The sequence below is a fragment of the Odontesthes bonariensis genome, chromosome 15 (genome assembly GCF_027942865.1).
Source record: "Odontesthes bonariensis isolate fOdoBon6 chromosome 15, fOdoBon6.hap1, whole genome shotgun sequence".
Lineage (NCBI taxonomy): Eukaryota > Metazoa > Chordata > Actinopteri > Atheriniformes > Atherinopsidae > Odontesthes > Odontesthes bonariensis.
The window spans coordinates 13,234,115-13,376,135 of record NC_134520.1 but is presented as its reverse complement, the minus strand read 5'-3'; the positions used below and the strand labels follow the sequence as shown (position 1 = coordinate 13,376,135).

Genomic DNA, 142,021 nt, shown 5'->3' with positions numbered 1-142,021 from the left:
GAACATTTTTAAAGAGCACAATAACAGGGGTTGTTAGAAGGGTACGTGTTTGACAGCAAAAGACCTTCAGGAAGCTTTACCAGACTCCAGAGCGGTGGTGTTGTTTCACAGTGCAGTGATGCTAGCAGAAGTAAGCTCTTTATGGATGAATCATCAAGAAAATCTTTCCTGCATTCTCACAGCAAACTTCATTGTCAGAGGTTTAATACTGAATATCTACACATGGAAACTTGAAAACACGTCCTGTGTATTGATAAAGTTTCAGGCTTCAATTGAAAGTATGTTTGGAGAGAAAAAAGTGCAGATTTGAGTGAAATTAGAGCTTAATGCTTAGATCAATTGTTTTTTTGGCAAGGGGAAACATTTTACACGTACAGTTAAATATTACCAAATTCTGCAAGCAAATATCAAAGTTTTTGCAAAAAAAACCAAAGAAATAGAGGTATTTTAAAACTTTAAAAGAGAGCAATAGCAGTATTCTTGCTTAGAACAAAAGTAGAGAAAAGAATATTTTATGATTAACACTATGCCATTTGGGAATCAAGCCATATTTTACTTGGCGAGCCTTTCACAGCACCAGAAATTTAGACCATGGGTGCCCATATTTATTACTGTCAAAGCATCAGTGTTAATGCAGAGCATGAAAAAGAGGAAGGGCGGAGAGCAGAGAGGCTTGCTCTGTATGCATCCAACAAAGTGATCGGAAAGAAGAACTGAGCAGAAAACAACAAACGCCCTTTTCAATCAGTTCATCTGACTTCACCAGTGCGACTAATTCCCATGCTCCTCCCTGCATGCTTAATTGTCTTTGCATTCTCCAGAATGGGCTTTTCCCCCCTCCTTCAAGCTGAGAACAATGAGAGAGATGATAGAAAGACAAACCGAGATGGCACTTTTAAAAAAGTAGGGTCCAGAGAGAGCAGGGAGAAGGATAATGGCGGAAAACACAGCCAAGCGGAGAAAAAGGCAAGCTAATGCACAGAAGGAGGGAGCAATCTTAAATTATATGGCCATATATTTGAAATTGAAAGCACCAGATAAAGTGAATCTGAACTCTCATGATGACCAAGGTGTCTGGCTGCGGTCTTCTCCTCTGATGGATTACCAATCGTGCTATTAACAATGTGAATTAAATTGCAGTCATCTACCAATATAAAGCCAAAGGTCTGAACAAGGAAATTAATGCAGGATGTCGAGAGCGGCTGCTTATGATCTATACTTCTCAGAATACTTGCAAGGGCTTAGCAGCAGTCGCACAAAGAGATCTGCTGGGAAAAGATTGGTTTATGCACATAAATAAACCTAAATCCTTGCCCTGTGTGTCTTTCTCTGCTCATACCAGATTTAAACCCTTAAATAACCCCAAGAGTGATTAGTCTGGTGATTAGATGAGTCAATTTGGATGTATGCAAGGTTTAAATATAACAATTCAGCTAACTTGATGGTCTGATGAAGTATTTCTAAGCCTGCTGAGGAGAATTTCCACATCACATCTGCAGTGCTTTGATAAGGTTTTTGATCAATACAGATGCAACAACCACAACACCAGCGGGCTTTGTATCAGTATTAGAGGGGGAAAGTTGTGTCAATAAAGTTGTGTCATGTCTGCTAGTCTTTTTGCAGCAGCAGATTAAGACGTGTTTGGGATTCTTTGACAAATCTCCTCACCCAGGCATAAATAGCAAGGAAGTCCAGAGGGCATTAAGTTACTGAGACAGCATTTAACTTAACTAATTAGGCATCTGCTAAGATTACTGTAAGGTTGTTCTGTAGCAATGGTTCAACCGAGGATAAACTGGGAGATACACAGAAGCCTTTGTAACACACTGAGCTGGCACGATGTCTCGTGTCCCGAAGACGAACCTGCAAACGGAGATTTCGATCGACGGCCTCTTCTTGACTCAGCTTTTGTCCCCTGTCTGTCTTTCGCCACACTTCTTTAGATTTAAACTAAATATTACACTGCCTGAGTTTGTACCTTGCCCCTGCCCCTGTCCTCAAAATGGGACTTGATTAAAGTACGATTGTGACTGTTGTAAAAATTTAATAAGCTTCGGGTTCGACTTTGAGGGAAGCAGTTATCAAAAACTATTTGAGAGTGTTACAGAAAGAGACATGTCTCTCTTCCCACTATCTGACATGGGACTTGCAGTCTTTGTTTTCACTTCAGGCAGTGAGATAACACTGACACTGACTTTGCTGCAGGGCTGAGATTAATCATAAAAGCAGGTTATTGTAATTTATTTTTTGCTGTAATGTATAGAAGAAAACTAAACATTTTATTGTGAGAATGTGCTGTCCCACATTTGTTATATTTCCTATCTCAAATCTAGTTGAGAGGCTGTCGGACATTTAAAACAGGGCCATGTTCACCACTGTTTAGCATCCCCGCTACTTTTGACACCAGTCTATAAACATCTGAGGAACTGAGGAGACCATTTGCTGGACTTTGAGGGAGGAATGCTGTCCCATTCTTGTCTTATAAAGGATTCTAGATGCTCAACAGTCCCGGGTCTTCTTTGTCATAGTTAAGAACTTCATGACGCACCAAATGTTTTAGTAATAGGTCTGTACTTCAGACAGGCCGATCCAGAACAAAGGCTCTTCTACTATGAAGCCATGCTGTTGTAATAGATGCAGTGTGTGGTTTAGCATTGTCTTGCTGAAATACATGCAAGGCCATCTGTAAAGGATGTCATCTGGATGGGAGCTAATGCCTGTTTATACCTTTCAGTCTGGTAGATGTGCAAGTTGCCAGTTCCATAGGCACTAATTTCCCCCCCATACCATTAGAGATGCTGGCTTTTGAACTGAGCACTGATAACAAACTGGGTGGTCTCCCCTCTTTAGTCTGGAGGGCACTACGTCAATGATTTCCAAAAGAAATTTCAAAATTCGATTAATCTGACCGGAGCACAGTTTTCACTTTGGCTCACTCTCTTTTGAATGAGCGGTGGACCGGAGAGGAAGGCAGTGTTTCTGGATCGTAGAGAGTTAACCTGCATTTGTGGATGGCACGGTGAACCGTGTTCACAGACAATGATTTCAGAAGTGTTCGTAAGCCCATGCAGTCATTTCCATGACAGTCTCATGTCTGTTCTTAATGCAAAGCTGCCCGAGAGCCTGAAGATCCCAAACATCCAATACTTGATTTTCAGCCATGTCCCTTGTGCACAGAGATGTCTCCAGATGCTCAGAAGACTTTGCAATTTGACTTTTGCAATTAGACTTTGCAATGCTCCACTTTTCTTTTTTATTTCTTGCAGATTAATTAACCTCTGCCCATCTCTACTTTTTGAGAGACTCTGCCTCTCTAAAGTGCTCTTTTTGTATACACAATCACATTACTGACCTGTTGCCAATAATCTAATTAACTGCAACACGTTTAGCCAGTTGTTGCATTCTTTTCTCGCCTCTGCTGCCCAACTTTTTTGCCCGCTTGCAATCAAAATCAAGATTAGCTATTCTCGTTATCAAATAGTAAAGTGTGTAATATGTTTTCTTTGTCTGTTGTGAATAAAATGTTGATTTATGAGATTTCCAAATCATTGCGTCATTGTTCTTTATCGCAAAGCATTGTTTGGAAACCAAATGCATTTCAAATTTAGATTTGAAATATTTGAAACACCCTTCAATGATCTATTACATTAGGCTATATCATGTCATTTTATGCTGGAAAACCAACAAAAAAAAACCCAGCTTTCTCACGGGTCAATGTGAATTCACCCAACTGACAAAGTTCATGAGATGGAATTGCTTGAAAAAATGTTTAAAAATACTGAGCTGGCCTCAGATTTGCACTAAACATCAGTGAAACCTTAAGGAAATGCCTTAACCTTAACCTTAAAGATGACTTTGCAATGAAAACCTTAACCTTAACCTTAAAGATGACTTTGCAATGAAAACCTTAACCTTAACCTTAAAGATGACTTTGCAATGAAAAAGTTGCTTCTGAATGCTTTCGTGTTCAAATTCATAAAAACCTTTGTTCCCCAATAAAAGATGTTCAATTTCGAAAAGTTATCACTTCCACAATTTTTTTTACTTTATTCTAATCAAACGTTGATTCTGCAGGATAGAAATAGGCATCCTATTTTACACTGTATCTAAAGCATATATTGTTTGTTTTTTTTCCAAATAATCAATCTCATACTCTTTACATTCCATGCCCTTTTTTTCATGCCACAGGTAGGTATTTCTAGACGTTAACTTCAAAACTTTCTATCTTTGTGAAATACCAACACTGATTAGTATCTTTACCAGGTGCACCTGTGAAATCTGATGCAATCTATTACTCAACCGCATTTTGACCTCGTCAAATTAATGAGAGATTTTAAGAGGACTTTCACAAGACAATTATTGACATGAGCTGGCATCTGATGATCTTTATCTTGTTATTTCTCATCTTTTCTCAGTCGCAGTGTCGCTCTTCCTAATCCTCGGTGGTGTCTGAGTTGATCGGCTGATTTGCTCAGTCTCATTACGCTGCCAAGCTTGCCTCCAGTCAGGTTTGAAGATTTTTTTGCCCGCAGTTAGGTTGCTGTGTGTCATCTATTACAATGTAACATTTTGAAACAGACACTGGAGGAGTGAGGCTCTATCAGTGCATACATGCAGACAATAGCAGACAGGTCCCTCAGGGTATTTGGGTCTCATTTGTCCTCCCTTCTCGGTCATTCTTTCACACATCTTGCAACAGTTCCGTCTCTGTTCACTTTTCTCAGCTGCATAACCCTAACACCTGGTCTCTTTTCAGAGAAAATAGTGCTAAAAGCTAAGACATAGCTCTAAAACCCTGCTACAGGATTCACAAGTTTAGATGGAGTCACAAGTCTGTTCGTCTCAACCCACAGGTTGTTTTTTAACAAGTCTTCAGTCGCAGCTTGATTTGTCCACAACTGATGCTGTGGATTAGTATGCAGGCTGGTTATTAGGGGTGGGCGAAAAAATCGATTCATGTACATATCGTGATTTTTTTATGGGATGATTTTAAAAATCGATTTTTCTCCCCTGAATCGATTTTATATATATATGCTCTAAAAAAACATATATATATATATATATATATATATATATATATATTTTTATTTATTTTTTTTTTTTTTATTTTTTTTTTTTTTTACCCTTGTCCTGTCCAGCATTATGGCAGCAGAATTGTAATCTGAATACCGTTTATGCTAAACACATTTGCTATGCCAAGGGAAGCTTTATCGATTATATAACATCATATCCGTGTCCAGATAAACTTCATCAATTCATCACATTAAGTTATGTTAAAACTAGCCCACATTTGTGCTGTGTGGACATTTCAATTCATTTTGTAACTGTAAACTTTAAAAAATGCCTCTTTTTGTCTCGGTTGAAATAAATGTCAGCTGCTGGACTGACTGACACAGACTGATGTGCATTGTTTATGGGAACGACATTCATTCTAGAAGTGTATGTAGAACAAGTGTACTTGTTTGTTTTTTTAAGGAGGAAGAAAATTGCAATCGCAATTATCAAGAATCGTGATACAAATCGAATCGGCACCTTAAAATCGTGATACAATCGAATCGTGACCAAAGCATATCGTCCCACCCCTACTGGTTATTAGTTGGAATAAGTGCGCCCCTTTTGTTCATCGGAATGTTGAGCTGTCAGCTGCCTCTTTCTCCGTGATGTGCCATATGAATAAAGTGCTGCTGTTAGTTTAAAACTACTCGGAGAAACAAAGAAAAATGTATAGAATTCAAGTGTAACTTGAGGAAGCCTGAGGCGTATCTGAGATTGTAGGCTGGATATCCTCAAGTTTAGACTACTTTTCTTATCAGCAGCCACTGCAGCTTCAGCTTGCAATGATGTAAGAATGATGAGAGGAGCACATCAAAGCTAGTGGAAAGTCGTCAGTCAGTAGAATGACTCAGAAATGTGCAATATGCTATAAAATATACTGATAAAGAGGGCTGGCTCTGTGGGGACTACTCTAGAGGGCTTGGAGGTGATTGTGTAAAGAAGGCTGTTGCTCAAGCTGCTCAGAGTAATGGACAACACTGCATACCCTCTACGGAACATACTGTCTCTAAGGTCTTGTCTAAATGAATCTGAGTGAGTGGCCATGACTTGTGGAGTCCCCCAGGGGTCAATTCTTGGACCTCTTCTGTTTAACTTGTATATGCTCCCTTTGGGTCAGATATTGCAGAATTTTAACATCAATTACCACAGTTATGCAGACGATACACAACTTTATGTGTCTCTGTCACCGGACGACTGCAGCCCAGCAGACGTACTGTGTCAGTGTCTGGAGGAAGTAAACACCTGGATGAGAGAATTTTCTACAATTAAATGAAGACAAAACTGAGATCATTCTGTTTGGTAGCAAAGAGAAGAGGGTCAGCGTTGATAAATATCTTGAGACTCGGGACCTTACAATCACTGACCAAGTTTGTAACCTCGGAGTGTTGATAGACTCAGATCTGACTTTCAGCAGCCACATCAAAGCTGTCACCAAGGCAGCTTTTTACCACCTCAGAAACATCAACAGAATTAAAGGTTTCCTCTCCCAAAAAGACCAGGAGAAACTCATCCATGCATTCATCTCCAGTAGACTGCATTACTGTAATGCTCTTTTAACTGGACTTCCCAAAAAGAGCATTAAACATCTGCAGCTCATCCAGAACGCTGCTGCTAGAGTTTTAACCCGGACTAAGAGATCTGAACACATCACACCAGTTTTAAAATCTTTACACTGGCTTCCAGTCAGTCACAGAATAGATTTTAAAAGCCTGCTGATGGTTTACAAATCCCAGAACGGTTTAGGCCCAAAATACATCTGTGATCTGTTCAGAGAATATAAACCCAGCAGAGCTCTTAGATCCAAGGACTCAGGTCAGCTGGTCCAGTCCAGAGTCCAGACTAAACATGGAGAAGCAGCATTTAGCTGTTATGCTGCAAACAAGTGGAACAAACTGCCAGTGGAGATTAAACTTTCACCAAATGTAGACATTTTTAAATCCAGGTTAAAGACATTTCTGTTCTCATGTGTCTATGCATGAAATATCTTTTAACTTATCTAGACTGTTGCCTGTTTTTTAAATTCATTTAAATGATTTTATTTGTTTCTCTTTATATTATTTTATGTATTTTTAATGCTTCTTGCACTCCCTGATGCAATGCTTTTTTTTATGTAAAGCACTTTGAACTGTTTGTACATGAAATGTGCTATATAAATAAATTTGATTTGATTTGATTTTGATTTAAATATACAAACTTCAGCTGTCGAACAGAACCTACAGTATCAGGGTTTACTATGAAGCTGTATTAGTTGGAATTTCTGCCTGCTCACGTTCTGCGTTTCCCCTTAACATTCATGGTTACATTTTAGAGAAAATTCATGACTGATTGCTATAATCAGAGATAAGAGAACATAATGTGAGTATTACTGGAGAACACAGGAAAAGGTGGCAGCAAGGATGATTCACTCTGCGCTCAGGCACTCTTCACCGTCTGTTTCTTTGTCACTCAGTGTTTTCTCACTCATCCCATCACTCAGCCTGGGAAACCACTCAGATATCATTCTGGCAGAATGCCCTTGACATTTTCAGTTTGTCGCTGCTTTTCATGGTCCCTATTTCTTCCACCAGGCCTTATCTTTGATAATATATGCCCGCCGTTATTTTTATTGAATGCTGTTAAAATCACAACACACTTTTTTTTTTCAATTCTTCTTTTTTTTTTTCAACAGCTGAGTTTTGGGAATTCACCTTTTTCTGCATATACATTTATAACCTTGTCCAGATTACTGATGCTGCTCTTTTAGGTCCGGGTTCACATTTATTACTACGTGGTTCAGTTTACAAGACCGTAAAACCATCTTCTGTTATTTACGGATGCGGTTTGATTTAAAGGCAAAGCCCTCTGGAAGTTGCTGGAAGAGCCAAAACATTAAAACCACCTGCCAAATATTGTGTAGGCTCTCCTCATGTTACCAATGGGACCCGTAGAGGTGCCCTGAGGTGTCTGACACCAGGATGTTGTCAGCTGATCCGCTGGAGGTGGGCGTGCTGTTGCCATGGAGGGAAGTCTACGTGGTCGTAAACAAATGTTTTGGAGGGTGGTATTTTTAACATCTACGTGTTTGCAGGGGCTCTTTGTATTGTAATTAAAGTGTTTCACTTCTAATGGGAAGTAGTTTTAATGTTATGGCTGATGAAGAGGTCAGATTTTGGAAGGTCTGTGCCAGTGCCTGCCACCTTCAGTAAAATATACATCCTTCTTTTCACTTGCCACTGCACTTAGCTTGCTTCTAAACCCTCATTAAAACCCATAAACTGTCTTTAACAATGTTTATGTGCAGCACTTGCAATGCTGTGTAATAAAAAAGATTACATCCAGAAAGTAACTACAGTATATTTTCAGTTTTTCAGTATGAAATGGAGAAATCAGGCAGAGATAGTGAGACATATGTGTGTCCTCTTTACTCCTGCAGAGTAGCTTGATTGTGCAGTCTAATTCCAGCACTCTCAGGACAGTTGCTGCAGCCTCACAGAATTCACAGTTTCTGCATGCTTACTGCACTGCAGTTTCCACATTTCTCCACCTCCAACAAGCACTCGCCGGAAAACCCTGCAGCGTAAGATGGGAGAACCAGGACAGAAAGCATTACGACAGAAAGCATTACGCCATCGTGCGGTGAGATAGTCTGGAATGATAGATAATCTTCAAACTGTGTGATACTTAGTTATAGTTGTCAGAAAAGTAAGGCAAGATGTCCCAAGACAGGAAGCCGAATAGTTGTGTCTGTACTCTTTGTGCAAAGACCAGTGTTGTTTTTGTGGCGCTCGTATGACCTGATGTCACCATGCTATCTTAATATATCACGAGGGTTGCAACCAGTGGCACGATGTGGAGAAGTTTTTCCACTGAATGCAAAGGAAGCCCTGCAGCTCAGTGACACACTCCAAGTCAGGGGCTATGGGGATAAAAATAGCACAAAAGGAGTTAAACAGCAGCAATAACACACTAAAATCGTCTTGCTTACTTACAAAAACGGGCAGCTACCGACAACAAAAGCAAACACTCCTCTGAGCTCTCAGATTATGCCGAGCTTCTCGGGAACTGTAAAGGGTGACCATAGTGTGTTTTCTGCGTCATTTCAAAGATAACGCACAATTAAGAAAATCCAGTTTGCATTCAATGCAACGTGTGAGCAGACATCTGTAATCGTAAGTGTGCATGTGTGAGCAGTTGTCGCTGCGACGGGGTGATACAGTCGGCGTGTCATTGGCTGGATGGTTTCCAAGCTCCGTGCTGACACACTGACAGAGAAGAGGGCTCATTGCCATCCTGCAGGAGGGGAGATGATGCTACTGAAAAACACTGCTGACTTTTTTAAGAACTTCACTCTGTTATCCTCCGGCTCATTTCCTCGTTGATGCCGCTCATAAAAACAGCAAAGGGCAGTGGAGTAACTGTAATAGTTTCTTAAGCTTTTTTGGATGACCCAGTGATTGTAAACCATGAGACAAACCATTTAAAAAAAAATCTCTGCACCTGAGCATTTATATTTACAGTATGTGTGCATCATGGTCAGAGCTGTGGGCTGCAGGGCCTTTCCTGTGAACTGGGTGCAGAGCTATTTTTAAGCAGATTAATTATGCCGATGCATATGGTAATCAGTATGGTGGTGGTCTCATATAGAGGGGAAGGCTGGAAGCGGCGGCCAAAAGCATCTTCTAACACCCTAAGTTGTTTAAAGTTAACCAATGAAAAATGTTTTTAATTATTCTTTTTTGGGGGCTTTTATGCCTTTAATGGACAGGACAGTTTAAGAGAGACAGGAAGAAGGGGGGAGAGAGAGGGGGAAAGACATGCAGCAAGTCCCGATGCGGGAGTCAAACCGGGGCCATCTGCAGTGAGGACTGTAGCCTCTGTACGCCACCGACCACCCCACCAATGAAAAATGTTAACCATGTGTTCATCAACAGGTGGATACAGATCACTGAAAATATGAAGCTCTGAGGTATTATCTTTAACTACTTATTTAGCACATGTTTATGACCGCGCTGCATGACTTCTTTCAACAACCCTCAGTAAACATTGAGGAGCATCCATAATTTCCAAAAAAAGAAAAAAAGTATCAATTTGTCAGGTCGCTGGACATTTTCTTTTTTACTTCTACAACTTAGGCCATATTAAGTTTGCTTATGCCTAAAAATAGGAGGTTTGACTTCAGGAGGCAGAGTTTTACCGTATAACGTGTATTATTTCCCTCCTATTTAAGATCAAGTCATTCATTTATTTACATGTTGCTTTTTTCCCCTGCCAACCTGGTGACAATGAGAGGGAAAATAACTTTTCCATCGGCTCTGTTGCCTGTTGGCAACTACAGGCGCCTTTCATTTGAAATGAGAACTTGTTCTGACACCGTTTCGTGTAACTTTTGGATATAATAGTGACACCGTCTAAAAAAATCCACAATGACATTTTGTGAAGCCACAGCAACATTTTGGAGGTTTGATTTGCTTTGAGTGACAAAAAAATTGCTCTTCTGTGGCCCTGCTCTAATGAGCTGTTAGCTGAGCTCCCTGTTAGAATTCCTCCCTAATTCTCCAAACAGACTGCAGTTAGCTGCAGGTAAGACAATGACTATTCATAAGTACCTGCAACACCCCCACCTCAAAGAACCGTGGCTAATATTCTTTTAAGGCTTGCTTTCTAACAGTAGCAGCATACCTTCTTCCGAACAGAACTAGCAAACACCACCTGCTGAAAAATGTCTGTATCAATTTCTTAATTTGCAATCATTTACTCAGTGACACATAGCGGAATGTTTGCATCTGATCCCTGTCTTGTTTTCTCAATTTAGGCAGCACTGCAGCACCTTGACTGATTGGACAGATGCTGGAGCACCTGCACATGACTGATATCGGGGCACCAAAATAAGAGATTTGTTGATTTCTTTGGAATGATGTATTCAGTTAGGAGGGGGTCTCTGGACATGTTCCAAATGGATTGGCTTTATGTCAACCAGTATATTTTATCTGAAGAAAAACGGGATTGTAGCATATGCATACAGATCATGTCCCAATCAGTGCTGAGCAGATGCTTACGCCGAAACATAATGGGGCCTTTCCTTTCCCAACAAAGCTAGAATACTGTTACTGTCACTTTTTTACCAACTAAATGTTTCATACTGGGGTCAGCGAGTGCTAAGAATAGCTGACCTTTTTCTTCATCTTACATGGGCTGAAAATCCCACACCTTCACACTCCTCTCCTCTCAAATATGGAATTAGTCAGATTACCGCCATCCTCCTTTCCACCTTTTCTTCATATGATCCCTTCTTTTTTAGGCAGAGACCAGGTGGAGAGGGAGACCAGTGAAGGTCAGATAGCAAAGAAGTGCGCTCTCTTGTTCCCTCAATCAATCCTTCTTATCAGTTTTCTTCTCTTTATCACCTCCCACTTTTCATTACCCGGTATTTTCATCGACAATCACCCCATTCCCCTCTTCCTTCCCTATGTGCTTCTTTTTCTCTGAGTTTTGCAATCTTCACATTCTCCACTCTGTTTCCTAAATTCATTCACATTGGTCACACACAAGTACAAGTAAACATACATGCAAACAGTCCTGTCGTGCATGCAAACTCACACTCCTGAGCTAACTCCCCTCTGTGCCTCAGGTGATCACATCACAAACACACCCACACAAGAATCACATCGGTCTCGGTCTCAAGTTCACACTGTGAAATGCACAGGGACATAAAAATATATACAAGCCACACAACATAAGTTGAATTGGATATGCTTCTCTGTACCAGATGGGTCTGAGGAATGGTTCCAGTTGATAAATAATGCATCATCTACCTGTGTTAAAGTGAATCGATGCCTGCTTGTCATAATAAATGTTTTAATGGATTTGAGTGACAGATCTAGGGCACAGATGGCGGTAACTTCTTGATAGCCTGCCTGTTTTTCTTCTCCTTGGCTGTATTCAAAATCCACTTGAATCTGTTTGCCCATCCTTTCTGTCTCATCTCATCATTTTTGTTTTCCTCTCTTTTGCTACGCTAATCTAGTCGGAATCTCATCTCTCAAGCTTTACTCTATTCATTAATTTTGCCTTCCTTTCAATTCGTTGACCTCTGTTCATCTTTCTCTTTTATGAATATTTAACTCTTGCCCCATGAGTGCCCCCCTTGCTTTGGCTCTTTGCCGCTCGCCTATGAGCTGTTCAGGACACAGAGGGGCAGCCAGAAATACTTTCCCCAACACTGGAGCCACAACACCAGAAACTCTGCCAGCCCAGAGCCAGACAAGCTACTGACATGCTGTGTGTTTCAGGGAGGGAACTGTCAATATAACCCCTCGGTGGGCTATTATGACAAGATAAGGTACACTGCATCAATGCCAGGAACTGATAATGGAGAGTAAGCTGGGAATGAGCACTACAGGAGTACAGATATTTGTTATACACTAAAAGATAGTAAGCATTTTATATGCTTTGATATAAGGTCATTGCTTTTACAAACCTATTTCCCAAAAAGTCGGACAATTTTCTGAAATGCTACAAAAAATAGAATCTGTAAATTGTAAATCCACTTGTTTGTTTATTTCACAGACACAAAACCAAAGGAAATGATTTCCAATGTCCTCATGGACCAACATATAACAGATCTAGAATGCGATGCGTAATACACACTCAGGAAAAATTGGTTCAGAATTATTTTTTCTGCTGTGTTTCACCACCCTTCCGTTTAATTACACTTTTTAATAGTTTGTAACCAATCATACCGATTTCTGTTGTTTTGCAAGAGGAATCTGCATCGATTCTTGCTGAACACAAGACTTTAAGTTGCTCAGCGGTCTGATTCTCTTCGATATGTGACAGATCTGGACTGCAGGAAAGCACACTCTGCTTCGATGAAGTCCCACTATTGTAAGCCACGCAGAGCGAAGTCTTACCTTTTCCTGCTGAGACAACTGTTGACCTCCGGGAAAAAGGCTTTGTATTTGTCTCTCCAAAATTCCAATGGTACATCAATTATACTTCAGTCCCCCTTACTACAGGCACTGATGCACACCATACTAACAGCATGGATGGTTTTTCTCATCTTTGGCTTGGACCTGATGCCTGGTTTTCCCAAAAGCAGCCGAAACACGGACTCATCTGTCCATTGTCTTTTGGTCCCTCTGAGATGAGCTTGTGCCCAGAGAGCTCAGCTGTGTTTCCGGTTGATGTACGGCTTCCTCCTTGCATAATACAGTTTAATCTTACGTTTCTGGATGCAGCAGCAGACAGTGCTGGGTTTTCCAAAGTACTGCTAAACCCATGTAGCTATACCGATCATAGTGAGATGACAGTTTCGTGCGGCGCTGCCTGAGGGTTCCAAGGTCACCCGCAACAAATGGTGGTTTCCTTTTACTGTCTTAGATTTCCCTGAATCTTTTCACAATGTCATGCCCAGTAGATGTTCAGTGCACACGGTTCATTGCAGTTTTGCATTGAAAAACCTTTTCTTTTCTGATTGACGATTCCGTAACTGAGTTTTGTTAAACCAGTTGAGCCATGAGCAATTCTTTGCTTAGAAAGATGAAACCCTGGGTGGATGTTTCTATTATACCCAATCCTGACACCTTCCCATGTCACCAAATAATATGCTGACTGTAAAATTGTCCAGGACGCTGCAACTAGTACAACTAGTACAACTAGTACAAAACTTTTCCATCTTTCTTTGCTTCTTTCCCAACTCTCTTTGAGCGTGTTGCTGGCATCAAATTCTAGATTTGTGTACAATTTTCTAATTAGATTAATAAAATCAAGTCAATGAAGACACTGAAAATAGATTTGTTTGTACCTGTGCTTGCTGAGTCAAATGCGAACAGCTTTCCAAATTACAGCCTTGAGTGATTGCTGCGTTTCTTATTGACTTTACAGCTTTGCTGGAAGTGAGTTTTATACAAATAAGTTAAGGTCACACTTTCACACTTCATCCAGGTAAAGCGCAAAATGCAAAGTGTTTAACATAAAACAATTCAAATGAATGTTAAATGTTTGTTTGCAGTGTGACGTACAGAGTTTTGCTCATAATAACAGTGCTGCTTCTATGCAAATGGACACTTAGCATGTACTTATTAGCACAAACTACGCTGCCTTTGTTAACGCTAGTTGTTTTAACCCTCTTAAACAACTGACCTCTTTCTTCACTTTGTTGGTGAGTATGCACTCACCGGACCCCCGGAACAAGGTCTGTTATCATTTGTTTAACAAATGAACTCATTAAACACTGACTCCGTGAGATTGATAAGGGGAGAGGAGGTTGAAGGTGGGCTACAATTCACTGCTAATTAAAAGTAAGGTAGTCATAACTTAATCAGTCTCTCACTTTTTAACCCAGAAGAGAGCATGTCTCTTTTCCCTTAGACACACTTCTGTTAGTCAGTGCCTCCTGTACGCTCTACTGCAGCACCACCTTTACCTCCAGTCGTGAGAAGGTGCCGTGAGGGCAACTACAGACAATTTTCAAACAGGATTTTCAGAGCAAAGTCAGAAGTTCATACAGAGAAACAGTTTATGAATCAGTTTAGTTTTAGTGTAGTCTTCCACAATGTAAATTCAAATTTAGCCAACATTTTTCCTCCTTTGTTTCTATTAACTTCCCTCTCTCTCTATTCTTTTGAGGATTTAACAGCTGCCACACAGTGACATTTGAGCTTTTGAACTTTCCTCTGTTGAAAGTTCAAAGAAGCTGCCAACCACAGAGCTTTCCTTGAGTCAGGCTTTAACTTCGGTGGCCGCCAGAGTCAAGACACGTCTGAGTGGCACACCCGCCGAAAACAAAAAGAAAGACAAAAACCTGGAACAGAAACATAAAATGAGTTCTGAATTTCTTTTTTGTGAGGAGAGTAAACACGCATAAACATGCACACTTGCATGCACCTGATTCTCATTCTCACTAAGAGGTAGCGACAGCTGGAATCTGTGTTAGACTCACAGCCCTGCAGTTAGATTGGAAGGCATTCATGACCACAGAAACACTGCATTATCTAACACACACACACACACACACACACACACACACGCACGCACGCACGCACACACACACACACGCACGCACACACATGCTCGCTTGACCCCATTCATTTTGTTACACTGGCAGTTGTTCACGACTGCTATGTCCAATATTGTTGTTTTTTTTTGTATGAAATACAGAAGATGTGTTTCGCTGACTTTGTACAGACAAAACTCTGTTATATTTTTATCATTTAGAGAGCAGGTTGAAGACCGATTTCTTGGTCATTTAAAGAGAATAAACCAGCACCAGCGTGAGCCTTTTTTATTGCACATCGATTCGACTGCGGGTGTCAGATTGCGTTGTTTACAATTAAATCCGGACAGAATATAAACTCTGATTTTGTTGCAATATTGTGTTAAGGTGCTTGGTGAGATAAATAACAGCGCAGAATATGGGAAATAAGTGTGTGTATTTGTGTGTATGTGCTGTGTTTATTTGTAATAATTTCTGAGGCTACCTTAGTGTGATATGGGAGTTGAAGGTGGATAACAACGTTGGGGACTCACTGTCTTGCAGAGGCTTTCCGCTAAAGATCCTCGTCTCCCCCAAGCTTCCCACAGAGCACAGACTGATTCACACTTTAGTGGAATCTCTCTCTCTCTCCCTCTCTTTGCACACACACACACACACACACACACACACACAGAGACACTGTCCTTAATGAGAGAATTGACTTCCAGCTTTTTTGAGCACCATCATTAACCATCTGGACCGAAGGGCCAAAGCATACGGTAATGGGAGTGCCAGCACACCCAGGTGCATGCTGTGTGTGTTCATCAAAGAGATAGTGTGTGTGCAGGCAGGTGGGGCTGTACTCGAGAAAAAAAAGTAACAAAAGGACACAATCATTCCTTCACCATTATCTCTGCCTTCAGGCTTCTGACGGAAAATGCATTAACACCGATGGGATGAAGACTCGACGTAAGGCAGCCATTATGAGCGACACCCACTTTGTTACAACACCTGACCCTAGTTTAGCTGCTTAGAGCTAAGCTCAATTAACAGGCAAAGTCATGGCGATTTCTTGGGTTGGTGTGACGCAATCCCTATGTTTGTTTAATGGACGGCTGAGGTGGCTCCGGGTCTGCTGATTTATTTGGCGGAAACCTGTGATATTAAAGGATTGAAGGGCAGTTTGAGGGGACTGTGTCGCAAAGAGGAGCAGGGCAACAAAATCTTCAGATTGCTCTGACTCTGAGGTCAAGCCATTAGCATCAGAGTGTGTGTGCGTGTGTGAGCGCTTGCAAGGGAGCCAGCACCTGACTCTGCATATATGCACACATGGGAGGGCGCGTGCGGACGTGTGTGTGTGTACATACACGTGTGTGTGTGTACATACACGTGTGTGTGTGAGCAAACATTCAAAGTATCTAAATGAGCTGAAGTTACAGAAACAAATGACAAAACCTTAGGGGGGGGGGTTTGCCAGCACAGTCAGTGAAGCTCTGAGTCCAGAGCCAAACATACAAGACACCACAATAACATGCCCAGCATGGACTTCTATGGGCCAAACTATCCAAATAATTCGCAAATGGGAAAGTGTTTTCTGTATTATTATGGGCTCCAGAAGTCATCAGAAAAGTCAACTCTTCTTATTTGACTGCTATAAAATAACATAACCCTGTTTGTTCATATGGAGACTGGAAACTGTGCTGAGCGTGTGTCAGGCCGCCAACCCTCCTCACCTTGGAACTTGAATCCCTCTATCTGCACCCAAAGGCAGAGGTCCTCAGTGTCACAGTCACATCTCCAGGGGTTGCCGCTGAGGCCCAGAGAGCGCAGAGCAGGCAGGGCGATCAGGCTGCTGATGTTGAGGGCCGTCAGGTTGTTCCGGCTCACGTCCAACACCTGCAGAGCCATGTTCTCAGCGAAGGCGTCCGGGTGGATCTCAACCAAACTCGGGTTATCAGTCAGCCGGAGCATTACCAGAGACGCCAGAGGCCCGAAAGTCCGGTCCTCGATCTGGAGCAAGTTGTTAAAAGACAAGTCCAGATAGGCGAGTTTCCGCAAGTTCCCGAAAGTGGACTCAGAGATTTCTGCCAGAGAGTTGTTGCTACAATCCAGATAGACCAGATCGGACAGGTAGTTGAGCTGCAGCGCCGGCAGGTCCCCGATGCGGTTGTTCGAGATGATAAGCTGCCGGGTCGCCAGGGGCAGGTCACTGGGGAACAGGGTGAGATCCTGCCCGGCGCACTGGACCACCAGCTGGTCGTCGCACACGCATCTGTCGGGGCAGCCGGCAGTGAGTGCCGGAGATGGGGCCACCCCCATCACGAAGATGAAGAGAAAGAGGAGCCGGAGGGACTGAGCACTGGGCTCGAGCAAGAAACGCATGACGAAGCCGCCCAGAGCGTCATGAACTCGGGCTGAGCTGGACCAGCACTCCCCGGCGCTCCCCGGGCATCCTGCATGGATCTGAGGAGCAAGGAGAGAGTGAAGATGCCTGCGCTGGGTGCCTGGCTGCCGCTGCCTAAAACCCTGGCTTCTGTTTATATCCAGTCTCTCTTTTTCCGTCGGGCAGTCACTCACACGCACGCTGGCGCGCCGCGCACGTCCCCAAAAGACATTATTTCAGAAGGTGACCGAGAGACACGTATCGCCCTGTGGGTGAGACTGCTGCAGCTTACCGGACTTTGTCCCACCTGAAGACCACAAAAGAACTGAACGTTGTCGAACAACCCCTCGGTGTCTCATCTTTGTGAATTAGTCTCTATCCAACAGAGTGCCTTGCTTGTTTAGTTTCCAAACAAATGCCACGACTTGTGCAAATTCCCTGAATCCTACATGAAGTAGCGCCCCGAAATCTTCCCAAGGGAATCGCACTTCGCTCACTTGTCCTTGACTGTGTTTGTGCGAGCGTCCGTGGGTGCGACGCGTGCCAGTGTTCAGGAGACGAGTGGATTTGTCCCTCACAGGAGCGCAGTGGGGAGTGCGTCCTCTTTGCGGGCTCAGACAGCTCTGTGTGACCGCGGTGCTCCGCCGCGCAGCACTGATGCTCTCTCCCTCTGCGCGCCCTCCCTCCCCTGTACGCGCGCTCTCACCGCAGCTCGGCACACACGAGCGCTTGTCATGTTATGTGCAAGTTGGCCATAGGTCATTTGCGCTGGTGACGTCACCAGGTGGTGTCCTCTTGAGGGAAAACAGACGTCCAGAGAGCAAGCCGTCAGTGAAACTCGAACAAATGAGGGGAGTGTGTGAGCATGAAAAAAACTCTCAGTCATAAGCTGAAAGCAGCAGCCTCTTAGCGGTGCACAGATTTAACAGGCCTTATCTCATGTGGTCCAATGGGTAATTTCTCCACTCTTTCCGTTCCCCAGCGGCTTCATTACAACATCATGCAGTCAGATTGGATTGTGTGCGCACCGTTATTAATTGTTTGGCATTGTCCAAGTCTAATTGAGGGAGGCGGGGAAATCCCAGACTCAGCTATCCAAATGGATCTTCAGATATTGTTTTTTGTTTTGTTTTTATTCCATTTTTTGTTGTTTTTTTTAGATTTTGAGAGCGGCTGACACTCTCGTTTGTTGCCTCGTGCTTCTTTCCCGGCAGGGTCTCGTGACAGTCATTCATAACGGAAGTGGTGGAGTTTTGAGAAGGCGGGGTATAGAAAGGGTAAAAGTTGCAATGTAATGCCAGTGTGTGGCACGGGCCAGCAAGTGTCAGAAATGTGAATACATTTGTTGAAAAGAAAGGATGACTAAGTGGTCCTAATTAACGTCATTAAGCCAATGAAGAGGTTGAACAATTATTGTGACATTTATACAGAGGTTATTACCAGCCATAATTTCTGAGCTAAAGATGCATCTCAAGCCTTTTTCCTTTAGGGGCCACACAGAAGACATTAGCCTTTGAGAAGCACTTTAATTGCAACCAGTGAACCACCATGATCTTCTTTTCCTCAAGGCATCATTAAATATATGGGGAAATCATGTGTTTCTTGGCTTTCTTGTTGAGTATTAGATAAAAAGATCAATCCCCCGGTGCATTCCACTAGCCAGCAACAACCGTACAACCATATGGAGACTCTGCAGACACCTGATGGCTTGTGGTTGGATATTGGTTGGATACTTAAGCCAGAGGTTTCGGTTTCCAGCTGAAATTGCATCAATCCACCTTAGACCAGAACTTGTGTTACCTCGTGCCTCACTCCATCTCATTTACATCTTTGAGCTTGCAGTGGCTTTGGGGGATGAGGTAGAGGAGGCCCATGAGTGCAAAAAGTAGAGGGAGCGCAGGTAGCTTGCAGCCAATGTAACGGGAGAAGGTTTTGGAGTTGAGAAGGCCTACCGACAAGGATTCAAAAACCTAAAGAAAAGGAGAGTCAGGGGCTCTGCTTCCAGAGAAAGAACTCTGTTAGAGTCCTATGGGAGTAAATTACATTAAGAAGTCGAGCCAGGGATGACACAATTCACAACAAAACCCTCTAGAGGTTATGTGGGCCTATTAGCGAAACATGAAGACCAACAGCTCTGGAGCTGTATATACAAATATATATATATATATATATATATATATATATATATATATATAAAAATGCAGCTTGTGCTATATATGTCTAACTATTCCATCTTTATGCCATGAGTTTTACGAAAACAAGATGAAGCAGGTTCATGAACTCTAACAAAAGTTCTACAAAGACAGAAATGGGTGTAATGATCACCCATCTGAAGGAGATATCTCCAAACACTGTGTATTTAACGTATCTCTTTAAAATGTTCACTCTGGGGTCAGAAACTGCTTCAAGTAGTTAAGGATGAATAAATGATCAAAGAGTTGTTAGATGATCAAATAGACAGGAAATCTAAAAGATTAGCTTAAAAAAAATTGACTTCATCTGTTGGGCTTTTATCTGTTCCTTCCGTTTTGCTCTGAAATTTTGTGCAGTTCTGCCTCTTCCATAAACTGTACGCATGAAGCAGCCTCAAAGTTCTCACATGCAATCTGTGGCCAGAGAACTCAAAGCAGACACAAGGGTTCAGATGGACAACAGTGCTACACTTCTGACACGGACGCCCTTTCATTTCAGCGCTGCTGTGGTCAAGCGCGGTTATCTATCTTTTGTCTTTTGTTATTGAAGCGCAGCTCCAGTGAGTGCAGAGCTGCCTGGAGAAAAACGAGCCCATTTGATCAGTGTCGGTTTCTTTCGGCCTGTCTGCTCCCTCAGTCATGAGTTTTGCTGCCTAAATGACTTTGCTGGATCGTGTTTGCAGATAACAGCCTTGGTAAAGCCTGGCCATCAGAGTCATGAATGTAACTTTCCTCCCTGACAGCTCCGAATGGTGTCAGCTTCCAGAGGGGCTTGTGTGCATGTCTGTGTGCAGGAATGCGTGTGTGTAAGCTGGCAGAATGTCACGTGTCGGGGGTACACAGTTCTTGAGGTTTTGTCTTGTATGATCCTGTGAGCTGTGCTTTGATTGTCTTCATGGATGTTACCTGCCTTTGTGTACGTGCGTGAGTGTTTGTGGAGCGAGTGGGCCAGGCTGAGCAGTGAAACGCCATTATTTTTTAATAAGGGTGTGTTCAGTGTCATCTGTCAACTTGTGTCTGATCCCCAACTTAGGGGGAGGCCCACCTCTGCCGCTGAAGGTGTCACCTTTGCTTCACATCTATTACCTCACATGTTTAGTTTTTCTTTGGTGGGGCGTCTGGACTAAATAATGGCAAGTGAAACTCTCTCCTATTATACAGATTATACTCAGCATCGACTGAGCTCTGTCTCAATACTTCTCTTCAGTGTAAAGACATAACTCTTCCCTCCCTTTTTCTTCTTGTGGCTCAGTATGGTCGTAACTCTTCTTCCATCGTGCCCCATCTTTCAGGCTGCAAGCTTGATGTTCTTTTTTCAGCACATAACCAGCTCCATCATTCTAATGTAATTGAACGCAGAGCACAGTCATCTATCAGTCAGTCTTGACTGCCTCAGTGCCGGGTGCTGGATTTGTGGATGTGTGATCTGGGTAGAGTGATGATTAAACATGAAGAGACAGAACATGTGGATATTATGTTCTATTTACGGCCCGTGATGGATCAGATTGTGGCTCTGAAGAGGACACATTAGAAACTGGTCCAATACCTAGTTTCTTTTTTTGTAGTGTTGTGCATGGACCATTTACTTTTGACAAATATCTTGCTACGCAAACAGGATAAAGCTGGTCATATTCTGTGCCTTCTCCTCGCCATCAATGCTCAAAGTCTCAACTTTTCTATTTAATGTGGTGCTCCACCTTATAGATCAAAAGTTTCCTGCAAGAGATGTTAATCTTTGAAAATGTATCACCAGATTTTTAACAATAAAAAAAGGACAGTGTGCATTTAAAGGTAGTATTGTCTGGTGTGGAATAATGCAAATTTTTGCACTTGAGGTATTGCTGAGGTAATTGTGTAAGACATCAAATAATATAAGTGGGGTTGGGTAAAATAGACGTGTCAGTTGTTATGAAAATACAGGTTATCCGGGGCAATGGTGGTCCAGAGGGAAAATCTTAGCAGCTCTTGGATGGATTTCCTCCATAATATTTTGTTCACACAGGTATGGTTCGACAGAGAGGGGACATTCTGCTGGGACGTTTCCGGCTCTTTGCACTATCAAGAGAGCACACTAATCCACTCCACCCTGCTTTTATACACTTTAAAGGCTTTAACAGACTCAAATAACAGACCCCCCCTCCCCCGCCTTTTTTACACACACATGCACACAAATCAGCATCACCTCAAACGACAACGTCCCTGATTTTCTTCATTTACGTCACTGCTTTTCCTTCTGCGCACTGCAAACACAAACGTGTGACAATGAATGTGGCAACATCAAAAGCACAAAAAGAGCCTGACGTCAGGTTTTTTTTTTTTTTAAATAAGTGTCCATTGTGCAAAAGCACATGCATGCAGTTCTCGCCTACCAACGAGAATAATGTGTTAGTATCAGACACAAAGGTCAAACACATTGCACTTGCCCTGAGCAGATCCCTGTGCCAACTTGCTCTTGACAGACATCTCAAAAGATGAGCATCACTCACTTCCTTTGACTCACGCACGACCTCGTACCTCATCACCAGGCCTCCCTGCTCAAACTGGGCCCTAATCTACGCACTCCTGATTCTGACAGAACGGAGGACAGGAAGGAGAAAGAGAGGAGATAACCTTTTTTTTTTTGGACAAGGGTGGTTTTTGGGGCTCGTGTGTTCTGGACAGCAGTCTGTCGTTGACGCAGGCAGGTGAGGAAGGTGAGACCAGGCAAAGGTCCATGGTGAAATGATATTAAGGAAGAAGAAGAGCAACAGGACAGAGTTTGCGAGCCTACATTCAACCATCTGATACAAGGCTGACCCCTGCAGGACTGGAGGGGAAAGCTGTGTGGCTGTCATCAGATGAGGAGTGAGGAGTAGAGGATGCATGGCAACAGAAAAGACTGCAAATCTGTCCAGTTGAGGCCTCAAAATGTTAACACATGCAGGTCCAGGTCTCGGCCAAAAGTGGGGTGGCGTGAGAGTGTACCTCCATTCTACTCACTTAAGTACAAAACTACTTCTCACTTCTGATTTTGTCGTTATCGAGGCCAATAATTGGCAACCTCGGCCAGTGTTTGTCTCCGAGTCTGATCATGGGGTGATGCGTGTAAAGGCATCTTGTTCAGGATTAAACTGTCTGCGTCAGTCAGAGTCCGTCAGGTTCCGTTTCTGTCACTCAGACACCTCACACTCAAGCTGCCGGCGTCATCTTCCATCCCCTGCCCGTCTCAGGGCTCACACAGGAGGAGGAATGAAAACCTGCCAGACATCAAATCTGGGCGACCTGTTCTGCTCTAGATCCCTCAGGTAACGTTTCACCCGGCTGCAACAGAACCTACAGGCTAACGCCAGTCTCTCTCTAGCTTTACTTCTCAAATGATACCTCGTCAGAGATAACATTTATATTTGAATATTTCTTTTTGCCGCTATTGCAGCCTTTCTAGCTTTATTTTTTCAATCTAACCTATCCGTCTCTTCTCAGTGGTCAAATGTATGTGAGTAAAAATGTGTTTGGTATGCATCTGTTCAGTAATGATGATAGTTTCAATTTCATTTCACCCACTTCATCCTGATCCGTCACAATTATGCACGCACGCACCCACCTACACTCTGCAGGCTCTGCATCTATCATTAATTTACATCTCAATTACAAATTAATATGACTCATTACCCAGAGCCAGCATCAGGGTTATAATTACAAAGCGTAAACAAAGTCAGACGGCAATAAAACTAATGCTGAAAGTTTGCTGTGACAGATCAAAATAAATCCCACTGATAAATAGTTGATTTTATGTTATAGTATGTGGGTCACATGCACACGGATCAACGCACAGTCTTGGCTCTCTCATATGTAACTGTTGTGCCATGAGAGCCACTGTCTAAATGCGTGATTGCATAACTTGTAAAGACCTGCTCAATAATGGATGGGCAGACTAGACACAAACAGCCTGACGGAAAAACCTTACTTCAACGAGCTGCTCTGTCTAGACTGGACACATCAGAGGCATGGGAGCAGGCTGGAGGACAGTGTGTGTGTACTTATTCATACTAAGGGGACCAAAATATGTTCACACAAACACAATGTGGGAATCCAGCTCCCTCTTCGAGGATCACGAACTGGTCTGCATCACATTAAACATTCAAATGGTTTCAGGTTAAGGTAAGGTTTCAGTTTAAGGTGAAGTTGCGAGTGTCTGTGTGAGTATGAGAGTAAAGGGGTAAAACTCAGGAAGTAAAAATACTTTCACCATCACAAAATTTTCAATTGGAGTCTTGGGAGAAGTGGTGACTGTGTCTCCTGGAACCACTGTTAAACTTCATCAAAAATACCAAGAACCAAACCAACCAAACTTCCATGTTTTTGGCCTAAATAATAATAATAATACAATAAAAAAAAATATATATATATATATATACCATTATCACTTATTAACCCAGGTGAGTTCTAACCTGTTTGAGGGACTTTCCCACTTTGTTAGTCACTGTTTGACAGACAGGTCCAGGAGATGCCAAGTCCCTCCTCTTACAGGAAGAAACCTGTACCAAACTTCCTGCTGTCGTACTTAGACTTTTTTTTTTGGCCATCGTCCTGCCTCCGGAGTCCAAACACGAAAGTAAAGGCAAGGATGACAACTCTTCTTTGCAGACTGGTAGTGCCGAGGTGCTCGTGGTGGCGGTGTCAAGCTGTGAGTGTGCGCGCAACACACCGAGCCGCCCACTCTGTCAACGGGTCCGGAGTTCCAGTGCTGGCCCGGGGCCACCACCCTCTGACGGGGTACAGCCGCGCTGACGGCCGCAGGCAGCACACACAGGCGGCCGGTCCCGCAGAGGTGCACTTTAAGCGGTTACAGGGGGAGGACGAGGGTAGGGACAAATTAATTGTAACTCATCCTTGTTGTTCTAACTATACTATTAAAGCCTGCCTATAAAACTTTGTATTTTCCTACTTGCTCATGGAGAACAGGCTGTATTCCCACCGGCGATGGCAGACCTATTTCGGGATAATTATTAGAAAAGGCTGCCGTGTTTAATTCTTTGGGGAAAGCATACAGCATTAGAATGTACAAATTGGCCTCTTTTTTGGGGGGGATCCGTACCTGGATCAAAGTGAGAGTGAATTCAAAGTTGTTGTTCTTTTTATTACTACCAACACAATGAGTCACAACAACTCAAATATACACTTTCCCCGGGGCTTTTTTTCTACACAGAAACTGTGTTTTGAAAGTTGTGTTGTCCCATTAAGTTAAAAGATCTAATCTTCCATGAGGCCGACCACATAATACCACAGTTTTATCAGTAAAAAAAAATGTATAGAAGCCATACCAACCAAATCCAACACACGAGTTTCATTTTCAGTGCTGCCAGTTGAAAAGCCGGGGATTTTCAAAGTTTTTTAAAAATGATACGAATATATTTAAATCTGTCTTAACTGTTTCATCATGTCATGAGAAAATAATAGCGGATGATGGAAAAAAACAAAACATTTCTTCTTGCTTCCTCTGTATCAGGGATAGTGGAAGTGTTAATGTGCCGACATAGAGCAAGAAACGCTCTGGGCCACGCGTTTGTCTCACAGGTGAGCAGAACTCTACAGCTTTCACGCACTTACACACAGCATGCGCACACTGACTGAGACCTCGAGTCCCCCTGTATGCGTGTGTGTGTGTGTGTGTGTGAGCAGATGAGGGAGGTGGTGTCCACTCTGTCCTGTGACTCAGCAGTGAGGGCGGTCATCTTCAGGAGTTTAGTACCAGGGGTCTTCTGTGCTGGTGAGTGGTCTCCCACATGCCATAAACACATCGGGGAACCTGTAACCAACCTGCACGTGGTAATAGTGTGTGTGTGTGTGTGTGTGTGTGTTCGTTCTGATGCCTGCATAGGTGCTGACCTGAAAGAGAGAGCGCTGATGAACAACACCGAGTCTGATCTGTTTGTTCACAGCCTGCGCTCCCTCATGACCCAAATAGGTAGACATATTTACAGATGCTGAAATGTGCACATGCAGCTGTGAACTTTCCTCACTTTGTATTTACGCTTTGCCAGCGTCCTTGCCCACGCCGACCATAGCAGCGATGGACGGTGTTGCCCTGGGAGGCGGACTGGAGCTGGCCTTGGCCTGTGACCTCCGCACTGCCGGTGAGTGACATCACCCGTCAATAGCCTCGCCCATCTTCCCTCAGGTGAAATTCATTCAGTTGGAAAGGCCATGTCACGCTCTCTTTGCAGCTGTCACCGATCCAGTCATATCAGATCAGTGGCCGAGTCTATATAGGACGGTGGTGAAAGCAGCGCTTAGGGTCCACTTAGGGTCATTTATCTGGGCAGACAACTCTCAACTCACTGATAATTAGAGCTGGGGTCCTCTTCCTGGGTGTTAGGGAACTTCAAGGAGTCACAAGAAATATTCAAAGGGATCATTAATAAGTCAGAAAGAAGAAGAAGAAAATCTGTCTGTCGTACATAAATTCTGTTTATTTTTTCTACTTTTGCAATGTGAAATTTGGAGGACCTTTAAAACTTTTCAGATGAAAGAATCTGAGAGGCCTGATTGGCCTTCGCTGACATGTGATCAGTGATGTTGGGTCAGTGTGAGTCGGCTTAAATACCTTAGAGGCACCTTAACCAATTTCAAATGCTATTGAGGCATTCATTCATTTTTTTTATTTGTGTAAAAGTTTGGGCAACATACTTTGACTATAAGTCAAACTGACCTCCGAATGGCGCAAAAAGCTAAAGATGAAAAAAAAATTTGGTGCAACATTACTGCCTTCATTTAAATTTTTGTTTAGAGTGGAAAAAAAAACAAAAAATGAAAGTACCTCGTCAAAGTTTGTGCAGGGTTAGGGTTAGGGTTAGGGTATGTTAGAATCTGTGAAGCATGCACAGCGGATAGTCTGTGTGGAATGAGATAACTGAAAACAATCTTAAAAGTTATGCTGTGTTCACGTAACTTTAGAAGTTGGAATTCAGAGCTCTGAGTGACACTTTGTTTGACCAGTTGACAACAACACACAATGCTGTATTTTTGCTCCAATTAATAATGTACCAATATGTTCACAGAGGTCGGACATCACTGTGTGTGACCGTTTTAATGCGTCCCAGAGTTCTAATGTAGAGCTTTGTCCTGTGGCTCGATGCACTTTTTATACACAGCGCTTCCATTTTTGGTTTTGAGGACGACGTTGTTGAGGTTCCTTCTCCGACGTTCCATTTGAACTCTCCCACTTGGAGCTATGAAATTGTGTCCTCTGGGTTCAACGAGAGCAAACCATTGCCGTAGGAAAATTGAACATTGCCTGTTCATGTTTTTCATTACACGCACACACAAAAATAAGTAAATCCTCTGAAGAGTTGCACAATGTAAACCAGTCTTTTCCTCCTTCTGACATGCTATTACTTTCACCACGTCTATTATGCATCTGTGGCATTAATGATCTGTTAAAAGGGGCTGGGGGCTAATGAAAGCCATCTACCCAGCTGTTCATTTCGATTTTTCAACATGGGATTGGTTATATTAGGTGTGGCAGCTTGGTGATTGGTCGAGCATGGATGAGCTAGGCGAGCAGGTGTTTGTGTCTGTTGCCGTGACAGAGGCATCAGTCAGACTTTGGACCTTCCCCAGCTTAATGGCACTCAGCAGCACAGACCTTCAACTGTCCTCCGTGTGTTTGTGTTTCAGCATACTCCGCACAGATGGGTCTGATTGAGACGACGCGAGGGCTGCTCCCAGGGGCGGGTAAGACAAAACAGAGGGCACAAATATGACCCCACCATCGCACCGATTCTCTTAGTGTAAAGACCAAGCAGCTGTGAAGGTTCACCTTGAAGTGGTTCGTCCTGCAGGGGGCAGTCAGCGGCTGCCGCGGATGGTTGGCATCACCGTGGCCAAGGAGCTCATATTTACAGGTGGTGATACAGACACACCGACATGCGGCAACAGGCACAGAATACAAGCCGGCTCAGTGTCTCACTCAGTCTCTCTGTCTTTCATCAGGCAGGCGGGTGGGAGGGCAGACGGCTCTGGAGATGGGCCTCGTAAACAGAGCTGTAGAAGAGAACCAGGCAGGAGACGCTGCCTACAGAGAAGCGCTTAACCTGGCCAGAGAGATACTGCCCCAGGTCAGCATGCAAACACTCAGTTTCCTCATTCTGCCACAGCTCAGATACAGGTGTGTTCTGGCTCGTCCTTCAGGCAGGCAGGTGGCCTCCTCCCTGTCCTCTGAACAGCTCATCTCTTCTGCTTCTTGTCTTCCTCGTTGCATCTTGCCTTCCTCCCATCCTGGTGTTTTCTGCCCACCTTCCCTGGCTTTGCCCTCCCCTCTCTCCAGGCCTCTGTCATCCCAGATATCTTTCACTCCAGTTCAGACGCTTGCAGTCAGCGGGGCCAGAGTGGCAGTCACATGGACCACAAATAGCACTACATACACACACACAATCACAAAAAAAAACATGCTTGAACTGGTGTGGATTGAGTGCCTGATGGCCACTCGTAATGAATGAAAGTGGGATAGAATAGAGGAAACGATAGCTGCCCTGAGCTTGTTGACCTTGATGCTGTGCCATTTTCTTGCACTTATCCAGTGATGGTTTGTGCTGGCAGCAGGCTTATCGGGATCTTTCAGACATCCCACTCTTCAACTGCATATTACGGTTCTTCTTAGGTTTCTCCGGAAAGTTCTCAAACTACCTCAGGGCATTTATCTTATTGAACAACTCCCATATCACTCATCAACAAGATCAACCCCCTAACTTGGGGTCAGGGTCCCGAGGCACCAAAACATAGACCCTCCCAAAGATCCTGTCCTCGACTATGAAAAGCAGGAGCTTCATGGTGATGGATGTAAAAGCCGGTGTATAATCAACGTCTAACACTCCTTTCACTTCTGTTGCTCAGGCTCCTATTGCTGTGCGGATGGCAAAAGAGGCAATGAATAGAGGCATTGAGGTATGCAGTGAATCGCGTATCTTCAATGATTTTGTTTTTTTCTTTTTTTGACACAATCTCTTCGCAGCGATAAAAGGAGTGACTGAAATGTTTCTCTTCCAGGTTGACATTAGTTCAGCAATGGCCATAGAGAGGATGTGCTATGCTCGGGTAAGTCTCTCAGAGCTGTGATGTTTCCAAAACACTCTTTTGTCACTTTCTGGGTCAGGAATTTTCCTTTAGCCCAAATTCAAAGACAACCCGGTGTGTTATCAGTAGGCTGTTCACTTCAGTCGGGCACAGATCTGATGCTCACAGCGGCTGTAGTTAGATCATCACCTGCCCACCGCTTGCCCTCCGTTCTTTTTTCAGGTCATCCCCACGCGGGACCGACAGGAAGGTATGGCAGCCTTCATCGAGAAGAGACCTCCGCAATACACGGGAGAATAAAGACGTGTCACTCCGGCGTGTGCTCATGCATGCACTCTGCTCTCAACAAGCCCGTGCCAGATCAACAGTTCCCAGCTATTGATGTTCTCTGTGCTCCCCGGTGTCAGTACATTAGTTAGGGTGAGGTTGAGTGCACGGTGGTGGCTGTTTGCTTTTGTGACAATCAATCAGGATGAGGCTGACTGAGCTGATTTTCATTAGATACAAGGTGGCAATGTGTTAGGACAGCAAAGGTGTTGATATTTTTTCACAGTCTTGACTTTGCAGGCGATGATCTTTGGAAACGATTGAATAAAAAAAGAAAGAAAAGGCAACAGTCCCGGTTGTTATCCCCAGTTTATGGCAATGTACATTCTTTATTTCCAAACTTGAAAACACGACTGAGCAGCAACATGGCACAGTCTCAGCAGACATACAGTATATCTTGGCTTTTTGTGCCTTTTCTGTTTGAATTAAATTTTTAAAAAAAATAAAACTGGCCTCTATTCGGGGTGACGTTCAGTCGCCCAAATAACAATCCAATTAATCAGGAGCAACGTCGTGCGCGCCTATTCGCTCCCCTGCTTGCACATGCATAAACGGCAACGGATTTAAGAAAATAATAAGGCCATGAGTCACTGAGCAGATGAGGTGATGCAGGTACGTTTTGCGGTCAGCAGTTTCGAGTACCATTTTGTAGCCCAATATATTTATTTCCATTCACATACATCTAGCCATTATTACAAGCCCTGTCACCCTGATCTAAGTTGCCTCCGTTATCACAGTCCCATCAGGGGTTAGACAATATTTTGTACAAAAAAAGAAAAGAAGTTGGTATTGCTGGCATAGAAAATGGTGACAGGGGCGTTAATAAAGAGCTGAACGAGGAAAATGTGGGTGTCGGGGTGGTGGCTTCTCTGGACAGCAGAGGTACATGTAAACATGCCAATATCACGCGACCAGTAATTTTCTCTTAAACATATCTCTCTAAACAAAAAGAAATAAGACGTACTATAGTATATTTTCCATGCAACCAATTCAACAGTTTCTTAATAACTATTTCTTCCCCACCGCCTATTATGTACAAATTACATACACTCTTGGAAATGCAGATACTTGTACTGACGTACATACACACATGCTCACACCGAAGGGCTGTCTCGGTCTTTAAGACTGACACACAGAGGGCCAGCGCAAACATAATATATACACAAACTTCTCAAAAGAGAAAACCGATGCGCCTCTATACATTACATCCATCATGAGTCTGCTGCTCACATGATTATCACTGTTGGCGTCCGGAGGAGTTCATTTGCACTAACCCAGACACAGTGGGCCGTGGTACTCAGCCTGTCCTGTAAACTCTGCTTTCGAAGCTGCTGGTTTCAGCAACCGATACGACTAGTTCAGAGCTGCAAATGTTCAGAAGACAGCAGAACACTGGAGACTCTCAAACTTCCCTCTAATCTGAGTTTTCACCTGGAATATTTGGAACATTTAAACTTACTGAATACACACCCCTGGCAGGTCCTCCGTCAGTTCATTTCGGAGGCATTGGCTGATAGACTAAATGAAGAGGGGAGCGACTGTAGTATTGCAGACCCAGAGGTGAGGATTTCAGTGAATGGAGCGCTGCTATAAACAAACACGCAGCCATTTGTAATATGAACAGAACAAGCACTCAGGCCAGCATGCTTGAGCTCACAGCAGGGTCATGCATACATTTAAAGATTAAATCAACCAATTCAGACAACCAGAGCACTACGCAGCGTTCTAAGGACTGCAGGGAAGTGACCCTCAGCTCAGGTGTTGGGAGTTAAGTCCCAAACTGAGATTCACAATTATGCGCTGCCGTGTTTTTGGTACAAAAAAAAAAAAAAAAAGTCTTGATGCCTAAGTTTGTCTAACAAGCGCAAGCACAAACACGATCTCCAAATTCAGCTGAACTGACTGACAGCTTATCATAATTTTTTAATCGTAGAATTTGCACACAAAGAAATATTTTGTTTGGAAACAAACACCAAGGAAATAAATAAGTTTAGTGTGTGCAAAGAATTGCAACGTCTCTGTCCTTTACTCTCGTCTGCTTTTTAGGGATCTGTCAGCATTCGTGTGCAAGATATGCACACGCACACGCACACACACACACACACACACACACACACACACACACCATCACTGTTGTAAGACCCGGATCTTGTCCTCTTCTTGATCAGGAAGCACCATTCTGAAAAAAAAAAAAAAGATCATGTTAAAGGATGAAAACTCTTCAACTATTGTAGCACGAGTCAAACGTTGATGGCTCGGTGTGCGCCTTTACCTCTGCTGGGTTACTGTGGCGGCGGGCGGCGGCCTGTGAGCGCGGGCTGGCCCGTGCGAGCTCTGTGGCGCTGCAGGCTCTCCAGGATGCTTTCAGCCAGCAGTTTGACGTCTCCGTGGGTCTGCGGGTGTGTATGAACGTGCTCCAGCTGCTGCAGGCCGCCCTCCTCCAACAACATGCTGCAGTAGCGAGAGGCTGCAGACACGTGAAGAGCAGTGTGGGCCGGTGAGCAAGGCGCTGGTCAAACTGATCAACTGTTTTCAACTTCTTTTGAGTGTCCTTTGGTAATCCAACACCTTTTGTATGAGCACCCATGAAAATATTTCTCTGGCAGTGAATCAGCCTAAAAGGTGAGCGAGCTCATCATCAGAGCAGAGATATTCCTTGACACTGATATGCGGAGAAATGTTCGCGCAAACTGGTGCTGAAATATACGCATACGACGGTGTCGGACATTTTGATGTGCAGTGGAGATTATTTCCTGCAATTCTATCAGACACACAAGCACCTGTTCACGTGGCAACTAACATACTGTGTTAAAGCAGAGTTTGATACACTTTGTCTCACCATTCTTGCTGCACACATGTTGCATGGCCCAGGCAGCCCACAGCTGGACGCCGGGCGTGTGAAAACACTCCAGTAGAGGGAAGAAGGGGTTAAAAGACCTGAAGAGGGAGACAAAGACAGTATTTATTCAAATTCTGAATATTTACATCTGTGTACAATATCTTTGAAGCTGAGTAACGGTCATGTTTCATTTTGGCACTTTTGACACAAATGCAAGGTTAAGGCTACGCATGTCCTCTGAAAACTATAGAAAACAAAGTTTGGACACTCTTCAATGTCAAACTACTACTAACTACTCCCACCCAATTCTGACTGATCTTTTAGGCCCTGAATAAACAGACGGTTCATATAAACAATTAGTCTTTCCTTCATTCTTGCCACAGGTTGTGAGTGATGGAATTCTTTTAACCCATTCAAACCTGTGTACCAATTCCCATGTTGCGAGGGCATCTCAGGTCTAAGTGGACTCAAACTCAATTCTGCTGCCTCTCAGATGGGAAAATATACATATTACTTCACTGCTTCAGACATTGTTTCTTTCAGAAATGGGGTCATTGCACAGACTAAAAACGAAGAGCTAATAAATACACAGTTCTGTGACTGATTAAGCTACCCCAAGTTTTAATACATAGATTAGCTTGAAAGAAAACTAACCGGAAGCTATTTTGTCTCTTTGTAATGATGTAAAAACAGCCAATGTTTCCATCATCATATCACGATCGAGCGCGTCTCATTGTTTTATAGTTTAAAAAAAAGAAATAAGCAATCAAATAATGCAAAAACAATCAGCAAAATAATCCTTCATGAAGTAGCAAAACGAATATGTTCAAAAAGCAGCTCCGCTTCAGCTGCTTTTTTAAGCCTTGGCAATAAAAACTCTATAAAAATGATAGATTGCGATGTTGCTCGACAAGTCACGTGAGACATTTTTCTGCACAAAGTAGATTTCCTTTTAAAAAGGGCATCTCACCTGTAGGCCACCATTTCACACTCTGGTGGAGGCCACTTCATAATGACAGCATGCTAGAGAGACACACAAAGGAATTACACTCAAAACAACTTTTCACATAACTGACTCTTAAGCAGTTCTACTCAGTCCTACCAGCTGCTCGAGCAGTGAGGACCGAAGGCTGGGGCTGAGAGTCCAGGCCTCCTCTCCACGTGATGTTAGATGGGCGAGGATGCCTGCAGCAAAGTAGCTGACCTCCACCTCCAGGCTGTGCAGCAGAGTGCTGATGTGGTCCAGAAAGCCCTGAACCATCAGCTCGCCATGCAGCTCTCCAACCTCTGCTATGTTGTTCTACATGGCAAAAAGGAAGAGAGGCCACCGTGATGCCTTAAATGTATCAATCCAGTCAACTTTAAGGCTGAGAAAAGAGCAGTAAACTCACCAGAAGGCCGAGAACCTTCTGCTGAATAGAAGATTCATTGGGGAAGCACTGCAGAGAGGGGGCGGAACGAATATAAAACGACAGTGAGTCACCAAGACCTACAGGAATATGCATATGTGCGAATGGTGAAAAACACATGATTAACTGCGATGATTAACAGAAATCTGCTGCAGACACTGGATGTGGCCCTGAATGTTCATTTTAAGCTCATGTGGATATTTCTGCGTACCTCCAGAACTTTGATGAACAGATCCAGCCCCTGGTTCTCGATGAAATGGCGGCAGGTGGTAGGCGATTCATCAGTGAGGTTCCAGAGTGCGCTCAGTGTAAATTTGAGGGTTGCGTCCACCGAGCCCTGAGTTGCCTTCTGGCGCACGATGTGCAGCAGTTGCTGCGGGCAACAGAGAGTGTGTTTGTGATGAAAATTTGGCCGTTTTGGTAAATTAGTAAGGAAACAGAGAAATCAGTGACTTAAGCAACGATGAGAAACATACCTTCACTATGAACAGCTCTGCTCCTAGCTGGGCGGTCTGCTCTGTGGACAACTGCAAAGAGCAAACGTCGGCGCTTAGGAATTATCCAGAAGATACATTTAGAAAACTGGAAAACTGAAAATCCGACATTAACAAAACACTAAATATACCTTAGCAGCCAGTATGGAAATAATAGCGACAGCCATTCTCTGCATGTTTTGGTCTTCGTGGTTGCAGAGCCACTGCATCACCAGTTTAGCAGCTTCAAACCTTGCCAACAAGAAAACAAGGCAAACCATTTTGCTTTTCAGATTTCCCCTTTGACCGAAGATGTTAGATTTATAGCATGGGACTTATTTAACGTCGTGCTGAAGCAAGTTTTCAGACATAATGAGAACAGAATGCATAGCAGTCGGGCTGGAGTGTTCACATGACAAAATCCGTGTTGCTCACCTGTTGAAAGGAACCTCTTGCAAAATGCGATCGCTGCACAGAGACAGCAGGCAGTTCTTCTGCAGCTGTGGAAGGAGAAAGCTTAATCAGCCAGTGTTGCAGAGCATGAAAAACACAAGTCAGAAGGTCCTCACATGACAGTCTGCCAATGCAGCTTTACTGTCAGCTCTGTTAGCAACAGAGGCCCAGTGAACAGCGCGCACACAATGGGTTTTGCAACTGGCTACATGTATAATGAAAATAAATCCTAAGGTAACATTTTGAAAAACAGGAAGAAGAACAGGTTTAACTTCATCATCACTACCTTTTCATGCATTTTTGTGTGGTTTAGCCTACTTTTCCTTTGGTGCATTTTGAACCTCACTGCAGTATTCTATTTTGTACTTAACATTAACATTCATTAACATAACATTCATAATAAATCTTTACTGAATTATTCATCTACAATAAATTCATGCACTTTTAATTAAGAGATATTTTCACTGGAAAAGCAAAAACGGAGTCACTTTGTCTGTACCCCAAAGGAAAAAAAATAAAGAAAAGTCACTGTTGATGGGAGCAACTGTGTGTGCATCTGTGTGTTAGTCAACTCTTTTATTATGACAAGAAAGATAAAAATAAAATGGGCAGGTACCTGCTGGTGATTGGGGAAAGTCCTCATGGCCTCCAGCAGAAGCTGAGTGACGGTGCTCAACAGTCGGACTGGCATTCCTGCTGCCAGGTCCTGTTTCGTCAGGTTGAAGACGCAGGCACTCGCTGCCAGCTGGACATTTAGAGTGGCCGGGTGGTTCTTCATACCCAAAACTACCAGCTAGAAACGATGTAATTTAGACACGATGGAAAACTTGTAAGAGATCAGAGTGGAGGTATAGCCGATCAACACAGTGCCAAGTGAAAAAAAACAAACTATTGTTTTCTTAAATATTATGAAAAGAAATACACATAAAAAAAAAAAAAAAGTGCCCTTATGGAAGGAGGAAAAGCAGGTTTACCTTTAGGATATCAGGCCTTGGCTTCTCCATGACATGGGTGAGGCTGAACAGATGAAACAGAGCTTCTCTCACAAAACCCTCCCTCTCACTGTACCGCCGCAATGCCTCGCAGACCTGAGTCTCGTTAGCTTCGCCTGTCACCTGCCCACACACAAAGGACAGTTTAGAAGACTTGATTTTCTGAGCATTTTTGGATCCGAGTGTGTCAATTCCTACCTTCAGATTTCCTTCTCCTGAGAGGAAGTCAGAGAAACCAGCATCGGTGGCCAGAAGCCCCATAAAGGTCATCCCCGGTCTCCTCGCAACAAACGCCCTCACAGCTGCATCCGTCACCTGCAGACCAGTAACTTGATGCTAGAACCTGTGCTTCACATTTTAGCTGCAATGCAACTGAGAAACTGGGACAGTCTCTGAGACACACCTGCTTCCTCCCCGAGACGTCAAGGGAAACAAGGTTGAGCAGGATGGCTGGCTGTCGGAGCACTTGACGAGCAATGTCAGAGGTAAACTGCTTATCGTCACTAATGTCCAGGTGCTGCGTTGACGGGGTTTCAAGGACAAATAAGCGTGGGTTGTCAGACAATATGCTTTCAGAGGCAATAAATAAACAAAAGCATGTTCATCAGCAGACAATATTAAACTAAACTGAACCTTTCCACTGACCTGCAATACATCCAACTGACCAAAGACTCCCAGCAGCTGAACAGTGCTCATCTCCAGCCTCTTCAGCTGGTGGAGTGTCAGCGAACGCAGCCGCTCACTCAGGCCCAGCAGCGGGCTCAGGTTGGTAACTGAGGTGTTGGAGAGATCGAGACTCTCCAGCCGAGGCAGGGAGCACACGTCAACAAGCCCAGAATCATAAAAGTCCACGTTGGCTAAAGAAAGGGAGCGCAGGCCCTGGAGTGAGCTGAACTGATACCGGATTGGTTCCTCCAGAGAGGACATGGTGAGACCGGTCAAGACGAGCCGCTGGAGGGATTCCTGCAGGATGTTTGAGGAAAAACAAAACAAAACAAAAAAAAGGATTTGATTATATTAACACGGCAGGGGAAGATTGGTGGTTCAGTCACACAACCTGAGAAGCTCTTACTATACCTGACAGTATTTATTGGTTGCCAGACCCTGCAGAATGTCAGGAATGGTTAGGTCTGCGTTGACCCTGGCAGCATCCAGCTCCAGCAGTCTGTGAGGGCACAAGGCTCTCTGAAAGGCCTCCGCAGAGATCCGTGCTGTCCGGATGCAGGCTCGTCTCAGCCGCAAGTATTCACAGTTCCTAAACACACCCGCTGTGCTGTCGTTCAACAGACCTGCGGTGGAATAAACTTGTGTCAAGGTTCATCTTTGGGACCGACAGAGCACTGAAGAGGATTGAGCATTTCATAAGGATGTTTCTGTTAGGCTGGGGCAGAGCTTTGGTTTGTCTGACAACATACTATAAAATTACAGTGACTCCAGGATGCAAACATTTCCTTATTTTAGTTATGGAACTACAAGGAGGCATAGACAAGACATACGCTCTGAAGAGAAGCACAGCATGCTTCGCTTTTCCTCAGTATTTAACCCGTGCTTGTTACTCCTGATTTAGTTTCATACTTTGAATACTCAGATGTTGGGACCCTGAGATTTTAAATTAAGAACGGAAGGATGAAAGTTGCAATATGCAAACTGGAGGATGTAACTCTCTCTAAACAAGACACACAAATAACAGCTGATGAGTGTCTCAACACAGCAAAGCAAGAAAAAAATCATATGTAGGAGGAAAATTATTTGAAAGCATCACAGGAAGCCCACGAGCTTCTCATAAGTGCATAGATTCACACGAATGCATCAGAGTTGAGATTCGGGTTCATTTGAATGCATTACGAGAGTTTAGACAAACTAGACCCATAGGTAACCTAATGCATACTAATTTTTGGCTTTGTTTTTCGCCAGCACGGAGATGATCTGTGAGCTCTTTACTCTTCTGTTTACAAGTCACCAAATCTTGACTGACGAGATTTACCCTCAGTGGCCATCTTGGCCAGCAGCTGGTCTGCTAGCTCCTGTGGGAAAGGTACAGCCTCCCTGAAGCACAAAGAGCCATCGGGGCGCTTCACGCAGAAACACTCCAGATTTTGGCTGACATAGGTGAGACACAGGTCTGTCAGAGCCGCAGGAGAGGCATCGTCCTGAAAACGAAAAGAGGATGTTGGCTCAGGTAGGTGGACTCCGTGCAATCAGTCAGGGTGTTATTTTGAAGTGTGAACATAATGAGTTCGTGACGTGTGTTCACTTGAGGCCAAAACCGAAACTTACCGTGTTTAGGAAACTACAGGCCATGGTTTAAAAAATTTATATAGTCGTTTTAGCTTATGCGACCGAGACCGGTGTCTGTATGAGGGCGAATGGCTGAGGTTTTGCTTGCTTGTTGTCGGAGGCTCTTTCCCCAAAACGTTTAAATGTGCAGTGTTTACCTGCCTGGACTGAGCTTGGGCTAACCAGTGTGACAGTAGCCAGGAGCAAAAGACGAAGCGCGCTAAGCACTAACTAATGACAGCGACGGCTCGACCATCCAGCTAGCTCACTTGTTGTCGCCTCTGTGCTGGAAAATCGCTCCCGGTGCAAAAATGTAGAAAACAGTCGGCTGTGGCGGAATTCATGTCGACCAATTTCTGTCGCGATTGAAACTGTGAACGGAGGAAGCACTTGCGGGCGTAGTATTCACGGCGAGCAGTAAGGGCTATTTCTGACTGGACCGAAAAGACAGACAGTAAACAAAGGTCACAGCACAGGAAGTACATTACGAGGGGGGGCTGGACTACGGAAGCCTGCACAGGAGGGTTATGAAATCAGAAGGAAGTCACCGGCGGGCAAGTGTGCTCGTGCTCCTCTGTTATACAAGGGGAAACAGGCGTTTGAGTGACTATAGAACTATTTCATAACGCATCTACGTCCAACGGCAACCAAATTGAGTTTTTGATCAAGAAACAGCTTTTGTAACTTTCAAATAATTCCTCGTTTACCAAGGTCAAGCAGCAGCGGATGTAAGGAGCTGAGCATTCAACACATGCAATCCTTGTGCGGACGAACAAAAGTTGCAATATGGCTGGACTTATAAACTTTGAGGATGAGAATGAAGTCAAGCAGTTTTTGGACAACTTGGGGGTGGAGTACAGCTTCCAGTGCTACAAGGAGAAGGATCCCGAAGGTAAAACCCCTGCGCTGTTCACAGATCTGTGGTGCTGAAACACAGACCCCTGTTATTTATGTAGTTATGCCAAGCTTTCTGATGTGTTTAGTTTGTTTTTGTTTTTTCCTTAGGGTGTCAGAGGCTCGCAGACTACTTGGAAGGGTTAAAGAAAAACTATGATTCTGCAGCACAAGTGCTCAAACACAACTGTGAGACGAATGGTCACGGAGAGAGCTGCTATAAACTGGGAGCTTACCATGTCACAGGGAAAGGTAGAGAAACTGACACTCTGCTGACACTCATCTATTCTGGTTTCGGCTTTCTCCCATATCCACTATATTTCAGAGGAAACTACTGTACTTTCCACTGTTCAACCTTTCAATTATACATTAAAGGGATAGTTCACCTCTTTTGACATTGTGGTGGAAATTTTAGTAAGGCACAGAGTCAGTTATTTTCTGAGGAGATAAGATGCTTTTAATAATATCTTGCAAGAGAGAACAACACAGTACAGAGTTGCTCTGACCACTTGGGCAAAAACAATTCAGTTATAATACAGATTATTACGTAATCGCTCCTTTGATATGTTCAAGCGTTTTTATCTATTTTCCCTCCCTTCCTGCAGCAAAGGCTACCTTGATACCGTACCATCTTTCCCACCATCCTCCTTAAAGTTGTTTAATCATATAGCGAGCACACAATGCCCTCATTGAAAGGAAGAGAGAAAAACAGGTTGGTGTCTTGCAGGAGGTTATTACAGGTTATACACAGTAACACTCAATTCAATGCATTTAGGAATTAATTTTCCTTTACAACATGAAGCTGTATGACATCCCATACTAGCAATATCGTTTATTAACATTGACTTACCGCCCACTGCGTCCTGTGAGCCGAGTTCCAGCCTCGTTTTGGCGTTGACGAAAGTAGTCTGGCTAGTTGTCTGGGGTTTAAAAAATAAAGCGTTTTGCTTCTCAAAACAATATGCGTTCAAAATACTAATACATTTGCATCACAAAATCGTTCCCCAGGAAAAAGTCAGACCTCACAATCGCTTGGCACTATTTTCTCTCCCTTTGTATCACTGCGTGCTGCTGACAGCCGCGCCCGTTACGGTGTTTACTGCTCGGAAGCAGGGGACTGCTCGGTCTACACAGCACGCAGTGATATGAAGGGAGAGAAAATAGTGCCAAGGGAATGTATGTAAATGTATTAGTCTTTTGAACGCATATTGTTTTGAGAAGCAAAGCGCTTCATTTTTTAAACCCCAGCCAACTGGCCGGACTACTTTCGTCAACGCCAAAACGAGGACGGAACTCGGCTCACAGGACGCAGCGGGGGGTAAGTCAATGTTCATAAACGATATTGCTAGTATGTGATGTCATACAGCTTCATGTCAAAAGAGGCGAACTATCCCTTTAAGAAACATGAACCGTCTGTCCTTGCCTTAGGTATTTAGTGGTGTCCTTACATTTTGTGTCATACAAAGTGGGAAATAGCATCAGACATTCAAACGTTTAAAGGTTACATTTAAGAAGTGGTTAGAAATTAAAACAATATGATGCATGTATAGATTCAACGTGACACAATTTCATATTTTCAACTACTCAACAATGTATTATGTAGTAACTGCCTTCCACGTCATAGAATGCGTGTATATGTTTATATGTGTACGTTTTTAGTCAGTCTCTCGAATCTTTCCGCCAGGTGGAGTCAAGGAGTGTCTGAAAACAGCCTACTCCTGCTTTCTGCGGTCCTGCAACGCTGGTGGAAAGAAATCTGTTGACGCCTGCCATAACGTTGGTCTGTTGGTCCACGATGGGCGAGCTATTGAAGGGGGACCCAACCCCGTGGCAGCTCGGCAGTACTATGATAAGGCCTGCGACGCCGGCTTCGCTCCATCCTGCTTTAACCTGAGTGCCATGTTCATTGAGGGTAATTCTAAAGGGCTGGCACCAGATATGAGTCTAGCTCTGAAGTATTCCAACAAAGCTTGTGAGCTGGGACACGTGTGGGGCTGCGCTAATGCGAGTCGGATGTACAGACTCGGGGACGGTACAGAGAAGGATGAGAAGAAAGCAGAGGAGCTGAAGAATCGAGCAAGGCAGCTGCACGGTCAAGAAAAGGAGCGGCAGCTTAAATTTGGGGAGTGATGTTGACTCACTTGATGAAATAACCCTGGTTTTGATTCACCTACACGTGTCATGTTCAGTCATATTGTTTGCTTGAGCAAACGACCTTGTCACGAGTTCGGAGGCTGGTGATCATGTGTTGATTTTGAAGTGAAATGGGGCTTGTAGGTGGTAAGACTGTGATAGCATTGTCCATTTATATTGTATCCAAATAATGTAAATGTCAGCACAATAAATACATCTCAAATGATGTACTGTTATTACTTTTTCATTATGCTCCTGTGATTCCTGGCTTGTAAAGAATAGATTGAACACGAGCACATGAGGTTTAAGTGAGGTGGTGCTGAGCACGAAAACGCAAGAACAAAACTAGAAACAACATTTTACAAAGCACACCAACCAAACAGAATACACAGCAACATAAAAGATGGCTAGATTTTGCAAAACGGTAAGACATTTAAGACATCACTGAATTCTCACAAGAAAAACAAAAAAATCTAGATTAAGAAGGCACACCGACGAAGCACAATGGAGAAAACATTTTAAAAGAATGTCTTTTTACATGTTGAGTTTTGTGAAATACGGGTTTCGATTTGTTGAAACGAAAACATTTTCCATTTGAAAATGGCATTGCCTGCGTTTCTGAAATGTAGGTTTTCTGTGTTATTTGAAGATTTGTGAAAGCTTTGTTTCTTTGGTTGTGCTGGTTGCACATCAGGGCCACTGTGTTATAGGGTCATTTTCAACCCAGTCATCCTTTTTATACCAGCCTTCAAAACTATCATGAATGAATATCCACTGTGAATGCAATCAGGGCCGTTTCTAGTTTTGTGGGGGCCCTAAGCAAGATGCTGTTTGGGGGCCCCTAGTTTGTCAAATTACAATGAAGAGATTCCTAACCCTTTAGATGGAACACTAAGATCTATTACAATTTATGAGCAAAACAGGCTACAGTTCAAATTAAACATCTTAAGTTGAACCACTCAGGCAAGTTAAACTAATAAGAATATATAATACAAAGAAAACAACAATTAATAAATTAAACAGATTTGGAATGTGTTTTAAAAATATTAAACACAGTAATGTACAACGTCCCTTTAAATTACAAAGTTGTCACTTTTAAGAAGTTTCTGCATTTATTTACACATTGTACTAGTAATAAAACTAAGAAAAAATATCCACAATATTCTAAAATAATCAACATGATGCCTGATATTTGCATATCACTTAAAAAACAAACAGTAGAACACTTCTAAGTAGAGGCCTATAAATAACACACCAAACTTAGTAAATTAATCCTAAGTCATGCTAAAACCGTGTCAAATACCTGAGAGACAACTTCCACCTGCTAGAATCTGAATAAACGGGTCTGCAGTCAGTCATTCCCGTGGCAGGACAGATTGTTCATTCACGTGTGACATACTCATATAAGCAAACTTTCATGAGGCAAACACTGAACGATGAGTTTATAACGAACAAATCCCAGCCAGCTACATAACATTTATCCGAGGCTAGCTAGCAGGACAAATAAACACAAAAAACGTCCCACCTCCAGCTATCCAGCCCACATCACCCAACACATGCCTTACCTTTATCCTCGGGCCGTTTTTCTTCCTCCGTTTTTCCGCGCCACTAATATAACTTCTTTATGATGCCATTACGGCGTTTGTCTTGTTAACTTTTCTGGCTTTTTAGGGGAATGATGGGTAGATGTCAATCATTCCCGTCACACCTGTTGGCGGCCTGCTACGCCACTCAACGTGTGACAGTGCTGTCCAACAAATGTGACTTAATAATGCCACAAAAACACCAGCCACCGTTCATCTTTGCAGTTTATTTATTTATTTATATCCTACGTTTATCTTTTTTTTTTTTTAAGAATATAAGAGATGTAATAAATACACGAGATAGCGACAGATGAATACAGGATATTTGAATTCTCCTCAGATGAGGCTGAACATGCAGCTTTGGGGCCCCCTGGTGGCTAGAGGGCCCTAAGCATCCGCCCAGTTCTCCTATAGCAAGAAACGGCCCTGAATATACAATAGTATGTGTAAAAGAAAATCCTACTTATTGCTATCACAAAATAGGATGTACATGGACTTCTTCAACAAAATATGTTAAAACATTACACATTAAAAGTGATAAAATTTGTGAAGATTCCCGAGTACCCCATCAGTAAGGAGATCTGAAGCTAGAATTTGGATTTAATGGCAGTGGTCCTTTTTTGGGGGGAAAAAAACTGTAGGAGCCAATGCGGACATGACACAAATTAGACCACAAGAGGGAGTCAGAATCAAACACATGAACTGTGAGCCCTTTTCAAATCCAATCAGCCAATCAAATAGGGCACTTTATCCTTTACGATAGACCATAAAGGGGGATTCGAATCCCCGGCTGACACCACACTGCCAGCATGTTTATAATGCAGACAGTGAAAAAAGATTTCCGCGCATAAGGAACCTAAGCTGGTGTGTTGCGGATAATGTGCAGACTGGCCCCGTTTGCACCTTGGAAGCTCCGCCCGTTAGCCGTGCGCCTCCGCAGCCCTCATTCAAAACACAACACAGCTGTTGCGAGACACACCGTGGTGCCCGGATCGTTATAGCTTAAGACGGTTAGCTCTCTGCTGTCCTCTGATGTACCCGCTGGAATACCTGGAGCGCAAAGAGGAAAACGGCACATCTCGGTGAGTTAAGGAACATTTTGAGGTCAACGTTGTTGCAGTGTGACAAATAATTAAGTAATACCCGGCCCCCAGCCGTCGAGTTAGCTAGCTAACGCATCGTTTAAGCCCCATGGACGGTATGGGTGTGTTTGTTTTTATATACAGGATGCTCCCTTATCAAAGTGAGCCAGCCTGCATCAAAAGGAGGGGACACAGAGGTCTGATAGAGACGACAGGCTCTAATGCAGAGACTGATCCTTTTTTTTTTTTTTTTTTTTATGCAATGCAGACTTTCTGTATGTGGGCGCAGTGATGCATTTGAGCCAATATTTTTTATTTTCTCCTCAACCCACGTGAAGATACGGTTGCCTTACCACACACTGAGAGGGAGCAGCGACGAGTTTGATGTCATGCCAGTCGTAAATCATGCGCTCCCTCTCCGAGCTAGTGAGTCGAGCTAGTTAGCGAGGTGCGTAACATGCTAAGATGGAAACCTTTAGAGATGAGCGGGGGACATCAGTGAGTTAGCAATTTCTCTATTTCACTTTGTTGGTAGGTGACGGAACACATTTAGGCGTCTGTCACGGAGGACAAAGAGTTTTTTTTGTAGACCCGTTTGTGCTGTTAGCCCAGCCCAGCTCCCTTAGCAGCAGCACCCACTGCAGACTCCCTAATTCGGATAGCTCATTGGCGGTGAACCCCCTGCACAGTTGCCCTCCGGGGAGTGCTTTGGGTGTGGCGTGGGTTACCCACGAACAATACCGTGTGGAGCTTTGGGTTGTCGTAGCGTGTCTTCTTCAGGCATCTGAGGCGAAGAGGGTTGGTGTTTTCAGACTGGTGAAGGGATGAAAAAGCGGGTTCTCGACCTTGCAGCCTAAAATCCTCGAGAGGAGGGAAAGTTTCACGGTTGAGCTCAGGAGAGTCCTCCCCAGTGCAGCTGGAAGGTGATTTTCAATCAAGGTAAATCGCATCACCTCAGCAACGCAACGTTTCTCTGTGTACTGTCATTAATGTGATGCGACAGCTGAGAAGAAATTCATGCCATTGATAGTATTCAGAAAATCTCTCTGTTCTCTCCGTATTTTTCTGATCTTAAACAAAGGAAACAAAAAACATCAAACAGGAACACCCATCGACTTTTTTTTTTTTTACATTGTAATTTTAGTTGTGGCAGGAGGTGTGTTAACCTCTCTGTTGTGTCAAACAGATGTTGGACGACATTGGTATAATAGGAGTCATGGGACATTTTCAGAGTTTGCTCTCCTGGAAACTTCCTACCAAACCTGCCAGCCTCTCACCTAAAGTTGATTTTCTCAGTCACTCAGAGAGTGAAGTGGCCCATTGCCGATATCTAATGGTGATATAATGTTATGAATGCAAACTGATGGATACAATGTCATAACATTACAACAGTGTGAAGATAACAAATGAGCCGGGGAAATTGTTGAGCTTAAAACTTTTGTATTGGCACAATTATTCCAGTATCATCTCCATTTGTCTTAGTCATCCATCACTCGTTTGTACGGCCAGGGGTAAGTGCAAATATAAATATTTATGGGAACTACGCTTACTTGGGTGGGCTGAAGGCAGATTCCTCTGGCTTTTCACTATTAAATTGCCTGCACACAACTCCCATTCAACACACTCTTTGTCAGCGTCTGGTGTGACGTTGCCCGCTCCTCTCGTCCCGTTTTACGAAGGACTCCAAGGAATGTTCCATATTGATATTTTGTAGGGCTGTGTTGAGCCGCTGTTCTCAACACTTAACATATGACCCCTGATGTCACTGGTTCAGACTCATGACTAGCATGCCCTTACGGTTCTGTGACATGGTGTTAGTCAGGAGAGGCTGAAACACTGTTCAAATTCAACAGCTAAATGTCTGAATGTAGCCATGTGGAGCGTCGTTCGGTTGGGTGAGCATACGATGCTGCGGTTAAAGTTTAGCATATGAAAACAAATTCTTTCCAAGTGCCGAAGGTGTTCGCAGTCCTCCAGCTATCAAAGCAAGAATCTGCGTGGAATTCCTTTTTGTTTCCACTTCTTCCAGTCGAGTCTAAACCCAGGAAAGGATGTGGATTTTTATTTTATTTTATTGTATAGCACTCCGGTTAAAGTTTGGCCTTAATGACAGTGGTCAGTGTGCTACTGAAACATCCCAAGTAGTCCAAGTATACGAGCTTAGGTTTTAATCCAATAAAATACCGTTGATTCAGTGTTCTATATTGTATCGAGCTTTGCACCGCTCTTAAGCAACCTCCAAGCTTATTTACGAATGCTGTATTTAATTATCATTGTGTATTTTTGAGCTAATCCTGTTCTTTGTCACACTTCCTTCTGTAAACAAAAACGTCATGTTGCATATCTGTTGCCTGCCAGAAACACTGCGAGCGCCTGGAGGCTTTGCTCCATTTTGCATTCGATTACATCGGCTTCTATACTCCACCTAATTGTTCGTGTCACTGGAAGAATGCAAGGCGATAATTAAGACATTAAGTCATGTTGCAGTCAGAGGAAGCCATGAACGGTATGTGCCTTTGCGGACATTGCCCAAATACAGATTTAACTCAAAATTCAAGTTAAAATCAATCGTCCCCACTCCCTTTAATGTGATTTGAGCAGCGTGCACTGCTAAGAAGCCTTCCTTTGATATCTAAACATGCCTACTCTACTTTCTGAGCCAGGCTAATCCCAGAGATGCCTCTTGTACGTGGGGCCCATCTGCTCAGGTCTGTGGTGTAACTGCTCTGTCCAAGGCCTGCAAATGTGATTAGTTAGAGATTACGTGTGTGTGTGAGTGTGAGAGAGAAATGAAACTCCCTTCTTGGAGTCAAAGCTATGTGTTTACAAGAATATGGGATGAAACACAAGGGCCTCTGCGTCATCAAGTGCAAACCCTGGTCTTTCCCAGATTATGTTTCTCTGTACCACATTAGATCATGTTCACTGCACAGTTTATGTAAGACGTTCATGGATGCCCTAATGGGTTTGGCTTAAACAACGAAGTGAAGGCTGAGCGAATAAGCAGTCGTGTTGTGGGCTATATCTGGGTGCCATACATATTCTGGAAGTGTTTTGGTCGAGCTCTTTCTCTGTGACCTCCAACCAGTGCCGCTGCTCGGTTGCCAGGGCAACTTTATGTCTGGCACATCCATTCAGCACAGATGGAACTGCGAAGTCACATGTCGTCACACGATTCTTCCGATGCCTCCCCATCCTTGGCTCTGTCACCTCGAGTGCAAAGGCAATGCTGATTGTTTGTTGACTCTCCGCTTTAGTTTTCATGTCGACTCCACAACGCCATCCAGCATCTGTTCGTATTAGCAGTGGCATCACGGCCCTCATCACCTGACCACTTGTTTTGGAACACCAGTGATAATGTTGTGTGCGATTGTGCTCTTGATAAAGAACCCGTGAGGTATTTTCTAATGTTGCAGGCGGTTGGTTGAAGTGAGTGTTGGAGACAGGAGTGTGGCTTGCACCTGATTAGCCGACTTGTGTGCATGACTGTGTGCAAATGTGTGAGGGGGAGATAAGAGACGAGCCTAATGCATGATTTGGCTTGAGAAATCTCAGTGGCAGGCACCGTGTTTCACTGTGTAGATTGAGCAACGCGACTTTGTTGTGGTACAAAGAGCAACATTTGAGGAAGTCGAGCAAAGCTGTCTCCCCTCATTGTTATGTGTTTGCCATGTGGTTCCTGCTGTGTTGTAATCACAGCTCTTGTTTAGGAGAAGTAGAGGCCACCGGGGCAGTTGGACGTGGACAGTGTTGTAGCGGAAACTGCACACAGAGGGTCAGTCTCGACTGATAGCTGGACATCTTTCACACACGCACACTTGCAAAACACATGATACGACTGGCCAAAAAGCAGCAGCAGCAGCAGCAGCAGCAGGAGGAGGAGGAGGAGGAGGAGGCCCGAAGCTTTGAGAGAATTTCAGTCTGATTTTCACCACTGATAGGAGTGGCTCAAACATGAAAGGTCACACATCTCATGGACGGCTGCACAACATTGTCTTTGCTTTTCATTTGATCTGTTGCACATTGCTCTTGTGATGTGCATAGACTTGTTCTATTTTGGTCCACCTATGTTGAATATGTTTTAGTTATAAGACCGTATGCCTCACTTTGCTCCTGGCACGTACTATATTCACTAACTGGCAAGCGTCCACTTTCCTGCTTCTTTCTCCCATTTTCTCAAGTTTTTAATGTGTGTGCTTATCATTTGGGTTGACACAGTTTCTGACTTCAAACTCTCTGACTCTTAGTATGACAGCTTTTGATGCAGTGCAGTAGGCAGATCTTGGTTATACAAATAATGTTTTGGCTGGAGGCTAAGCCCTCCTTGTAGCTCATGGTTATATGATGCTGTGTTGACCCATCTTTTGAATCGGGAGACGCATCTATCCTAACCTTATCAGCTGTAATTGCTCTTTCATTGTGACTGCTAGTCGCACTGCAGAATAGCTTTAGCTCCTTTAGTTTGGGCCATGTCGGCCTGTTGATATTTTTAACATGCAGCAGGAAACGGGGTTAGATAAACCACCCTGTTCTTTCTCTGCATGGATAAACGTTGCAGCATATCTTGAGGTAACGGGTGAACGTCTTAACACAGAATGGTTTTATCGGCGTGTTAACACCCTTGAGCCTTGTGTTTGAGGCGATTGTCATATTTCATGCACTATAGTTGCTGCTGCTGTTGAGATATCAGTCTGAAATTTTGGCTGATATGGCTTCTTTCATCAGTATGATATAGGCTCACCAGTGTTTCCCACAGATGTGAAGGCAATGTGTGTGTGTGTGGGGGCGGGGCTGTGTAAAAAATAAAAATTCTTCAAAATAATTCCTTCGTTAATAATTTCTACTTAAATGAAAATTAAGGGGGTTATTACACAGACTAAATAGACCACATGGAACCCATTTCAGAATTTTTTTTTTCCAAAATACCACCCCCCACTGTCAGAGATCTGTAATGTGACATATATATCACATTGGGAGTTAAGAACCTGGATAATTTCTCCATCAAGGAAAATGATGGGGGACGTAAGGATGTGTGACACCTGTGTCACGGTGGGTGACACAGGTGCGGCTTATCTGCAGATTTTCGCATCTTCATTTTAAACAAATTAATAACATAGCTAATTACACTGGTCGGACTGTTCAGCTGTTTCAGACTGATACCTCCGGTTTAGGCTGCTCCTCATCCTCAACACGCACGTCTCTTTTTCAATCGCGGAAAATATTTTTCAATACTCATCTGAATTCAAGCAGCAAACATTCAGTGTAAGAGTTTAAAAAACTACTTTATTTGATTCACAGCTGCTAGTGTTTTGACCTCGACAACCCAACTACTTTTTTTTTTTGTTTGTTTTTTTTAAACGGCAAACTTGCGACTAGTTAACTTTATAAAGAAGGCGTAATCGCTTGTTTGCTATGGGTCGGGACGGGACAACATTGTATTCAAAATATAAAATATTTTTATAGGACTTTTTAATGTGTGATTTTATAAAGGTGCACGTGATACCAACCTTTTGTGAATTTCGCCAGCCGTCTTCTTTCGGTTGCGCTAATCTAACGCGACGCTGAAGCTACCAAGCTTCCACTCTTCCAGGGAAGCACGGGGGGGAGGGGCTGTGTGTGTGAGTAGGCTATGCGAGAGAGACGCGTGACTGACAGAGACGGAGGGAGAGCAGGGAAAGGAAATGCAGCTTAACGAATATGAGTATTTTTTAAATGGCGTTAAAAAAAATAATAATAACGAAACGCAATATGTGGCGGCTGGTGTTTAATCTGTGGCGCACCGCCACGAATTAGTCTGTGTGGGAAACACTGCTCACTATAAATCCATGTAGAGATGATAGGTTTGATTACAGTCGTACAAATTAAAAGTTAACACCTGTTGGCTAAATTAGCATAGCTAACAAGATCTTCTTAAAATGTCCTCTGAGCGGCAGCAGAAATATTTGCTTCTATATGATAATGCCAGTAAAAGAAGGTTTCACGAAGGACCAAATACAAAGTATAAGACTTATTAGACCAACAAGATTAATGATTGTCATTAGGCTACATCTTCAAAATCTGAAGTCATTGGTTTTTATTGAAATGATGTGGTGGACAAATGTTTCTTACGGCAGCTTTAGCCAAAGTTAGGCGATTGGCGTGGACAAGATTTTAGGAATACCTTTTTTGAATTTGTTGTTGAATAAGACTAGACTGTTTTTTTTTTTTTGCTTTTTTTTTCATTTTATTTTTTTTTATACTTTACTTGATATTGTAAACACAAGGCTTGTTCCAGGTGACCATGTGAAGGGATCACAGTGTCTTTGGTAAATATTGCCATATTGGTTTGCTGGGTTTAGCGGTTGCGGCCAGTGTGCTTTCCTTGTGTTAAAGTTAAAGTCCACATGTCTGTACTGACTGTGGTTAGGCATTAATACTTGAGTCAAGTCATCACGTGCCAGTTTATTCTGACACGGCCCACACAAAGGCATTTTAATTTTCTAGATCAAAGTACTGCCAGCTTGACAGGTTTTACAAGAGGTGATCTGCCCATTTTCCGCCTCGCTGGCATCCTCTGGCCATTAGCTGCGGGAAAGCTGGGTAATTGCACATTATCTTTAACCAACAGTAAACTATCAACAATTAAATTAGGGATGTCCCAAACCAATCGCACGCATCGGATCGTGGTCCTGATAAAGGCTTTTTTTTTTATTTGTTTGTTTGTTTTTTGGGACGTGGAAAGTACGGTAATGTATCGTAACCCTAGTTGGCACATTAATACAGATGCACATTACCAAAGCCTCCCTTTCCTTAAGCCATAAACAGGTTTATACGCAATTGGTAACATACAGCTATTGTCCTCACATGAGTGAGATGATTGCAGCTCGTCAGTATTTCAGAATTGGCTGGAGATCGTGCCCGTGAGAGACGGTGGAAGACACAGTGGCTCGTTGCGGTAGATCAGATGACACCAGCCCAGACATGCTGCGTTCAGGACGGGAACATTTACCTTTTGGTATTGTATGCTAATTTCAGGGTTGTATAAATTAGTTTTTTTTTTAGTTTTTTTTTTAAGATATCCCATTTTTACTTTTGCAGCGTTGCACAAAGTGCAATAAGAGTCTTAAATTACTTAGACCAGTGTTGGGGCCCAAAAGAAAAAAAAATCTTGATTGGGGCGTTCCCAATAATTAGGTTAATCAGTATGAATCTCTAGTGCAGAGTAGTGACAACAGGCAAATTTAACCTTCTTGTCTGGGATTCGTTTCAGCGTCTGTTTGCGCTCAGCTGTCTGGGTAAAATGAGCGTTGTGATGTAGTAGTTATTTGCTCTGCAAAAACAGAACAAGGACATGTGGCTGGAGTGAATATAAACAAACGCCTCGCCCTTCCACTTCCCCTTCACATTGTCCTGATCCGCCGCTCTGCATCAGCGCAGCCAGGCGACAAGTCTTCTCTGTCTCGGAGCACAGCCTCATCCGTCAGTCTAAACCTGCGAGTGCCTTGGCTTTAGTGCAAATCCGAGAGCTGATCCTAGGCCATGTCATGGAAACTTGTGAACTTTGTCCTTAACTAAGCCAAAGACAATACATCGCATACAGACAAACATAATGCCAACCCTCTCCTTTCTCTTTTTGAGCTGTCGTCCTTTTGCTCCTTGCACACTTTCATCGCCATCAGACAGCCGGCCTCCAGTCCTTGATTTTTCTTCTTTCTCTCTCTCTCTCTCTCTCTCTCTCTCTCTCTCTCTTGTTCATGTGCACTTTGAATGTAAGGCCTTATCCTCCACACCTGTTCCAATCTTCGCCTTTCTTTGGGCCATCCAGCGCCTCTTTCATAAATGAATGGTGATGATTCACGTCTCTGGCAGATGCGTTTCTCTGTGCATTCTGAAAGAATCCATTTACACTTGTTTGACTGAGACGCGGAGTTTCCTGTCGCCTTTTGTCAGGGTTCCCACAGGTTGGGTCCAGACTTGCAGACAGAGGCTTGCATGCACATGCCTGCAATCATACACTCGACATCACCAACTGTCAATGCGAGGATTAAGTCGTTTCATGCGCTTGATTTTTCTTTTTTTAAGTCTGGAAATTCTGATTTGGTTGAAGAGGTATTTGCAATATTTATGAATACTGTTTAAACAAGCGGAAGGAAACATCAGCAATAGGTGAGTTTTTTTTTTTTTTTTTTTTTTTTTTAATTACCGAATTAGCTAAGTGGACTCACTGGGCTCGAATCCCAACGACTCAACGGGTTTATTTGATTCCGTTTGCATTTTGAAAGATAACTGAAGTGTGTAGAATCTGACAACAAGTTGTGGATCTGGTAAGGATTTAGGAAAGGAAAGGTGACTTTGCCTCTCGGGACAAAGGCTTTCCTATTTTTAGTCAACACATGAGCGTTCACAAGCACATTGATCCTCGCTGCTCCTGCTTTCTGAGAGAACAGAGGCTCGAACCTGCAGCGGCTGCATAACTTGGACACTGTCATTTTGTGCCTGAGATAACAAGACAGACGGTGCAGAAAAAAGGGTGTGAGGGGCTCATTCAGGGAGAGCAGAGAGGAGGAGGGGGGGTTGAAAAGATACAGCTGTTTGTTGAGTCTCAGCTGTTGGTCTTCCTCCATTTGATGCAGGCTTGGTTTCTCTCTCTCTCTCTCTCTCTCTCTCTCTCTCTCTCTCTCAAGCACTCATAGCACCCTATCTGGAAGAAGCACACTGTGTAACGGTCTGTCTTGTGAGAGAAACATGAAAGAATCAATCTTTTCTAGCTGTTATCTGATGGGAATCGTAACTTCTGTTCACACTGGTGAGAGAGGCAGCCATGGCCACATTAGGTAAAATCTGAGCTGCTCCCTCTGTCTTCATCTGTTGTTGTTTTTTTTTTTTTTTCTTCTCCTCTGCCATGATGTCAGATAGATTCAGATTTATTTATATGCATTCCTCACCCTGTACATCTCAAGTTGTCCCTTGATCTCTGATCCGGTGACCTCTCAGAGCAAACAGCTGTGTGGGTGTGTGTTCATGTTCCTCTTTCATGAGGTTCGGGTGACGGCTTGTATGTAGTCATTGTTGCCGGTACAGCAACTTTGATCACACAGTCTTCTTCTTCGTTTCATTGTTTCCCCCCTCTGAGTCGTTATTACCCATTTAATCAGGCCCTGAAGCTAGGGCAGGGCCATGTTGGGGGAAGTTGGGTGCGCTCGACTGTTTCTGTGTTTTGATCGTGTGAAGCTGTATGGGTTCACTGTTATCTTTGTCCTACTTAGTCAAGCAAGTTGAAAGTGATTTGAATTCTCGATCGAAATGAAAGTTCAGCTCAAGGCCTCTATTTAAAGCTGAAACATTCTGCCTCTTTGTCTTCCTGAAAGCTTCCTCGCATGCAGGACATCAGAATATGACTTTCTAGCTGGTTTCAAAGCAAACAAAGGCTGGTTACAGAGATAATGGAGTTTACTGGGGTTTTGTTTTTTTCTTATTCTTCTAAGGAATAGATGACTCAGTTGTACTTAATAAAACAGACAGGTCTTACAGCACGCCTATCTTTTCCTTAGTAGAGCAACTCCCTGGTTTTCTTTTAGATCCCCATCTACCTCGTAAAGCTACCATAAAAAGACTTTTTTTGTTTGCCTTCAAGGTTAGCGCTCGGCCAGAGAAAATGAAGAAGTGTGTCTGATTAGCTTGGATTAGCAAGTATGCGACCGGGATCGTGCGAAGTAAGTGTTTTGATGGAAAAACAGAAACAACTCAATGTCCTTTTGTACCATAGGATCAGGATTACATGTCGTTTTTTTTTTTTTTAAGAAGGTATTTTTGTAGCAGGATTTCGTTGTTGTACCCGGATTGTAGGTGTTCGTATGTGTATCTTTTCCATCTCATAATTGTGCAGTTTGTCAGGTCGCAGCGTGCAATGGTGAGTATCTCAGTCGAAAACCCTGAGGGTTCATCCGGTTTCTAGTCTTTGGGAAGGCTGTGTGTGTGTTTTTTTAGTTTTGTAGTATCAATGGGGAGATGATGGATCCACTTTTTATTGCACAAATAACTGTGTTTGTAAAGACGCCGTCACTTTGCTGGTCCCATTAAAATGCAGTGGGTTGAACACAAAGAGAACTTCAAGGTGATAATGGGACGATTGCATGAATTTAGTTGAGACGGCACAAACTGATGAAAACAACTAGACCTCAGTTATTGTAGGAAAAAAAAAACCCTGATTTATGGTAAAAGTGTTAGTTATGGTCCCCAGTCCTCACCAGCAGTTTAGATGGACTGGCCCAACAGTGGGGTTAGGCCTAAAAAAAAAAAAAAAAGTTTGGTTCCTGTTGGTTGTCAGTTGATGTCATGGGTAGGTAGGGAATTTATTTTATTTTATTTATAAATTTTTTTTTTTCCAGTGGCAGCGAGTGTTACACACACACACATTTTATATGAACAAAATATGTAGTCAATACAACCTGGACCATTGACATTGAAGACTTCTCAAGCAATATTTCATAAATAAATGTAATAGTTTAGTTAAAGTGTCACTCTGGTGTTCTGCGACTCATAGCCCTGTTGTCCAACATTACTGCCTGCTATTAGTAGGAAACATATAATCATTGTTATTTTTAGATCATTATCATAGATCTATCTATAATAGGATAATTCCAGCCAAGTTTAACCCATATCGTTTTCCTGAGGGTCTCCCAGTGTTGGGGTGACCCTTTAATCTGACCAAACCGCGGTCTAGATCTCCACAGAACGTCAGAAGTAGCCTAGTGTTTTTTTTTTCTCTCATCTGTGTAATTATAAAAAGTGTGATGATGTGATTGATTTATTTAAGAGGGTAGCACATTTTGATAGTCCAATAACACCCTGTCAAATAATGCTCCCCCTTCTCAATGCATTCATGACAATGATGGAGCAGGGTCACCTAAATAAAGACAGAAGTGTCCCAAATACAAAACTCAAATGGTGAATGACACCCCATTTGTGCATGTTAAGCTAACTGCTTGTTAATACGCTAAGTGTTTTATTACTTTGCATGTCTTCCAAAAGAGAAAATAATGAGACGCAGGGTAGCAAAACATTATGGGCGTGAAAACGAAACTTAGAAAATCGGTTCGGCGCATGCGCAAAACCACAAAGTAGCAATTCTCAACAAGTAGGAGAAATCGACTGAACACCGGCTGCTGACACAAATGAACAAGTGCACTGCTTGACTTCTTCAAGGACATTTTCGAAAGATTTCCTACCCAATCTTACAATTTTGTTTGGAGTTTTGTTTGGAGACCACGCATATATCCATCTTTCTCCCGCAACCATATTACACGCGCTACCGATCCAGTCTGCATGCAGATCTCACGTGAAGTCGTTGTTTTCACGAGAGCATGCGCTCATCCTTGTACAGGATGAAGAGGTGCTGTACAAAAACGTAATTATAGTTTGCATAAAAAAAAAATGTATTTGTGTTCTTTTTTTTTTCTTCCCCAAGCTCATAAAATAATTTGGGTCGCACGTAAATTGACAGGGTCGGTCGGAAACCGGAACCAAAAAAAATTTTTTTTTAGGCCCTAGGGATTAGGGTAAACTATTAGTGTTCGTGTTTCTTCTTTTCTCACCTCACAACCTCACCTCATTTTATTATTATTGACAGTTCAGCAACTTTGTTTAAGATATATATATATATAAAAAGCTTGCTTGGGCTGCCCTTCTATATTAAAGGAGAACCTTATTTCTGGCATAAAATACGTTCATCTACTCATAACATGATAACAGTTTGAAAGTCGGCGTCCTTCGAAAGATATTTATATCACTCGAGATCCACGTGTATCCATATAACGGGAGAGAACAGGGCATAGACAATACAGCCTCTAAATAAGGCATTATCTGTCTTAATTTCACCAATACTTTAAGCCGAATGAATGAACGCGTGTTAGCTCAGAGCTGCCATGTTGTTGTTATCCGGGGTTATCGGAGGGCTTATAGGAAGCTTTCTATACAGGCGTCTACTTAGATGACTTCATCAAAGCGCGCAGCTGGTCACACACTTGTACACAGTGCTGCTACCTGCGTGTGTGTTTTTTTTTTATTATTATTTTTTATTATTTTTGTCGCAGCAGCCTAATAAGAACACGTTGTCCTTCTGAACCTAAAGGCAGCCAATTTACTAGACTGTAGAAACTGCAACAGACTTAATCGCAGCCCCCTCAGTGAGTGGCAGAGAGAACAAGAAGCACCGCCGCTGACAAGAATGTAAATGTATGGGGGGGGGATTAAGCCATTTTGTTGCTTCTTATGTAATGTATGTTATGAAAATCTAAATGGAATTTAACTAAACATATGAATAAAACGGGAAAAGCCTTTAATAACTCATCAATGACGAACAAAGAGCAGGTCACAAAGAAAAAGAACAGGAAAAACGACAGGGAACAATTTAGTGCACGGCCCATTTAAATGAACGGAGCCACATCTGTAACTGAATAATCTCTGCACCACCAATCTGTTGAATTAGAGTACATTGGCATTAAAAATTGATCAGCACACTGTGCATGTTTTAGGCAGTGGTGCACTGCTAAGCAAGATTAGTGGCTTAGCAAGCTCTGTTGAGCTGAAAGTCAGTTTGAAGTGTCACAAAGGTGGCTCCCTTTTAACCGGTCTTAATCACCATGGTAATTTGGGCTGAACTCGTAACCTGGTCAGAGCAGTTTTTTTTTATTTTTTTTTTTTTATTTTAGTTTAGTTTTGGATTAAATGGCCTATAAAAAGGAGACAGATTTTTCGTTGATTCTTGCACTTTCAATATCCCTGAGGGAATAATAAAGTCATCTATCTATCTATCTACTGATGGCATCCCAGACGGCAGAACTGCTCTGAAACGGCGTTTAAATGTCGTCAGGTAGAATATTGAAAGCTGACGTCTGACATTGTTGAATAGCCTAACTGATGGAAAATAAGTAATTTTAAGCATTTTAGAAGTCTGCCTGTGATCAGAGCCACCATCATTGTCTCTCAGTGAAGGTTTTGGTTTTGTCCAGCCGGCTAACGCAGACAAAGCCAGAATGTGTTGAACCTGCGTCATGGTGCACCCTTTTTGCTCACATTCATCTGTTGTTTACATGTCTGAACATATATTAGTGAAAGGAATATCCTCTTTTTCTGAACATTGGAACTGTTTCTCCCGTACATCTGACATGCGCTGTTGATTTTAGCCTAAAGTAGTCTTGCTTATTCGCCATGAGATGGTATCACTGCTGATGGTTTGACTTGTGCCAATCCTCAGAGACTCATAGAGGAAGACATAGAGATCATATCGGTTTCCTCTAAACATTACTGCTCTGACTGACTGCGCTGTTGCCCTGCATTGTTAGCCTGCCCTTTCCTTGTTAATAGTCCGTGCAGGGAATGACCACAAACAACAGTTCTGCTGCCAGCATCGTACTTCCTCTGCTTCCTCTCCCTCGTCTCCCTCCTTTCCCCTTTCCCCCCCACTCATCTGTCACCACGCTGAGGTCGTTCAGGCCTCAGCAGTTGAGTTGAACTTGGGCTGTCTGCCTGCTCCCATTTGGGCTACAAATCAGGCTGCAGCCAGCACACACGGGCACAGACATACACACAAACTGTAGGCCTGGAACTGCCTACACGTGACAGCCTGCTGCTCCGAGGCCCTGCCACATGCCACTACTCCCAAGTTTGGCACCGTGGCGTCTTTCCGGTTCATTTGATGGATAAAGCATTACTGTTGTTAAAACTGTTGGTCTTTGTATTGGCTCCCGGTTGCTGTATTTTTAGCACTCTACATGAATTTCAAAGGCAGCCTCCAGCTATAGATTAAATCTGGGCAACAGGAAAGTGTTGACTGCGGGTGTTATCCTCGGACTGACAGTTGTATATGCCATGTGTCTCTGGGTGATGTGCCAGGAGAAATGACAAGGGGCAGGTTTGAACAGCATGTCTACTAAGAATGAGCTCTAATTCTCAACCTGTGATGGTCTACGTATCAAAGGAGAAGAAGACAAAAGGCGGGGGAGTGTGTATAAAGTGTGTATAAAAAGAGCAGAATTGCACCCCGAGGTGCAGGCTGCTGCGAATCAGTTTAGAATCGGTGGAATTTCACAAACAGAGCACCATTTTAAACAAAGTTTGTGTGTGTTTGTGTGCTTTCAATGATGCATCTACAGGTCTAATGGCTAATTCAAAAAAGTGTGACGTGAACCAAATTCTGGCTCAAAAACCAAATGGCGAACAAACGACGAGGTGAAGCGTGTGCTTTTAGCGCAGGCAAGTTCCTCCAATCCTGATTGGCCCAAGACCACAAAAATAAACTCAATTATTTTGATCTTAAGCTTGACCAGTGACCAGCAGATAAGGCACAGAGAAATCCAGCTTTCTCTACTGGTTATTAAACGCAGCACATGTAGAGCAACACAAGCGATCACATACTCGCATGCAAACATTTCTGGGGTGTGGATGTGTCTAAAATGGTGTTTTCTTTCAGAGGACTTATGTTTATCGATGGCTGACAATACAAATCTTAGTTGGCCAAGTCTTTGTAGGCCTGTTAATTCCACCTTACTTTTCCCCTCTCGCAGTCAAATTCACGTTCTTGCCAGTTGTCGTCTGGCTCCTTGTTCGTTAAATTAGCTTCAGCGTGCCCGTATGATCGTTATGGTCCCGAATCTTCCTCTCTGTGCTTGAAGTAGAGAAGCAAAGAGTCTAAAACAAAAAGTAAGGAGTGTTTGTTCCAAACAGCACAGCATTTTTTTCAGTGGGGTAAAATGCTGGAAGAGTCTGAACAAAGTTTTAAAGTCTGTAAATGTGGTTGGCGACAGTGTGATCGAATGATCTTTCTTTGGAGGTTGGACGTTCTTCTCGATTTGATGCTGGCATTGCAAATGCGACGTATATCAGAATAGTTTCACCCATGCCGAACAGGCATTACAGAATAAGAATCAGCCAGATGTTGGGCCAGCTGACGGACCTCGTGACAGTGTCAGGGTCTTTACATTTGAATCAAAAAGATCTTCGGTTACACATAAAGACTAAATATTAAAACATGACAGTGTTCACAATGGTTTTACAGCCTCATTATGTTTAAATTAGCCAACCTTACACATGGCTTACACATAAAATCCTAAATGATTGCATTTTCAATTAATTAGTAATTAGCCCCTTTTATGCGTGTCATGCATTCATTTCGTCAATAATGTGACTGATGGCTCGTTGGGAGGCATTATTGATGGTAACGGGCATCCATCAACCACATGGGGAACTATAAATGAGAAATAGTTCCAAACATGATTAGACGGCTTTGTCAATGTAGATAGTCTTTATCATGGTTATTATTACTCTTTAAGCTGTTTGTTTGATTTTTCAACAGTTTTATTGAAGTACACATAAAGATACTGTACTATTTTAGGTGTTTTTTGTTTGTATTGTGGCTCTAAGATTTATTAGATACTCTATATTAATCTTTTCACTCTAAAATGTAAAACAAACACAGGAAAACAATTTGAGTGTTTACACTTTGGTTTTTAGTCGTGGACTTTTTGCTGTCGGACTTCCCTCTATGGACATCCCATTGTGAAAACATTTACTTCTGCAGTCAAGCCAGTCCAAACTACCATGGAGCCGCTGCCGTCCGCTTATTGACCTTCAGAAAGGGTCTGAAAATCAGTGGCATGTTAAGTGATGGTGTGAAGGGGTTGCTGGTCATGTTCCCTCAACACTGACGCGCACATGCTGACACACACGCAACTGTCACTCCACAGAGGGGGCCACCAACCCCTGCCTGAACAGCTAACCTGCTGAGTGAAAGCGGCATGTATCGAGCTGCTGTGACACGCAGCTGTTACTGTGTGTACGCGTGGGTTACTAAAGAGTGTATGTGTGTGATCGGCCCAACCCCTCTTCGTTCCAGATCAATAGCTCTTCCCCCAGGGAGGCTTAATGAGAGCCCAGGGAAAGCTAGAACCTGCATCCAGTCTTTGATGGCATCGCATTACTGAAACACCACAAACTAGCTCTCTGGTGATTAAAGAGCCTCACGAGAGATTTAACCAAAGTTAATACTTCTTCTTCTTCTTCCTTCTTGATAATCAAGAGTGAAAAGAAAATACAAGTAGTTGCAGTGGGTCCACTTTGATATCTTAAATAAGTTCGTTAAGCCTACAGGTTTTTGCCCAAAATACTGTCTTCTTTTCACATGGCTTCCTGCCGGCTACCATTTTTATGTAGTGGAAACATAATGTGCCCATAAGACCGCTTGGACTGTGCGCGCTAAAAAAGATGATAAAGACATAGCTTAATGGGCCATCGCATCGCTCACTGCTCAGCTCAACACACTGACCCACTTTGACTCTGTGACTTTGGTGCATTTGCGGCATGCTTTTACAAATGCATCAAGCTCTCCCTCTGCAGGCATTTCCCAAAGCGTGTGTCTGAGCAGTGCGTTCATTATGCCGCGGCACAGAGAAAGGTGCGAGATGTTTTGCTGCAAAGCACGTTACAAAAAATGAAGGAATTTTTTGTTTTCAGTTCGAACGACATGTATTCTCTTCATAAGGACGTGATCTGTGCGTCTGCCATGCGGTGGGCACAGATTCAGATGGAGGCCTGCAGAGCTGCGAGGTGTCAAATGTGGTGCTACAGGCTGCGTCTGGCAGAGTCGTCACAACTGCTCTGTCCATGCTGGATGCTAAAGAAGTCTCACGCCCATGTTATGATCCTTTATTTTATTCTGGCAGATTAAGATGGGTCCATAGTCAAATGGGTCTGTGAAGGGAAACGTTACCGTGGCCCGACGGGTATTTATGTAGCTCCAACCACACTTTCTGTGCATCTTGCTTCTGCATTTGCCTTTGATGGCTTTCACCTACTGTAAGGGGAAAGATTATGTCAAATAAATATGTCTAGAAAACAGCTGGAGCAGTGCGGTGCACGGTGTCTTTGAATGCCAGGTTTTTACAGGGTGTCTAATGTGCAGAGCCATCTGGGAGGCAGCGCCACAGTTTTGTTGCAACTGCAGACTGATGAATTATGAAAAAGGAGCGTTAATCTTGTATCAAAAAATAATTCTGTGCGGAAAAACAGCTGCAGTCAGATCTGTTTTGTTATTTTATTATTTTTGTTTTACCTCATTTGCAGAAGCTCAGTTTTCCAGGGCTCAGATGTGGTTCTATTTGATACCAACTTAACACTTCAAAAACTAATTTTCATGCAGATGGAGCGGTTGTTGCAGCTCAAAGTATTATCGTTTCCTGCAATTCTACAGATTGTCACATATGCAGTGAAAAGCCTTTTGGATCAAATCTTTCATTTCAACAATTACACGAGCCCCCACTTTGAAGACATAGTTCTGCGGTAAAATAGAATTATGGGAAAGAGGAAAAAGGGGCGGATGATGAGAAGCATAAGGAGGACTGAGGGCATGCAAAATGGAGGTGGCGGAGACCTGCTTTCAGGGCCACTGGAGACAGGAATGTAAAGGGTTGGTGCTGGATGTGGAGTGTGTTGCATGCACAAATGTGCTGGCAGGTGCATATCGGCGCGCAGAAACACAAGGCCTGAGAGAGGGATTTGGTGCCTGTTTAGTGTGTGAACTGCAGTACGTGCTTTGCTAAAAGGCAGTCCGGGGACATGAATAGAGGGAGGGAGAGGCAGTCAGTCCGGAGCAGTCTGATTCACAGCACCTGCCATACAGTATAATGACTCACATTTAGTTTAACGACACATCCCCCTCCGACAAGCTCCAACATGAGTTGTTCTACTTTCTGTCACTCTTCTGTTATTCTCTGCTTCCTCTTCTAATCCCTGTCTTGTCCTCTTAAAGTCTTATGCTGGTTCTGCTAAAACACTGCCAGCCCTTCTTATTATTCCTAGCCTTCCCCAAATACAAACCTATACTCCTATTCCAACGTTATTTCACCAAATCCAACCCGTTCCTGCTCAGATTCCCTCTCAGACATGCATTGGTGTCGCTAGGGAAAGCGAGGAACTCCTAGATCATTAGCGTGGGCCACTGACGATTGAAATAGGAAGGCAGTGACTCAGTGTATTTGAAATGGCATCGCCGGAGATGTGGGCTTAGTAAGGAGCTGTGAAATTAGATATTAAACTGTAGAGGAGAGTTGAGATCAATACTGACCAGCAGCTCAAAGTGACTGACGGCAGGCAAGCAGAAACCTGCTTTTACCTGGAGCTACTTACGCCGCTCAAGGTACAGGTTTTCACTTTGTCTGTGTGACAATGACGCAAAGAGTAGATGAGAATGGTCTGTTGTATTTATGCATAGACAAAGCTGTCTGCTTTCCTGATACAGAGCTGTGTTGTTTACAAGTAGTAAAAATGTCTGCGTAGAGACTGTTTTCTTGGTGGAGATGGGATTTTTATTTTTTAATTTTTTGAAAGATTGTATGTGCTTATGCCAACAAAGGTTTAAAGTTTACTTTGGTTAGTGGAAATCTTTATCCAGTGTTTGTTCTGCCTGCGAGCTTTGTACTTCTGTCCAGTATGATGACAAGCTGGAGTAGATGAGGAGATCTTAGCCGCTACGTGACGTCTAAAGGCCATTCTCAGTCTGCCAGCATGCACACTACGCCTTCAGTCCTTCACATGGGCGGTTATGCCGTAGAGTAGTGAGACACCTACTGGCTGACATGAGTCATGTAACGCCGCGTGAGAAGGATGGAGGTGAAGAGAGGATTTACAATTGATGAATGAAGTTGGTATCAATTTGAGTGCTGTTGGTGTTGTACTACAAAGGGACTAAAAATGTAAAGGACCTAAACTAGCAGTACGAACTGCAATGCTTTTGAATGAGTAAGTGGAGACAGAATCTGTTCTATTGCACTTTGTACACACCCTTTACATGTTTTATATTTTGCTGAAGTGGCTTTAAGATGACCAGGCTCTCAAAACCGGAACAGCTTTAGGATTCTCCTTCTTTCTCATGTTGTTGCAGAGGCTGCTGGTTTGTTGAGCACTTACACAGATCAAATCAGCTGTTGGAGGGTTTTTTTTGCCTGTGTTTCTTACATATGACTGTGTGGGTTTTCCTCATGGTCAGAACAATAATGCAGCCTTCCTTTCTGTCCCTTTTTTTTCTTCTTTTTTTTTTTTTTTTTTACCACAGACAGCTAGCCTGATAAACCAGCCTAAATGGATTGGATGTCTAATTTAGTCTGGCACCGATCAATGGATACAACGGAACATTGTTGATGAGCACAACCCGTTGTCTTTCACACCGCGTCTGTGCCTATAGGCCAACGCTCTGACGAATCAGCGCAACTGACTGTGACGTAGTAAGCGCGACAGAAAGCTTTGGTGGGAGGGGACTCTTCCGGTTTCCAACGAGGCGATTTTGGTTGCAGTTCCACCCTCTTTCCACGTGGGGCGCCCAATTTTGGAGACCAGAATGAATGGAGTCCTATGGAGCTATACGCCCTTTCGTGCCCTTATCTCAAGATATAATTTTTTCTCTAGTAATTCGAATGTTGTTTTCGAAAAAGGGTGTTTAGAAAATACCCATGGCTGAGTTTTAGATTTTTAGAGCCACTCATTTGCTTAAAAAAAGGATTTGAAGTGTATATGACGTCATACATAGCGGGTCGACCAGCTGTCATTAGCACAATGCTAGCGCGTTGTGGACAACAAGAAGCCAACCAGTAAGAAATCAAAGCGATATATGTACTCGTTCAGTAGATTTTTTACTTGAAACCCATGTTGAGCTCTCAGAAACTACATTCAAATCTGAGCGCTCTTGAGGAGACTTATGTGAAACTGACCATTTGTAGCATCTAGCTCCATAGGGCCCCATTCATTCTGGTCTCCACCGACGCTCCCAGTGGAATTCTGGTGGAACTGCAGCCAAAAAGCCGGTACAATGGGGCTTAATACAGAGTGGCAAGGCTGTTCGTTATAATGGCTGTGTGCCAAGGCTGAATCAAACGAGCACTGTTCCATTGCCGCCGCCATCTTTCTTGTTGTGCTTTCGCTTGTCTATGTTCGCTTCCACTGCCCAACGTCGCACTGCTCTGTCGTCACTCCCTCAAAACCCTCTGGCCCGCCCGCGTTGATTCAAAACACATCTCTGCGTTGTGATTGGTTTAGTTGCCATCTGCCAGAATCAGGGCAGTATTTTCAAAATGACAAGTGGATCGAGGCCAGACCCAACCGCAGGCAAAACATTTTGCCGTCCAGCAGTTGGCGCTGGTTTTCCAGGCTAACAGACAGCAGGATTCAGCCACAGAGAAAGACAGGACTCCATAGACGACGAGAACAAAGGAGGAATACAGAACAATAGGCAACTTCTGGCACTATGCGCATCTGACACATAACTGGTAAGTACGGCCATGTCCGTGCACAGACTTGTTTTTTTTTTTTTTTTTTTTTTTTGGAGGCACGGCTGCAGGCTGGTATGATAATAATTTAGAATTGCCATTGGGATATGATTGCAGCTGGAAATGTCTCAGTTACAGGAACGAATTGGAGCTTTTGTTATAGCTTAGAAGGAGGCTTACTCGCTATGTACAAGCAAATTTCAGAAATGGTGTGGATTAGGTGGTAGTGTAGTCACAAAGAGGCTTATACAAAATATTATGGAAGCTTGCATCCATAAAACCATATATTTGCTCTCATGTTTACATCAATCACAGTAGTTGCTCTAACTGAAAGAAGTTTGTTTGCATGTGAAGACAAAAAGCCACAGGTAGCATTTAACATATTTCTGCAGAAGCTGTTTGAGCAAACACGCAGCACGTGGATAGGTATTAGACCAGGAAGTAAGGTAATTGCAGATGTAAGATTTCATAAACAACAGACTCTGACTTGTAAACACAAGGCAGCTATTGCTTCCTGTACAATTACACACCGCTGTCAAACAATGCAAGGGAGGCTGACGTGATGTACTGGTGTTTGGTCTTAGTTTGGCAGAATGCAACTGCGGAAGGCCCTTAATGGTGCTTAAAGCACAGGCCATTTAAAGCATGAGGCAGCCAGAAAGACTCTGCAGGCACACACACACACACACACACACACACACGCTTGTATTGCCAAGTACATGAGGGATGCCCGAGCTGGCCTTCAGTATTCGTAATAAAACAGCCCCTTTATTTTTCCTCGCTGTCTTTAAATGTGTTCTTGGAAAAGAAGTCTTGGAGGTGTTTTTCACCCTGCGCAGACGAGGATATTTGAGTTTGTAAGAATATCGTCTTAAGAGCACTTACAATCTCTCTTTTTTTTTTTTTTTTTTTTTAAATACAAGGTGCCTTAGGACATGGAAACAAGGAGAAATGTATATCTGAAGCAGACAAATGAAGTTTATCAGCAGCTATTTTTGTTAAAACAGTTTGATTCTCCAACTAAGGAATTTATTTTTTTCTATTTTTCTTCTTAAATAACTAATAAATGAACCATTCCTTCCTCCTGATCCTGATCCAGCCTCTCACTGGACAGTTTCAGTCGGGTGCACGGAGAAATGGCCAAAGAAAAGAAACCTAAAAGTCTTTTGGCTCATGGCTTAGTTGTTAATCTTTCTGTTTCCCAAATCTGCTGTCAGTTTACAGAGGATACATGTTTAAATACACTTTAAGGTCAGATGGGTTCACCTTACTGTCAGACCCCATCACCTGCATCCATGCACTGCTTTGCTAGCCAATAAAAGGCTCAGACATAACTGACTAATTCGGCTTCAGTAAAAGCTGACCTTGAACTCCCCATGAAACAGTCAGACATCGGGGCTGTGATGGGCCCTGAAAACTAACTGGATCTAAATGAGTAAAAATGTAATGTTGTCATTTTGTGTTATTTGATTCACTTCATCTACAGAGTTTACAAGTGAGTTTACAACAACTTTCCCTTTGTTATGTTCCACTGTTAGATATTCAAGTCTGAGGTTCGATAACATTTTGGCTGAGATTTAAAGAACCGGTAAAAACATTCAGTTTGAACGAGTGGATGTGTCCGCACCTTTGACTGGTAGCGTACCTAAGTGACTTGGACAATAAAACCCGCCCCGGGGAGAACAATTTGCCTCGTAATTATTCCTCCTGTGTAGTAAAGTGTCATTGGGTGGCAGTAGGCTGGGTAAGCTGTTTAGTGCTGTGGATCTAATGAAGAGCAAACTCCCTCCACAGAAGATTATTATTTGTTTCTTTCTTAATGCTCCCGCTAAGCTCCTTCTGTCCTGTCTTTTCTCCAGTGTAGTAAAGACGGGCTGTGAAAGTGTATGTCCATATGGCCTGAGCGAGCCTGCCGGGACATGAGCTCAACGTGCCAACGCTCCTCATCAGTGCCGCAAATTCAAATTCTTTTTTTCTGCTGGTAAATTCAGATTAGTAGTCAAGCCGCTGGTCTGGGATAATAATGAGATCCTGAATGTGCATATTAATTGATTTCCTCCAGTAGGTGGTGCTGCTGCTCCAAGCTGAGCGATATGTAGCCATGGAGGTGATGATCACAGGTTTGTGGTGTAAAATGTACTCACTGTCATACATTTTGTGTGTGTGTGTGTGTGTGTGTGTGTGTGTGTGTGTGTGTTCAGAGGGCCGCGCAGGCTTTGCTGTAGCTGAGGATGATGAGCAGTGTCCTATGCTAATGCTAGATGGTATGGGAATGATGGACCTCCCTAATGGCCAATCAAGCATCAGCCACACCGCTGCAACTGTCTCTGAGGTGAGGCCACAGCTGCTGGTCACACCAACCCTTTCATTTTGTAAATGATGTGCCTGCTGCTCAGAATCTCTCTCAGACAACCATAAGTCCTAACATTGTGTTTGTGTGTCTGGTTTTCCCAGAAGAGCAGCAGCTCAGAATCTCTCAGTGATAAGGGATCTTCGGAGCTGAAGAAGAGTTTTGATGCCGTTGTGTTCGACGTGTTGAAGGTCACCCCAGAGGAGTATGCAGTAAGTGAAGTCTTGGCCTTGACGTGTCTGTCAGTTTGCTATTGACCTGTATTTAGGTGTTTAAAAGCAAAATGTTCAGTGAGCAGAAATTTAGTGCTGACTTGAGACAGAAAAAAGATGGGACGTGAGAGGAGGAAATGGGGTCAGTTTGGATCAGTAATAATTGATGATGTTTGGCATTCCGCCGCTGCCTTGGCAAAAAGCTCTCCACCGGTAGTTAAGAACTGTCTAACTTGCTTTATTTTGATGCACCAAATTTTTCCCAAATAATTCCAATACATTGGTTTTCCCTTATTGTCTTTTTGAATCTTCTTGAAATTCTTTGATTTGGTCTCTTATCGGTCTTAGCGGTCTCCCCGTTCGACCACAAGATGGCACTCTGTGTCTTATTTTCCTTGTAAGCGACCCCACAGGGTATGAAAAAGGCTTTTAAATATCAATTCAGTTAAAAAAAAAAATGGGGGAAAAAAGCCTTGGGTATTAAGGGTAGACACAAGCACACGGCCTGTTTAACAAAAAAATTAAATACATCTAAAACTAATAGATTTGACTAAAGGGCTGTACACATCAAGCACAATAATACAGCAGATGGAATAAAAGAAGCAACAATAGGATTGATAATGTATCAAATTATATCTAGAATAGATTAATAAAGAAGTCTTATTGCATGTACTTACTTACACCTTACTTAGTTATTTACACATTTGTATCAGGGAGATTGTCACTTGTGAATTTTATTCAGTGTGAACGAAGAAAGTCTAACAACTGTTGTGTTTGGTCTCCTTCAGGGCCAGATCACACTCATGGATGCTCCTGTGTTCAAAGCCATCCAGCCAGAGGTGAGATATCGTTTGATCCGTAGAGACGAAAGCAGAGTTGAAAGCATTTTATGGACGTAGTTCTTCATAATGAGTGTGAGAAGTGAAGTGGGATCCAAAAGCCGGGACCCCCGCGTCAAAAATCTGCCCTGCAAAGAATTCACTTTGAGGATATGGACACATTTAAAAACACACGAAGTTGCTATACGTAAACTGAAATGTAGATGTTTAAAATTCTGCTTTTTTTCACTCGCATCGATCACATGTCAGTCAACAAGTAGCTTTGGCCATGTTTGCTCCTTCTGTTCAAAGAGTCGAGACATTCACTTGGAATCATTTCAGGCCCTTTTAAACCCGGTCAGCTTGGAGCTATTCTTCCCCTGACACACATGAAGGTGGTAGTGCTTGAAGTCTGAGGGTGTTCTGCCTCTCTGAACTGAATCGACACATGGACTGAATCGTCCACGGAGAAGTAGGACATCGCTCCTCAGAGACACGCTCCGCCCTCTGGTTCGCACCTTTTGTAGAGAAGGATTTATACCACGATGGGATAATGAACCTGGAGAAGATGAAGAGGGCGCTGCCTGTCGTACACTTCCCTCCCTAAGGTCTTCTGACCTTAACCCCACTTAACATTTATGGGGCACTGAGGCAGATGAGCATTCCTGACATCTCGAGAAACTCTTTGGGACATTCAGCTCATGCTGGGAAACATGGGTTATCGGGTTTAAACGCACTTGATTCGACGCTCAAGTGCAGCGGTCACTAAAGCAAGAAGGAGCTGACGAATACTTGAAGCAAAGTCGTAGCTGACCGTTGATTTGAATTGAAAAGACGTGCAAAATGGCTTTATGTCCTGTAGTTGTCTCCGTGCAGAAGAGTATCTGGATCTCACCTGTTGTCGCCAGCTAATATTCTGTCTGTGAGAGCTGCTATAATCTCGTGCTTTTTTTTTCCCCCCCTTTGGGCTATTCAGGCCCCTCCTGGTAGCAGGTTTGTATAACCTGTGTTTAAGGTCAGCCACTGTGGCCTTATAAAAGCAGCACACAGACCACAGTTCAGTGCGGTGCGCTACAGCTGAATCCTGTTATTGCATTCATTCAACACCAAAAGGACGCACTCCTCTGGCTACGTGTGGTTTTGATTCATCGTCGCACTGAAGTTTTGAGTCTTGCAAATTGTTTTGTGCGAGCAGTGGTAAAGCAAAAGAACTGGAGACTGGAGTTACCCGGTCACTTTAAACCCGATTCTTGTTCCGGAGCTCCTTGTAGATGACTTGGGGCGGGAATGAAGAATGATGCAGGGGAAACTTAGCAAGAGGGGGGTATTTGGCAAAAAAAAGAAAGTCACTGGCCTGATTGAGGGGAAGCGGTCTGAGAAGGTGATGACGAGTGCAGTCTAGAGGGAGAGAAGGAGCAGAGTCTACACTATTCAGAGTGACCCAGCAGGATCCTGGCAAGTGGCAGAGCGGACTCGGGAATCTCTTTGTGCTCTCGCTGTGCCTCCGTCCCCAAAGCACCTACCGAAGAAAGGTGCACGGCTATGACTTAACGGAACTCAGCTAGAGTTTCCACTGCTGTCTGTCTTCCCCGTCCTCCTCGCAGACGCATAATAGGAAAAGCAGGCACGTGCATGTGTGTTCATGCATGCCTGCTGTTTCGCTCGGAATAGGAAAGTATTGAATAACTTTCTTGATTCCTTGAGTTGTGTAATAGTGTTTTTACTGACGGCCTGCCCATTTGTGCCCTTTTAGTCCTTTGAATGCTTGGTTGCAACAATGAAATCCAAATGTACGCACAAATGATGTAAAGAATGAGGCTTATTGTGAACCGTGGAGCAGCCTTGGGCATAGTTGGAGTTAACAGGCATGTTGATGTCAAACAAATATTTTCATTTTTGTTATTTCATTCTCTTGAGATGAGAGAGTGGAAAGAAGGCAATGTTCACCCTAGTTTCCATGATGTGATATGATGTAAGTCTCATTTTGTTTAATAGATTTTAGGGAGTCAACCTTCAGTTGGATGGGATATCTGTAGTTAGTTTTCTGAACTCTTGACACGTCCAGATGTTCTTTAGATACTTTCAAGTTGATAGTTAGACACATTGCATCATAACAAACAATTGGAAGATAAAAATTCTCACCAGATTTTTTATTTTTATTTTTTTATCCCTGTGAAATGGGGACGGATACTACGGTAGAACTATTAAAAAAAAAAAAAAGAACAGCTTTTCTTTCACGCCCGCAGTCATTTCCATGGACTGGAACTGGATCACACCAAACAATCACAAGCTAACTGTGACTCGGGCTGATGGTGCTTGCATTTCAGGTTGTTTTTTTTCTCTTTGTTGGCTCCATAAAGGCATCATAACTATCTGAAAATAACAGTGTGAGAGTCCATGTGAGAAAGAGAACAACCTAGAGAGAGACCGAAGGCAAAGTTATTAACTCATATTTTCCAATACTGACATGGAGCAGATGTATGGAGGAGAAGAATGTGAGAGTTACAGCCAAACCGCCTGGGTGAGGAGGGAAGGATAACCTCCTGTCACGATAGCAATAAAGAAATGGATGCAAACTGTGAATGGATGCACCAAAGACGGTAGAGATTGTACAAAGGGAACATCGTTCCTTTTGTAGATCCAGACACATATGACATTGGGGAAAAAAATATTGCGAAATAACTCTAGAGGCTAATATTTCTCTGTGATATTAGAAAGGCTTTAAGCGAACAAGGATGGAAAACTGAGCTGGACAACATGTCACCGTGACACAGGAAACCGACGCACAGTCAAAGCGCGTCTGACTCTTATGATGAAGTGACAGCTCGTAAAAAGTTGCCGCCCATGAGTGGGACAGAGCAACTAACTGCTCTGTGGAAAAGGCTGTTTTTCAGGACTGAGCAACATTGTCAGAAGTTTGTGCTCGGGTTGGAGGGCAGGTATAATTGATGGGAGAACCAGAAGATGTTTTATTTATTTATTTTTTCTTGGTAGAATAATCTATACTGCAGAGCACACTGATGCTTTATCTACAGCCCTCAGATGAATTACTGTTATGTTCCTTGGCTGTTGGTTTGTGAAATGAAATGCCATTAAAATGTCAAGATGGATCACAGACAGGAGAAGAGGAATGGATGCGAGCGGCTTGAGGGAAATCTCTCCCTTTCATCTAAATTTACGAAGCAGAGATTCCTGGTGCGTCGCAGCATTTGCTGTTTCAGTTTGAGAGGGAACTTGCTTAGCTGCTCAAGGTACCTCAGAATCAGCTGACGGAGTATGAAATGATGTGTTGGATGAAAGTAGAGCAAAGTGTAGAGGAATTGTAATGACACAAAAGAGCGTTGGAGAAGTTTTTCTCTTTTTCTGTTTTTCCAATTTAGCGATCAGACATGCAGCTGACGATCTGCAGCTGGATGTTGGTGAAGTAATGGCTGAGGGGAAAAAGCGATTGAGCGATGCAGAGGGGTTTGAGGGGGGAAAGGGCTGCCTTTTGTTTTTAACACACAGTCATGACAACAGCCAGCTGAGTGATTTAGGGGCTTTGGCTGGCAGGTTATCCTTCAGCTCTCAGGGAACAGCAGTCAGATTGCATTTTAGGTTTGTCTGCTCCTCACGTGTCTGAGCACCCATGTTGAAGGTCCTGGGAGAATCACAGAGACGGTGACGACTTGGAGACGAAAGCAGGAAAAGATGCATATAGCAATCTGTAGATCTCCCGTAAGTCTGCACGTGTTGTTTCTAATGCATGGATTGGACTGTAGTTGCCATACAACAAACACAAGAAGCAAGAAGGCACCCCCCCACACACACTAAGCCTGTCAGCACAAAAGTCTGAACGCATTCATCATTGTGAACACTGGAGAAAATAATGCTTTGGCACAAGAGACAGAAAAATCCCAGTGACAAGTTTTCCATAGCCAGAAAGCATTTATTCCACTACCATTACAGTATTTTCCTCATTATTCGCCATGTTTTCTTTTGGATTATTATTACTATAATCCTGTTTAAGTGCACCAGTTTCATCTTCTATACATGCCTGATATGGCCTTATTTTACTAAAAAAAAACCTTAAACTAACTTTACTAAAGAAGTACGTAAATATGCGCAGTTCTTTCCATTGTTTGGAAAGAACCATAATGGTGGCTGCTACTTGCTTCAAGCTGTCTGCCAAGTCTGTAGTTTACAACCGCCTGAGAAGGAATGCATTTATATATCAGTCTTTTTTTAAATCCTCCTCCTTTTTCCTTTCCCTTCTTCTCAACCAGGCCAGAAACAAGCAGGCAAATGTGTAGATCAGTGGATTTCTACATTTGACATGATATGGCAATTAGTCCGTGGCTCCTCTTTCTCACTGCATCCTCGAGCACTAATCAGCAATCGGACTCTACAGTGCAGGCTTTCCACCGTGACCTTTCCTGTCATTTGTGAGTCTTACCGCTGCAATATCCTCTCTTCTAGCGGCAACCTTTTCTTTTCTTTTTTTTTTTTTTTTAATCTCAGGCTCCCCTCCTCGTCTTTCTTCTTTTTCCCATCCTGTTCCTTGTCTTTATCAGCGCTTCCTGTCTTGGCATGTGGCCTCCAAATTATGTTCCCCGGGATCCCAACACACAGTTTTCCACTTACAGTGTGGACAAGAAAAAAACAAAAAGAATTCCTGTGGTATCTCACCATGAGCTCATTGCAATTTGTGGCCCATCTGCAGCTGGTTATTTTACTTGCACCTCTATATTACTCCGCTTTGTTTTAAACAACAGCAGATTAAATCGCCGCAGAGAAATGCTGGATTGAAATAACAGATGTTTTGGGTTGTGTGAAGTTTTCATGAGAATCTTATCTGTGTCCGTGTCGAGGATCTCTTTTCATCCCATCATATGGGGGCAATTGTAACTCGCAGGGCACTTGCATGTTCAGCCAGAGGTGACACCAGATTTTTCTTTGACAGCTCTCATGTTAATTGTACTTCCTCAAGAGTGTTGTTGCAGCCAGCTTCTGTTAGCCCTACAGGACCATGCTTAAATGAAAACTGCGCAGCCAGAACAGCGTGTGGAAATGACAGGCTGTCTGTGGTTTGGCAGAACAATCTTTTTTTATATATAAAAAAAAATATATATATATATATATATATATATATATATATAAAAAACACTTTTACTGCAGCATTTAAAACATTCCCCTCACCCGAACTGCTTCGCCAAAGCTTTTATCCAAACACTCAACTGCGGTCAGAGGGTGTTTTTCTTTTTTCGTTTTTTTTTTTTTTTTTTTTGCTGTTAGGAGTTTGTAAGGTCTTAGTGTGGAAATGGGCTATAAATGCACAACAAAGTAAAGGAAATGAAACACTAATAGTCTGTAGAGAAGCTGTGGATCAGCTCTTTTGGTGCTTAAATACCTGTGGCAATTGTAATTTTTTTTTTTTTTAATAGCGCAACAACTGAAAAACAACGCCGCTGAAGTCACTTCGACTTCGAGCGTAGCTGGAGGAACGGGACGGTGAGATTAGAGGACAGGTCCGGGTGGTCCAAGGTTGATTTTAGTTTGTTGAAATGTTGTGGTCTTTGGTGAAAGAGGGACATGGAGGTACGTCTGCGTGCTTCTTCTGGGGCGTACTGCCTGCCTGGGTGGCAAAGTGGAGGTCCGAGCTGTGAAGCACACAAAGGTGCTAACTTCCCACCAACTAAGGCCCGTGTTTGTTTTAGGAATCTTCCCCGAAGCTGTGTAGATGGAGAGGAGACGGGGATGATTGACATGATGGTTGGATGAAAGGAAGTACTTATTTGAAAAGGACACATGTTGAATATTTAGAGGTGAAACGGGCTGGAGTGTCCTCTGCTCTCGTTCAGCTTCATCTTGTGGAGGAAAAGAAGAAAAAAAAAAAGCACAACTAAATACATGCAAGGCGTCACACAGGTTAGAAAACCTTATGAGAAGTTACTGATGGGTCTTTCACAGCGTTTTACTTTGTAGTCTCTTTCATCTCTGCTCCCCTGATTTTTTTTTTTTTTTTTTTTTTTTTTTTTTTTTTTCCCTTTTCTTTATCCCCATCCTTACTGAGGAAAAATAGACTCAAAACAACACTCCTCCCACGCATGAACGTCTGCTTTGAACATCTGCGTTTGATATGTTGCTGTTTTGCCCCCCTCCGTCTGTGCCTCAGAGACATGCTATTGAATGATCACAAGCTCTCTTTGCATGTAGACATCCTGATGCAGTCCAGCTTAGGGAGCTGTGAGCAGTTAGTTGGAGGCTGTTGCTTCCAGTCACTCTGCCTCACAGGGGTTGTTGTGTTGAGGAGCTGCAGCCTGATTCAGCTGTTCAGATTGGAGCCCAAGTCAGCCAGGCTGGCAGTGTTCAGGAGGAGGGCTTTCCCAACGTTTTTCCTTCTGTTATGTCAGTGTCCCTGGCCTCTGGATAGCGTGTGGGGGGTGGGGCAAAGGTGGTCACTGGGATCCCCCTGCACTCCCTGTGTGGTCTTTACCTCATCGCTGAGGACAGCAGCTGAAGTCCGGCCGGCCGGGTACTCTGAAGGAACCAACTGTTTGTGTGTTGTTGGAATTTTTCTGTGTTCAAATTCCAAATTGATTGCTCCTCTGTTCGCTAAAGTGTTCTGAAGTCAGTGCCTGTGATGCTGCTTCAACAACTGCTGCTACCATGTGGGAGCAATATTACTTCAGAAAACATTTTGTTAGTTGTTTTTCGACAGAAAGTCGACAGATGACCATCTCAGTAGAGCAATCGTGTCAGAGACGACTCAAAGACACATTCTCCAAGCACAGCTTCTCAAAAGTGCCGATTTGTTGCTCTGTTCTGCTTTATCTCTTTGAAGTCGTCCCTTTGGTATTTATTGAGTGCTCTGATATTTTCATGGGTTATATTTGACACATTTCAAATTATTTATTTTTTTTCAAGCCTTTTTTGAACTGCTGAAATTTGCATTGTTGACGTTGCTTCTTTTTTTTTCTACGCCAACCATAGCTGCCACTTGGATGCAGCTGGCGTTGGAACAAAGTAAAGTCTCTGCCAGTAAAGATCGTTCAGCTCTATACTGACGGCGACGGTGCCCCTTCATAACTTAACCAGTTTGTTTTTGCAGCCATTCGTTTTCTTCCTCTTCATCTGCTTTTCTCTCCTATCGCATCCTGATCTCTAACTCCGTTCCATTTCCAACAGGGCGACCTCCAGCTACACTGCGAAATACATCAGTAAAGTTCGTGTGTGCCCAAAATGCCCCGTGGCTCGCAGCGTAATCTGAATTTCCCCTCTTTGTTTGTTTTTTTTAAAAAAAAATTTCAGGAGCTGTCAAGCTGTGGCTGGAACAAGAAGGAGAAGCACAGCTCCGCTCCAAATGTCGTGGCCTTCACCCGCAGGTTCAATCAGGTGAGACGCTTTTACCTCCAGAGCTTGTACCGTCTGAAGTCTCACCCCAAAGGAATGAGTGAAAACGGTTCCTCCTGCCATCTTGTTAGATTTATGAGTCTTGGCCTCTGACGAATGAAGCGATGACAGCTCTTCTTTCCATAATGCCTTCTGCTTCAATCCTCCAAGTGCCAAATCATCATAGTAGCACTCCCAGAGGTGGTTGTTTTTAAAGTTGTGCTTGCCGCGGCAGCTCCTCAGAATCTCTGCATCTCCCCCCTTGCTCGTCAAATGGTTGAATATATCATAAGTAGCCCCTAGGTGAGGCAGGTCTGAGGCAGGCCAGCTTTTTTTTGTCCTTAGCTGATCCTCGTGTCTGACATTCATAAACGTATTAATGTTCACGTGTATGGCTGTCTTGTGCACTGTAACATCAGCAACAAGAAGTGGGTCACGATTCAAGGTGCAGCCATGGCCTTTAATCCACCTCCAGTGTTTTTTGCCAGTGGGCTTTAAGACCCACTTTACTGCCATCCAGTATAAAATTTAGATGATCTAACAGGAATGTGTTGCTGTGGAAACTTCTCCATGTATACCAGATCCCAAATGGTGATTCATGAAGTTTGCAGCACTCATTCAGCTGCTGTGAGCCAAGGAAAATGAGTTTTTTGGATAAAGGATTTGGCCTGTAGGGCAGAGAGACCCAGAAAGCCCCTTTGCACAAGCTGGAGCCATATTCTTGTTTTTTTTTTTTTTTTTTTTTTTTTTTTTTTTTTTTTTTTTTGTAAATGTTTTTTTGCTGCTCTGCCTTTGGAGCCAGTGAAGCAGAAAATAATTGGCCGGTCTGTTTAACACATTCTGATTAATGTTCCATAATCTGTTGGTAGTAGGTTTTACACAGGGACAAATAAACAACTTTCAAGGTTTTTACAGGGCCATTTTAAAAGAACTCATGGTTCTAACCAACTGAAAGAACTATATTTTTAACATGTCTGTTAGTTCTCTAGATTTGATCTACTACCGGATCAGATACTGACATCAGTCAGCTGTCGGATCCAAGTTCTCATCCCTGCCTTCTCCTCTCAGGCCATTAAACTGGTTGATCCACAGCTATCAGGTTGTGGTTGAATTAGTCTTGTTCTTCTAATTTATGATTATTGAATCACTGGGGATTTGTAGCTCCAGCTGGAGGCATTGATAGGCTCATAAACACTACCCCAAAGACATCATTGTTACTTCGGGACATAATACTGTACAAGATGTGGAAAGACTGCTCCCTGTGTGCAAAGCCCTCCCACTCAGGCACATATACTCATCGGTGAATGTGTCTACTGTATGGGGAGCCCTTTGTGAGTGATCTCATCTGTGTGCACTTTTTGAAACCAAGACAACGTGTGACACATTCTCTGTTATGAACCTCGCAGGCATAGTCGGCTTGAAGACCTACTTTGTCCAGATTGACCTCAGATATCAAGTTGGACCACAGAGGAAACTAAAAGTCAAGCTGCAGCATGTTTCGCTCCCAGATTGGAATCACATTTTACATTTACAAGACAGCCCTCTCTAATGTTCAGTGGAGGCCGAAGGTGGATGTGAAAAGCGCGAGCTGCCTCTTCACAACTCTGGAGATTAATGTAGAAGCCAATCAAAGTTGAGGCCCACCATCTCTGCATCTATTGTCAATTTTCATTCAGGTCTTGCTCCTTCTTTAGATGCTACTATATGTGAACTGGGGAAAATGAAAAACATATGTCTTTTTCTGTGGAGACACTACCTCATACAGTTGAGCCTAGTTTGACATTGTGTACCCTGTTTATAAAAGAATTACAAGTAGCTGGATGAATTTACCTCGTCCCTCCTCAGGTCTTGACCTCTACCCAGAAACAAAAAAATTATTGGGATGGTTTCCTGGAAAGAATGGGCAGAGACACCTGGGTTGGAATATGCACACAGTAGGAATGCTCAAAAGGATGGAGAAGCTGATGAAAACTTGCATACTTCAGATCTATGGACTTTATAAAGAGGACACCTTTTGGTCCATGGCTTTAATAACTATTCATCTTCTAGGCAAAGTTCATCAAGGAGAGAAAGATGTGCAAATCAGACACAGGAAGGGGTAATGTTTTTGTTTCCGAAGAAGACATGGAGATGGTCCGGCTGCATGTCTTATCTGAACACAATGTGCAGACAGCTGTGGGCTTTGAAAACCCTTGGAGCTCTGCAGAATGAAGCTAACTTCCCTTCCCATTACCTCCCCTCTTCCCTCACTCTTCTCCATTTTCCTCTTTCCATTCCCTTCATCCCGAGAGCTTAAACCCTGATTGATTCACTGACTTGTGTGTGTGTGTGTGTAATCAGAACTTCGTCTTGCCAGCAATCTCCCTAAAGAGACACATTTCCAACATCGCTCACAGTCTGGCCAAGTCCTCTGAAAACACACACCATTGTATACACCATTTTTCTCTCCTTTCTCAATTGACATATTTGGAGTTATAGAGTGTATCTACCCTCTGAAATTAAACAGATTCCCAACTGAAGCTCTTGTTTTTCATCAAGAGCTAATTTCTAATTGATCTTAATAGAGCTTTGCTGTTGCCAGTCTGTCCTGTGCTGTGTTGCTTTGCTTTATACTTGTTTCAGTTGTCTTGGCTCTCTGCTGTTTCTGGCACTTACCTACAGTAATCTAGTGATGCAGAACTCCCAATCCCCATTTTAGCATACCTGAAATCCTCTATGTGCTTTGGAGGTTGCTACATATGATTATATCTTCAGTCTGTTTTTGTGAGTTTGCGAGTGTCGCTTGGTGACATAATCCTTGTTTGTGTGCGTTTTCCAGACGAGCTTCTGGGTGGTACGAGAGATCCTACACGCGCAAACACTGAAGATCAGAGCTGAGGTGCTGAGTCTATATATTCGCACTGCCAAGGTAGGTGCATCCACGCAAAACACAGCCTAATTCTGTGCCCAGTGAACATTTGCAGTGTAAACGAATCTAAATGTATGTTTGATGTCCTGTAACGTTTCACAGAAACTGTGTGACATGAACAACCTCCATGCAGTCATGGCTGTGGTGTCTGGGTTACAAAGTGCTCCCATCTTCAGGCTTACCAAAACATGGGCGGTGAGTGTTTTTTTTTATATTGGTTTGGGTGTGCATGTGTTTTATGCCAATAAATCAGAATTTCATGAACACCCGTACCAAATTCCAAACTAGCACAAGGGACATAAATTAAGTAAATGGCGACGTACACGAAATTGACCTAGAACATTTGCAAAAAAAAAAAAACATGAATTCAAACAATTTAATGCAACAATGGTGAATCACTGACACTGACTGACGATTGCTAGCGTTGTTTTCACAGCTGTGAAGTTTGCCATCACATATGAGAGTCTAACAACACAGGTGGTCATTCTGGAGTATTAGACAAGACACAAGAGAGACCTTACTAAGTTTTACAGTACCACAGACTTTGGAGAGGGAGAGTAAATTTAGAGAAATGGAGAAGCCCCATTTCATATCAGAAAAAAAAGCCTTTCAGTGTGCAGTTTCCATCTGTCGGCCTCTGTGTCTGCGCTCTGTAAATGTCAGTCCTTCATATACCAGCGACCTGACAGCCTGGCGTACAGTAGACACAGCTGCTCAAAGTGAAACTCTTAAGTTAGTCTCATGAAATACATAAAGTTCATTTATTCCTTTTCAAACGCACATTTCCAACAAAATATCATGTATTTATGTACTTTGTGAATGAGACCCCCTGCATTTTGCTCCAAGCCACACATAAAGAGAACAACTCTGTGTGTGCGACTCGGTTCCCGGTCAGTTTGTCTAAACTAGTGTAAAATACATCATTTTTCCCATTTCATCGTGCAGCATCTGCCTCTATTATCATTAGGGCTGCCTCTGTGGCTCGTTACACTCATTTTGTATTTCATGCTTTTCTTTTCTTTTCTTTTTTTTTTTAACACACACAGGCATGCATGTGCACCATTCAGTGAGTTGTACTAAAATGGGCACTGCTTTAGTTGAATTAAGGGAAGTTGCCTGAAATGATTTAACTGTAAAATCAATTTTCTCTTTCCATTTCTGCTAACCTTTTTTTCTTTTTTTTCTCACTGTTTTACGCCCTCTTTCTGTTCCTCCCCATATTTTCTTACTGGTGACCTCATAGCTGCTGAGTCGGAAGGACAAGGCAACGTTTGATCGGCTCGACTACCTGATGTCCAAAGAGGACAACTATAAGCGTCTGAGAGACTTCATAAGCAGCCAGAGCATGGTCTCTTGCATACCATACCTAGGTAGGAGACACACACAGACATATTTAACACTCAACAAACAGCACAGTGTCTGTGCTCATAGTTAAGGTAATATCAAGTCTATTACAACAGAAACTGCGTCTGCATGTATGTCTGGTGTCGTTGCCTCATGGATTATTCAGTAGGTCCATCCGTCAATATTTATCATTAGCCATTCTTCCATTTCTTCGTCCTCTTTTGGCCAACTGCTTGTTTCCACTCTTGCCTTTGCCTCTTCGCACCCCATCACTCATTGGTTGTTATTTAGCTTGGCTTCTGCACTGAGAGTGAGCGTTGAACATAAATTTGCTGCCTTGTTGAGTCATCCGCAAGATCCTTTTAGCTGGAACAAACACATGAATCAGTTAGAAAAGGGAAAAAAAAAAAAAAAGACCTTTCCTTAAATATTTAAACCGTTCTTTCTTTGGCTCCACGATATGACATCACGCAGGAATCCCTCATGAGCTGTGCAGTGAAAATGCTCATTCGCATGTGTGTGGTTTTACTGCTGTACTGTTTGTTCTTGTTTTGACTTGATGACTGGAAGACTTTGATGTTCTTTGCTGCCTAACTTTGTTTTTGTCTCTTGCCATCAGGCTTGTTTCATAGCTACTGCAGTGTGATTCAAACATAGAGACTTAATTATGAACAAACAAACGTAGACGCGAGCACCAGGACAGAGAGCTAAAGGGTCTGTTTGTCGTTATAGACACATTTAACTGCCCATTTTCCCCACTGTGCTCCGTCCTGGAAGGCAAGTAATGACAGACTTTGAGACAAAGGCAAAGCTAGGGCTGTGAAACAGCAAAGCCGGGCCAGTTTGAATGTATGTTCTCGCTGTGCGGACAGAGGGCAAGACTTTCCGTTTGGTGAGGGTTTGAATGACGTGTGAGTGGCGACTCTGTGTTAAGGTGGAGTTTCTGCGTCTGTTACTGTATGACTGGGATAGTGTTTCCTGAGAAGATGGGCTTTTCAATGATGTGCTTGCATGTGTGTTGTGTTAGCAGCTGGATGTATTGAGAGTTGAGGTAAACCGAGTTGGCTCTAAAGAGGGAAATCTCCAGTCTCTTGCTCCCTTAATCATAAATTCACCCAAACCCTCAGAGAGATCAAAAACCGCACTGCTTGTTCCACTCCTAATGTAAGTGTAGGCTTTGGGTGTGTGCAATGGATAAATCTTGAGTTTCTCTTGATGTGTTTGTGCTTATGTTTGTGTTGGTGGTTACGAAACAAAGTACCTGTTGAACTCGGGCCTAAACTTGAATTGAAGCCCACAACAGGGTGTGTGTGTTTTCCTGCCACGTTTGTGACCCTCCAGTATATGTTTCTGCCTTTGCTCCATTTGCATCTTTGCGTATTTGATGAATATCTCTGGTGATGGCAGGTCTGGAGAAAGAGTTATGTGTTTGCCCTCCAGAAACCGAGTTTTCACTGAGCGTGTATGGACGTGTGATTTCTGACCTGCTATTAGGCTTGGCAGACACAGCTCCCTCTTGTCTGTGCGCACCACACTGCCAGCCTGTTGAATGCTCAGATGAACTTGTTCTTGTTCTCCAGTAAATCACATGAGAACAAAGAGCCCTAAGAAATATATGAATCCCCAAAATACACACTAAATGCTTCCTCAGCTCATTATCCTTACACTTAGTTCACACCAGCCACGAAGGGAATGCAGCGTAGCAGCAGCAGCCTCCATTCATCAATCAGTGTCCAACGCTGTGGCCACATACTGTTGTACACAAGTGCTCACAACCCAGTAAACAGTCATGCAGGCACATGATGAGAAAACGGTGTTTTGAAGTCTAAAATATGCGTTCAGTGGCACATGTGCAGCGTAAGCCGTTTGCATTCATAAGCAGCTGCAGATGTTAAAATGGAGCGACTGTGCTGTTGCACGATTGAGTGAAAAATGCACAGGATATATGTGGTCCTATCTGAGTAATAAGCCTTGTTAAAATTTGACAATCCCAGTGTAGTCTTATTTTATTTTGTTGTATTGCTGCAGCATGCGCTTTCTTTTGGCCTCTGTTGGTGCAGAAAGACTTTACAGATGGCCAGGAAGGAAACACAAGGGCTCTTGGTGTTTTCTGCTGAGTCGTGGTTGCTATGGGACACGGACATCGGTGTATGGAATAACCAATATACCGCAATGGAAAACTTCAGAATAATGATGTTTTGTGTCTCAGATCAAAAATCCCTGCCAACTCGGGGGGTTAATATCCCCATTGGTTGGTGTAACTCACACTTCTGTGTGAGCAGCCAGTACATCCTGGCCCATCCTGGTCAGACGGGCCCAGACTGTGGGACTGCAGCAGCGTACACTATTTTAGATTTCCGACAGCAAGCCTATCTGTCAGTTTAGTTGGCTTACTGTTCGTACGAACATGTGTGTGTTGACTGGAACTGTGTTCTCACAGCGTTACAGTGTCAGACAGCTTGTCTTGGCGGGGGGGTCCAGAGGGGAATCATCATTTCAAAATATGCCCATTCTTCAAGATGTTTTTTTTGTGAAAAGAATGTTCACTAAGTCCCTTCCAGCTGTCTTTTGGTTTTTATCAATGTGTCTCTTTCTGCTTTCATTTGAGTCTAAATTCTTCCGGAGTAGCATCAGTTAATGTCCTCCCACATCTGTCTGCCCGTGATTTTGTCCGTTTCGTCCAAAGCTGTCGCTTTCCTATTTATATATTTCTTCCGCGTATCTCCTTCTCTTTGGACTTCATCCTTTCAAACTAGAATGATGAGATTTACAAATGTACCCTTTCACAGCTAATGTTTCTTCCGCGCTGACCTCTTTGAGTGCAACTTCTGAAAGTGCACGAAAAGGGCGGCACTCGTTTTCCTCCATGCTGTAGCCCAAAGGTTTTCACAGTAATATTTCAGGTTTTAATGTGACGCTGGAAGTATTTTTCTATCACTCGGCCAATTTGATATTCCTTACAACACTTCTAACAGTGAAAACTGAAAGACAATTTAATGTTCATAAAAGAATTTATTTTTTTTACTGTATGGCTGGCAGTGCACGTCACAAGGTCTTCATCAACACGTCAATTTGAGACTCCGGATCCACCCTGTTATGTGTATGTGTGTGCTTCCATTCAAGTGTTTCTAATGTACATGGGATTAAAAAATATTGAAACATTTTATTGTTACAGGAATATTTCTAAGATGGCAATGATTGACTACACATACTATAAATACACTGATAAATAACAAAGAACGGCAGAGTGACAACACTGTGAACATTTGGCCTGAGTCAAATTGCACCTCTTAAATTAACCCTCACAAAAAAAAAAAAAAAAAAGCCAAAGCGATATTTACATAACAAATCCAGCTCAGTCACGTGCACATTGGATAAGCACGTAGTGACATGAGTTTACTCTCTTTGGGGGGGGGTTGTAAGAAACCCCCAGAAGTCCAGAAAATCCATGGAAACAAATGGACAGTAGATTTGTCAAGGCCGGTCCTTTTTCATTAGATTTTTTTTTTTTTTTTTTTTTTTTCCAGGTATTCTCACAACACAACTTTAAATGCATTGATTAAGTGTGTTACACATCCCTGTATGTCCATTGGCCCATGCAGTAGGAAGTACTACTTGCAATAAGTAAGCATTAGCTGCTCAAAAGAAATCCAACATTTTTTGGTAAATGACTACTTCCTCTTATTACATACTGAGCCTCAAGAAAACGGGGTGGAACGAGACGCATGAGAGTAATACCGAAAGGCCTCAGGGATGTTGATGGGCCATTACTGTCCAATCTGATAGGTGGAGGAGAGGAATTACTTGGGGAGAGCAGTGGGATCAGACTTCATTTCAGCCGCTACCCAGACTGCTGAAGTCATTATCGTCTGGCTATAGACACATGTCCATGTCTCCTCCTCAACTGTCTTTTACAAGGCTCTGTGGTACTATGGCAGAGATTCCTGATTCTGCCTTTACATCATTCAATAATAGGTAGAGGAAGATCAAGTTGGAGATGGGGGTGTAGTTGAAGGGAACCACAGTTCAAGGTTTCAGTCGATTGGTCGGATCATGAGGCGAACAGATTTGAAAGAGTAGAAGCCTCCTCCGTAGTCCGCCCAGAAGATCCCATCTTGGAATTTGCTGCGGTACACTCCCCCACTGTACCACACACCATTCAGATTGGTCTGACCACAAGCGTTGTACCACCAGCCTCCCTTATGGAAGTGGGCGCAGTTGCCTAATGAAAAGAACAACACGGTGCCAGAAGATGAGATCAGAACAATCCGCCACCTATAACAAAACCAGGAAGCATTTGAAATGTATTTAACTATCACGTTGACCTACCAGAGAAGGCATCTCTGTCGCGATCAAGCGTGGTGAACTGTTTGCCGTTGTTACTGCTGAAGGAGTCCCCAGCGTTGCCCTGGTAGGTGCCCAGCCTCAGTCGATAGCCCTCGCTCTCTGGCTCCAGGTGGAAGCTGCTGTACTCTGCGTACACCTTCTTCCCCGTCCAGTCTTCCATCTCTATCATCAGTTTATAGTTGCCCTGTTTCGCCAGGTTGAAGATATTGTCCAGCCCCAGCCAGTGCTCACCATCTATGTTGCCAAATCCTTTCTGTAGGGGGACAAGCACCACAGTGTCGTCTTTTTTTTTTTTTTTTTTTTTTTTATGTTTTTCAGTTGCATTTTATGTTTAAACATCCCTTTTTTGTGTGTGTGTGGTATTAATCTGAACTTTCTGTGACTCAGCTCGCTGTAGAATGAGCAGATCTTTTTATGATGTAGCCACTGAGGGCAAACCATGTCCAAAAACGACAAACAGTAGAGCAGAGTGACCTGAATGAAATTTTATCGCAGAGTGATGAGTTCACATGAGCCTTATCCTTCCAATTAAGTGGCACAATATTAAATCTGCTCCCCATTGAGATGATAATGGGACAAACATGTTATCCAAGGCTTCTCACTCAGCAAATTATTTGAAAGGCTGTAGTTGGGTGGAGAGTTGAGAACAACTAGCACAGAGCTGCTTCAACACACTTCTGATCCAAAAAGTTTCGATTCCAAAAATTTATGGCTGAGAGGAAATTTCTGCCTTTGCCTTTCATCATAAAGAGAAAGCCACGAGCAGCCCCATTGCTAGGTGCTAAAAAGCTCTCCTTTCATCATTCCTCACAACTAGCTCATATAGATACTGGATCCCAACTCAAGACATAGTTGACACAGGGCTGCATTTCCCTCTAAGCCCACCGGGGTTCTCTTATTGCATTTATTTGTTATTATTATTATGTAGATCCCTGGATACAGTTCTTGGCTGCAGTCTCGGTGTGAGGAAATCCATCTCTAAGCTGTTTACACTGTCGGACCAAGTTCTTGCTTAGTGAGCCCAAAATGAACCCCTGAGAGAGCTGTGAGAAAAGTTTACTTCTTGATAGAATTGAAACTTTCGTCTCGTCTTGTTTTTAACCTTCTTTATTATTCTTTTTAAAATGAACTTACCTTGTAGTTCTCCCAGTTCCGAAAGAAGTTAACGGAGCCGTCTCTTCTCATTTGCAACACTGTCCATCCTCCGTTGTCAAGGCCATGTTCACACCAAGCTTGAATCAGTTGATCGCTTTTGTCTGTCTTAAGTAGGTACATTCCACTGGCAGTGTGGCCCGCCTCTCCGACCTGGTAACAGTCTTTGAAGGGACCTGGGGTTGGAAAGGCATTTGTAGAAAAAAAAAAGGCTGGTGAGAATAAGTTGAAGAAAGATGGCACGTTTGACTCTTGTAAGATGTTAAATTGGCAGAAATCCTTATTGTAGCTTCAGCTTTGTTTGTCGCTGCGCTTATGAAAGTCTGTTAGATGAGAGATGAAAGGGAGGCACTTGTGAGAGACGGTGTCTGCTGAACCAATTGCTTTGAGGAGACGTGTCGCCATAACAACCTCTGTCCATCGACTTGACTCACTTTATTCAGTCAAGGGATTGCTGGTAGCTGGAGACTGTGCCTGAGTGTTTTGAAAATATTTGTTTTTCCAGGGTCCCGTAACGATTCGGCCTTGAAGACACAGACGCACGTATCCACACACTTATACGGGTATATGAATATGCCACTTTGTAGCATCCAAAGCTGAAGCAGCTGAATATAAAACCCAGGCTCTTTCCCTGGACAGACATCTAAAACATCTCTGCACAGGTTTGTGTTTTTCTAGCAATGTCCTCATCAAACCTCGTCAAGTTCTTCAGGTCGAAGTTAAAAATAAATCAAACATAACATAGTGGCTTAAGACAAGTTCCTTTAGACCAAACTGTGGCCTGGCAATGTGTATTTACAGTTTTACTGAACCTACATGGAAGAGAGCCTATTTAGGGGGCTGCGGTGGTTTGTCTTCTCACCGTCTGCCGAGGAGCGCGTCTGTCTATGTTGACCTTCTGTCAAATGGAACAATGAAAATGTAGAAGTTAAATCCCACGTCATATATTCGTAAGCTCTTCCTTTCTTTTTCTTTTTTGTCTCACAATAACTTCCCCACATTTGTCCTTTTTTTTTTCTTTTTTTTTTTTTTTTTCTTCCCCTCCCTCAGTGGCTTGTAAAATATGCCCCCTTCACTTCTCATCAGTGGTGCCCAGCCAGCATCACTGGAAAGGCAGTGTCGCCCTACTAAGTTACTCCCCTGTTAGTCAAACAGGCACTATTTAATCCCCCTTTTGTCTGAGAGCTGTTGAATGAAGGATGAATGATTTCATCCGTTTCACCATCGGGTTGTATAACATCTGTCGACATTCTCCGCCATGCTTGCATCGCCAGTCAAAATAAAGAAGCCTGAACTAAGTTTAAGGAGCCTTTTCCAAGTAGTGTTCTAACCTCGCAAATTAGTTTCATATTGGAGTTGATGTTTTTCAGATGTCAGAAGGAGTCGGGCTCTGGGAGACTCGCAGTAGCTTTGGAGGTGGATGATGTGTATCTTAAAGGATTTGATCTGATTTGATGAATTTGTGCAGGGGGTCTGTCACTTAATGGACTTAAGATGTACACTCTGATTGACCATCCCTCTCCTCTATGTATCTTCTATAGACGGAGTAACCCCGAGTAAAGCCTTGCAATAGATATTTTTTCCCCCAATTCTATGTGGTATTTTTCAGTGCTGTTCAAAGAGCCCTAATCCACATCCCACTAATTTAGTACATATGCTCAATACAAAGCAGCCAATTCAGGCAGCCAAGTGGGAACATAGGAATGTATGATTTCACTGCCTCTGTAGTGCACCGAGGAAGAGCCAGTTGTGCCTCAGCAGTGCCAACTGATGTGAGGAAATGTGTGTTAATTGCAGTCCTCAGCAAACTGTACATAAGCTGTTTTTTGTACAATTAAATGGTGCAATTACAAGACTAACAGTGTTTTTCTTTGGACCTTTTTTTTTTTTCCTCCCACACTTGGCTTCTGTCTCCTAAATTTCACTACGTCTCTGGTCGTTTTAAAGTATTCCTCTATGATCCCCTGCCACATTGAAACTAGCACATACCTTCAGAGGTAATTGTTCCCTGTGGTGGTGGAGGATCAATCCCCAGGGGGCTTGCAGTAGGCGAATCTATGCGTGATCTTCTGGGTAAGGCCCGGTTCTTATTGTATCTCGGAATCTCATTGGTGAAAGGGCTGTTAACTGGTATATTCTGCGGCACCACCTGCACCAGCGGAGGAACTGGGGGCAGCTCGCCGCGTCCCAGCGTCCTTAGACATTGCTCCTCCAGTGCAGAGATGAGAATGGACTGGTTGTTGACCACGCCAGCCATTGTGGCGAATCGGGACTCCAGCTCCTTGTACCTCGAGGCCAGTCGCATCATCTCCGAGGTCACGTTCAGGACACGGTTCTCCAGCTGGGCCAGTTCCAGAGAATTGTCCCTTTTCCTGATGATCTCATGCAGCAGCTGCATATAGAGCTGGGTCACCCTGGAGTTCATGTTCCTGCTCTCTTTCCGCAACAGCTTCATCTCATTCACCAGGTTACCATCCACATCGACCACCAGCTGCAGTGTCTCAATCTCACGCCGCTGTTTGTTGAGAACCTCCCGCACATCTGCGATGTCCATGCGGGTCACTCTGTCCTTGTCTGGCTCGGGGCCTGTGGTGCTGGCGCAGATTGGACCTGATGACAGATATGAATTATTTAGGCGAGTAACAAGAAGCTAATGTGGTGCAATGGAAAGCAAAAAAAGCCTTATTGTGTTGAATGCTTGTACCTGTGATCCTCTGTTCAGGTATAAGGAAGGTATAGGAACACTTTTTATCATCAGGCTCAGGAGCTCTTTTATTCCTCTGGAGGGAAGGTTCTTTAGCACTCCGAGCTTCTCTGGCGCTCCTGCAGTAACTTTCCTTCCAGAGGGAGAGGCAGAGAAGGGTACACAGGCTCCACATCAGCCCCCGCATCGCTGCTGGCTGGCGGGCTGGATTGATGGACAGCTACTGGGGCTCCCTCCAAGCCACCCTGAAAAAACACAAGACCTTAACAGTTAAGGAAACACAGACTAACAAAAGGAGTTTATTTTCTGCTTTTTAAAAATAGGCGATTTTTATGTTTTGGTTTTTTTTCAAATTAAATTATTTTTTTAAACATTCACAATCAGTGATTGTTCTGAAAAGGCAGCAGTAGCTGAGTTGTCACATGGTGTTCTGTATGATTTTGAAACCGAGAACCTTTTCTGTCCAGCCAAATGGACGAGGTCTGCTTTCTATCTTAAATGAATTCCCTGCTGACAGACACTCCACTTTGCTGAAGTTCTGTGAGTTTCCCCCCTTATTCAAGGATGCTCTCTCTGGTCTGTACCCTTGTTTTTTCTCTCTTTTATGGTCTTGGTTTGTGATTCTTTAAATCATCTTTTTTGCTGTTAATGTGCAACTTTACAGTCATTTGTGACTGCAGGAACGTTTCCAACAAATCTTTGTAGAACTTTTAAAACACGTTTACTGCAGGAATTCTAGTCAGAGTTCTGGTTTTTGGGTTACAGCATAGCTGTTGCCCCTCGGATAGCTGTTATTTCTCCAAGTTGGTCCATAAATAAAACCTCAAAGAAGAGAAGAAAACACAGTTGCCTTGGCCACATACAAGGGGAAAAAAGGAGGAGAGGTTTTCCAGAATTCCTTTTTTTTATTTTTTTTTTTTCAGTTAGGTACATTGCTGTCTCACGTCAATTAGTTTTGGCCATGTTTCCCCTCTAAAGGTGGAAACAGCTGACCAGTCCATGTAAGTTAAATGTTGGCCAAGTCAGAACTAGTTTGCAAAATGTCTTTTCCGCTCTTCTAATACACATGAACGTTTTTTTTTTCCTTTTTCTTTTTTTTTCTGTCGTAAAAACAAAACTCTCCACATGCGAACATAAAAGTGATTTTTGCTTTTATTTAATGTTTACATGATTCAATTTCTATGAATGTCTCACAAAAACACCTCGATAAAACACAACTGATCAGAGCAATAAATTGGAGGTGAATGGGAATCTGTCTCTTAACTGTAACTGTAAAGCAGTTAGACACTGGTACTATTGACTTCTTTTCTTTATTGTTGACTCAAGGGTCATCAGCATACAAAATACAGTACTAGCTAGGTTTTTAAAAAAAAAAAAAAAAATTTTTTTTTTTTTTTGTGTGTTATTGCTTAAACATTGCCTGAGAAACTTGCACAATCAGTTTAAAAACATTTGACCTTTTTCGTCCCAGTAACGATGTTGCCTACTTGTACAGCGCTGCCCACTCCGTGCTGTAACCCCACTATGTAAAACACACTGACCCCGAATTCCAGTGCTGCTTCCTGTGAGACAGGTTAAAACACCAATGGGGGTGTTAGGTGGGAGGTAGTATTTGTGTTTCACTTGAAAGATTTTACAAACGCACACATGCAGGCAGTCGCAACAGGGATGTGAGATGAAGGTTAAAAAAAAAAAATTAAAAAGAGAGAAAATATGTGCAAAACTGCTTGCACTACTGTTTGAGATTGGGGTGGGGTGGGGGCTCCTTTTGGGCCTCGTTCTTTCAACCCCTGATTGTAGTTCTGTTTTTTTTTTTGTTTGTTTTTTATATACATATATCGGTATATAAAGACAAAAAAATTTTTTAATTCCCCCATTAGTGCTCCGTTTAACACTGAGCATGTTCAAGACTGAGACAGATCTACCACCCTAATCCACTCCATCACCCTTCACAGTCAGCTTTCACTCAGTGCCACATCATTAAGGCTACGTGCCCACGACAACGCTCTGAAGCATAAACGCAGATGTCCGTTTTTTTCCTCCACAATTTATCTGCGTTCTCACGAGCGTCTTGGGGTGGATATCTGTCTACCCATGGGAACAGGGAAAACGTATAAAACTCGCAGTTTGCCGATGTAGTATGCACGCCCCGGACGTAGGTGGCAGTAGCAACAATACCTTTGGTATTGTTATATGAGTTATATTGTTATATATTAATAAATATGAGAAATGCCTGTTTTGTGGCTACTTCCTCCGCGTCAGTTGGAAGAAAATGGCGAAGCGCGGCAGCAACAACAGTACGCCTTCGAACTTTGTTTGGACATATGATGAGGTCCAGTTGCTCCTGAACACGACACTGAACTACAAAGCCAGGAAGGCAGTGGATAATGTGGATTGGGAGAGTGTCCAAAATAAATATAGTGAGATATGTGAGTCGTTAATGGAGAACTACCCACTTAACGTGTGCAAAAAACGCACTTCTGCGTTTTGAACTGTTCCTACGGCGACGAGAGGTTGGATCGTTTTCAAGATCTCCACTCTGGAGGGCGTTTGCGTTTTCTCCGTTTTGAACTCCTAAAAACGCCGTCGCCGTGTGCAAGATAGGCACATCTGTCGAAATGTTCTACGTTTATCTGTCGTTACCGTTGTCGTGGGCACGTAGCCTAAGTCGTACCTCCACCCTCAAACTCAGGCCCCGTGTGTCTCTCATATGACGCCATTGTGGTTCTTCAGGAATTTTGGCAGTTGTGTCACTTGGAACAGTGTTGAGAGGGGACAGGATTACAGCAAGTACTCCAGTTTTTGTGCTTGAAGGTTTGCGTATGTGCATGCGCTGTTAATGGTATGTGTAAGCTTGTGCATCCATCTGTATGATTGAATGCTGTGTGTGCATGACTACCCAGAGACGTTATTCATTTTCATGGTTGGGTGTTTTTCCAGTAGTCTGTGTGTCTGACAGCGTAACCAGGTACTGTATCCTTGCTGACCTCAGTGAGAGCTGCTAACGACTTTAACAGCAGCTTCGGCAATATCAGTTCTTCAGTGTGTCCTCGTTTCTAAATTCCAACACCTTCAAAGATGTGTCCATATTCATACATTTTAGGGGGGGGGGGGCACGAACGGGTCAGTCACAGTTGAAGCTCATCCATCAGCTGATAATGGCATTTCTTTCCCCCTATCCATTTTTGTCTCTCCTTCTTGTGTTTTTTTTTGTTTCTTTCTTTCTCCATTCCTGTCCCCCTTAAGTTTGATTTCCTCCTGGGTGGTTGCCCTGAGGAAAAGGGGCCAAGCCTCTTCAACTGAAGCACAACATATCAAAGACATTCCAGGAAACACTAAGAGGTCACTGTGTGTGTCATGAAGGTACAAAGTTTACAGTGTTTCCCCAGAACCTGCAGAGACTACTCCGTCCACTTTTTTTTTTCTCTACCTAAAGAAAAAAGAGATCCAAACTAAACACTGTTAAAGTGCTTGAAGACTATTTGTCACGGCTATTTGAGAGCTATTTGGCAGAAAACATAAAGCACTCGACTGTCGAGAGAGGAGCTTTGTGTGGCAACGCACCTTTCCTATAAGTCATTTTGCTTTTTAACTTCACATTCACGAGCGAGGTGTGAATATAAAAGTAAAGAGGCAGTTTTAATTTCACCAAACACATGTTCAGTAGCTATTCTTGACAGACTGTGCTGCATTAGTCGAAGCTGCAGGGGAATTACGTGAGCAGTAGTGCACATCTGGAGCGTTTTAGATTTAGCAACAAGAGCAGCGAGATATAAAAGCCTGTGCATACCTGAGACAACACTACATGGGTGTTTCTCAACAGAGCGCACTTAATCCTGACATGCCAGCTTGTTCCGTGAATGTGTTTTTATCTTGCATTGAAAATACTGCGCAGTTGCTCTTTGCATGTAGTGCACGTGGGCCTTTATACGACGAGGTCAGTGCACCAAAGCGCATTTCTATGGATGGATTTATCTCCACTTACTGAACAAGAGTTTGCTTTCAGCTTTCAACGCACAGTTGCTGGATGTTAAGGCAGAAACAAACCCAAAAGATTTAAAAGGATGGCACAGACGATGGTAGATCAAAGATGGAGGAGCCCAGCCCTGTCAGAAAGTGGGTCATGGCCCTTTTCCCCTTTCTGGCCAGGCATCATGAAAATAACTTGAGGCAGATCCTCTCAAAGATTGAAAAGAAAAAAGAACAACTCCCATTTGCTCTCTCCTCTCTGGCTGCAGCCTTCCATCTAATGTGTCTTTAATGTGTAAACCGCCTCCTCCTTCCTTTCCTTTCCTTTTCTTCCTTTTTTGAATACTTTTCTTCCTCTTTGCTTTCTCTGGTGTCCTTTTTGCTCTTTTCATCTAAAGTGAAAAAACGGCATATGGAAGTCATGAGAGAAACTGAAACCAATCCCCCCCGATAATGATGATATTATTTAATAAATTTCTCATTGGCTCTGCTTTACAAACAGCTTATTTACTCCCATAATGTGCAACCAGTGAAATAATGTCTGGAAAAAGGGATTTGTAACAGTCAACGTATCCTGGCTTGTGTTTTGGCAACACTTCTGACCCTCTGAGTCTTCCCTATTGCTCCGCTGGGTCTTCAAACCCCAATAATTCTTGATAATGTGGAGATGTGCTAGACAGCCTCTTTAATTGTCCTCCCTCCCCTCTGTCTCATTGTTTGCCTCTGGTTGGGGTTCGGGTCACTTTATTGTTGATGGTAGGAACAGTCTGAGGGCAGAGCCTACTCTCTCTGCTCTTTTTACCACACGCACACCTTTCCAACAGGGAATACTTTTCAGTAGAGCGATACAGCCTTTTAAGCCTATTAGAAATGCAGCTCTCGCTGTACTGTACGTTGTTATGCCGTTTGTGTTCACTCTGTTTTTGTGATCGACTTTGTGTTTGGGATGAACAACTCAGCAGACACAACTTTGCCGACGGATGTCTGGGCTGCTTCACACAAAACAAAGTTTGCCTCCAAAGTTTTTTGCCTCCTCACAAAGTCCCCTATACAACAGGCCACTTGGAAATATCAAATGACGTCAAGCTTAAATAACTACATTAGATTGGTTTTGGCTCGCTTCATTGATGGCGACCACACACTTGCTCTTCAGGGGGAAACTGGTTTTCATCCACGTTAGACGTGTGTGCAGCAGATGATGGTGTGCATTAATCCTAATTAGCTTTGTGCCTCAGTAGGAGACTGAAATAATTATTTTCTGCATGTTGAAAGAGAACACATAACCAGATAACTCATTTAGCAAAACGGCGGCTTACGTTACTTCTTGACAGGAAAATTTAGCTTTGACTCATTGGTTAAACAGCAAAATGAATGTCGGTGGCTACTTCAGAGAGACGGCCAGATGGCGCTCTTACGGCCTCGGGTTACACTGTATGCATTGGCGAAAAGCCTCTTCAAACACATCATTTTTAACTTGAAATAATCGATTAATGTACAAATGGTATGAACAGTTGGCATGGAAATCTGCCTTACTGCCTTACTTAAGTGTCTGGTAAGAGGCAAAGTTGTAACTCGTACTTATGTGGGGTTTCTGTTAGGAAGCTAATAAAACACAGTGGAGAAAGTACACATGTGGGTAACATTTAGGCGTCATCCCTCTAAAAGACTAACAAACAAACCCATTACATAACCCCCTTAGATGATTTAAAAAATGTGAATGTTCCAGGTTAATCAACAAGCAGACATGCCAGGTCCATCAGTCCATCCACTGTTACATCAGTGCACTGCAGTTCATTTGTATTCCGATATCATGTCGCAGTGCAACACTGGGCATCATAAGCATGTATCAGGAGAGTCAAAATTAATGACCGAGGCTGTTTAATTGACAAAATTACTGCCTGTATTTGTGTAGGTTTTAGAGCTCAAGGTGCCTACTGTCGTTTTTTTTTTTTTTTTTTTTGACAACTATGATGTGTCAGTTCTCAGCCTGATGGATTGCAGTTCACCAAAAGGGGAACAATAGACTTGGATAAAAATTTATTAGGCTTTTTACAGTTAACGTACTTCCCATCTTTAAAATCCCCTGCTTCCACTCCCCCATCTGGTCCTCAGACTTTCCCACAGCAAGTCCAAAATGCTCTAAAACGCACAGCCCATCATCCCTGGTCAGAAAAAGGACAAAAAAGGTCCAACTAAAATAGGATTGAGCAAAGGACAGCAGTGGGAGTAGAGGAGGCGACAATAAACAGCAGCTTTGCTTTACATGACAACATGGAGCTCAGCCAGCTCTGCTGTAAGTGCACAGCCAGGGTCTGACTTCCCTCCAGCCTGAAATCCATGCATGATGTCACCAGCCACCATTTCTGCCCACGGAGCGAAGTTAGCTACTTCATGCGTCTGATATTATTGTTTTTGCACTCGCTGAAACAATCGGTTACTGAGCCTTAAAGTGGAACTAACGGCTAAGAAGCCCTCTGTAAGGATTTCAGAGTGGGGTAGGGATACGATCCGAGCCAAGTAATCGCTGAGGAGGAGAACACAGCATGAGTTTGGAATGCACCAAAGCGACTGACATTATGAAACGATTAATGAAAACAAAACGGCACACACACTGAGGAGCTCTAATGACGAGGAAAAGCTCATAAAAGCTTCATCTACAAAACCAAAAGCAACCTTCCAGAGATCAAACACTGCCACTAATTATAATACGAATGCTACAGTATTAATGCTGCTGTTTTATATCTCTGTGTTCGATGATGCAGTGTAGTAAGAACTGTCGGATAAACTCAGCTGCACTTGTGACATCTAGAAGTTGTGTTCCGATCATTATATTTCCAGTTTCCAGTGATGTGGGCCTGTGGTTAGAATATAACCAGTCCTTGCAAAGAAGGTCTCTCCGCCTCCTGATGTCAAGGTATTGAGTTGTCTACCATCATGATCCCGTATTAGTGAGGAGTTAGCCCCCCCCCCCCCTCCGGAGGCCCCACGGGCCCCCATCTGTTTTGCTTCTTCTGTATAGAAAGTCTAAACATGTGGGCTGATGTTGGGGTCAGAGGTCTATATGTGGGATTAGGCTGCAGCCCCACCCTTCCTCTACCTCACCCACCCACTCGTTCGCTTCACAAACCTCGCAATCAATTGGTCTTTGTGGGAAGTGAGCTCCTTCCCTCTCTTTTTTTTTTTTTTTTTAATGCACAGCACAGACATTAATACACACACCTTCTGTTTTGTAGGTAAGTTTGTGGTATTCAGGAAGACGGAGTTCCTATGACGACATCCCTTTCTCGCTCTTAATTTGTCAAGATAAGGACTCAACTCTCCAACACTCTCCTCCATCACGCTGTGACGCACTCTTACCTCCCCCATTGCACAGCAAACACAGACTGTCCCTGGCCACATAAACGCTCCATGTCTGCACACCGTTTAATCATTTTAAATCTTGCATATCAAATTCCCACAGTGTACATCATTAGCAGCTTCATACCCCAGTGACGTGTAACCCAGGGTTGGTGCTTGGCTGACAGGTGGCTCGTTTCTTCAGCTGAACTGGTAAAAGGACTCTTGGCTTTGAACGAATGTTTCACGCTGCAGAAAAGAGCTGGAGGATAGTCAGGAGAGAGAGGAGAGCCAGGGTGAGGGAGCCTTAAAAAGTTACGGCATTTTCTTTGGCTGCATGTTGGAGAACTTTCTGATTTAGGAGATGGCTTGCAATCCCCTCATGCATACTCTTTGTTGGTATTTATTTCTCCTCTGAGTCGCAACTCACCTTAAGCTCATACGATGAGCCACACATGCTTTCTATTAGCTGCATCAACACGGAAGAGCACATAAATTTGCTCAAACGGCATTAGTCTCTTGTGCCCACTGGCTCTACTTGGTTATGTGCTCCTACTTCTCTTGTCTGTTTACCCCGACCTCCCGGCAGACCTCTTGCTCCCTGTTGTGACCCGTCTGTTCAGCTGTGTCCAAGAGCTCATTCAGATCCTTCCAAATGACGGTGTACGTACGCTTTTCCCTCAACTTCTGCTGCATCTGATGGTAGAATAGTTTTTCTCTTTAGTGGATTTTTTTCCTTTTTTTTTTTTTTTTTTTTTTTAAACTCAATTCTGCTCAATACTCAAGTCTACAGCTTTTCACAAGCATTACAACGTAGGTTTGAGTTTTTGAGGTTGTGCTGTGTCCAACTTGTTGTTCTGTGGCTGGATTTCACCACATGTGTTCAGCATTGCAGGGGCAGTGGCTTTTAATAAGTCCATGGCTGCATCTAACATGTGTTATCTCTGTCCACTTCTTCCACTTGGTGGCTGTTTTTTACAGATAACATCAGCTGAGTTGTCTGTTGCACATCTGTGCCTGTGTAGGAATCGCCACAGAGGCTTCTGTTGAATTGTGAGGTATGACTAGATGCCCAAACGTTGCATTTGGTCGGTGCCAGCTGTGTAAGCTCTCAATCACCTGCTGCGTTAAGACGTAGTTTGTGAGAGGATGACTTGGGGGAGGGAAGCGAGCAGCTGGGTCTAACCGCCCGACTGTGCACCAACTGATGGCCATTTATCTGCTTGTCCAGAGAGTTTTAAAACTTTAAATGGAAAAACACGAGGTGGGGCTTAAGAAAATGCTAAGTTTATGTGTAGATCGTCTCCTTTGCGCGCGAGATTGAGGTGGACCTGAAGGCCAAGTGCCGGCACTCCAGCACGGAATGTCCTGGACATTTTTCTCAGACGGCTGCCTCGGCTTCCTCTTTATCCTTTTTTTAGCTTTTTCTCTTCTGTTCCAACTTGAGTTACCGGAGATATCGATTTTATGATTTATTACTCTGAGGAAAAAAAAGCAAAAAACAAAGCAGAAAATACTGTTTAGAATAGCCCTGTCGTTCAGACTCTTGCTTTCTGGAGGTCTGTGTGTGTCTGTCATGGTCACTGACAGCATTCACAGATGTGGTTTGGTCGCGAACAGAATGTTTTCCACAGATCCCACCAACACACCAGGACGTAAGTGAAAACATTCAAAGACATTTGTGAGCTGTTGATACGGATACGCACCAGACTGATGTTATTAGAGATAAAAGCTTTTGCTATCGTGGCAAGGTTATGACTGAAGTTTGTCATGCCTGAGGGGTGTAATTGATATGGGCTGGTGGTTGGTGTTGGCTTACGGATGTAGTGTAATTTTTTGGCCCCAACACCTCTCAGTGAAGAGGACTTGCACATTCATAGAAACAGTGTACTCACTCTTAAGGATTCCATAAGCTATGCTTAATTCTCTGTGCATCTGAGTGTATGCTCTCTGTGTCGTGAGCATGTCGAGAGAGAGCTGTCACCACCTCGTCATGTGCAATCTTAGAGATCTAACCCTTCACTAGGTGAACTTGGCTCCTTCCCTGCACCCATGTTAGAGGCCAGGCTCTGTATTAAGGAACCAAAAGCAGAGAAAAAATAAACAATCCTGGCTCCAGAACTCAAATCTCTCAATCTGATCAGATCATTTTCCCTCAAGTGTGTTGCTGGAATGCCCTATTTTTCCTTTCTATTTACCTTTTTTTCTTTTCTTTTTTTTTTTTTTTTCTCTCTCTAGCTTTCTGTTTCTCTTTTGGTCGGGTGTAATGTTCATTTCAGGAAACGGTTAAGACTTGTAATGTTTCTCTAGTGAGTGTTTGTGCCAGAATGAACATATTACATAAGAGGTGTCGGTTCTACTCCAGCACTCGGGGAAATGCCAAAATCACCTTCACCCCTCATTGATCTGTCATACTGTTCCATTTGTAAACGTGATACACTTCTTAGCATGCTGTACACAGAGAGTCCCCAGTCGGACTGAAGAGGAAAGCCAAAGAAGCGTTGCTAAATGTTTCTATCTGCAGCCGCAACCTCCAGTCACGAAACATCCTAACCTCTCAGCCGGAGCTCTCACAGCTGCCCATTAACACGAACACAAACTTGCTGACACATTCCAAAAAAAACAAATTGAAAACAGATCAAACTCGGCCAACTTGTTTTTACCTTTTTTGTTACCAGTAGTGAGTTGTGCTGTTGTCCTGCAGTTATAGTTTCACGTGTGAATTGTACTGCGTCTTCACCGAGCTGCAGCACTCAGGACTCATCTCTCTGTCTCCCTTTGTCCCAGTCCTCTAAGGTGCTCCCCTCCACTTACTTCTTCTGTCCAGAATGAAGCTGTAAAGCTCGAGGCTTAAGTCAAGGCCCCACTTCCCAGAGATGCACTTCACTGTGTTAGCTGTCCTGGGGCTCAGGCTGGAGCATGGTTCAAAAGCCGGTCGCTTCAGCAGACTGAGCTCAACCACTGATGCCTTGAGTTTTTCACAAAGGATGAGGGAACCTAGAAGAGGGAGGGGGAGGAGGAAGCGTGAGGGGAGAAGGGGGATGTGTGTATTGGAGATTGCCTTTCTTTCTCTTTCTTGCTTGATTTATTTATTTTTTTTTTTTTTTTGGTCCTGGCCAGCCTACCTCTGATGTCACTCAGATGGAAAAAATACATAAAAAGAGAATAACAGAGCTGCCTCGTTTAGCTTCCTGTTCTCAACAGTGGCCGTCTTATTTCTTGTTCTGAGGAAGCGGTTTGAGTGAAGGGAGACCAGACCTGTTGGAATTTAAGTGTTTTGCTGAGTTCAGAGCAAAGGCACAAGCTGCTTTGACCCCATTTGTTCTAAATCACAGCTCCGTCTCCTCCTTTTTAGCTGTGTCCTTTAGTCATGGGAAGAGCTGATTGTAATGCTGTTGGGGTCTCTGGGCGCCTTCCTGTCGTGAACAGCTGGATGAAGAAGCAGGCAGATAAAACTGATTTGTGTTGCTATCGGAGCAACGTTGTGTCTGAGCTTGTTCTCACTTTGCTTCTTTTTTCTCATCACCAGCGTCACTTACTTGTATCCACGCTCCTGAGTAAAGAACAGTTACTAAATATCGAAGGATCCTTTTTAGATAACCAGCTCAGGGAAGCAAACACAGGAGGATTTGTTCTCTCTGCTTTGTGATTACAGATCTGCTTCTCACTCTTATTGATCCTTAGAGGTTTGTCACATGTAAAGACGTATCCCAACCCGCTTCCTTTTTTTCTTTTCTTTTTTTTTTTGGAGAGAATCGTGCATGTGTTGGTGTTCCAGGCAGTATGGATTTGTGCATGACCAACTGCTGTTATCCCCGACATGCTCACAGAGGAGCAGCTATAGCGGTTAAGCCTTCAGGATCCCCCTCTTCCCCCTCTTCTCCCCATCTCTCACGTCCCCCCTTATAGACAAGCTTTCAAATGCTTGTAAAGCGCCTCCTGTGTTTCCACCCTCTGTCTCTCTCTCTCTCTCTCTTTTTTTTTACTTCTTTGACTCTCATCAGATGTTGATGTGTGTGAATGCTTTAGCAAAAATATGTGTGTGTTATTTCCTGAAGACGAGTCTTTTTTTTTTTTTTTCTTTTTTTTTTAATCATTTGTTTCTGGTTCTGCATTTTTGTCATTTTTGTCTCTGTATGCACACATCACCGTGTATTCCTGTACTTTTCTAAGATGAGGGAGGGTTTTGGGTTTCATCTATGCTACTATGTGATAACTTTCCTTACATCTGCACTCAATCCCAACCCTGGCGTGAGAAAGAAACATTGAGCAAGACAAAGGGGAAAATGGGAGAAAAGGGACATCATTTATAAACTTCAGAAATTTGTTAATCTCTTCTTCAGAATGGTGGAAAGCTGCTCCTTGGTTTGCGTAATGTTAATATTTATTCAATGGGAAGCTAAGAGTTGGCTCCGCTCTGAGTCTGCCAAAAAGAGGCGATGGGAAGGCGAGGGGGGGACTGGAGGCGGTGAAAGATGGCCTCCAGTTGGAGAGGCTGAGGAGAAGAGCTGTCATCTACAAAAGTCCTGCGGGGGCAGATCAGGGTGTGAAAAACGTCTGTTTCAAACTGACCCAAAACGTAATCTAAAGCGCAAGTTTGTGCAGGGTTTTCTTCCCAGCTGTTTTGTGCCCATGTATTAAACGAGCAGTCTACAGTTGCCAGCTGGTCTTGGACCAAAAAGAACACAGCTGCATGACACTTGCATCATGCATCCGTAGAGATCTGGCTCTGTTGTGCTGTCCAGCCTCGCTGTCGACATGATTTCTGTCTAATGAGCAGAGCTCCATGTGTTAGGAAAACCCTCATATTACCCAGTGTTGGTTACATGCACCTCAGGCAGATGGAAACTATTCTCATGCGGCTTGAGCCTTGGCCCTTGGTTTACTAAAGATTCATCAAGTGCATCAGGGATCAGGGCTGTGCATTTCTCATCAATAAGTAAATTAACGCATCTTGTTCTGTCTCTGCTTTATTTCAGGGATGTACCTGTCTGATCTGACATATATAGACTCAGCCTACCCGTCTACGGGCAGCATACTGGAGAACGAACAGAGATCCAACCTGATGAACAACATTCTCAGAATCATATCGGACTTGCAGAGATCTTGTACCTACGGTGAGGCTCAAACAGCCACACATTTGTCTGATAGCAAGGCTTTGTAGCGGTTAGAAAGACAGAAGCGGATCCATGTTTTATTATGTGAGGAAGTCATCCAATTAATCTCATGTCACAGTTAGTCTACAAATCCTCCGTCTTTCCAGGGATCTGTCATATTTGGTGTAGTGTGGGGATCACGTGTGCACATTGTGCTTCTTCTTCTTCTGATATCTGTCTGTGTCTTCCCTCTCTCAGATATAACAGTGCTGCCTCACGTACAGAAGTATTTGAACTCGGTGAGGTACATCGAGGAGCTGCAAAAGTTTGTTGAAGATGAAAATTACAAGTAAGAAACCAGTCATGCAGAATAGAATGTCTATATGAGTTTGGCAAAAGTTCTGTGACCACTGACACAACAACTATCTGCAATCAGGCAGCAAAATTGGTTCAATATCTTTGGCCCAACAAAAACTATTCTACTTTTTTTTTTTTTTTTTTTACTTAAGAAAAATCGACAGTGGATGTCATCGTGGTAATCAAAACTTTTTTTCGTAGGTTGTCACAGAAGATTGAGCCAGGTACCAGCACACCCCGAGCCAACGCCTCCAAAGAGGACCTTGTTGGTGAGTTTGAGTTTAGATCACCAGTGAGCAGATCTTCACTGTTTTCCTCGTTCCTAAATTTGTTAAATTTATTCCCAATCTTACTTACAGGCCAGGACGCATCAGCATCCCCTCTCTGCAGCCGCAAGTGTTCAGTAGCAGGTGAGGGAACCAAAGTCCCGGCCACACCTCCGTCTCCCAGAAACCTGCTGCCCTACGGACACAGGAAGTGCCACAGCTTGGGCTACAAGTCAGTTCTTTTGTTTTGGTTTTTGTTTGGTTGAATCAGTTTGTTGGCAGTGTTTTCTGCATGTTGATTCCAGTGTCCTGAATTAACAACGCCGGCGCTTCTGTGTTTCTGCCTGTTGTGTTCTGTATGTTTCCAGTTTTATCCATAAGATGAATACGGTGGAGTTTAAAAGCGCTACTTTTCCCAATGCCGGTTCTCGCCATCTGTTGGACGACAGTGTACTGGAGAGCAACAGCCCCACCAGGGGACAAGCAGAGAGCTCAACGCTGTCCAGTGGCATTTCACTTGGTCAGTGTAAAGTCTGTATTCCTATAAACATGTGCAGTTTGTATCTTCTTTGACATTCTCCTGATGCTTCGTGTCCTGTTTACAGGGAGCAGTGAAGGCTCCGAGCTCAGTGAAGAGATGTCTTGGCCAGCTTTTGAAAGGTAATACATCCATGTCGGCAGTGCTTTCCCATCACATCCACGTGCAAAAGCGGATCGTAAAACACTCCCATCTCTAATGCGATCATCTCATTTTTAAAGCTTATGCTAAACAGCCTGCCATTAAAACTGACACACGCCATGCACAGCATGGCTTTAAGAGTCGCAGACGAGGCCCTCATGCCTCATCCCTCATCCCTCCACCGTTGCTCTCTGCCTTCACCAAAGACATAAAGATGCTTGTTTACTATGTGCTGGTCATTTAAATCCTTTTAATCAATAGTGCCCCTGTGTAAACGAATGTATAGAGCCACACTCACTAGATCTGAAATAAAACTCCTGAGCTCAAGGGTCGAGCATCACCCTAACCTCTTTCTTTAAACTCTAACCTAGTGACTGCTCCTCATCCAGCCCTAACCCATGTAAAGTAAACAGGAAAAAAAGCAGACACAGCCACATAGCTTAACAGTGTCCCATGCCCCCCTATCCTGTGCTATCCTATCTTATCCTATTCTGAACAGGACTCGGTTCTATCATTCTCTGGGCCCTGTGACCCGTGTGGCCCGCATCCCCTACAGAGGAGTCCTGAGGCCCAGCAGGTACAACCACCCCGACCGGAACCAACTCGATCTGAACCAAACTCTCTCTTACCCTCACCTTTTGCCCTTCAGTCACTGCCAGGGGCCTTTGCGTGCTGATGCTTAGCGTGTAGTGCTGGGATAATCTTGAGATTAGACATAAAGCGCGTGTGTTGGTGAAATCACAACGCAGGTGAAGGGAAAGGGATTTATTTGGTGTCGACAATTCATGTCCTTTACAACATACAATCATTCTGTAAATTAACTATTACATTCTTCAATTTCCTGCATGGCCGTCTCACACTCACATAAACATTTTGGGAGTTAAAGTGGAGGTGTCTGACTCTCACAACATTAACAGAAAGGTTGATTAAGGCTGCAACCTGAGAGATGAGATCTGGTGCACATGTTGAAATGAAAAACCATTTGATCTGATGATACCCCTTATTACACAGTACCTGTGCTTCAGTTCTCATCTTTCCAGTCCCTGAAATAAGGATCATCTCAGACTTTTCCAAGATATTTCCCAGTTTGGAGCGAAAGACGAATTTCCACAGGCACACTGCACTCCACGTTGCTGGCTGCAAACTGTTAGATCCCCATTCCTAAAGTAGAGGAAAAGACTTCAGAAGCATTTAAGCCAATTCTGGTGTTGTTTGCACATTAAGCTGCCCTCGTGGTTATGGATGGTTTCTCTCTTATTCTCTCGCTCTGTCAGGCTTCACTAGGCTTCTGCGTGAAGGAGTGCCCTGCTCTGCTCCTCCAGACAGACAAAATCTGCACACCATCTTGCCCGTCCCGCATCTTCTTTTCCAGTGCTAAGATTTCATATCTGAAATCATATTCTGTGTAAAGTAAGAAAGAAAAAGGGTGTGGTTTGAAAAAAAAAAAAAAAAAAGCCTAAACTGGTTAAAGAAGCAGGGTGGAAGGTGCTTTTGCAGATTGCGTTTGCCTGTACTTCTAGTTTATCTCTGATTCGATCTGGTGTTTTTTGCATCTCTGAGATCATGAGTGATTGGCTGTGTTTATGTTTGCATATGTAGCGTGTGATCTCTGTTTCTGTCCTGTTGCAGCTCAGCCGAGTCGGAAGAACTTGCCATTCACTTGTACCCTGGAGCAGTCACAGTGCAAGGAGTGTTGAGACGGAAGACTGTGCTCAAGGAGGGCAAGAAACCCACTGTGAGAGCACACACCTTAATAGATACCTATTAAACCACGAACACGCGTGCTTCCATGTGATTTTCATACATGTTGGGCCTCAGAGGTTTTCTGAAGGCTGCAGACTTTCTGTTTGCTTTAGTTCCTTTCACTAATCTGTCCACACCAGTAATATTAATTAGTGGGTTCATTTAAGCTCTTATTTCTATTGCTTTTTTTCCATCTCATAATTCTGCCTCTCTTTTTTATGTGTTAGTTTTTCTCAAATTAAAGTATTTTGTTCATTCCATCAACAAAAAGAAAGAGGCCAACAGTGTCTTCAACTAAGCCCATTCACATAATCACTTACTCTTCTCCAGTTTAAGTGGAACGTGTGACTGGATTTCACTTTTTCCACCCAGGTTGCATCTTGGACAAAATACTGGGTCGCTCTTTGTGGAGCCCAGCTTTACTACTACCCTGCCAAGTCTCTGAAGGCCACTGAGAGGAAACATGTAAGTCACACAGACAGACGCACATGGTCACAACTTGCTTTCATGCAGTAGATGCTAGAGGTGCCGTTTCTCTGGGCAGGTGAGGACCGCAGATCTCAGTCTTCGTGTGAACTGCAATTGTTAGTTCCTGCAAAACACCCTCGACACATGATAGCCATTACTTACGCATTCCTAAAAAAAAGTTTAATTACTAAATGAACTCAGGAAAAAAAAAAAACTCTTCTTTACGTGCTTTGTAATCTGGAATCACAGGAAGAAGGAAATGAAGACCATAAGCTGCACAATTTTCATGTACTTTCAACGAGATATAATGGCAAGAAGGGTGGGTGTGCGTCCGTTTGGGAGACTGTTTGGACTTAATCAGCTGAGAGAAAAGGACAAGCAAGGAGGCAGGAAAAAAGATGAGAGCTGGAAAATGAAAGAATGAAGTGCCGGGGTTTTGTGTACGTGTGTGTGTGCCGCTGGTGGACAGACAGATGGTAGCACTCATTCAATAATGGGACTGATGACATTACTGCAGGCTTGTGTGTCATTCGCAGGCTAATGAGAACCATGTGAAGGGCATATGCAAAACTGAGGGGTTACACATAAAGCTTGTGTTGATATATCCTCTAAAATATTCACAGCTCCTGATGACTTGAGTGGCTTTTTAGGCAGCCCACTCATGATTCAGGCTCACGCAGGAATTATGTACACATCAGACTGCCCTCACATCTCTCTAAGCAGATTACTGTGTTTAACAGTTTCCCGCAGTACCTATAAACTTTATAGTCCAGTAATATATACAGTCCATTTAGCTACCACAGCTCGTCTGTGTTTGGGCTTCACAACTTATGACAAGATTTGTTAAGACTGACAGAAACTAGTTTCCAGGTAAATTTCTTCTTTTCCCTGTGCCCGTCCGGTTCAGGTTTTAGCGGCTTAAGCCGGTCCCATCTGCTTTTCAGCTTCGATGGGCTCCATTCAGCCAACTGTGCCTATAGCGGGGGATACGTTTGAAAAAGCACTTGGGTCATGAAATAAACTGTGGTTATAGGAAGGAGTACGAGGCAATATACCAGTTCATCTGAGGCGCCGATTTTAATTTCCTGCAATGTTTATGTCTTCATAGACCGCCACACTGCAGCATAGTTTAAACGATAGTGCTGAATTACTCATTACCCATTCTGCCGGGGGAAAAACACAACATGACGGATTCTTGTAGATAATTTGCATCATTAATTGTGTGTTTACAAAATTTCACCATGGAGTAGCTATCTGAAGAGGAACGTAACAAGTTGTTAATAGCTGAGAGAGGCTCTGCTAGAAACGGAAAACAGATGAAGGATTAAGCAAGATAGACCAGAGATGCACCTGGAGAGCTGGTGCCAAAGAGAGGAGCTGTGTTTGCTGTGTGGTGGTTTTGTGCCTTTTAAAAATCCAACATGTTGGTGTTCTCTCAAGGCACTGCATTCAACGGAAAAAGCAATCGATGTCTTATCTTCTGATCTTACCAACCCAATCATTACACATGACACCATATATGTGTATAAAAAGGTTCAGAGCAGTCATTCACATACATTTCAGTGCTCACTATGTGTCACAAAAAAAAAGAAGCCATCATATAGATCAATAGAGACGTTTTAGAGAAAGCTAATTATGTTGTCAATTGTTCTCTCACCAGTTCAAATCCACATCCAGCAAATGTGTGTGTGTGGTCGGCCTCATGGCCATGATGGCTGATGACCCCGAGCATCCTGATGTCTTCTTACTGACGGACTCTGAGCATGGTGAGACACACACGCACGCGCCTATGGCCACCATTCTTCACTTTGGCTCCTTGCCACACACATTTGTGTTGTTTGTATTCAATCTACAGGATACTTCAGATTGTTTTCACCTCTCTTTCTTAGCTTAAGTGGGTGCATGCTCGTCATATCTGGCACTGAACCTGAATTTGCTCACTGTGACTACGTTTCGATTTTTTTATTTTATTGGGCTGGTCCGAGTCGACCGGGGGGTGTCAGCCATTTTTTCAGTCTATTTAGGGCGCGTGTAGCGACGAGAGATTCAGCATCTCACAAGGTTGTCTCTGTTGCCTAGGTAACACCTACAAGTACCAGGCGGGGAACAGAATGAATGCTTTGCTCTGGTTCAAACATCTGAGTGCCGCCTGTCAGAGCAATAGACAACAGGTATGAAGCTTCTCACACACACACACACACACACACACACACACACACACACACACACACACACACACACACACACATACAGTTGAGAGTTACCTAGATTTTGTAAATGTACATTTTTTTCCCCCCAGGTGCCAGCCAATCTGATGTCATTTGAGTGACTGAAGCTGAGGAGTGCGACTGAGCAAAGGAGAGAAGAGTGAGGAAACGGAGGAGGAGGAGGATGAGGAAGAGTACCAACTCAGTAGTGGGAGCTTTCACTGCCATGAGCCCTGACAGCCAATTCTTCGATTCTAGCCCGGCCTCACTTCAGCCTCACCTGCCACCACTGCCTTAACCAGAGTTCCTTGTGTATTTGTGTGTGTGTGAGAGCAAGTCTGTGTGGACAGAAGTGACTGTTTTGGATGTTTTGACTACTGAACAAGGACCTGCACCACTGCTCTTGTCTCCTGTTTGCTCTCTGTCTTTTGTTCAGCACTTCAGTGGAGCCCTTTTACTTCTCCTCACTTACAGACCAACCGTCCCTGGGGAGGGAGGGTGGGCAGTGTTAATCCTCTACTTATTTTTTGCTTCTTTTTGATGGGGTAGACTATTTTACTCACATCCCCCTCCAGATGTAAGATTTCCATCTTTTATTCAGCTGGACACACAATCACAACGCACACACTCGCATCGGACTAACCCATTGGACGTCGGAGGGTTGGAGAGCATCTTCTTCTTTTCTTTTTTTTGATTCACGCATTCAGCCGCCGGTCTCTTCGGTCACTTGCGTTGGCTTAAAGACACACGATTATTTAATGAACCATGCACTCGCAAACTCACACACAGAAGCCTCTTTGATTGCATCGCTGTAAACACAAGGGCTCTGATTCACAATTAGTTCTGGTTGAATCAATTGTCACATTTCCTGAATGTGTCTACTTTTTATTACAGAACATAGCTCCCTTTTTGTCGTACATACGGAACGTTCCTCACAGATTCGTGTGTTTGTAAAACTCTTTGGGTCGGGGAGTTTAAATCTGAGGATTTTTTTTGGTCTTTGGTCCCCATAGGTACAATATTCCCAGAATTTAAGCTACGGTGTGTTCACGGTCAGGCAGACACTTGAACCTTTTCAAACCTATATTGTTTGTTCTCCAGTGTAGTCTGCTCTCTGTCGCCCAGCATCACCTGCGCGAGGCGATGCGGCGTTCGCCGGATTCACACGTACAAAACACTAAAAACTTGAAACTGTGAAAAGAGTCCTAGAAAGTAAGAAACAGGAACTCCTGATACAGGATTTTATCTCCTCTGCTCTTTGTTGCTTGTTGTGGTTGGAGCATGGTCTGGAGCAGACACTCAAAGCTACCCGGAGCCATAAAGAGTCTATTTTAAGTCTTGTTTGTTTTTGTTGTTTTGTGTTGTTAGTTTTTTTTCTTCGGGGGGTGGGGTGGTGCACTTCACAGTATTACCATGTCGTAGATGGTTGCACAGTCATGTAGGTTTGTCTGTTACATTTGAATGTAACGTTTTTGTGTTGTTGGTTTTTTTTCTTCTTCTCCTCTTTGTAACATTTCTTTGGAATATTTTTTTGAACATGTGAATTTAGTTTTTTTCTTTAAAAAGAAAGAAAGAAAAAAAAAAACAATCGGCCCCATCTTCTGTTAACTGGGTCCCGGCTCGGTTTCTCTGGCCCTAACAAAGTTCCATCTGATTTGGAAATGGCAGAAGCACCTTGGTAGTAATCAGTGCCAAGTCAGCATCACGGTTACTCCTCAGGTTGACTAAACGTTAGGACGGGGAGAGCTGCAGTGGAATCTCAGCATGGAAAAATGAGGTTTACAACTTCCAGTGCGTATCGAAAACGTGCCAGCGTGCCACACAAATAGTATTGCTGTTTGTTTTTGGTTTTTTTAAACATGAGCCGGAGGCTGTTGGAAAAAAAAGTTATGGGTTGGGGTTTGGTTTTTGTTTTTTCGGCCCCGTAATATTCAAACATCAAATTGAAATCAACTTTTTTTTTTTTTTTTTTTCAACCAGCTGTTTACATTGTATGTTTACACAATCTTTTGCCTAATCCCTTCACTACTCCACATGTGCTGTCTAAGTAGGAAGTGCATTGTGTAGAATTCCATGTCCCGCCTCTCGCTGGGGTACAGTAAACTCGGCTTGTTTCAGGCTGTTGAACGGACGATGAGGGGAGCGAGTGAGCAGCACTGATTTCTCTCTGTGTTTCACATTAAAACTTGTCCTCAGCACAATATATTGTATAGTCTAACAATTCATCTTGGCTACTATTGTTTAGGTCGGACAGTCAATTTCAAGAGACGCTCATTTCTCTGTGTTGTACTAAAGCAGACGAGAAAGTGGATGAACCTGTGGAAGAATGAATGAGGAAGCCAAAGACAGGCCTGTGTAATGTGACAGACGCTGCAAATATGTGTGCATTTGGATGCCCGTGCATACTTCTATTTTTTTAAGGCAATGTAATTCAAGCCCGATTAGGCAATCCCTGGAGGCTGCCATCGCTGCTGAGCAGTGTGGGGGGTGGGGGGGACGCGCTACCCAATCATCTGTGTGAGTGACTGCCAGCTCGCGCTACAACTCCACACTGGGTTGTGTTGTACTGGAAGTATGAAGAAAGGAGGACTTGTGAGCAGATAGGAAGTGGAAACTGAACTCATCTGTCTGCATCCACTGAGGAAAAGAGACTGCTTGACGCAACAGAATCCCAGACTGAAGTACTGTGGAGACTGACCGGTTTATGAATACCGCTGGTTAGCCAAAGGGACAAAAAGGGGTTGTGAACAAAACGGGTTGTAAGCGATTGAAACCTGGGGGGGGGGGTTTGGCAGATTGTTTGACTGTGTTTAAACACAAATGCTGGTTGCTCGCTCTTTTAAAAGTTCCGACATGTTTAACCAGCTCCGAGTTGAAAAGTATTGTCTAAGTTTGTGCACTTAAGCAAGGATCAAGGTGAAAGATTTGCAGAAGGACTGTGGACACGACTAGCTGGGATGGTTACAAATCTGGACATCTGAACATCACTTTTCCCGTTTCCTTTCTCTGTGTTTGCTTTGTCTGATGTGAAGTGACAGCGACGACGGGGGGGGAAAAAAGATGCATGAGATGGCAACCCGTGTAACTGATGGGAATTCCAGAGTTTGGAGCTTTGTACGGAAGCGGTGCTTTGGTGGCATCTTTGAAGATTCACATGAATTCATCTTGAGTTTTAACAATCGTTTTGTTCCACATCACGCCAAGCGCTTTTTGTGACGTTTTCCTTGCTGTCACCTGAGTTTACATTCATATTTGATTGGTGTCTGTACAGTATATGGTCAAAAATAATAGAAACGTGTTGGATTTGGGGGCGTTTCAGTTTTTTCTCGGATTTTTGAGCCAAATCACTACTAACTTTATTGCCCTTTGATCTATTTTTTGGCTGAGAGTGGGGAAAAATAAGTGTCGGCCACTCTTTAAAAGTAATCTTTTTTTTCGGTTTTTATGAAGAAACTTGATTCCATGCTTTAAGATTCTCTGCTTTCCTATCTCTTGTCGTTTTTCCTTTAAACTGACCTTACAGTCTGCATATGCACACTTTACTTAACTTCCCTGTATTAACTGTTTAGGGTGACTCACCTTCTGAATTCAGTCTTTTTAACGGTCATGGAGAAAACATTTAACAGTTCACGTGAAGATTTTCAAGTGTTACTTTATCCTGTGAACCAGTGCGGCCGCGTGTCGCCTGGGCACCAGCCAGGCGTCATTCACTGTTTACCAGGGACAGCGACAACGGCAGCGCCCTTCGTTCAAGTCATAGAATTTGAAGGGGAGGAGAGCATAGAAAATGACCGTTACCTGGCTCTGTGTGTGCGTGTGTCTGTCTCTGCCTGTTTTATGACTGTGGCGAGCGCTGTGACCTCACCTCTGAGCGATGTGCTGCCTAGTGTGAAGACTAAGAACCAATAAACACTCTGCCCTTTTTTTACTCCACACCTCAGCTCTCTGCGTGTCATTCTGTTGAGGGTTGCGTGTGATTATGGAATGAGGTACTCTTTGAGTTGTGGTGGTAATTGACGGTCAGATCCAGACCTTTTCACGCTATTTAATATTGCTTCAGAGCAGTTAATGATGACCGCTGTCAAATTTGTTGTAGGGCACGATGTTTCTGTTGGTGTAACCTCTTAAAAGTATGACTTTTTTTTTATGACCAAACATTTTTGAGTGGAAATATCAAGGGGAGGAAAAAAATGCAGCTTATATTTAGTTGTAGGCACATTTTCTTCAGGATGGATCACTTTGCCATGTTATGAACACACCCATTAAACTATAAATGTAAGCTTTCAATCATTAAGAAAGAATGACATGAAAAAAATGAGAAGCAATGAGAGGTCAGACAGTGAAGGGGATTTGATTTTATCACCGAAAGACGGTAAAAGAATAACACCAGTGTTTTGTCACTTTTTTTTTTTCTCTGACTTTTCTCATGTTTGTATTAAATATCCCAATAAAACTATGTAAGTCTTTTGAAGTGGTATAACACCAAGTTCTGTGAAGTGGCTTTCGTTTCTCTTTAAATCGCTACATTGTCACAAATACTGCAGAACTATCATGTTTGGAAATGACTCAGAAATGTAAGGAATTTCTTAATGGAGACGTGACCTCACTGAATTTGAGCAAGACAAAAGTAGACGGTTGTGGATTTTACGGGGAAATGAGAATAAGTCTAATACCTCCACCCTGGAGGAGGAGGTGGAATTGGAAGAGGTCCACAGATGCCTGGGTGTTTAACTGGATAACAGGCTTAACTGGATATGCAACACTGAGCTGTCTCCAGACTGTACTTACTGAGGAAGCCTCAGTGTTAGCAGAGATGTTGCATCTCTTCAATAAGTCGGTGATAAGAGGAATCTTTTTTTTACAGCAGCATTAGGAAGTGACCAGAAGAGGCAGAACTACCGGATTAAGAAAGGAGCCCTGTGCTTAGGAGGGCTCTGGAGCTGATTCTGCAAAGAAGGGGAAGAATGCTTCACAAGTGGCTAAACCTAATGGACAACACTGCACATCTTCTACATAACATCGGGATGAAAAAGGAGTGCTTTCGTCCAGGGGTTCTTCAATGTCAATGAGGACCAGTACAGGAGGTCATTTTAATGACTTTGTGCCAGGATAAGAAAACTTATTTGGCATGGTACACAATATCAGACCTTTCCTATGTCTTTGGTGAATAGTGTTTCTGTGAAGAAATTGATTTCCCTTTAGCCTTATCAACGTTATTTTCAGTTATTATTTTTTTCTAGTAAAACAATTGGCTCTAACTGAACAACCCAGTCAGGTGGCAGGATGTGATGGTACACAGCTTAATGCTGCATCATGTGCAGACTGGAAGAAACAACAAAGTTGTTTACTACAAACAGACACGAGCTATCGTAAGGACTCGTGACTCATACGCAAAGAATTCTGGGTCACCGTTGTGGTGGAAAAGGGCGCCGTGTTCGTGTTTCCAACTAAAAGCCATGCAACGATGGGCCGGGTTCACGGTGAAATGGTGCCACCTGGTGGCCAGCTGCGGCTTGTGCAGCGAGAGGAAGTGTTTCGGAAGTGGACGCGGCAGAGCAGAGAAGGAATGGAAGAAAAGGGTGGAGGAAAGAGCCGCCGAAGGGATAGAGAAAATGACTGACTTGTAGCACCCAGGGAAATCGTTTTGCTCAACTTTCTTTACGGACAACAGCAAGCTACCTCATATATTATCAACTGCACATGGCCATAAGGTAAGTCAGCCAAGTAAGCACAACATACGACGTCCGACATGCAGCTAACAGGCTGTTTTAGCTAATACAGCAAGGTGTCCAGCAGTTTGCTAAGCAGCTAGCCCTGTTCAGGGAGATGTGATCGTGTTGTGGAAGATGTTATTGTGATGCTGGGGGGCGAATAGCGTGGGAGTAATCATCATTGAAAGTGGCACTCCGTTGTTTTCAGTGGCTTTCTGGCGGGGAGTGCTCGGCAGCCGTTTTCTCTCTGGTGCTGAACAGCAACATCATGAAAGAACGATTGTGTCGGTAAAGCGTTTGCCTGCGTGGCTTAACCCGAGGTGGTTGAGCTGAATAACCGACATTTGGGGTGGTCTAGCTTACTCATCGCTCCCTTGCTCACCATTATGTGATAATCCGACGACATGACCGTGGGGTTGTTGACGGTGATTTACATAAGAGACACAGCGACTGTCAGGTAAACGTGTCAATGCCGTTAATGCAGCCGCTGTGGCTCAGAACTAACATCCCGCCTTTCAGCCCCTGTATGTATGCAGTTAGCTACGGATTGAGCCCTGTAGTATTAATATTTTTTTTTTTATTAACATCATTCAGATTTAGGCTATTTTTCCTTTGCAGCGTGAGACGGCGGCTGTGTAGTGTCCACCTCTGCAGCACAGCAGGACAGCTCCCTCCTTCTGTTCACTGGGTCAGCCTGGAGCACCACCCACAGTCAGCAACCCGTAAAACTTCGCAGCTGGCACACAACACAGCTTTGGTGGGCATGGCATCTTTAGTGTATATCCACCTTATAACCATTTTGGCTCCTCCTCAGCTGGGACTGTTCTGGGTTCCATAGGAACACATCTGACGGAGGTGTGTGGTGGTCGGTAGCTACGCCCCTTGTCATGCTGTCACAGCTGAAATGTTTCCTCATACGACACAGACACAACCTGCGCGTGTTTAATAAGTTAATCTTACACGTGGTCTCCTTTGTCTGCGGCGCTCTGCTCTCCTTCCTTCATGAAACCAAGAAGTATGGCCTGCGCTCCATCCTTCGTCTCCTGACTCTCTCTGTGAGCTCTTCCAGCCTCCATGTTAGACGCCTGATGTGATCGTCCATGATTAATATCACCATCATGCAGACCATAAACACTGTGGCCTCCCCGCTCTCCATATTAGCTTCTTTGTGGTGTTTTTTTCTTCTCTCCTTACTTTTCGCGGGTTTTGTTTTGTTGTTGAATGTGGCGCTAAAGTAACACGTCACTGTCGCAGACGGTTGCGTCCCATCAGTCTCTGTCAGGTCCCGAACTCATGTGCGAATGCAGACTGAAACAGTTCCCCTGGGGAAGGACAGTTAACAGAACGAAATTCGAGGAGGACCGTTCTTAGAACTGCTCTGTCCGAATGCGGCTATTGACAGTCCTACACAGCTTGCCACGTGCACTAACTCACATTCATACCGTCACAGATGCAGGGTTTTGGATTGAGCCCTCATAAGAAGGCAGACGTTCCCTTTCCTCTTTAGTCCGAATGACTCCACGTCCATGATTTCCCAAAAAATTATTTAATATTTTTTTTTAAAGCCAAAGCCCAGGACGGGTGTCCACCTGCGTTCATATTAAATGAGCTAACTTCAGGAGAACGCTGGCCGTGTTTCTACATCTTGTTTGCTTATGCAGAACTTTAGCTTCCGTTTGATGCAGTGACAAACCGTCTGTTGAGTGACACTGATTTTCAGACGCATTCTTGTGCCCTCTCCCCTCTCCGTGTGTGCGTTTGAGAGCTTTTCTGGAATCCTCTTTTTATATTCAATCATGTTACTGACCTGTTGCCAAGTGACCTCTTTATTTATCTATTTATTTAGCTGGGCACCATCTCTCCAGCGGCCTGCCGTCCCAGCCCGAGCGAGCGGTCAACACAACATTGGGGCATAATTAAACATTTGACATGTCGTGATTTCGTGCTGTATTTTTATTTTCTGTTTTTCTTTATATCTAACATCGCATCCAAACTTTTTTGGAAGTGGAGTTGCATGCTGCGGAGCTTTCAGCCGAGCTGCAGCATTGGGTCGTCCTCTGCCCCTGGGTGGGGGAGGGGGGGCAGTAGATCAATCACTTTTCTCCACATGCATTATTGACAGCACAACCGTTGTGTACCCTTTCTCCTCTCCCTGACCTGGTTCCCCTCTTTCTCTCATGTAGTTCCCTCCTCTCACCCTGCAGGTGACGGCGTGTTACCCCCCATTGTAGCTCCAGGGAAGAAGCCGCCAGTCCACCGTAGTTTCGAGGAGTTTGTCCAGCGAGAGAGAGTGCGCTGCAGGGGCCATGCATCAGGGGTGAGTGGGATTCGCTTCGGGGGACATACACATCGGGTGAGGAGGGGATCCGGGCCGGTCAGTGTGGAGATGAAGCTGAAACAGCGCGTGGTGGTGCTGTGTGCCGTGCTCCTCCTGCTGGGCCTGGCCAAGATCTTCCTGCTGGATGGAGGTGAAGGATCTGCTGCCAGCCGGCGGGACCTCAGAGCGTTTCGCAAGGTCAGTGTGCTCTCTAACAAGTCAACTTTGTTAGAGAGCGTTTGTCACGTGTTTATATTCGGTGTATTTTTCACGTACACACAGTGTTGCCGCTCTTCTCCAACAGATGGAAGCCAGTCTCTCTCTGCCTCGGGGGGCTCGCCTCACCCACACTCTCCAGTCTCCGTGGGAGATAGCAAGCCAGTGTGTGGGTCCCAGAGAGGTGTACCCCGAGGAGACCCCTGAGCTGGCGGCTGTACTCACCGCCCTGAGCACTGCTCGGATAGAACGCGCTGATGTGGGCTATAAGGGCACACAGCTCAAAGCTTTGCTGGTTTTGGATGGAGGACAGAAAGTTGTCTTCAAACCCAAGAGGTCAGAATTTTTTAAAGATGGGATTAAACTCTTCAACTTTCCTCTTCAGAGTGATTATGGTGTCTTTATTTCTCACTTGGTGTCCTCAGATACAACCGAGACTATGTGGTTGAAGGGGAACCATATGCAGGTTATGACAGACACAACGCAGAGGTGGCTGCTTTTCACCTGGACAGGTGTGTAAGAGTCACTCTCTCTGATCTTACAGCCAGGGAGCTCTTATGTGCTAATCCCCTGGTGTCGTGCTCCGGCCCTCTGTCCTCTCTGCAGGATCCTCGGGTACAGGAGAGCACCTCTGGTGGTGGGCCGACACGTCAACCTGCGAACGGAGATCAAACCCGTGGCCACTGACCAGCTGCTGAGCACTTTCCTCATGCAGGGTGAGTATCTGCCCTCCGTTTGTCCTCGCCAACTCCGCAAATAAACCTCTAATGAGAGCTGAGGGTTTTCATTTCACTCAGTGCGAGTGTGGTGTGACTGAATTGAAGATTTTCCCTTTTTTATGCACGCGTTTTCACTCTTGGTCAGTGACTCTCACTCCTTCACACTTCCTGTATCTTTCTCACTGTCTCAGCGAGCTCTATAAACCAGGATGCACCCTGCCGAGTCCGGTTTACTGAAGGTGTGGCACGGTTGATGTCCTAGAGTAGTGAAAGGAATCATTGGAATACCCGTTATTAAAGGGGGGGTAACTTAAAAAAAAATAAAAAACTGTATCTGGTGGACACAGCACAAGGCACCTGTGTTTTGCGCACATTGTTCATGGAAAAAAATATTGCCTATATCAAAGGGGAACTCCAGTAATTTACCACATAAAGGTCAGTTTGTTCATCATAAGCAGCTGTGAGCCCTTTGGGTGTTCTTTTAGCGTGTAGGAAAATGACTGGGGGCTTGCAGTTTAATGGACATGCAAATTTAACAGATGCAAGGTTGTAATGACAAGATGTCACTACTTGGAAATGCTGTCATCATTTAGCAGAGCTCTTGTGCTTTCACTGTTGGACTACAACCACAGGAGTGAGCCTTTGACCTTTTAAAGTGTATTTTAAAAACATTGAAGATTATTGATTTTCTTCATTTTTGTGCTACGGTTAGCGTTAAACACGTGCTGGTGTATTAAACCTTTGAGGCTGATGGCCCGACCGCCATGTTGATTCTTTTTTTTTTTTTTTTTTTTCCATTTTCATCGTGCTTATTTACCCTCAGTTGACTTTTTTTTTGTTTTTGTTTTTTTTTTTTAATTCTGAAAAACATCTCTGAAATGAAGATAAAACATTCTTGTGTACCACAAGTCTTTTTTTATATCAAGGTAACTGCAAAGGGGTCTAAACACTTGGTGAATGCGCTAAGACTCGCCAATTAACCTGACAGGCATGTTTTTTTGGGACATGCCAACTCCACACAGAGAGGCCCCGGTCGGGGTTCAAACCGGGAACCTTCTCGCTGTGAGAAAAAGTAGTGCTGTCAGCAGGTACTCGCAAATGCAGGGTGCGTTATTTTAAAGTCTTTACTCCTGTTAATACTCGTATTTCCAAGTTAGTTAATGTTGTTTTTAATCTGTGTGAAATAAATGATGTTTTTGGTGCTCGTCGACTTTTGAGCTGTAACCTTAAAGTCGATAGATGCACCCAGACGTGGCTCCGATTTGGACTGAAAGGTGGTTGATTCGCAGGGGCTCCGCAGTGTTATCGCTGTCGCGTAACTAGTATCGAAATAGTTTTCATCTTGACCCATTCAGTGACTCAGTACAAGTCACTTTTATGTACAACAGACATTTCTTTTCTCTTTTTTTCAGCCTCTGAAATGCAGGACAATAAAACATCCCACACGCTCCCTTTGCTTTCTGTCGCGATGGTAAAACTACAAATATTAGAACGAAGCATGAACGAATAAAACCCTTTAAGCCACTAACAGGAGGGAAGTTTAGTAACGGCATCCATCTAGTTTTTGTAGAATTTGTAGGAGTTTCAGCGCCACCTTTGGGTGGAGATCATTACTGGTTATAGAGTAGTAGGGAGGAATTCTGGGTGTTCACTTTTAAAAAGTCTGTCAGCCTTCACTCATTTCCAATAAATGCTTTCTTTTTTTTCTTTTTTTTTTTTAATTGCTTTTTTTCCCCTTGTTTTTCATGATTTTCTTTAATGAATGTCTGTAACCGATGACGTTAAAGCTTCCAGCAGTTCAAACAAGTATTTACTGTGTGCGTCTTCTCACTCTCCGTCTATAGAATATTCTGTTAAATAATAAGAAAGTCAATCAGAAGATATGACGGGGATCAATGAAAGAATAACCTTGGATTAAACATGCCTTTTTTTGTTTTATACATGTCGCTTTACAATCTTTAAACGGCTTTTGCTATTTCGCTGCCGTGTGCGCAACTCTCGAGCCTGCAGCCTCTAACCTCCAAACCAGCGAAGCGACCCTCGGGTGTGTGTCCTTTCTCTCACTCACCTGACCAAAGGTTCGCATTAAAGTCCTGTGCATGAGTGCATCTTTCCCTCTTCGTCTTGTGTACAGAAATGAAATGACACCCTGTTCGCCCTGGGTGGGTGGTTGGCATCATCTAGCTTTTAGCTCCACTTGAACAACAAGCTCCACACCAGGAGCTGACACACGCAGCCGGTAAAGAAAAAGCAGTACGGAGATGGTCAAAGGGAAAGCGTTTAAGAGTTAACGGAACAAAAGCACAAGGGGAGTAGAAAAAGCAATTTGGAAAACAATAAACTGACTTTATTATGTGGAAGTGAATGAAAGTTATTTCCACGTTTATTCTTAATTTATTTGTTCTCTTACAGATTTTTCTCTTCTCATGCTACGGTATCTGTTTGTCAGTATATTCGCTGATGAGTAGGCAAATGACAGCATTACCTGTTTTTTCTTCATTGTTGTTTGGATGTTGGTTAATATTTGTTGATAATGGTTTAGTTTTTTTTTTTTTTTTTTTTTTTCCAGTCCACTGCCTGTAAGAGGAGTGTTATTTACTGCATCTAAGATTTAGAGATACCCACCATGTGTTAGTGACTGTTGATGTATGTGCTCTTAGCAAGTGCTGTTATGGGTGTATAACATATGTTGAGTACTACTAAAAAGGCTGAACATACTTAACCATAAATGATCTGTTTGAATTGCTTGTTGGAGAAAGGAAAACAAAAATGGCCGCATGTATATTACATGACCACAGAAAACTTTACTATGCCGCAAAGTTAGCCAGCATGACGGGGACAAAAATCTGACAGCAGGCTCACTTCCTGTGAACGCGGGGGCAGGGGGATGCACCTTTTCTTTAGTTCTCTTTAGTTTCTTAGTTCTTTCTTTTCACACTACCCCCCCCCCCCCGCCCCCATCTCTGATGTTTCAGTGATGATGATGCATCGTGGTCGTTCTCTCTCTCTTGCTCTCTCCAGGTAATAATACCTGTTTCTATGGAAAGTGTTACTACTGTCGGGAGACTGAGCCAGCGTGTGCTGAGGGAGAAATAATGGAGGGGTCCTTAACTCTTTGGCTGCCAGATGTCTGGCCACTGCAGAAACACAGACACCCGTGGGGACGCACGTATAGAGAAGGGAAACTGGCCAGGTGGGTACTAATCTGAAGAAGATCGCTACATTTGTCTCATCGGTTTTCAAAGTCTGAGAAATGTTTCTTACTTGAGTAAATGATTGTTTTTGATTTTTATCGGGGAATATGCAAATTTGTCCGTATATCTACAGTTACACCCAACATACACCTTTTATTCTGAGAAACAACACCTGAGGAGCCAGGATGATGACATCTGATGATTATGTGACACCTAAGTGAGATCAGAAAGGGCAGCATTAATTCGAATAAGATGGGGCTTTTTTTTGGAGCCAGAAGTGATGTCGGTGGATCTCTTGGATCCCTTTTTGTTTATGGGTGACAAAAGCATTTGTTTACTTTTTTACACTGTTGGGGCTTTGATGCTGGAAGAACTGAATGCATGGTATCATATTGCCAAGAACATGAGACCCAAATGTGTAAGAAAAGCTACCACAGCCGTGACCCAATGCACACATTCATTTTGTGCTTGTATTTTGCATTTTTGTATTCATTTCTGGAGATGCATGCCTTTGCAAAAGCCTGCATGTTGAGCTTTATAAGTAGACATGCAGTAGAGCCATTGTTCCTCCTGTTTTAGTCCAGGCTTCTCTCTTGTACTGCTCTTGCTCTCATGTGTGGTGTCATCATCTCTGCTGCAGTTACATTGCATCATCAAAATTCAGCTGGGAAGGATACATTAAAGGTGAATTTTTCTGGCCGCAGCTGCTTTCGTGTCGACGGAGCGCAGCCGTCAGCACAATGCAGTGCCTTCACCATCAGAAGTGATTTGCCTTTTTCACCACTATTAACTCGTGAAATTTTAAGGAAATGCTGACTTTGTAAAGGAAACTGCCAACATTTGCTCAGCAGGAGTTCTATAATCTGATTCAGCTTCTTGTGATTGGGTTGAGTTTGAATATGTCTGCAGATCAGTTATACGACCATAAAAGAATCAGATCTCAGTTGCAGAGGTTCACCTGCGTTTCCCAAATTGAGCGCACGCATGTCGTCGCTCAGGTGGGTGACCATTTGCATATGTGCGTACCTTTTAACGGGAAGTCTTTGTGATATCGGACTGTTGAAGACATGATCACAGGTGGGGTTTTCAGTTATGCAGGTGGTGTCAGTTTCCTACTCAGTGAAACTGACACCACCTGCATGGTTTGATCTTCCGTGTTTTCATTTCAGGGGCCGATGTGTTCTTGCCGAGATGGCAGATTTATTCATTGGAATGAGATTAAAAAAAAAAAAATTAAATTTAAAACATGCCTCATTTGCAAAGGACTGTCATGTTTATGATCCAGGTGGGAGTATGATGAAAGTTACTGTGAGGCGGTGAAGAAAATGCCCCCATATGATGCAGGGCCCAGGCTGCTGGACGTGATTGACACGGCTGTTTTTGACTATCTCATTGGGAATGCTGATCGACACCACTACGAAAGCTTCCAGGATGATGGAGGCGCCAGCATGCTTATTCTGCTCGACAACGCGAAGAGGTGAGCAATAACGCAAAGGCTTCTGAAAAGGGAACGCTCTTCCCTGGAGCTACTTTTGTAGCTTTAACAGGAAGAAGAGAAAAAAAGTTGGCAGCAGCGATGCTTTTACTTGAGCATGCTTTTTTTTCATATAGCTGTGACAACTTGTGGTTTGCACATCTTTTTTCAAGAACTCCCTTTGTTGCCATTAAAACTCTTGCAACTGTGAGTCACAGTGAACACTCACTCCCATGCAAAGTGGTTTATCCTTCCTTTAAGTTAGTTTCTTTATGATCAAGACTGAACAGTGGGGAAAGTTTTCCCACATGATGAATTTAACTGATTGCAGGCACAATTATCACTGGGAAGGATGAGTTTGTCTGTCAAAATATCTGAATTTATTTATCAAGGACATCATGCACATTTTTGTCTTGATTCTGGACTCAGTCTCTGATTCTTATTTGAGCGGAGAAACGGGAGACTCTCGGCAGCTCTTAACAGACAGACACACTTTACCATCATTCGTCTCGGATGATCATCAAATCAAATTTTATTTATATAGCACTTTTTATACAAAGGCATAATAAAATCAAGACATACATAAACTCACACACTCATCTAAGTTTAAGAACACACATCCGCTCATAATCTTTCACACAGACATCATCACACACACACACACACACCCCACACATGAACTCTGACTTTTATTGACTGTGAATGAGAAACCAACCGACAACATCCGTCTTTTTGTGCTAGAAAGGAATTTACTCAGATAACTGAACACTTTCATTTTAATGTAGCCCAAAGTAGTGAATAATTCCTTTATTTTATTCCAGACATGGGGAGTTCCTGTTCCTTTTGCAGCTAACTCAAAGCGACCCATTGTTTGGACCTCTTTTTCTTTTTTTTGCATTGCTTTATGTAATTTATGAGGATTGAAAGAATGCCTAATATGCATGTTCATAGTTAGACACAGCGATTATTGTTGGTGAGATGACCGAGCCGGGAAAGCAACTATTTCTTTCACACACACCTCTTTAATGCTGCTAAAGGCGGCTGAGGTGAAAGTGTTGGAGAACTGGTAAAATAAATCACACGATCCAGACAGACTTGTTTGCTTTTGCCATTCATCCACAGTTTACGTCAAAGAGGAAGCAGAATGGAATATCTCCTTCCTGGTAGTTTTACTCGCCTTTTAGTTTGCGAGTCGACCTTCGTATTCTGCAGCTCTTAAATTTCTGCAATTGTGAAAATGTACACATATACATTTCTGACTTAAAGCTTCAGTTTAAAGTAGTATAGGAAACCTTTGTTAGTGTTCATGATGAACAAAACAAGTGGTACCGGGAAAACAGTCACGACTTTGAGAGGAAATGGCAGCAATGCATTTCACTGCATTATAAAGTGCTGTATCCTTCATTGACATGAGGAGGGCTTTCTCAAAAAAGAAAGAGAAAACAATCCATTCTGTCACCCAGATCTTCTGTAGATTAGGGTTCCCCATCGGCCAGGCAAACGAGGGCAAATGAATGAAATGAGCCCAAAACGGCACATGCTGTTTGCATGAATCTGTTCTGGTTGTGGGCAGCCAGAGGAACGTGTCTACTTTAGTTTGGTTTTTCTGGAGTTTTGTAGACTCTGGTTTTTCCTAGACCACCAAAATCTGATTATTGCATTTTTTTTTTTTTGTGTTGCAGTGATGACGAACTTTAAATCCATTACTCTACCTTTTAAATGTGTTCTATTTTTTTGCTTTTCTCTTATGTTATGTGCAGCTTTGGGAACGCCGCTCTGGATGAGCGAAGCATCTTGGCACCGCTCTATCAGTGCTGCATGTAAGTGAAGAATGGATCACATCTCAGTTCATGCTCAGATTTATTAAAAAAAAAAAAAATGTTCTCCTTTTCTTCAGTTTTTTTTTTTTTTTTTTTTGTAATATTTCTTTTCCCTTCGTCTGTCAGGATCCGTGTGTCCACGTGGAACAGATTAAACTTCCTGAAAGGTGGCGCTCTGAGTTCAGCTATGCGGCAGGCGCTGGCTTTTGATCCTATTCACCCCGTCCTGGCTGAACCGCACCTTGCAGCTCTTGACAGACGTCTGTCCGGAGTCATAGCAACTGTGAAGCAGTGCATGGAGGCGCAGGGCCCTGACAACACTCTAATAGAGGACCGAATGAATCTCCCACATCCTTAAAAACAAAGGTGGAGAGAAAGCGGCAAAACGGCCTCCCATGGCCTGGATAAGGGGACATCCAAACAGATCAGTCCTGGTACAAGAGAAAGAAATGCTGTGTGAGTAAATGAATCGAAAGGGTGGACCAAAATAAATGTGTCTCTTCATCCTTTGTCCCTTCAATGTTACTCTGGCAAGTTTGGAGTAGTTCTTGAACAGGAATCGCAGGACTCAATGAGTTGGATATGCATCACCTTCATAAACCTTCTCTCAGGACCGTTTGCACTCAAGGACAAGCATCTACTGTTAGAACTGATCGTCTATCACTACTGGTTTCAATGGTACTCCCTCCGTGTGCCAAATCCTCCCTTCGCTTCGTGCTTCTCTGTAAGAGTCAGTTGAGGAGGAAGGAAGGCGCTCTTTGAGATGAACTCTTGTACAAAAAAATAATAAAGGGGGGGAAGTTTCAAGTGAGTCGCTGTGAAAACACTGCTGCCGTGTTTCTGTTTTGGATCTTACAATCCAAGAAACGTTGCTACCTGTTGAATTAATAAGGAATTCAAATTTATTTCAAAACTGAAAGGGTTTTATGTCCTTGAAGTGAGCTTGGAAGGACTCAGCTTTGCCCAGTCTTGTACATATTTAACTAAGTAGTGATGTAGAATTACGAGATGACAGAATATAAATTTGTGGACTATAATATTAAATGAATTTAAGAATGTGTGTGTGTGTGTGTATGAATGAGTGCCATATTGTGCCGTAATTAAGAAAGCTACTGATAATGACAGACTTGAAGCTTGGCGGGGACAGAGAGTTGGTGGGTGTGATTATCTACAACATTAAATTATGGTCTATTCAATGCTGGTTTATCTCATCTTTTCTTCTGTGTTTTTCACCACTTAAAGGCACGAAGCTCCTGTCGGGGCTGTTAACGCTGACCTCCAGTCGTGTTCATGTTCGAAGAGGCTTTAATTTTACTTTTAGTTTTATTGTTTTGGTGGTTTTCTTTTAGTCATTTGACCTGAGATGTGTCACGGGTTGTGTCTGAAACGCTTTGCTTATAGCTGCCATTTAGTCACCGAAAACTAGTTTTAGTTTTCACTTTCTCGGCTCACTTTCTGTAAACTTTTGTTTTCATTTTACCAGATTTGAATCAGATTTGAAACTAAATTGAGGCTCACACAACTAATTCTTTGTTAGACCAAAAAAAAAAAAAAAGAATCATTATGTCTCACTGTCTGGTTTGTTGCCATAACGATAATTAAATTTGTTTGTGTGAAGATGACTTAAACAGACATGAGTTGTATTGAGCAGGTGTCAGAGCCATTTACACATCAAAACGACCGCGCACACAAAAAAAAAAGATTCTTTATTGAGGGGCTGAAACTTTGATGGTGGTGGGGAGAAATTTCACTCTTGACACACCTGTGTAAACCACAGCTGAATGCAGCGTTGTCGACCTCTTCCTGCTGATTTGAGGTCTAATCATCCTCCAAAGTTGTGAAGATGTGAGCAGGTGCAGCGCAAATTTAGCCATTTTCTAAGCGAGCAAACTTTTCATCTCGGTTGAGCATTTGTGTGGGCTGTGGGATGTGTGTGTGGGCTGTTAACGAATAACCTGGCCAGATCGTTCTTCCACAGACTCAATCTTTCCTCGTCTTATAGTGTGTCAGCTGAAGTCGAAAAAAGATTAAAAAAAAAAAAAAATCCCTCATCCCTGGGAATCTCATGCTGTGACAGAACATCTATGGAGTTCCCCATTTGAATGTGTGCTTCTGTTACAGATCATCTCTCACCACAGCAGCTTAATCCTTATCGCTTGACATTTACTTTATTTTCTTTAACAGTGGTCGCAGTAACATCACGATGATAAAATGTGTACTCCTAAACTGCTGTGAGCTGGGTTTTGTTGCACCTACAGACTGGCAAGCTTCATTGTGAAACCATTTGGCCGGTCCCCCCCTTTCCCACAAGCAGATGTTAACTGTCAGCTGTGTGCTTGCCTTGCTGTCACATCCAGCATCTTACGTGTTAGTGTAAGCAACAAGCCAGATGATGTAGGACACCTGTTTCGTTTATACTAAGCAGGTGTTTTACTCAGACCATGCACCAAAACACTGAAACTTTGATGTAAACCACAGTCTTTGTCATGTCAAGACATGTCAGAGTAAACACTTTGGGTATTTTTGCACATCTTTCTGAGGTCTAATCCAAGTTACTCCCCCCTTGACCCTACCTCTTAGCTCTAGCCCCTCCATTTTTCATTCCGCAGGGAAGTGTAGGTGTCCCTTTTTCTTCAGAGATCAAGGAGTAGAGGTCATCTAACCATCCAACCATAGGGATCCTATGGTCTACTAACATTAAAATCATTTTTAAAAATTTAAGAAAATCAATAACAAATACAATTAACTCATTACCCTGTAGGACTGACATGGTTGCTCCTCTAGATTAATATATATATATATATATATATATATAACTCATTTCGAGAACTGAAAGAACCGCTGACAGATGGATCGGTGCGGCGTCTGCAGTGATGCGGGCTCTGCACCGGCCCGTCGTGCTGAAGAAGGAGCTGAGCCAGAAGGCGAAGCTCTCGATTTACCGGTCAATCTATGTTCCCACCCTCACCTATGGTCACGAGCTGTGGGTGGTTAGGAAGACCCAGGCCTGGGAATGCATATGCGATCCGTCATTCACACAGTTTAGTCATCTAACTCTCACTTTCACTAAATCTAGCCTTGTAAGAAGCAGATGTAGACAATCATGACTTTAAATGACCTGAAGGGAACACAGTACCTACTGTTGGACACAGTGTATGATTGGAAATGGGAGCAAGCAGTGCAACAGCAGCTTTAGCAGCATATGATTTCCAAGACATTCAGTTGGGTATTTGGCAGCTTGACTGCAAGAGAGCAAACACAATTATTCAATGCACATAAAAGATGAATATGACCTCCTGACATCAACCACTGGTTTGTGGACCATCCTTTTGAAGCCTTGTGTTATTCAGCCATCTTAGTTATTTAGAGCCAGACATTGTGTACAGGGAGAGGAAATTAATTAGATTTAAAGGAGATGCGTACATGCCGAGAGTGGCAATCACAGGTTAGCCCAACCCCAAAGCATCCGCACTTTATCATGTATCTTATTATAAATGTGACAGTAGCTTGTGAAATGAATACCATGCCTTCACGAAGGCTTGACACCGGTAACTAAGACCATACACAAAATGTTTGCTGAAGTATCACATCAGGTGAAGAAAAGGGTTAATTTCGCTTAAATTTAAAAAAAAATAAAATAATAATAATATATATATTTTTTTTTTTACAATGTGACCTTTTGCAACCTCATTTAGTCTCTGGGAAAATTCTTTTGCATGTTTATCTTAATTAAAACCACATGTCTACATTCTTCTACATTTCCTTTTTTTTCACTTTTTGTTCACATGCACAGAAACATTTAGGGTCATGTTTCAAAGGTCAGCTTAATCGACCAACAAATGATTGATTAAGACAACAATAACACAGTTGGTATAATCCTTGTTTTTAGGACAATACGAGAATTCTCACCAAGTTGCTGTCCAGCATTCATGAGAACTTCTGTATTATCCACTTATTCTGCTGTGGAAAAATCATCAGACAGTTTTGGGATCATGACAACACACAAACAACACTCAACACCAGACACCACAGGTTAGGACAACAGATGACAACAGATGACAAACATATATTGCATTTCTGGGTTTGCTCAAGCAAACCTCCTGTGTTTATTGGGGCCTAAGTATACAAACAGTGGTCTTCATATTCTGAGTTTGATTCCATGTCTTCCTCTTCCAGGTCCGGGAAGTCTTAATGCAAAAGAAGATACAAACACACAGAATTTTTGGGAAAATTTGAGAAGTTTTAGTAAACCATGATTAATTGTTAATTAATTGCCGAACTGCTCCACTGCAGTTTCTCCTCCTGTGTTGTTCTTTGCTGCAGGACAGAAATATTTGTGGTTAGATCTCATCGGATACAGGTTGTTTAGGCCACAGGGAGCAGTCGTTTAGGCCCAGCAGCAGTTTTGGCCAGGCTACCTGAGCATCTGAAATCTTTATTATTGTACATTCGTTATTATAAGATATAAGTCAGCTTTACTGGTCTGTCTGGGTAGCCTACATATCTATGGTAAATTATTTAATAACCAACTTTAATGTGGAAACGTTTTTTTTATTTAATAAATGGTGATTTATAAACGGGCTTCTAAATGATTAGGCTACAGCATTATTGTCCAACAAATGTGTGCATGTGGTTTATTTTCACACGTTTGTTGGCAGTTTTGCATCTCCTCTTCCAATTTCCAAGCAACTCGCAGTTCTCTTAAGCGTCTTTCGTGCGCTTGTGTGTGTTTTAATGTTTAATGTTTATATCCTATGAATAACTGCAAAATAAACATGGCCAATATTTAGTGAACATGTGTTCAAATATAGTCTAGCCATCCAAGCCATCGAAACCACTCTCACCTGACTAGAGGTGGGTGTTGGTATGCTGGGCGATTAGTGCTGGCGTAGACCAATTAAATGTGCCAGCTGTGAACGAGGCGACGGTATGGGATGTTAACCCATCAAAGCCACTTGCAGCTCTGTATGCAGAGCGATTACTATCCGCGCAGATCAATGACACACATGCCAACCAGCCATCTGTACATTTTTGCGCGCTCTCTCTAAAAATAGATAAACCAGGGAAGCAATTGTACACGCCCCAGCTACTGCGGAAATTATGTGATCAGGATTCCAAAAATATTCTCACAAACCACGAATCAAACTGACTTCTGAATAACAAATTATTAGGTATTAATAATTATTGTCCAACGAATGTGGTGTTTCAGATCAGTCACCCTTTTGATGACAATGCATGCTTATCTTATAAATCACTATTTTAATTCTCACAAGCCGCGCGAATCTAACGGGCTTCTAAATAGTTACAGCATTATTGTCCAATGAATGTGGCAATGCGGATGATTATTTCCACAATTTTATGAATTTATAAATCACCATTTATTAAATAAAAAAAACGTTTCCACACTAAAGTTGGTTATTAAATAATTTACCATAGATATGTAGGCTACCCAGACAGACCAGTAGAGCTGACTTATATCTTATAATAACGAATGTACAATAATAAAGATTTCAGCTGCTCAGGTAGCCTGGCCTAAACGACTGCAGGGGGGCCTAAACGACTGCTCCCTGTGGCCTAAACGACTCCTCTGTTGGCCTAAACGACTGCAGGGGGGCCTAAACGACTCCTCTGTTGGCCTAAACGACTGCAGGGGGGCCTAAACGACTCCTCTGTTGGCCTAAACGACTGCAGGGGGGCCTAAACGACTCCTCTGTTGGCCTATATGACTGCAGGGGGCCTAAACGACTCCTCTGTTGGCCTATACGACTGCAGGGGGGCCTAAACGACTCCTCTGTTGGCCTAAACGACTGCAGGGGGGCCTAAACGACTCCTCTGTTGGCCTAAACGACTGCAGGGGGGCCTAAACGACTCCTCTGTTGGCCTATATGACTGCAGGGGGCCTAAACGACTCCTCTGTTGGCCTAAACGACTGCAGGGGGGCCTAAACGACTCCTCTGTTGGCCTAAACGACTGCAGGGGGGCCTAAACGACTCCTCTGTTGGCCTATATGACTGCAGGGGGCCTAAACGACTCCTCTGTTGGCCTATACGACTGCAGGGGGGCCTAAACGACTGCGGCCTAAACGACCTGCTCCCATCTCATCTTGGGAGCAGCACAGCATCAAGAAAGCAGACATTTCTTTTCAATGACTAACTAATTAAAGGATAAGACCGGTTTTTTGACATTGGGCCCTTGATTTCACATTATAACATGATGTTCTACTCACCCCTGCTTGTTGTTGGTCATTTGGAGCTGTTCCGAAGATATTCGCGAGGCGTCTGCCTGCTCTCTTGAGATATTCGGCCATGAAACGGTTTCCTATGGGCAAGTTTATACAGGCACAAACTATGCTGTTTATAATTTATTAATTACTCTACACTAGAACTGATAACGTGGAGGTGCGTCGCTTACTTAAAAAAATCCGGGTTATTGTAATTTTGATTTTTTCGTCGTAAAGTGGGTGTAACTGACGTCATCGTCGTGCTACTGCCACAGGCAGCCCACAGACCTGCTGCCTATTTTTTCATTCGGCTAAAATTCAAAATTAGTAACCCGGATTTTTTTAAGTAAGCGACGCACCTCCACGTTATCAGTGCTGGTGTAGAGTAATTAATAAATTATAAACAGCATAGTTTGTACCTGTATAAGCTTGCCCATAGGAAACCGTTTCATGGCCGAATATCTCAAGAGAGCAGCCAGACGCCTCGCGAATATCTTCGGAACAGCTCCAAATGTTCAACAACAAGCAGGGGTGAGTAGAACATCATGTTATAATGTGAAATCAAGGGCCCAATGTCAAAAAACCGGTCTTATCCTTTAACTTGTTTAGGTTAAATATTGTCTGTCCTCTCTTAATTCAGGTCAGAGTGTATATAATAAAATTTTAGCATAATCTGCTTTATTCTTACTTGTTAGTTAGTAATAATGTAGTTTAATTCTTACCAGTGGCTGTTTCGTGATGCTGAGCCGTACACAGACAGTTCAGGATCAGCATTAAGTTTTTTCCGGTTCTAATTGAATCAGAAACACCACATGTGGTACCAATGGTGTGACATCAGAGCTGTTTCTAACATCACATGATACCATAACATGTTTCCATACAGATATTAAAAACATAGTTTAATTTCATTTCTTTATTTATCCTAATTCATCCTTTATTTTTCTTTGAGGATCACGTTGTGGTCCCTGCTCCTGATTTTCCTTGCAGTATGTGTGGCGTGTGTGTGTGTGTGTGCGTGGCTTTATATGTGAGTGTGCATGTGTCTGTATGTGTTCTTGGGTTTCACTGCTTTGTTTTATCTGAAAGGTCTTTGTTCCATATTTTCTTGGATGAGAAGTGCTATATAAATAACGTCCGATTGATTGATCGATTTATAGCACTAGATTAAAAAATCCTAAAATTAAATCCTGGTTGTTTAATCTATGTCATATGGTCTGACTGTCTGATGTCAGTCCTCCTTCAGGTGGAATCATGAAGTTTCAATTTGTAGAACATTTTTTCAGATGGTTTTTTAATTAAAGGAGCACATGTCCTAAACACTCTGCTTGTGTATTTGACTTTAGGTCTTTAAGAGAGATGTTAAATCTTATTTCAGCAACAATAAGTATGACTGTCTCAAACACTGTTCTTCCTGGATTTACTGCGATTTTTGCATTGTAAAGCTGTTTTCAGTTTATATACATACTTTGGTGTCTTTCCCAATCATATGCATGTTAAAATAGATGGATGAATTAATACTAATTGCTCTAGTACAAAACTAAACCCCTATTATAATCATTATATCATTATAAACTCAGGCCACTGATCACTCAGAATCTGTTTGGATTGTTCTCACTAGCCCCTTTCACACTGCCGAATAACCCGCGTTTAATTCGCGAATTTAGCGTGTCTGCTGTTGTGTTCACACTGCCGACCCGGGCTGCCGCGTCAACTCGACTCGCCTTTCGACCCGCGTCGGACCCTAGTCTTTTTGCCGAGCCGAGTTTGATGTGAACACAATCGACGCGGGTCGGACGTGGGCGTGACGTGAGGAGTTTAAAAGACAGAATGGACAGCTGATTCAGAACAACAGCGACAGGTGAGGACAAGTTTTACTCTGTTTTAGCCTACATCAAGTTCGAGACATTTTTTAATATGGCCAACTGGTGAGACAAGGAGGTCCGCGAGCTCCTCAGCCCCCGAGCAGAGGACGTTATTTACCGCCACATGTCGGGGACGGTGAAGGATGGACCTCTGCTGGAAGGGCTGGCGAGAAAGATGGGAGAGCGCGGTTTCCCACGCAGCAAGACGCACCGTAAAGTAACATCTCCATGAACTGCATTGCAAAAACGAGTTTTCAAGGTGTCCCGCCATCGTTTGTTTGAAAAATTTGATGCAGACAGGTGTAATTCACCCTACCTCCGGCGTATGGCTTGTGACTACGTCATTGTACACGCCCAGCATTTTATGTGTTTCGTGTGACGCTCTGCCACTAGGCAACTCCCCCTGAACTCGGCTTCAGGCGACACGGGTCACCCTGACACGCCAAGCGTTCACATTGCTCGACGCGGGTCGAAGGTGCAATTTGGACCCGCTAAGGTAGCGGGTCGCAGTGTGAAAGGGGCTACTCTCAGGGCTGAATGAGATAAAACAATCTTAGGGTGTGTGCATTTATGACAAAGACTATAACTATAACTATAAAATTAAATTTGGAATATTATGGCTCAAAAAGCGTTTGAGGCTTTTCATTATTCATTATTCATTAGGCTACTTCCTGTAATGCTGCTGCACAGCTGATCTTTAGTTAGTAACTTCAGGCCTCAGGTCAAGCCTCCAAATCTGTTGATTTTTTCCTTATAGGTCTCTTATTAGTGCATTGATGCTGAAAAAAACTATTAACTTTTGTCAATAAACTTTGGGATCAAATATATCATATATCAACTTTTTCTTTCTGTATTATGCATGTGCTTGATTCTTATTCTCTCGTTTGTTTTGATTCATCGGGCAAGAGGATGAAAGAAGAAATGAACAATCAAAAGCAATAAAGTCCCACAAACATGAAACAGGTGTTGACAGAGTGTGGAATAACTCTCTCCTGTGTCGATCATACACATGTACTTTCGGCCACTAATTGATAACCAGCTGGTCAAGAAACAAGTCACTACAACACAGTGAGTCACCCGTCGTTAGTTCTGGGCCTCCCTATTGGGGCATTTGACGGGAGCCTGGAGCCTAGAAAACTAATAGCCGCGGACACAGCTTCTGGAATTTTTGGCATTGTTTTAACCGACATTACCATTGTTGTGTTGCAAACACTAACTATAGGTTGCCTATGGGTGCAATGAGTTGCATGACATGATGCCTCAATTCTAATTCTAGTTCAGCAAAACTAAAAATCAAATACAGTCGTGGCTAATAGCAACAAATTAGCAAGAGGCTAATAAATAGCCTATAGCCTACGTCACTCACGTCACTCATAGAAATCTGCATCCCTTTATCTTTTGCCCGTTTCTCCTCTTCTTCTTCTCTTCTCTTTCTAAACTGGGCACCTAATGGCTTCTTTGGCTTTTACCATGATGATGATCCATGATGACTCGACATTATTACTTTTGCTTTTCCAATTAATAGTGGACCTAGTTTGCACGTCGTTCTGAGGTCCAGAATTGGTCATGGACCGACGGACGCAATATAGACGTCATCTCAACGTCCATACGACGTCCACTGTTTAGTGGGCCGTCAATCAACCGGAGTCACGTAACGTAAACACCAGGGCTCCGAACCGGTTCAAGGAACGAAAACGAAAACCGAAAACGAACGGAATTTTACGAGGAACGGAAACGGAAACGAAAACGAAATGGTCTTCAACTGTTCCGGAACATAAACGTTATTCTGAAATCCACAAAACCGGTTAATAACGTTTTTTTTCGTTCTCTATATATTTTATAAAATTTCACAAAAGCGTAGCCTTTGTTAGGGGAAAAAAAAGACTACTTCCGGTTGTGCGTTCACTTCGCTGCCCGCTAGGCTCAATGCAGGCAGCTGTCACGAATCACTTCCTTTATCCACTACTTAGTCTAGTTATCCACTAGTTATCCACTAGTTAAGTGATGGTTCGGAGTAGATTCACCCTGGGGTCATTTGAACCGTGACATCCAGCCAAGTAGCCCACCCGAAGTTTTTCCGATATTGGCTGAACATCAGCTGAGTTACCGAGTTATCCCGAATAGCTTAGTACAAGCGCTAACAGACTCTGGCAGTATCTCCAAAATGACCACACTAAAATCACATACCATCACACCAAACTTCTACAGTAGTACAAATATGGTCTGTACTCACAAAACGATGCATTTGGAAGTTTGTACATAGTCCAGGAGTTTATTATTATCAACACAAGCCTAATAGCTTCTCTGCTGCTAAAGCTGCGTCGACGTCACTTTCTTGATCAGGGAGCTTCAAAGTAAGATGAGGGTTGATCTACTACTGTAGACAACAAAGCAAGGCTGCTCAATTTCTCCATTGATAAAATAAATTCACAACTCTACAACATAAAAATTCATGTAGAATATAGCATATACTTTGTTGTCTACAGTAGTAGATCAACCCTCATCTTACTTTGAAGCTCCCAGATCAAGGAAGTGACGTCGACGTAGCTTTAGCCCATCTGAATGTTTTTGGATGCTGCTGGTGATTTATTATTTTTGGGCATAGAGCTACGGTGTAAATCAAGGGCAAATACTAATGAGTACGTCTATTCTAAGGTAAAGTCCACACACGTAGAGTTGATAGGCCCGCCAAACACTGCCGGAACGATAAGAACAAACGATATTTTACGTTCCGAACCGGTTCAGGAACGATATGTTGGTGGCGGAACGCAAGAACGAAAATGTTAAATATGCCTGAACCGTTTGGAACGGAACGATTGAAAAATAATTTCGTTTTCAAGCCCTGGTAAACACATTCACTAGATGACTGCACAGATTTTTTTATTTTCTTTTTTACATTTTTCAGATAACCCAGTTAATTACATGGAAGGTATATGGGTCTATGTTAATTTTAGGAATGAAATATAGTTTATCTGGATTGGCAGCAGTTTGTGTTGTGGCCCTGGATCAGTCTATCCCCCCTTGCCTCTTCTGACACACACAACCTGTATGACTCTCAGCAGCAAGTTGACGTGACAATGAGGCAGGGGCGTCGAGAGACCTGGTCATTCGGGGCTTCAGCCCCGAATCTCCGGGGTTCAGCCCCGAATCTCTCTGGACTGACATAGAGACCAATAAAAGAAGCAGGAGAGTATTTATTTTATGTTTGCATCGGTAAAGTTTAATGTTCCTGTTGCATTTGAATGCACCGCACAGTTCGTATGACCCCACGTGGGGAGTGCCTCAACAGCCAATCAGGGGCTACGCAGGCCACGTTCAGCCTCTCAGCTCGGAGGTGAACTGCAGGCGCGCGATTTTTACGTTATTTTCTGACCTTAACCAGAGAAGTAAAGCGCAGCTACTTGTGAAAAGGACAGAAAAAGGAGAAAAATCCCGAGTTACACTGAAAGAAAGTCAGAGCACATACCGATTGGAAGTCCGGAGACAAGTACATCGGTACTTGACAAGTACCGACAAGTACCGACAAGTACGAGTCAGTTATCAAAATAAAGGCTTGTTAACGCTTACCATCGTCCATGCTAATGCTAGCTCTGTGTCTAACAGGCTAACACTCACCTGTCACCTGTAGAGCCGCTGCAAGCTCTGTGGCTAACAGGCTAACCACTCACCTGTCATCTGTAGAGCCGCTGCAAGCTCCGATATCGGCGTACTTTGAAATACAGAGAGCAACGGTGAGAAACTTGTCTTTTTAGCTGCTCTGAGGCTATTTTTCTGTTGTTTCTCGTGTGCTAAAGAAAGTTGTGTTGATATAAAAGTCTATGAGAGTGAACTGAGGTTGTTAATGGTGTGATATTTTGGAAATTGTGTGTATTGAGTCTTTTATTTTATGCCGATATATATAGACATATATTTAAGGGGAAGTTGTTTTGTTTTCCTAATGCCAATTTAAAAGGAAAAAGAAAGCAATTTGATATGTCATGATGAATGTAAAAGAATATTTCGCTATAATCGTCCTGTTGATTAAAAGCCAACAAGGCTTTTTTAATTAACACCCCCTTTTAAAAATTTTTTTTTCATGTCTGGGCTACAGCCCCGAATGTTTGCTCAAGCTACAGACGCCCCTGCAATGAGGGCACCCCAGCGCCCACTCCACTAACTTGACATGGAAATGAGCGGTTCTCTAGAAAACTGTATTCACAAAAAAAGATGTTTCCATTAGAAGTGTTCGGTATTTTAATATAAATCATCCAGCACCGTTTGTGTGTCCACATGCAGTATACTTTGGTCATGTCAGGGATCATAAAGGAGTCTCAAATTGTGAGTTTACGCATGTGGTTCAGTGGGCCTACACAGACACAGCTGCCTGGTTCTGGTGAGGGTAAACAGGTTAAATAAATGGGACTTTCTCGGCGAGCTGCGTGTCACCAAGAAGATGGGACATGTGTTCTGGTAATGATGAAGATGTGGTTTTCCAGACATGACCTGCAGGAACAGAAAAATCTGTTTCCCGATTCTTGCCGAGCACCGATTGACAGCAGGGCTTCTTTCTCTCTCCGTGCGTGCGTGATCTCCGCCTCTGTGTGTATGAGTGCATCAGACTGACAGAAACTTGCCTCGCTTTGAGTGCCAGCATCGCACTGTCAGAAAAGTCAGCTCCTGGTTTCACTTGACTCTCTCACGTTGAGTGTGTGCGTGCGTGCGCGCGATCTCGACTATATCGCACGAGCTTGTTGCAACCCCCCCACCCACACAAACAGACAAAATAAAGCGTCGATCATGAGCGTTTTCTTTCCAGTCACTCCCCTCCTTTGACCTTGCCCACACGTTGATAAAGCCTCGCGGAGCTCCTGCTGGGAGCTCAGAGCAGTGATGGACCAGAGGAGGATGGATGCAGAGGGCGGCCGCGTGGTCCACCGGAGCAGGCGCGCCGCGGGGAAGCTGGCGGTGGTGGTCGCCGTGCAGAACTTGCTGGTGGTTGCGTGCATGCTGGCTACCTATTACGTCTACCAGGACTTTCAGTCATTGGTAAGTAAGCTGCGAGCGAAGGTGACGGGAGATGCGGAGAGGAGGTTAAGGACAGGGATGCGCAGACGGTCTCTCACCTCGAGCACATGTTTATATGTTCATGAATGAACGGATCAAGTGTTGTAGCGTTTGTCAAAAATACTGAGAGCAGGTTCAAATCAGCAACACCATGAAGACTTTCTTCATGCACACATCTAGATAAATTCCTCTTCTACACACGCTTTAATCAAAACGCAGTGAAACTTACGCGTTAGCTGTCGCACTCACCGGCTTTCATGTACTTTTGCACAAACAACAATTTTAAACGCCCCCACCCCACCACCCCCATTTTTTTCAGGCTTTTTATTTTCTTAGGGCGTATTCACACCAGGAAAGTCCGATAGTTCACTTGCTTTGGCCCGAACCTTTTTTTTTTTCATTTTGGTGCGGTTCGCTTTCAGACTGTACATTTCAGTAAACAGGACCAAAATATGTCAACAAAGCCACGCGCCCTGAAGTCGTTTGGCTATTGGTCAGAATCGACACGCGCAACACAAAGTGCTAAGTTCAAAAGTGAATGTAGTCATGGTCGCTTTCCGTGCCGTTATTGCTTTTAATATAATCAAAACTATATGTTTTTTCAACGTTTTGCTATTTTCACAACTGTGTAATTACTATGCTGCTGTACAAGTAATTTATCAACATATATGATATGTGGGCATCTGCCCAAACGTCCACAAGAGCACGGGTCTCCTCTTCGGCCCACGTTTGTCCCCTACTTATTTTCGGTCTTTCGTTAGCTTTACCACAGCCGGTCTAGTAATTAGAAGAACGACGCTCTGTTCTGTTACCTAGCAGCAGACAAACGACGGATGCTCCCGAGGTACAAAAAAGCAAAAAGTCTGGGATTAGGTCCGGTCTGCTTTCACACCTCCAAAAGATCCGCACCAGGGTTCGTTTGATCCGGACCGAGTACGACCTTTCAGCTCGGTCTCGGTCCGCTTGTTTGGTCCGGACCAGAGTTCGGTGGTTTGTATTCAGACCATCCCAAAAGGTCCGGACCAACGAAAATCTGGTCCGTTTGGTCGTTTGGTCCGGACCAAACGAGGTAGGTGTGAATACGGCCTTAGATGCTGTGAAAATTTCCCCCTCTGTCCCCCCTTCCGATTCTACTGTTTGATTCATTCTTTGTGTGAGGATGTGATGAGCAGTGTTGGCACACAGCCCACAGAAAAACAACTGCAAAGTTGTGATATCAAAGTCACTTCAAAGCGCAGGATTGAGAGAAATTGAGAGGAGACCTTTCTTTGATTAGATTAATTTTCAGTCGATCTGTTAGTGCGGTGACATGTTCTTTTTTCTTGCACCTGGCTTTCGATCTTGTTTTTTTTTACTGAGGTAGAGATTTGGAAGAGCACGTTGACTGGCAAAAGCAACACAAAGCAATGAGTTGCACTGATGTAACACAGTAAGGTGGGCACAGTTGGAGTTTGCAGGTTGGAGGTTGGTATGGAGGACATCACTAAATTGGAGAGGGAGTAGTGCACTGCTCTGAAATCAGCTCATTTACAGTTGTTTGAATATTTCTGAACTATCTTCAGATAAGCTGCTTCTAATTTTCAGTTTTCTTGTGTAGAGTCAAATTATTTCGTGGCGCTGTTAAACAGTAAGTCGCCAAATAAATAAGCTCATTCTGTGACCTGGATGACTGATCATCTCTACAGATGTATCTGCTCACTTGCTGTAATGTAATGATGATTTTACATTTTGTTATTCAGCATTTGTTCTACTTGTAGTCTGTGCTGTTTATTTCTGATATGCTACTCTCACTACTGCTATTAATCACCCACTGTGAGATTTTCCCTGGTTTCTGTGAGCATTTCTATTTTCACACTGCATCACTTAACCACTGTATCAAACAAACAGGCTTGTACTTGCCTGAGTTGAACATCAATGGATCGTAGTGCAGAGCTGTGTGACCTTTTCAAAAGGCACCAACACTGAGCAACATGTCTAATGTTGGAGTCATAATGTCAGGAGAGCTTAAAGATCAACAACCAAGTGCCCATGTTTCTCACGTCACTTTGTGTCTTTTTCTACAGCCTTCTGAAGATACTGCACACATACAGTTTGATGCAGTTACAGGTGAGAAAGCATGACCTTTAGTTTCTGATCGCATCTGTTTGATCAACCTTCATATGGGGAAAAAAAAAAAGCCTTTCAAGACTCATATCAAGATAAACAAGCATGCTTAAACTCTTTTTCTCGCTTTCATATTTGCCTTACATTTTTTTTTCTTTGTCTTTTTTTTCATCCTCCAGTGCTCACAGGTAATAAAACGGTTACGTTCAATGACATAAGGAGCTTTTATAAATTTGAAATGAATGAGGAAAAAGACCTAATCTCCATCGAATGCACCGGGCCCTACATTTGGCATATGGAGGTATGTTACGAGGACCCGGGGCCAGCGGACCCCGGGCAGCTGCAGCTGCAGGTGAAGGGGAGTAAAGCTCCTGTTAGCTCGATCGAGCTGGCTGCTACACATCTGGTCTGCAGGGGGCTGCACAGTATAGCCTATCTCAGAGCGAAAGAGAAGGTCAGTCTGCACTTGTACTCCAAAGACAAGTTCCTGATCAGGAACATTACCATGGGTCTGAGCTATCTGTTGGGGAAAAAGTGTGACTATTGATGGGGACCAATAAACGCTCACAGAAGATGGAGACAAGGAGCTGGCTGGAACGAGGAAGGAAGCTCAGTACTCATCTATGTTCATTTGGCACAGTGACAACACACTAAGTCTGACTCAAGCTGGCGGCAGGACCTCTGTTGACACTTTTTTTCTCTTTTTACTTCAGCTGATGTTGCTGTGCCTTTGATAGTCACCAAGAAATCTCAATGTGTGTGTAGTCGCACGACAAAATGACTGCATTTTGATGCTAGGGGTTCAGTCTCCTTTTGTTGGTGTGAAATAGCTCTAATACAAAAAAACCCGACAAGCTAGTTTATTTCTTCTTTTTTTTTAAAGTGCCTTGTTCTACACTTTAAAAAAAAAAAAATCTGTTCTTGAATCATTTTGATGCAGGGTGTTTGATTTGATTGATTTATCTGCTTCTTATCTTATGTATAAATCACTGAAAACAGAAAAAGTTTGTCAACATTTTCTGGTGCTGTGGTGATTATTCCAAATGTTCTTATCTTGCACGACCAGAAATCCAAATGTCTATAGTTTGTTCTTGTTTGAGATGAGTGAAAATATTGAGAAAGTTGGAGCCAAAGATTGATTGATGTTATTGCTTGAAAATTAAGTTAATGATGATGTACTCTTTTGGATTTACGATCTGAAATAGTTATAGTCGAGGCTGAGTGAATTCTCAGCTGGGTGCTATTTTCAAAGAATCAAGCCCCTGGCCTGATTTCTGGCCACTGTTGTTTGTGGGGGTTTCTCAAATGCTCCTAAGTTTTAATACATATATATATATATATTAAAATCCTATGTACTTTATTTCATTATAATCATTAAGTAGTACCAAATGAATGTATTTGTTATTGGTGCATTTATGCTCCTGTGAAGCTCCAATTTGAGTCTGTAAACTCTCTCTGTGCTGCCAGACCTCCAGCAACCACAACAATAACAGGTATAATTAGACTAAAGACCTGACTTGTTCCTCCTATTGCTTGCATGTGGCAAGACACGAGCCCAGTAATCTTGTGCAGGTGTTTGTGGAGTAAGACAGGTTTGATGTTGCAATGATACTGCAGACAGCTCAGGGTGAGGGCAAAATAGGTGCTTTTACTCTTTTGATTGTGTCTATACTCAGTGTGTATATTCCTCTGTAATGCTGTATTATGTTACACGTTTGTGTGTGATTCTCTTTCTTAAATTATGTTCTGAAGCACAGACCAAGTGTTGACTGATTGTCAACTGATTGTAGGATAAAGCCTTGAGGTTCACTGTGAGGAATTCCACACTGTTCTATAATATATGTAAGTAATATGTTCTAAACAGTGTCATGATCAGTGTTAATAATGCTTGCACTGTTTGATTTTGATTATTTAGATTTTATAACTAAGTATCACATGAAGAATGTAAGCATCACTTTCAGATTTTCCAAATATAATGAAAGTGAGCTGAAGCAGATGTTTTGTTTTCACTAATTTTCTCATAAAAGAGCTACTGTATACGATATGATAATGTATACTTTTCCCAGGGATTATACAGTATTGCTACCTCCTGTAATCTTTGGCCAAGATCAACGATTGGAGTTGAATAAAAGAAAAAAGCAAGTTTCCATTTAGCAATAAACGCCTCGTCTTTGTTTTGATAGTTTAACACACCCACTCTGTGTGTGCCAAAAACATGCGGGTGTAAGCAGTTTCATCATCATTGCACAATACGTCTTTCAGTGTTTAACCTAAAAAACGAAAGTAAACAGAGGAAGTAGTCATCACACGTCGCCTGATGGTGAATAGCTGTTATTTGTAGTCTTTAAGTTACAGTTACACACTCACTTAACCCTTTAAATATTCAGCTTTGTTCTCAAATTAAGTCACCACACCTGTAAGGCCATCATGAACAATGTTCGGCAAAAAGGACATACTTGGGAGAGTTAAATGGATTAAGTTTTTGTGCTCACATCACTAGGTTAGAGATGTGAGAACTTTTTTTAAAAACTGTGTTGCACCTTTTAATATTGGATGATGGGGTGAACAGACTCTCTGTTGGAGCCAGCTTAAAGTAACTATCTAAGGCAGCTTTTAGCCCTCAAATGTATCCTTTAATTTCAAAGTTGCCACCTTGAGTTGTCGACGTATATATATATATACACACACATACACTGAACAAAAATATAAATGCAACACTTGTTTTTTCATGAGCAGAACTGCTCATGAACATTTTCTACATACAAAATAGACCTATTTCTCTCAAATATTGTTCACAAATCTGTCTAAATCTGTGTTAGTGAGCACTTCTCCTTTGCCAAGATAATCCATCCCACCTCACAGGTTTGGCATATCAAGATGCTGATTAAACAGCATGATCATTGCACATTGCCTAATGCTGCGTGTACACCAAGGGCGACCTACGCTACCTGGTAGCGGAGGTAGCTGGAGAAGCTTCGCTTGAGAATTTGCTTTGGTAGCTTTGGTAGCTTTGGTAGCTTTGGTAGCTCGTGACGTCACATTTAAAATGTTCAATTTTTAAAGGCCCCGCGGCTGTGCAGCACCCCGCGAAAAAGAACAAATGAGGAAAGAGAGGGCTGGGACACGAATAAACGTGTTGTTATTTACAATTTGTTATACAAGATATACATCACATTACAAATTATGTAAAACTACATTAGATACACCTGAGAAGAGCAGGAATAGCAGAGGCAGCAGTGAAAAATAAACTAAATTCGAAATAAAATCCAAAATAAATCCAAAATAAAACTTAATTGCAGTGAGAAAGGTATGCGTGGGGTTACTACACTATTGTAATGAAGCACTCGACACGGCAATTGCAACAATCTCAGGATTAAACGACTATTGTTTGGATAGTAAACAAAGTTTACACATCTGTTTCCGCGAACCCCGCGGATTGTCGGACCCCTACAACCTGTGGATTGTCATTGGTTTTCGCTGAACCGCGTCATAGCTCATTACCATAAAGTTAGCTTGAGTTTAATCGCTGGAATCCGCTCTGGTAGCTCAGTTGTCTTCGCCAATGGTGAATCTGCTCTGGTCGCCGAGTTAGCTCACCTTCCATAGAGAAATAATGATTTCCGGCGCTCAGGTAGCGTAGGTCGCTCTTGGTGTACACGCAGCATTAGGCTGGCCACAATAAAAGGCCACTGAAATGGGCAGTTTTATCACACAGCACAATGCCACAGAAGTTTTGAGGGAGCGTGCAATCGGCATGCTGACTGCAGTAACGTCCACCAGAGCTGTTGCCCGTGAAGTGAATGCTCATTTCTCTTCCATATGCCGTCTCCAAAGGCGTTTCAGAGAATTTGGCAGCACATCCAACCGGCCTCGAAACCACAGACCACGTGTAACCACACCAGATCATGACCATCAGACCAATGAATCCCACTGTTCAGGGCAGATGGCAGACAGTGTGTGGCGTCATGTGGGTGAGCGGTTTGCTGATGTCAACGTTGTGGATTGAGTGGCCCATGGTGGCGGTGGGGTTATGGCAGGGGCAGGCGTATGTCAACGAACACAGGTGCATTTTATTGATGGCATTTTGAATGCACAGAGATACCGTGACAAGATCTTGAGGCCCATTGTTGTGCCATTCATCCACGACCATCACCTCATGCTGCAGCATGATAATGCACGGCCTATATGTTGCAAGGATCTGTACACAATTCCCGGGAGTTGAAAACATCACAGTTCTTGCATCAATCAGTCAATCAATCAATCAATCAATCAATCAATCAATCAATCAATATTCTTTATTAATCCCCGAGGGGGAAATTACAAGTTTCAGTACAACCCATCTGGACAGACAACACAAAAACAAAAACACAACCAGGGAGATGAGTGACCATGGCAACGCAGCCCAGTAATGAGCGCCGCCAGATAAGAAGAAAGGAACCACATTAGGTGAGAGGAGGAGAAAAAAAATCATATTTCACACTTTACACTTTATCAGGATACAGTTTGAGATTGCAAAAAAACCTCAGCACAAAAAGCAAAACATAAACATACAACATCAAGCATTGGGACCAGTGAAGGAGGTGTAGGAATTGCATGTGTTATCGATGAGCATGTGTGTGTGTGCGTGTAGGTGTGTGCAATAAGTCTGTGCAAAATTGTATCAGGCATTTGTCCTTGACAATAGCCCCTTTCACACTGAGGAACAACCCGCGTTTAATTTGCGAATTTAGCGTGTCTGCTGTTCCTTTCACACTGACGACCCGGGCTGGCGTGTCAACTCGACTCGCCTTTCAACCCCGCGTCGGACCCTAGTCTTTTTGCCGAGCCGAGTTTGGTGTGAACGCAATCGATGCGGGTCGGACGTGGGCGTGGCGTGACGTGAGGAGTTTAAAAGACAGAATGGACAGCTGCTTTAGAACAACAGCGACAAGTGAGGACAAGTTTCACTCTGCTTTACATCAAGTTCAACACATTTTTGAAGATGGCCAACTGGGGAGACAAGGAGGTCCGCGAGCTCCTCAGCCTCCGAGCAGAGGACGTTATTTACCGCCACATGTCGGGGACGGTGAAAGATGGACCTCTGCTGGAAGGACTGGCGAGAAAGATGGGAGAGCGCGGTTTCCCACGCAGCAAGACGTAGGTGACCAACAAATTAAAGGCCATGAGGAAAAGGTTCCATGCGGTTAATGACCACAATGGCAGGAGTGGCAGAGGGCGATTTCCTCAACTTGGAGATTATAGTGCTCTTGTATTCTCCGCATATGTTCTTCGGCGGCATCCCACGTTGTGACCATCCACACCCCGTAAAATAACATCTCCATGAACTGCATATACACTTGCAAAAACAAGTCCTCAAGGTGTCCCGCCATCGTTGGTTTGAAAAATTTGATGCAGACAGGTGTATTTAACCCTACCTCCGCTCCGACGCATGGCTTGTGCCTACGTCATTGTACACGCCCAGCATTTTATGTGTTTCGTGTGACGCTCTGCCACTAGGCAACGCCCCCTGAACTCGGCTTCAGGCGGCACGGATCCCCTAATACGCCAAGCTTTCACATTGCTCGACGCGGGTCAAAGTGGCAATTTGGACCCACTAAGGTAGCGGGTCTCAGTGTGAAAGGGGCTAATGTTGGAGGTATGTCAGCCAGTCCAAACAGTTTCCACAGGAGTCCTCAGGAAGGGGAGGGAGCACATAGGGCAGAGCATCATGTTTACATAACATCCAGAAGAAACAATTTGCAGCTGGCCCCAATGCCAGTATAGGGAGCCAGATTGAAATAACAGTTTTGTTTGGGTCACACAGACTACTGATTGTGCCGCCTGCCTCAGAGTCTCTGCTGGTGCGTCTCATGGAGAATCCTAATAAGCCGAATTGTGGCATGTAGACCATTTCCGCCCGGTCCAAGTAATCAATCAACCATCTCCCAGGTTAATCCATTTCTCTTCTGAGTCCAGGAACCTCAGCCAGCCTGCGAACCTGTGTAAGGGTCGCATCCAGCTTCCGATTCTGCTCACGTAGCATCTCAGTCTGAGTGTTGATTGCTCTTGTGATTAGACCAGGAGCCCAGAGGGGTCAGCCTAGCTGGGAAGGTTACCAATTTTTATGGGTACTATGATGTCTGGCATGGTCCCCAGATAAAGGAAAGGCACGTCTGCCGGGTTCCCTCTGGTGGGTGTGGCAAGGGGGGGTGTAAAACTGGCACCCAAAAAATGGGCTAGGTTAGCTGGTGAGGTTACCACTTGAAACCTGTTGCAAATTGTTTGTCATGGGCCCCTGATTGAGGAATGGCCACTGCCAGACATTTTTGTTGGTGGGCGGGGCTTGCCAGACATCATTAACTGGGGGGGAAAAAATGGGCTAGGTTAGCTGGTGAGGTTACCACTTGAAACCTGTTGTAAATTGCTCATCATAGTCCCCTGATAGAGAAATGACCACTGCCAGACATTTTTAGTGGTGGGTTACCCCCGGCAGATCCCCCGTACGATGACACCCCAAAAAATGGGCTAGATCAGCTGGTGGGGTTACTGATTGAACCCTGTTAACAATTGTTTGTCCCCTGGTCCCCTGATTGAGGAATGGTCACTTCCATACATTTTTGTTGGTGGGTTATACCCACGCCAGACACCCC

At 43.3% G+C, this 142,021-nt stretch overlaps 7 protein-coding genes across 12 annotated transcripts in view; 4 read left to right on the top strand and 3 right to left on the bottom strand.

The window, feature by feature from the left end:
• The window catches only part of lrrc52 (leucine rich repeat containing 52), a 19,564-nt gene extending 1,518 nt beyond the window's left edge, over positions 1-18,046 (bottom strand). The window contains exon 1 of the mRNA XM_075484530.1: positions 16,741-18,046. Within this exon, the coding sequence (XP_075340645.1) occupies positions 16,741-17,389 (649 nt within the window). The 5' untranslated portion in view covers positions 17,390-18,046. The remainder of the gene's footprint in view (positions 1-16,740) is intronic.
• A 6,059-nt stretch (positions 18,047-24,105) lies between these two features.
• Positions 24,106-29,247, top strand: echdc2 (enoyl CoA hydratase domain containing 2). The gene is made up of 11 exons (XM_075485021.1): positions 24,106-24,423; positions 25,068-25,135; positions 25,241-25,328; positions 25,440-25,526; positions 25,603-25,695; positions 27,239-27,295; positions 27,403-27,465; positions 27,554-27,678; positions 28,454-28,504; positions 28,607-28,654; positions 28,856-29,247. The coding sequence occupies exons 1-11, from the start codon at positions 24,186-24,188 to the stop codon at positions 28,931-28,933; spliced, it is 996 nt and encodes a 331-aa protein (XP_075341136.1). The 5' UTR covers positions 24,106-24,185; the 3' UTR covers positions 28,934-29,247.
• Positions 29,248-29,256: 9 nt separating this feature from the next.
• Positions 29,257-37,882, bottom strand: zyg11 (zyg-11 family member, cell cycle regulator). Its single transcript, XM_075485020.1, has 18 exons — positions 37,404-37,882; positions 37,111-37,276; positions 36,204-36,415; positions 35,772-36,089; positions 35,530-35,643; positions 35,325-35,441; positions 35,109-35,249; positions 34,751-34,927; positions 34,117-34,181; positions 33,834-33,933; positions 33,685-33,735; positions 33,420-33,581; positions 33,191-33,238; positions 32,902-33,099; positions 32,770-32,822; positions 31,800-31,897; positions 31,233-31,427; positions 29,257-31,139 (listed from the first exon to the last, which is right to left on the bottom strand). Exons 1-17 carry the CDS (start codon positions 37,425-37,427, stop codon positions 31,243-31,245), a joined length of 2,229 nt encoding a protein of 742 aa, XP_075341135.1. The 5' UTR covers positions 37,428-37,882; the 3' UTR covers positions 29,257-31,139; positions 31,233-31,242.
• Positions 37,883-37,903: 21 nt separating this feature from the next.
• coa7 (cytochrome c oxidase assembly factor 7) lies at positions 37,904-40,649 on the top strand. Its single transcript, XM_075485022.1, has 3 exons — positions 37,904-38,295; positions 38,409-38,549; positions 39,982-40,649. The coding sequence occupies exons 1-3, from the start codon at positions 38,190-38,192 to the stop codon at positions 40,425-40,427; spliced, it is 693 nt and encodes a 230-aa protein (XP_075341137.1). The 5' UTR covers positions 37,904-38,189; the 3' UTR covers positions 40,428-40,649.
• Positions 40,650-42,804: 2,155 nt separating this feature from the next.
• ralgps2 (Ral GEF with PH domain and SH3 binding motif 2) lies at positions 42,805-109,193 on the top strand. 4 transcript variants are annotated; one of them, XM_075485016.1, is made up of 21 exons: positions 42,805-43,095; positions 63,276-63,386; positions 65,588-65,718; positions 65,841-65,948; positions 66,737-66,787; positions 74,057-74,140; positions 76,956-77,045; positions 77,148-77,240; positions 78,289-78,415; positions 98,877-99,014; positions 99,252-99,342; positions 99,552-99,619; positions 99,710-99,848; positions 99,985-100,136; positions 100,222-100,276; positions 100,795-100,872; positions 101,925-102,030; positions 102,411-102,503; positions 104,167-104,272; positions 104,586-104,677; positions 104,806-109,193. In XM_075485016.1, the coding sequence occupies exons 3-21, from the start codon at positions 65,635-65,637 to the stop codon at positions 104,833-104,835; spliced, it is 1,785 nt and encodes a 594-aa protein (XP_075341131.1). In that variant the 5' UTR covers positions 42,805-43,095; positions 63,276-63,386; positions 65,588-65,634; the 3' UTR covers positions 104,836-109,193. The 4 variants fall into 4 exon arrangements, with proteins under 4 accessions (XP_075341131.1, XP_075341134.1, XP_075341132.1 ...); XM_075485017.1 differs by lacking the exon at positions 42,805-43,095 and adding an exon at positions 43,351-44,034; XM_075485018.1 differs by lacking the exon at positions 42,805-43,095 and adding an exon at positions 51,136-51,240.
• Positions 81,420-96,884, bottom strand: angptl1a (angiopoietin-like 1a). Its single transcript, XM_075485015.1, has 6 exons — positions 96,561-96,884; positions 86,593-86,837; positions 85,878-86,498; positions 83,871-84,064; positions 82,719-82,989; positions 81,420-82,611 (listed from the first exon to the last, which is right to left on the bottom strand). The coding sequence occupies exons 2-6, from the start codon at positions 86,777-86,779 to the stop codon at positions 82,424-82,426; spliced, it is 1,461 nt and encodes a 486-aa protein (XP_075341130.1). The 5' UTR covers positions 86,780-86,837; positions 96,561-96,884; the 3' UTR covers positions 81,420-82,423.
• Positions 109,194-110,183: 990 nt separating the features above from the next.
• On the top strand, positions 110,184-121,360 carry fam20b (FAM20B glycosaminoglycan xylosylkinase). Of its 3 annotated transcripts, XM_075485013.1 has the most exons (10): positions 110,184-110,424; positions 111,043-111,181; positions 112,629-112,939; positions 113,046-113,293; positions 113,383-113,469; positions 113,564-113,673; positions 116,698-116,869; positions 118,156-118,347; positions 120,105-120,164; positions 120,291-121,360. In XM_075485013.1, the coding sequence occupies exons 3-10, from the start codon at positions 112,811-112,813 to the stop codon at positions 120,520-120,522; spliced, it is 1,230 nt and encodes a 409-aa protein (XP_075341128.1). In that variant the 5' UTR covers positions 110,184-110,424; positions 111,043-111,181; positions 112,629-112,810; the 3' UTR covers positions 120,523-121,360. The 3 variants fall into 3 exon arrangements, with proteins under 3 accessions (XP_075341128.1, XP_075341127.1, XP_075341129.1); XM_075485012.1 differs by lacking the exon at positions 111,043-111,181; XM_075485014.1 differs by lacking the exon at positions 111,043-111,181 and having other exon boundaries at positions 112,608-112,939.
• The last annotated feature ends 20,661 nt before the right edge of the window (positions 121,361-142,021 follow it).

Bases quoted from the DNA above. Each gene is read 5' to 3' on its own strand.
- echdc2 (XM_075485021.1), top strand. From the start codon at position 24,186: ATGACAACTCTTCTTTGCAGACTGGTAGTGCCGAGGTGCTCGTGGTGG. The intron at 27,679-28,453 runs GTCAGCATGCAA...TCTGTTGCTCAG, and splicing joins CCAGAGAGATACTGCCCCAG to GCTCCTATTGCTGTGCGGAT. The intron at 28,655-28,855 runs GTAAGTCTCTCA...TTCTTTTTTCAG, and splicing joins AGAGGATGTGCTATGCTCGG to GTCATCCCCACGCGGGACCG.
- angptl1a (XM_075485015.1), bottom strand. From the start codon at position 86,779: ATGCGGGGGCTGATGTGGAGCCTGTGTACCCTTCTCTGCCTCTCCCTC. The intron at 86,499-86,592 runs GTACAAGCATTC...ATCTGTCATCAG, and splicing joins ACCTGAACAGAGGATCACAG to GTCCAATCTGCGCCAGCACC. The intron at 84,065-85,877 runs GTATGTGCTAGT...TTCCAACCCCAG, and splicing joins GGGAACAATTACCTCTGAAG to GTCCCTTCAAAGACTGTTAC.
- ralgps2 (XM_075485016.1), top strand. From the start codon at position 65,635: ATGCTAATGCTAGATGGTATGGGAATGATGGACCTCCCTAATGGCCAA. The intron at 78,416-98,876 runs GTAGGAGACACA...GCTTTATTTCAG, and splicing joins CTCTTGCATACCATACCTAG to GGATGTACCTGTCTGATCTG. The intron at 102,504-104,166 runs GTAAGTCACACA...TTCTCTCACCAG, and splicing joins AGGCCACTGAGAGGAAACAT to TTCAAATCCACATCCAGCAA.
- coa7 (XM_075485022.1), top strand. From the start codon at position 38,190: ATGGCTGGACTTATAAACTTTGAGGATGAGAATGAAGTCAAGCAGTTT. The intron at 38,296-38,408 runs GTAAAACCCCTG...TTTTTTCCTTAG, and splicing joins CAAGGAGAAGGATCCCGAAG to GGTGTCAGAGGCTCGCAGAC. The intron at 38,550-39,981 runs GTAGAGAAACTG...TCTTTCCGCCAG, and splicing joins TTACCATGTCACAGGGAAAG to GTGGAGTCAAGGAGTGTCTG.
- zyg11 (XM_075485020.1), bottom strand. From the start codon at position 37,427: ATGGCCTGTAGTTTCCTAAACACG. The intron at 35,250-35,324 runs GTAGGAATTGAC...GTGTGTGGGCAG, and splicing joins CAGGAGAAGGAAATCTGAAG to GTGACAGGCGAAGCTAACGA. The intron at 33,239-33,419 runs GTACGCAGAAAT...CCCTCTCTGCAG, and splicing joins TGTTCATCAAAGTTCTGGAG to TGCTTCCCCAATGAATCTTC.
- fam20b (XM_075485012.1), top strand. From the start codon at position 112,811: ATGAAGCTGAAACAGCGCGTGGTGGTGCTGTGTGCCGTGCTCCTCCTG. The intron at 113,470-113,563 runs GTGTGTAAGAGT...TCCTCTCTGCAG, and splicing joins GCTGCTTTTCACCTGGACAG to GATCCTCGGGTACAGGAGAG. The intron at 118,348-120,104 runs GTGAGCAATAAC...TGTTATGTGCAG, and splicing joins CTGCTCGACAACGCGAAGAG to CTTTGGGAACGCCGCTCTGG.